Source organism: Cibotium barometz, chromosome 43, assembly GCF_041138505.1.
Source record: "Cibotium barometz isolate CiBa-2024 chromosome 43, ASM4113850v1, whole genome shotgun sequence".
NCBI lineage: Eukaryota > Viridiplantae > Streptophyta > Polypodiopsida > Cyatheales > Cibotiaceae > Cibotium > Cibotium barometz.
Genome location: NC_141088.1, coordinates 37,556,216 through 37,700,394, shown reverse-complemented (window position 1 = coordinate 37,700,394; position 144,179 = coordinate 37,556,216).

Sequence of the window (144,179 nt, the reverse complement as noted above, 5' to 3'; positions counted from 1 at the left end):
GGAATTTTTTATTTGATGGACCATTACTGTGTTAAGAATATGAATGAATTATTCTCTGATAATGAGTTTTGTATGTTCTTCTCTTAGAAGGAATCTTTATCCCATGATTCTGTGGGGGGCTGACCAATCTAAAGAACCCCATAATCAGTTGGATCTAAAGTTGGATTTGAATTATAAATAAAGGGACTTAACAAGAATTTTTGTATTGATAGGATCATGGATCGAGGTCGTCGTGGTAGGAATGTTAACCCCCAACTCGATGAGGAAGAGCTCGACTTGGATGTTCGTAAAACTCTTCATAGATCGCAGCCTGGACCTTTCAAGGGTGAAGGGGAAAACTTGGTTGAAGCTGTGGAGAAGTGGATCGAAGCAATGGAAGAATACTTCGATGTCACCGGGTACAACGAGAAAAGTAAAATGGCTCTTGCAAGGCTGAAGATAGTAGAAACAGCCAGAGTGGCATGGAGAAACCACTGTGAGACAAACTGCCTGGATCGGAACACCTAGACATGGAATGATCTCAAAATTTACCTATGGAAGAGATTCTGTCCTCCCGGCTTTTTGGAAACCAAGATGAACGAATTCTTAGAGTTAACCCAGGGGAGCAAAACTATTGAAGTGTATCACCAAAGCGTTCGCTCTCCTCCTCAAATACTCACCACCGCTGGATGAAGAACAGCTGGCCAGGTTCATTCGCAGACTGAACGAACCTTTGAATATCCTAGTGAAAAATGCAAAGCCAGTTTCCATGGCAGAAGCTGGTAGAAGCAATACGGATGGCGAAGGATTTCGGCAAGGCCTTTGATGTCAAGATCCCACAGCCAGCACCGTCTCTTTCAAAAGATTTCTAACTCTCGAGAAGGTTATTCCAAGCTTCCACCGCCTAAGAGACAACAAGGTCAAGCTCAGAATATTGAAAAATCTAGAATGGAAGAAAGGGCCATTTCCCGGAACTCAATCCCCTGGAATTCAACTTCAAAAGTTCCACCCTTAAACAAGGAAGTGAAATGATATAACTGTCAAGGATTTGGACATCGTAGTATGGATTGCCTGACTCCTTTTGGATCAAGGTTTTTGGGGTGGTGAAATCAGGGACCAAGATTCCAGCCTCCAGCTCCTTTCTTCCAGAGTAATCAAGTTCCTTTCCGTCAAAATCAGGGAAATCTCAGAGGTAGACTCTCTAACCAACCCTCAGTTTCAATCCAAAGAAACGCCAGACCTCCGCCTCAGAAGAGGGAAAGTCAAAGAGAGATGTTCCCAACTCGATCGTCTACTTCCAAGGCAGTAACGCTAGAAGTGATTGAAGAAGAAGAAGATGAAAGAGATTATACTCCACCTGCGAGATGAGGACATCTCACATTTTTTAAGCGGGTAGGATGTAAGATTCCTCCCTCCAGCTTTTGAGGTGCAAAAGTGTAAGAACCTCCGCCTCAGAAGAGGGAAAGTCAAAGAGAGATGTTCCCAACTCGATCGTCTACTTCCAAGGCAGTAACGCTAGAAGTGATTGAAGAAGAAGAAGATGAAAGAGATTATACTCCACCTGCGAGATGAGGACATCTCACATTTTTTAAGCAGGTAGGATGTAAGATTCCTCCCTCCAGCTTTTGAGGTGCAAAAGTGTAAGAACCTCCCACTCTGTTCTTGTAATTATTCCCCTCTCTAAAATAGGAGAAAGATCTTGTTTTACCTTGTTTTGGCCTAGAGAGAGAAAATGTCTAGAGAGAGGTAATCCAAAATTGAGATATCTTTGGATATAAAAATCCTCCTAGTGTCTAAAATAGTTTCCCCTCTGAAACAGAAGTTCAAAATAAACTTTCCAATGTGCATTAGAAATCAATTGAAAATGATATAAAGGACCTTAGCCTAAGGGTCTAGATTTTCAGAAATTTTTGGATTATGGTCCAATTAAGGTTCCTATGGGCCAATAGGATTAATCCAAGTGTGGATGAGATAAATCCAAAGAATAAAAGAAAATACCCAAAAATGAGTAAATGCTCACATAAGATGAAGAGTTGACCGAGTACAAGGTTTATTAGTTAAAAAGTAAGAGATATTAATAAAAAAATGAGAGATTTTGAAGAAATTATGAATTTTTGACACCTTGGTAAGGAGGGGGAGACCTTTGAGGTAGGTGCCTATTTTACACACGTGGATGAGTTTTTAATTCAAAAAAAATTGTGATATTTTTATCTCTCCTTAGTTAGTGGACTTAGTTGGACTCAATTAGTGGCCTCCCTCACCTATAAATAGACCCTCCTTCTTTTGTATTCTCATCTGTGAACTATACCATGCCAGTATTACATTAAAATAATGATATTTTCTATTATCCCTTATTAAAAATCCTCTACTTTTGGAGAGATTGGAGCTTCTCTCTCTCTTCAACAATCCTTGGAGCTTTCTTCTCAACATACTAAACCAATTGATTGGTTGGGGGATTCCTTCTAAGATAAAGAAGCAAGCCAAGTTAAGATAAGAAGTAATTTCATGGTTTTCATTAGTATTCTTAAAAGATTTCACTTCTCAATCCCTCTCAAGCTTGAGAAGTTTCAAATTAATTGTTTTCAATGCAAATCAAGCTTTCTATAAGAATTCTAATGATTAATCACAAAAAAGTTAGTTTTTATGTTTAATTAGGATGCTTTTTATATATATATCTCTCTCCCAAAAGAATAGTCATTCCTATGACTAATTCTTTAGCAAATGAATGCTTCTCATTGATAAATTCTTAATTCAAAATCAATCTCTAAGCTTGTTAAGCTAGAGGTTAAGAAAATGGCTTTTTTATGCTTTTATGCTAATAAAATTATGGTATACTTATGATTTAATTCCATAAATTGGATTTAAGTCTAAGGATAGTATTCTATCATAATTGTATTACAAAGTCTTATTCTTTCTAGAAATATTAAAAATTATCAGTAATAGCAGCGAAGCTATGATAAAATTTTTAGAAATTAATACATAACTTATTTTTATACATAATGTGAAAAGAGGACTTCCTACCATATTCTAGGATTGGACATCCTATTCTAAAAGAATGATTTTCATGAAATTCATGGGAAACTAATTTTTAGTATTTATACATAAATAATTAATTAAAGAAAAGAGAAAATTTTGGTATTTTTATTTTTATGCAAAAGAGGAATTCCGATGATAATGGAGATCCATGTAATTAAATGGAAAAAGAGAAACTTTGGTAAAATAAAATAATAAATATTTAATTTAAAGAGAAAATTTAGATCAATTCATTTTATACATGAGAAAATTTAAATGATAAAAGAGGAATTCCCATGACAATTGGAATTCAATCATTTAAACGGTAAAAGTGAAATTCCCATGACAATTGGAATTCAATCATTTAAACGGTAAAAGTGAAATTTTTGGCATATTTGAAATAATGGATATTTTTATTTAAGAAAAGAGAAATTTTAGATAAATTTATTTTATGATAAAAGAGGAACTCCCATGACATTTGGAATTCAATCATTTCAATGCAAAAAGAGGAATTCCCATGATATTTGAGATCCAAGAAATTAAATGAAAAAAGAGAAATTTTTAGCATAATTCAAATTATGAGTATTTATCAAAAGTGGAATTTGAGCATTATTGGAAAATATGGGTAGAATTGATTTTTGTAAATCCCATGAATCTTTTACTCAAAAGAAGAATATTGAATATATTTCACTTGAGAAATTTGAGAAAGAATATGAAAATATCCATCGAGAAAAAGTACCTTTAACTAGGCTAAGCAATTGGCAAAAATTTAGAAAAAGTCCCATTGGTATCGAAAGTAGAAAATGTTACTGAATGTGAATAGATGAGAATACGATGTGATAAGATGTGAATGGGATGTGATAAGATGTGAATGCAATGTGATAGGATGTGAATAAAATGAGAATACTAAATGTGAATAAGATGAGAATACGATGTGATAAGATGTGAATGCAATGTGATAGGATGTGATAAGATGTGAGTGGATGTGATAAGATGTGAATGTGATGTAAATGGATGTGGATGTGACGAGATGTGGATGGGATGTGATGTGATATAAATGGATGTGGATGTAAAGAGATGTGGATGGGATGTGATGTGATGTAAAGAGATGTGGATGTAAAGAGATGTGGATGGGATGTGATGTGATGTAAATGGATGTGGATGTGATGAAATATGGATGGGATGTAAATGGATGTGGATGTGATGAAATGTGGATGGGATGTGGATGTGATGAGATGTGGATGGGATGTGATGTGATGTAAATGGATGTGGATGTGGATGTGAAGAGATGTGGATGGGATGTGATGTGATGTAAATGGATGTGGATGTGAATGAGATGAGATGAGATTGAGATGTGATGATATGTGAAAGGAAGTGATATGATGTGAATGGATGAGAATGAGATGCAGACATGATGTAATGTGGATGGGATGTATGTGATATGATGTGGATGTAATGAATGAGATAGATGTGAATGGATGCGATGAGATGTGAATGGATGACATGTGATGTGATGTAAATAGATGTGAATGGATGTGAATGTGATGTGATGTAAATAGATGTGAATGGATGAGATGTGATGTGAATGGATGAGATGTGATGTGAATGGATGTGAGTGATGTGAATCAAGATAGATGTGAATAGATGAGATGTGATGTGAATGGATGTGATGTGACGTGAAATTGATGTGATGTGATGTGAATCGGGATAGATGTGAATGGATGTGATGTGATGTGATATGGATATGGATAGATGTGATGTGATGTGAATCGGGATAGATGTGAATGGATGTGATGTGATGTGATATGGATATGGATAGATGTGAATGGATGAGATGTGATGTGAATGGATGTGATGTGATGTGAAATGGATGTGATGTGAAGCAGGATAGATGTGAATGAATGAGATGTGATATGATGTAAATCGAGATAGATGTGAATGGATGAGATATGATGTGAATCGGGATAGATGTGATGTGAATCGGGATAGATGTGAATGGATGAGATACAATGTGAATGGATGTGATGTGATGTGATGTGATATGGATATGGGTAGATGTGAATGAATGAGATGTGATGAGGATAGATGTGATGAGATGTAATATGATGTGACTAGATGAGAATGGATGAAGGACGATGGGAATACATATGATTGGATGTGGACTAAGCAATGTGAATTGATGTAGAAGAATGTGGAATAATGAGAAATGATGTGGAACAATGTGGCAAGATGAGAGTTCGTTTTAGAAACTGTATTTATGACCTATTTTTAAATGACTGTTTTATGTCATTTAAAAATATATGATGTGACTAGATGAGAATGGATGAAGGACGATGGGAATACATATGATTGGATGTGGACTAAGCAATGTGAATTGATGTAGAAGAATGTGGAATAATGAGAAATGATGTGGAACAATGTGGAAAGATGAGAGTTCGTTTTAGAAACTGTATTTATGACCTATTTTTAAATGACTGTTTTATGTCAAGAATGCTGGGAAAGCATTTCGACAATCTTGTGAATGAGGTCGTGGAGACCTAAGTGATAAAGTTGCAACAGCTGATGGAGAGTCAACGGAGAACGTCTCGAGTAGCAAGGTCGATGGAGGTCTTGACCATTCTCGGTTCGATTTAAATGGTGAGCTTCCGATACAGTGGATGAGGGACCAAGGAAGTGGCCCATGAGTGAAGTGCTAGGTGACCTACGAAGGAGCCTAGAGAATACTGACCATACAGTGCTCGGGCTCTGGGTTGCCAAAGATACCCACACGTGCGTCGAGGAAGAAAATGGAACAAGGAGTTAGAGTTGTTTTCTGAATTCGGGCATGGATCTAGTTGATTGTCTTTGCTAGTCCTCAACAGAAGAGTCCATGGCTCTTTTATATGGATCTGTTGGTTGATTTTGCTGACCTTCAAATGGAGTGTCCATCTGGATTTTTATAAGTGAATATATTTTCGGGTACTATGAGCTAGGAACTATTGAAAAGGTCCTTGAGTGAACAGGTGGTGAGCATTCTGGTTGCCAATGATGCCATGAATATACTGATGAAGGAATGATTGGAAATTAGAATTCAACCGGATATTTTGGAGGATTATGATCAATGATACTATGGTTTCAGTAAAAGATTGTTTTAAAGACAGCTGAATCTGTGAAACAGGCAATTTTATATTGGGTGTGTAAGTGGTGTGACTATAGGATTATGATCAATGATACCATGGTTTCATTAAAAGATTGTTTTAAAGACAACTGAATCTGTGAAATAGGCAATTTCATATTGGGTGTGTAAGTGGTGTGACTATAGGATTATGATCAATGATACTATGGTTTCATTAAAAGATTGTTTTAAAGACAGCTACATCTGTGAAACAGGCAATTTCATTAAAAGATTGTTTTAAAGACAGCTGAATCTGTGAAACAGGCAATTTCATATTGGGTGTGTAAGTGGTGTGACTATCTTGAAGTTTGCTTGAAGCACCGGCTAGGGGGCCTAGGAACTCTTTTCCCTGGTACCCGGGACAAAACATAACCAAATTCCTAAATGGATCCTATCACTACAGTGGTTGGGCAGTTGGCTAACCCATGGGACTGGCTGGATTGATGGATCCCTAAAATGAGACTCAATTTTGTTATGGTACGATAGATGAAGTAAATCTCGGATAGTCCTTGTTCTCTTGAAAAGAATCAACGGCTGTGCCTCTCGATGAGGAAAAAAGGGTTGGTCTCTATGATCCAAGTGTAAGTCTTTTCCTTGATCTGATCAAGTGACTTATGGGTTCGGTCCGATCAGTTTGGTTAGTTAAGGCTCTTGACTACCTTAGAATAAAAACATCCTCGAGGAATCGCCCGTGCTTTCTGGGCGAGGGAAGTTTTTTCGGGTTCGTTTTTGGAATAAACCAAGGGATAAGTCTCTTGTCCGATATCCATGGGCGAGGCCCCAAGTGAGAGGCTCTGCCCTGCGCAAGAACCCTGCGCAAGAAGTGCTACTCCCACTCCCACACCCCCAATTTATTGCGCGGAGGGGGTAGGGATCTTTCAGCTGGTATCAAATCGAATTGGCTAAAGTGGATCAACTGAGAAGCAAGAAATGTCAAGAATTTATGAAGTACCAGTAAAAGATTGTAATTGTGTCATGAAATTCATACAAATTGATATTCAAAATAAAAATTTATAAATTGGTAATTGGGTCTTTAGATGGAAGTACCGCAATTGTATGGAATCCCTGACTTTCTTGAGGCCTAGATATAATGGTATTTACCTTATAACTCCAAGGACCGGTGACTACCCGTATATACCATGTGTATATTTACAGCTCTTTACTGACAAAATATACGAGTAAATCTAAGACCTTGAAATTATATGTAAAAATGCTATCCAGATGATGAATTCGAATGCTGGTTGATATGATTTTAGAATTCTGGTTGAGAATTGATGAGTTGATTTTGATTGAAAGATAATGATTCTTGAATTCTGGTTGAAAGAAGATAAGTTGAACAAAGCCACAATGAGGATGAATGGGACAAATCCCAGTGTGATGATATTGGTAATTGGAATGACGATTATGACTTCAGCAAATCATTATGAGATTAGTGGATTGTGCTGATGACAGATTGTTGCTGTTACCCCTTGACCCAGTGGATCTAATTAAGGGATGACAAATTGAAAACCTGCATAACTGAAATTCCCGTGGAGGAATGATGAGATAGAATTTTTTATATGATGGACCATTACTGTGTTAAGAATATGAATGAATTATTCTCTGATAATGAGTTCTGTATGTTCTTCTGTTAGAAGGAATCTTTATCCCATGATTCTATGGGAGGCTGACCAATCTAAAGAACCCCAGAATCAGTTGGATCTAAAGTTGGATTTGAATTATAAATAAAGGGAATTAACAAGAATTTTTGTATTGATAGGATCATGGATCGAGGTCGTCGTGGTAGGAATGTTAACCCCCAACTCGATGAGGAAGAGCTCGACTTGGATGTTCGTAAAACTCTTCATAGATCGCAGCCTGGACCTTTCAAGGGTGAAGGGGAAAACTTGGGCGAAGCTGTGGAGAAGTGGATCGAAGCAATGGAAGAATACTTCGATGTCACCGGGTACAACGAGAAAAGTAAAATGGCTCTTGCAAGGCTGAAGATAGTAGAAACAGCCAGAGTGGCATGGAGAAACCACTGCAAGACAAACCGCCTGGATCGGAACACCCAAACATGGAATGATCTTAAAATTTACCTATGGAAGAGATTCTGTCCTCCCGACCAAGATGAACGAATTCTTAGAGTTAACCCAGGGGAGAAAAACTATTGAAGTGTATCACCAAGCGTTCGCTCTCCTCCTCAAATACTCGCCACCGCTGGATAAAGAACAGCTAATGGCCAGGTTCATTCGCAGACTAAACAAACCTTTGAATATCTTAGTGAAAAATGCAAAGCGAGTTTCCATGGCCGAAGCAGTACGGATGGAGAAGGATTTCGCCAAGGCCTTTGATGTCAAGGTTCCACAGCCAGCACCGTCTCTTTCAAAAGATTTCTAACTCTAGAAGGTGATTCCAACCTTCCACCGCTTAAGAGACAACAAGGTCAAGCTCAGAATGTGACCATGGGAGCATGGGAACAAGTTAGGGTGGTTGCAAGATCAGGGTGCCCAGTTTTGTCCACTCAGGCACCCTGTAAACAGTAAAAAAACAGGTATTTGCTTACCTTTAGTGGTGGCTAATCTCTCCTAGTAAATGAAGGAATTTCGTTTCAAGTTCTTTTGTTGAAACATCATATTCAAAGTTGGAAATATAGTTGCATAATTTGATTAAGCATGAGATAGTCAAAAGTCCTCATTTTCTTGGGTACAAAGTCAATGTATACACCCTGTCCCAAATTTGAACTCATTCCATAAAATGCTAGTATCTTTTACATATAAACTCATATGAGATTCCCACTTTGTACCTTAGATCTTCACATAATATGGAGCTTAACTTGATTTTTCGAGAAAATTTTAAGATATTTGTCTATTTTTTTAAAATATTTCAAGGTCTTTAAAGTGTTATAATATACGCTACTTTTTGTATGCACAATAGCTACCACTTAAAGTCCTCAATCTTGTAGATGAAAAGAGTGGGTAGATACTGAGACATTAGTAGAATGTGGTGGTTAGTAAAAATTGCAAATCCAATGGTTGGATTTTTAATGATCTCTTTTTCAAAATTCTTCCAAGCTATCGGAAGGCCTGCAAATATTAATAATCTAATTAGTAAAATTGATGTGAATCATCTAAAACCTATAGGGACTAGTGTACTTGTAATGGTGCATCTATGGAAAAATAAATTGGATCACTCTATGGAAAGATCATTTGTTTATCATGTGTACTCACCTCTTTTTTCTCTTGTTCTTCTTCCTTTGCACTCCTTTGTAGTTGGTAGGCGGCGGCGGTAGCTCCAAGATCAGTTTGACCTTGCTATCATCAGTGGATATACCATTTTTTGAGACTATGTGTCTAAGTATCACACCATGCTTGACCCATGGTATCCAATTTTCACTCAAGTTCGGGGGAGGTAGTGATGCATACATTCTCGTTTCCTCCTCATCCTTGGTCTCCCCCTCGGTAGGCTGGCATATCTATAGTAGGGATGTGGTCCACTCCGTTGTGACTGAGCCATTACCGAACGATTACCCTTCCATGGGGTGTGCTTTCCATGCTCTTAGATCAATCTTCAAAATTTGTGAGTCCTCCCTGCGTACATATACATGATCTAAGGACCAATCATGCACCAATTTGGATTCCCTCATGAAGGGTCATCCCAATATTATGTTATATGTATCAGGTTGGTGTAGGAAGTCTATGACCACAAATGTATGACGATAGTGAAATGTAGAAAGTTTGAATTTAACATTTTCCAAGAGCCCAATGGGTCTCGAAGATGTTCCATCAGCCATCTTAACAATTAGATCTGCTCTTTTTAGATCGGGTCTCCCCCAATTTTCCCAACAACGTTTGGTAATGATGCTTACACCTGCCCCACCATCCAGGATAGCCAATGCCTGGTATCCATTATGATGAATCGGGAAGTGTGTCATCACTTTCATAGTAGCATCCCAGTTGGTTAACTGGTATCTTAACGACTCACGTTTCCTTGGTATGCTTCAAGGGTCTTTCTGCCAAGGGTGGTAGAGTCTTATCAATATTATCGGATGGCCTTAGACCTCCCTCGACCCATTCTTTTACATCTGTCCATAAGGTGGGTGAATTGTGTAATAGTTTCCCCAAGGGCATTTGGACAAGTGTGGATAGTACAACTCACGTGAGGCTTCCTATATCCTTGGGTTCTCTGGATATAGAGTGTTCTTCCCATCGAGGTGTCTTGTATTCTTCCAAGGGGAAGGAATGAAGAGATCCCCCCAACTCATTTTCCTCAAACATTCTAGTCATTGTGTTTGTTTGGGAGTCCTCTTCAGTTCCCTTCGGAATCGGGGTTGGCATGTTCAAGACCCTATTCTGAGGTAGTTCATCTTGTGGATAGATGGTATCCCTTATTAGACTGGCCCTTGGCTTAGTTTCATGAAGTTGATACTCTTCAACTAATGCCTTGGCATCTTCTAGCTTCTTTATTTCTTCGTCGGCATTGGGATACTCATAGACCCCCTTTGGAGTTGTTGGTTGTTCTCCTTGCTTTCCCAGGTCTAATCCTCCCAGATTAATCCCTTGATTCCCTTCTTCCTTTAATTACATGAATCTGGTATCAATTATATCTTCTTCGGATCTGTCTTGGATTGTAACCCATGTGTCCCCCTTTCCTAATTTCTTCACTCTTCTCCTACGACCGGTTTTGGAAATAGTCGCATCCGCCTAACTGAGCTTGAGCTCGTGTTAGGACATTGAGTGGTGTGATCTTCCCAGATTGTACACTAATGGCACGGATGGTGGCTTGATTAGCCGTAGAAGAAAAACCACTTGCTTGGTAGGGACAATCTTTGATCAAATGATCAATACCACATTTAGTGTAGGTGAGCACTGGCGTGGTCGCCACTTGTTGTGGTTGGTGTGTATGACTCATATTCTTGTTCAAGCATTCAGCTACTTGATGTGGCCCACCATAGCCATAACATTGTAAAGGTCCTCTTCTTAGATTTGAGTTTATTTCCTTGCCCTTCCACTGTACCATGGTTTGAAACACAGGTATTGGCATGTTATTCTGTAGGACATAGTATTCTGGCGTGACCTCACCCATGTCCTAGTATTCCCCGCTAAGTTCTAATTCTCGCACTAGCTCAACATCTTTTGATGGCTCTTCAATCAATATTTGATTGATCTTAGCCTGTGGTGGTTGTGGGCGGTAGAACTAGTGGTGGCAAGGGCGAAGCATCTTGTACCCAAAACATCCCCCTAGGTAAGTAGGAAGAGTTGGGTTGTCCAGCAATGGCGCTAATCTGCATAGGTGGTGCCAGCAAAGCCAATGGGGCTCTATTTGCTGGTAGTTGTGACACATTTTGAAACCTTGGGAATCTACACATTGATGTGTGTCATGATTTCCCAATTTTACACAGTGTGCACAATAAAGTAACGGTCTTTCCCTTAACTGTGGACATTCGGTGGTGGTATGATTTAGTCTGCACATGGAGCACCACACCAATTCCCTGCGGGGGTAAAGGTGACTATGCCCATGGCCCGACGTCTCTCTTCCTTCCCTGACCTTTAATTTCTCTAATATGGCATTGCTGAGCTCATCCACAGTCATATGTCCAACTCGCTTGCTTTGGGTCCCAATTTCTTGATGAATGACTCAAGACCCACGAAGTCACAGTTGCTGCAGATGTTTTAACATCCTCGGGATGTGGCAATTCTAACATGTTATCTTTGTATTCAATTGCCAATTTGCAGCATGCAAGCTAGCCGAGCTAGTACTAGGTAATCATGCATTTTATGGTCTCTAACCCCTCTCCTAAAACAAGGTAACAATTGATCATCTGTTAACCTTTCACGGAGTTTGCACATTGAATTTAAGTGCTTCAAGCAAGAGGCATAGTCTCTCATTGACTCATCTTCCTTTTGTTTGATGTTATGTAGTTGGGCCACAGGGCTCCATCTGTCCCCACTGCGGGCAAAATTGGGCATAAAAACATTCTTTAACTTGGTGAAGTTAACCTTGTCCTTGGGCTTAAGGGTTCTGAACCACTGATGAGCCTTTCCCTCTAAGGTCAGTAAGAAAGCATGTATCATGGTCACATCACTAACCGGTCCGCAGGTTTCACATGTAGATTCAAAAATCTCTACATGTTGGATAGAATCCCCATCCCCAGAGAATTTTTGGACAAGTTTTGAAATGATATGGGGTTTCATCTAGGAAGGTTGGGGTTCTAGAGTAGAACCTAACTCCCTGACCATCCCCTTATCCATCTCTGCTACCATATTTAACAAGTCTGCCCTTATGCCCTTATGGTTACATTAAGGTCCATGGCTGGATTGTTTCTAGGTCTCTGGGGAATTGCTCCCCCCCTTCCTAGACCTCGTCCCCTACATGTATTAGCTCTTCTAGGTATCTCGGGTTCATGGACTGGTCCAGTTGTGGTACCCTAGTGGGATTCCCCAATAGTAGCCTCTGTGCGTCTTTGTGTAATTAAGAGCTCCATGTCTTGTAAGAATGTAGGGTGATTGATCATTAACTCAATATCCTTCTTGGTATAGAGACGGTCCTCTACTTCTACAGCCTAGTTAGCTATGTTACCCTCTTCTTCTCTGGTTGTAAACCCTTTCTCCATTCTGGATTCCTCGTTGATGGGTTCCAAGTTTGGAATTTCTCCATCACTTTTAACTGTAGCAATTTTAGGTTCTTTTCCTCGTGATTGGAGTGGGTTAACACTTCCTGCCTCTTTTCTCTCAGCTCTTGCCCTACAAGTATCAAGATCTTGTTTCCTTAAGCTCAATTCTCAGAGTTGTCATTCTACCTCACTTTGTTGGAGGTCCAATTCCATTTCCTCAGTGGTGGTGGGAAAGAATATTTGACCCGTCCTAACTGCACTTTCCATATCTCGTCTAATTCGAGGGGTGCTAGTATTTGACAGCCTAGAATTCAACGCTTGGAATGGAACTTCTTACCTTGGACTGAGTCCAGCGTGTGCTAGTTGATGGACCCATGTCCGCAGATTGCGCTTCTTCATCATGACTAGTTGTTTCCAAAACATCTTGCAAAATCCCAAAACACACGCTGGACTCAGTCCAGCGTGTGCTAAGTGATGGACCCATGTCCGCAGATTGCGCTTCTTCATCATGACTAGTTGTTTCCAAAACATCTTGCAAAATCCCAAAACACAACCACCATCTACAGACCATAGCATCTTCTTTTATGTTAAGGGGAGGCTTGAACTTGTTTCATAAGATAGAGAAAATAACTGCATGGTTAGATTAGGGTTTGGGTTAGGTTAGATTTAACCATGGTTAGTTTGTGTGTGTATAAAAGGCCATCTTGATGCCCTTTTTTGTATTAGCCATCAAGAGCAAAGGATGTGAATATCTCTCTCTCTCTCTCTCTTTCACTTTTGAATACAAATTCTTGCACATCTCTACCCACAAATACACACTCTCGTGTATGCATCTCCCCCCCCCACAAATACACACACATAGAAAAACATAAATACATATAATCAAACACACAAACTTTCTTCACTCTCTCTCTCTCTCTCTCTCTCTCTCTCTCTCTCTCTCTTCTTAAAACACACACACACACACATGCACACACTTGCTTGCTTGCTCTCCTAGACCCATACACACAAGCACTTGCTTGCTTGCTTTCTCTCTTATACAAATATCTCTACTATACACACATAGACACATACACATACACTAAAACACAGTCACATACTCACTTGCTTTCTCTTGTATACACACATATCCCCTATACACACATAGACGCATACACATACACTAAAACACACTCAGGCACACATACACACACTCTAAACACACACAAATGAATTGAAACCTCTCCCCTTGACTTTTAACTCATTTATAATGTTGTATGCTATAGAATGGCTTCATTAACATGATCTCAAAAAGCTCATTTTTAGAGAAACCAAAGGTTAAGAGTACTAAAAGTTCATGGCCAAGTGAGATTGTGCCAAAGTGCGAGGGGATGAAACTGTAGGTAGAGCAAGTCCACAAAGGTCGCTCCACAATATTGCTCCCCTAGTGGTGCATAAAAATAATGTGAGTGGGTTCGAAATGGAGACATAATGAACTACCCTTAATAGTACCAATTAACACAATATGGGTCCAGGATAGGATCACTCGTATATCAATCCACGAAAATTCCATGATCATGTCTTATAACAACAACATAGTCGTACTTCATTCTTTTATTTTGATATGGTATCTTTCTCGTTATCTCTTTTTTTAATTTGACACTTGTCGAGTAAGGAAATGTATACTTGCGTAGTGGGTTGCTCTAGGAAAGCCAATGGGGTTGGGGCTTGGATAGCCAACAATGGTTTTGTAACATTTTATGATGTAGAATCTTCACCCATCAAGCACCATGTCTCATGTGATAAGGTTTCTCTTTGGGATATAGACTTGTTTGGGCATTGGTGGGGTGAAGGTTCTCTTTACAATAGGCTTCCCTTCATTTATGTTTTGGTATCCAAATACAATGGTTACCATCGTAGCCTGGCCTTCTTTGCTTTGTTGGTTGAGGTGGTACAAATGGAGAAATTTTGGGAACTCATTCCAAGGTAGATTTGGGTTTGCCACTATTTACTATTGTTGTATATACTTGTCCTTTTGACATGCAAGTGTTTGCCATGTGGAGGTAAAAGAATCGAGAGTTCCTCTTAAATACTGGGGATGCTAAAGTGGAGGGAGTTTCCTTAGATTTTATGGATGCTAAAGCTTCCTCCTTATTGCAACTCCGCAATAAGTGTGAGATCCCTGTCCCCACCGTGCAACGAATTCAGGGGTCGGGCCAGGGTGCCACACTCGGGGCCTCGCCCACCATGGATATCCGGACAAGAGACTAATCCATCGGTTCTTCCGAAACCGAATGAACCCAGAAAAAACTTCCTTGGCCCAGAAAGCACAGGCGATTCCTCCAGGATAACTTTTCTCTAACATAGTCAAAAGCCTTAACTAACTGAGCTGATTTGACCAAACCCGTAAGTCCCATAGTCAGATCAAGGGAAAGATTGCACTTGGATCATAGAGACCAACGTTTTTTTCCTCATTGAGAGGCACAACTATTGATTCTTTTCCATAGAACAATTTTTATCCAGGATTTACTTCATCTATCGTACCAACAGAAATTTAGTCTCATTTTTGGGATCCATCAGTCTAGCCTAACCCCATCTAGTCCCATGGGTTAGCCAACTGCCCAGCCAACTTCATAACCACTATAGCGATGGGATCCAATTACGAATTTGGTTAGGTTTTGTCCCGGGTACCAGGGAAAAGATTTCCCAGGCCCCCATGCAAACTTAAAGCTAGTCACACCACACTTACACACCCAATATGAAATTGCCTTTTTCACAGAATCAGCTATCTTTCAAAACAATCATTTAATGAAACCATTGTGTCACTTATCATAATCCTTAAAATCTCGAGTTAAATCCTTTTTTCCAATCATTCCTTCATCGGTGTACCTATGGCATCATTGGCAACCAGAACGCTCACCACCTATCTACACAGGGGCATTTTCAATAGTTCCTAGCTCATAGTAACCGTCCGGCAATATATTCACATATCAAAATGGAATCTCTATTGAATATCACCAAGATCAACCAACGAATCCACATAAAAGAGCCATGGACCCATCTGTTGAGGACCAGCAAGGTCAATCAACCAGATCCATGCCTGAATTCAGAAAACAACTCTTACTCCTTGTTCCAATATCTTTCCCAACGTACTTGTGGGTATCTTCGGTGACCCAAAGCCCGAGCAGCACTGTATGGTTAGCACCCTCTAGGATCCTTCATAGGTCACCTAGCGCTTCACTCATAGGCCGCTTCCTTGGTCCCTCATCCACCGTACTAGAAGCTCACCATTTAAATCAAACCGAGGTTGGTCAAGACCTCAGCTGACCTTGCTACTACGCGAGACGTCCTCCATTGACTCTCCATCAATGTAAGATTCCTCCCTAGCCTCTCAAGAAGTCTAGTATCTTCCCCTGTATAATCAAATCCCTCTTCAGAAATATAAAAGATCTTGTTTCTACCTATTTTGGCCTAGAGAGAGAAAATCTTCTAGAGAGAGGTGATTCACTTTTTAAATATTTTTGGATGGAAAAATATCTCATCTTATTAAAATAAATTCTCCCGAAACAGTAGTTCAAAAAGAATTTCAGAAGGTGCATTAGAAAATAAATTATAATCTGTTCAAAAGGCCTTATCCTAAGGGTCCATATTTTCTGAAAATTTTAAATTAAGGTTCCCATGGACCAATAAGATTAATCCAAATATAGGGAGGAGGTAAATTGTAGAAATAAATAAAATCCCCCAAAAATGAGTAAATACTCACATAAGATGAAGAGTGGACTAAGGACCAAAGGAAATACTAAAAAATTAAATTTTTGACACCTCGGAGTGGGGATTCCCCCTCATGAAGTAGGCACCTTTTTCCCATCATTTCTTTTTAATTTTAAATCAATAAAATTAGATATTTCATCTCTCCTCTCTCCTAATTCAAAACTGGATCCAAAAAGTGAACTAAATTGACCCAAAATGGTTAAAAATTGACCAAACTGATCTGGAGAATTCTAGAATCAGTTTGCTTGGTTAGAAGCTCACTTTTTCCTATAAATAGAAGCCTCCCCCTTTGTAGAAGCTTAATAGTGTTTTATGCACTGTTACTCTACTCCTCCCCTAGAGCCAAAAATAGTGAATTTATTGATAATTCATTAGTTTTTGACCATTTCCTCTTCAAAAGAATTGGTGGCCACTCTTGTTGCAAACAAGAGTAGATCCCTCAAACCATCAAGCCAAAGGAAAGCTCACAAAAATTCATGTAACCTAGAAATCCTTGCCTTGTTAGAAAGGTTTTCCCCCTCTCTTCATTCTTAAATTAAGCCTTTCTTTATCCTAGATATGTAATCAAATTGTTAGAATTAAACTTTTCATATTGTTTCTCTTTTAAAAGTGGAATTTGATTAGTTTAGAATGCTTTAAACTAATTGGGATAATTTCTAAGTAACTTGAGAATGAAAAAAAATGAAAAATGGTCAACCATACAAAGGAGGTTATGGTAAAATTTTCTTAAATATTGTGGAATAAGTTTTATCTTTTATTATTCAAAAAGAGTAATCCCCACCATTTGTGTATTCTAAAAGTGTTATTTTCATTCTAGGCATAGAAAAATGCATATTAGAAATATTTTTATTATAAAAGTGTTATTTCCATTAGAATTAATTTCTATGCATAGAAAGACGCATATTCTTTTATTCTAAAAGTGTTACTTTCATCAAAATTTATTTTTATGCATAAATAGATGCATAAAAGAATTTTTTATTATAAAAGTGTTACTTTCATCAAAATTGATTTTTATGCATAAATAGATGCATAAAATAATTTTTTAATTATAAAAGTTTGCTTTCATAAAAATTGATTTTTATGCATAAATAGATGCATAAAAGATTTTTTTAATTATAAAAGTGTTACTTTCATCAAAACGGATTTTTATGCATAAATAGATGCATAAAAGATTTTTTTATTATAAAAGTGTTACTTTCATCAAAACTGATTTTTATGCATAAATAGATGCATAAAAGAATTTTTCTTTATTATAAAAGTGTTACTTTCATCAAAATTGATTTTTATGCATAAATAGATGCATAAAAGAATTTTTTTAATTACAAAAGTGTTACTTTCATCAAAATTGATTTTTATGCATAAATAGATGCATAAAAGATTTTTTTAAATTATAAAAGTGCTACTTTCATCAAAATTGATTTTTATGCATAAAAGTTTTTTTTTATTTTAAAAGTGTTACTTTCATCAAAATTGATTTTTATGCATAAATAGATGCATAAAAGATTTTTTTTAAATTATAAAAGTGTTACTTTCATCAAAATTGTTTTTTATGCATAAATAGATGCATAAAAGAATTTTTTTATTATAAAAGTGTTACTTTCATCAAAATTGATTTTTATGCATAAAAGGATTTTCTTTTATATAAAAGTGTTATTTCCATAGAAGTTGGATTTTATGCATAAATAGATGCATACAAAATTTTTATATCAAAATAAGAGTTCTCTTTAATCCTATGTTTATATCTTATGAATATTGGTAAATGAATAAGTAAATACTCTATGAGAGAAAATTCTACCGTTTCATATTTTCTAGGATGGTAATGAGAAAACTCAGAAAAACTATCGAAGAAGTCGGAATTTTAGATAAATGATTAATTTATTCCTCATAGGAATTCGTGATTAGGTTTGAATTCAATTAAGCAATTACTCAATGAATGAAATTCAGTAAAGTAGTAATTGAAATATTACCCTTCGAGATAGTTCAAGGAGAACCTTTCCAAACTCAAACCCTAAATCAGACTATGACCAAGACATAAAGACGATGTGACCAGTTCAGAAAAATACACTCAAATCACCCACCGAAATCTGAAACTAAGTTGAGACCCTTTGATTTTGATCTAAGGATCAAGGTTACAGAATTCGAGGAATTCTGTTTGGAATTCAGACGACCTGTGAACAGAAAGTCTTGGGATATGGATTTAAGATATACTCATTGTATTCAAAAGAAACTCAAAACTGAAAACTTGCATAGAAACCCTGTTTTTCTTAAAGGAGTGTCTTACACCAGAATGCTGGAGGGAGCATTTGGTATATGTGTTTTTCTACGGGAAGTTCGGTTGCAACAACAAGCGGGGAGTGTTCAAAGGACAGCTCACGCGGCAAAAACTTGTCCAGGTCTTGACCAGCCTTGGTATGGTGAAAAATGGTGTGCTTCCGGTACAATGGGTGAGGGCCGACGAAGCGGTCCCTGAGTGAAGTGCTAGGACACCTAAGGAGGATCCTGGAGGGTTCTGACCAGGCGATGCACGGGCTCGCGGTGCTTAGGACACCCATGTGTATGTCGTGAAAGATATATATATATATGATGATAAAAAATTATTGTAATCTGTTACTAGATCTCGTTGTTGCTGACCATGTGGTCTCGAGACGGAGAGTCCAGAGTGATACTTGTTTTTGAGAAACAAGGAACTAGATGGAAATTTTGAGTTATGATATCTGTAACCAATAATTGTTTGTCAGTGGATTGTTTTATAAGTTAAAGTTTAAAGAGGAGTGTGTGCGTATTTGTATTCTAAAGCAAAAGCTAAGAAAGGCATTCAATTATGGGTGGGTGAGTACTTGTCTGGTTCTACCAATTCCAGCGGTGGCTAACCCATGGGCCCCATGGGCCAGATGGGGTAGACTGGAATCAGTAGAGTTTTAATAATAAAATTTATTAATAGGAATACGCTTAGAACTCGAGTAGTTAAATAAAAGCCTGAAGACTTCTCTAATGAATAGATCAACGGCTGTGCCTGATTCAATTAGGAAAAAAGCGTTGGTCCCTTCAAGTTAAGTCTGTAATAGTTTCCCTTCTATCTAGTTTATTCAGATGAAGGTTAGTTCAGTATCTTGACCTCGTTAGAAAAATTTGTTAAGAAATTCAAAATGGTGGAATCGTCCCTATTTTTCGGGCATGGGAAATTTTCCCGGTTTTGGTTTTTGGAATGACCACTAGCTTAGTCTCGTGCCCAGACATTCGAGGGCAAGGCCCCAAGTGGGAAACCCTGCCCCGCGCATGAGGGAGCTGCTTCCGCTGCCAGCCACCATTGGGAATCCGTGTGTGGAGGGGGCATTCAGATCTCACAGTTGGTATCAGAGCGCTGTTGTAAATTTACGTAACAGCAACAAAAATTGCTTAAAATTTTAAAAGTAAATCTGGGAAATAATGTTTTCGCTTGTTAATATTATGTTGAATGAACTTCAAAAATTGAAAACTCATAAATTGAATTGGAAATTTATAGATGGATACCCTGAATCTATCTGGCATTCCTGAACTCTCCCAGAGTTAGGATATAGCCTTTGCATTCGAGCACCTCATCAACTCTTCTACGACCCGAGTAAGTAGAGTGAGACTCGCACGTCATTTTGAGAGTCTTTACTTTCCTGATCTTGTAGAGCGGCGTGGGTATATGTGGTTCTTTGGAGGACGATGTATTAATATTAGTACCAATCAGCGTCAGAGACTCAGGCAAAATATTTTCTTATCCATGATTCTGATAAGGCTAGGGTTTGTTCAGCATGTACAACTCTTTAATCATTCACCCCCTAGGAACTTCAAAATTTCATGCCAAGTTTTTAGGCTTCTTAGCCGCTTTATCCCTAGAAGTAGAATTACAGCACCACTTTCTGTAATGAATCGTGTGTACCATGACATGTCTCCTTCGACGTTTCGCTTATTTATGTGTACACGATTGAGGCAGTGACTTTGGAGTCATGATGCTCTATGTATTTATCGAAAACTTTTGATAATAAATGAGGTTTTGCAAAAAAAAATAAATCCAAATTGCTTTCATGATTGTGAATATGGTTAATCTTGTTCAAGAAGTATGATGAAATAATTATCTGTTTAAAGATAAATCTCAAAAATTAAATAATCATAAATCTATTGTGAAAGTTAAGCTGACAAAAATCTCGTTTTGTCAGAGTCATGAGGAGCCACACGGCCCGTGTGTAAGGCAATCAGATCCTCTAACCGATGATGAAGAGTTAGATCCGGATGTTCGAAAAGCACTGCATAGATCCCAACCTGGTCCTTCAAGGGTGAAGGGGAGCAGTTAGGTGAAGTAGTGGAAAAGTGGATTGAGGCTATGGAAGAATACTTTGATGTAACTAGCTACAATGAGAGAAGCAAGATGGCTCTCGCCATGTTAAAGATTGTGGAAACGGCCAGGGTCGCTTGGAGGAATCACTGCGAGACTAACCGTCTCAACCGGAATACCCAGACCTCGACTAATCTTAAAGCTTACCTCAGAAAGAGGTTTTGTCCTCCGGGCTTCCTTGAAACTAAAATGAATGAGTTCTTGGAACTAAAGTAGGATAGCCGAACAATTGACGAGTACCATCAAGCTTTTGCCCTTCTCCTCAAATATTCTTCACAATTGGATGAAGAGCAGTTGATGGCCAGGTTCATTCGAGAAATGAACGAGCCATTGGACACCTTAGTAAAGAATGCCAAACCTATCTCAATGGCCGAAGCAGTAAGAATGGCAAAGGACTTTGCCAAAGCCTTGTAGTTAAGGTCCCGCGTCGAAGCCTGCACCCTTTAATTTTAAAAGATTCCAAACCGCGGGAAGTACTTCAAACTTTCTACCCCCAAAGAGGCAGCAAGGCCCGATTCAGAATCAGGATGCGAGAAGATTCAGAAGTGAAGGAAGACCCTTCCCCTAGAACACTTTCTCAGGAGCCCCACCTCTTTCAAGGATTCAGAGGGACGAGCTCAAAAGTGAGAACGGGTGTTTTGGATGCTAGGGTTTTGGATGCTAGGGTTTTGGTCACCAGCTCAAAGACTACCCGAATCCTGCCATATCAAGGGGACAGGGAAGTCAAGGACCCGGAGTGCACAGACCACTTTCTTCGTATCAGTCAAATCTGTCTTGCCCAAATCAAGGAAATCCCAGGAGAACGCCAGCTCAGCCATCTGCCTCTGTCCCCAGAGTAGCCTCAGAACTCCTTCCCAGAACTGGGGCAACCAAAGAGAAAGAGTTCCACCTCAGACTGTAGTAGCCAGAGCAGTCACAATAGTAGAAGTAGTGAAAGAAGAAAGAGGACAAATTTATGCAGCAATTGAAAACCAAGGGCCAAACCGTCAATTCTCAGTCATCCATACTCTAGCTGAGTATCAGGGTAAGCCTTTTAAGCTTTTGATTGATTCAGGCAGTACTCATTCTTTCATTTCCCCAAGATGCTTGCGTAAGCTAGCCTTAGAATAGAAATCAGGGAAACCTATGCAAGTTAAATTGGCCAGTGGGAAGATTCTTTTCACTCACCTTAAGACAGATCGTATTCAGTTCAATCTAGATGGGAATTTAACTGACTGTCAGTTCAGAGTTATACCTTTGGGAGTTTTTGATGGGATCCTTGGAATGGATTGGCTCCACAAAAATCAAGCTGACATTCACTGTCATAATGGAACCATTTCCTTCTGTGACCTTTATGGAAATAAAGTTCAAGGAACCAAAATTTTAGGATCCCCAAGTAGTAAAAGCTTCTTCTAAGTTACTAAAAGGACTTAGAAAGAAGCAGCTCATTTATGTTGTCAAAATGAATCTAGTAGACTCAAAGTTAAAAGCTAAAGACCCTGAATAGTTAAGTTATTATGATGATTTATTCCCAGCACAATTAACAGAGATGCCTCCAATCCGAGAAGTAGATCAGTAGCCCTGTGCATGTACAAAATGCCAGTTCTTGAAGCCATCAAACTCAAGAAACAGCTTAGACAGCTGTTAGAACAAGGGTTTGTAAGACCCAGTGTTTCACCTTGGGGTGCACCAGTTCTCTTTCAAAAAAAGAAAGATGGAACGCTAAGACTTTGTGTGGACTACAGAGAGGTCTCAATCAACTGACAGTTAAGAATAAGTATCCTATCCCCAGAATTGATAAGCTTCTAGATAGGCTAAGTGAAGCCCATGTCTTCACAAAGATAGATCTCAAATCAGGGTATTATCAGATCAGGATTAATGAGCAAGATATCCCGAAGACAGCCATTAATACTCGATATGGGCATTATGAATTCACTATCATGCCATATGGATTGACAAATGCCCCAGCTACATTCAATCGCCTAATGCAAGATATTCTCAGAATAATTTTGTTCTTGTTTTCTTTGATGATATTCTGATTTAGTCAAAGAATACTTGGATGATTTTGTTCTTATTTTCTTTGATGATATTCTGATTTACTCAAAGAATGCAGCTGACCATGAAGCTCATGTCAGAAAAGTTCTTGAGATTCTAAGGAAGCACCAACTCTTTGCAAAAAAGAGCAAATGCACTTTCTCTGCCGACCATGTTGAATACTTGGGCTTTCTGGTATCCAAAGATGGAATTTCTCCAGATTCTACAAAATTCCAAGCAGTCATAGATTAGCCTAAACCAAAAACAGTGAAAGAAGTCAGGGGATTCTTGGGATTGACTAGCTGGTATAGAATTTTTATACCAAAGTATGCTCTCATAGCTTCCCCCCTGACTAATCTTCTCAACAAGAAGAATACCCCGTTTCAATGGTCTGCCAGGTGCCAGAGTGCTTTTGATAAGTTGAAGAACGCCTTGGTAACCAATCCCATTCTGAAGTTGCCAGATTTCTCTCTATCCTTTGAGTTAGTAACTGATGCCAGTGGTTTTGCCCTGGGAGGTGCACTCATGCAGGAAGGTCATGCAGTGGCCTATGAATCCCGAAAACTCAGACACATGAGAGGAATTATGCTATCCAGAACTACTTTCAGTAGTATGTGCCCTGAAGTTGTGGAGACATTACCTACTGGGTCAAAGATTCACTTTGATGACAGATCATCAGAGCTTAAAGTGGATCTTTACTCAGAAGGATCTCAACATGCACCAAAGAAGGTGGATGCAGACCCTGCAGGAATTTGATTTTGAAATTAAGTACCGCCCAGGCAAAGAAAATGTGGTAGCACATGCCCTTAGCAGAAAAGCCTCCTTGCTTGCAATTACTATAGTGTCAAATCCTTTGATTATTGAAGCGAGAGAAGATCATGCAGGATAGATTCTTTGTCCCTATTGCTACCCTACTTATGCAGGAAAGCAAAACTCCACAGGAGTTGAACCGATTTCAAGGGTACAGCCTGGATGATGGAATTATGTATTATAATTGCGCAAGCTATGCATTCCCAATGATGAGGAAACTAAGGGTCAAAGTCTAAATGGAGCCCATGACAGCCTTATTGCAGGACATCCAGGTTTCATCAAAACCTACATGTCTGTGAAGAAAAGCTTCTTTTGGCTTGGACTAAAAAAGGATGTACTTAATCATGTACGTCAATGTCTGACATGTCAGAAAGTCAAGGCCGAGAGAGTAAAAATGCCTGGGAAGTTACATCCACCATTAGACATCCCCCAGATGAAGTGGGAATGCATCAGTATGGATTTTATTACTGGATTACCTTCAGTGCAATCAGCTTATGACTCCATCTTTGTGGTAGTTGATAGACTAACTAAAGTTGCCCATCTGATTCCAGTAAAAGAAACCTACACTGCACTGGATGTGGCCAGAGTGTTCCTTAAGGAAATCTTCAGATTGCATGGCCTACCCAGAAGAATAGTAAGTGATCGAGACCCCGAATTCACATCAAGATTCTCGACTGCATTTTTCGCAGCAGTAGGAACTTTCTTGGATCTCAGCAGCACAGTTTACCACCCTGAGACCAACGGATCAAACAGAAAGGGTAAACCAAGTAATTGAAGATATACTTCGGTCATGCTGTGGCAAGGAACCCAAGAAGTGGCTAAGTTATCTGTACCTAGTCGAGTTCGCCTACAATGCTTCTTATCACCAAAGTATTGGGATGAGCCCTTTCAAGGCTCTGTATATGGACAAGATTGCTTAACTCCATTAACTTGGTCAGACCCATTGAGATTAGGGTCGAGATGTCCAGACAGATGCTTGACAACATGGAGCAACCGATACAGTCAATTCACAAAGATATAAAAGCTGCCCAGGATAGATAGAAACAGTATGCAGATACGAAGAGGATAGACAGAAAATTCAAAGAAGCAGATATGGTCTTCATTCGAGTATGTCCCAAAAGAAGTTCTCTATCTCTTAGGAAGTACAAGAAGTTATCCCCTAGATATTGTGGGCCATATCTGATTACAAAGAAAGTAGGTGACTTAGCCTATGAGCTTCTTCTACCTCCTCATCTCAAAGTGCATAATGTATTTCATGTCATCCTACTTAAAAAGTATGTACCAAGCCCGAATCATGTGCTTGATGTGAAATCTTAACTTCTTCAACCCAAGGGCAGATGGAACTCCAACCTGAAGAAATCCTTGATGTTCGAGAGAAGGTTCTCAGGAATGAAATTCTGAGAGAATTAATGGAAGTTCTATCCTTTTGAAGATGCCACCTGGGAGAAAGAAGCCGAACTGTTGCGGGATTACCCCCACTTTGCGCGATGAGGACATCTCGCGTTTTTCAAGTGGGAGAGAATGTAAGATTCCTCCCCAGCCTCTTAAGAAGTCCAGTATCTGCCCCTGTAATCAAATCCCTCTTCATAAATATAAAAGATCTTGTTTCTACCTGTTTTGGCCTAGAGAGAGAAAATCTTTTAGAGAGAGGTGATTCACATTTTAAATATTTTTGGATGGAAAAATATCTCATCTTATTAAAATAAATTCCTCCCATTTCAGAAGGTGCATTAGAAATAAATAATAATCTGTTCAAAAGGCCTTATCCTAAAGGTCCAGATTTTCTGAAAATTTTTAATTAAGGTTCCTATGGACCAATAAGATTAATCCAAATGTAGGGAGGAGGTAAATTGAAGAAATAAAGAGAATCCCTCCAAAAATGAGTAAATACTCACATAAGATGAAGAGTGGACTAAGGACCAAAGGAAATACTAAAAAATAAATTTTTGACACCTCAGAGTGGGGATTTCCCCTCATGAAGTAGGCACCTTTTTTCCATCATTTATTTTGAATTTTAAATCAATAAAATAAGATATTTCATCTCTCCTCTCTCCTAATTCAAAACCAGATCCAAAAAGTGAACTAAATTGACCCAAAAATGGTCAAAAATTGACCAAACTGATCTGGAAAATTCTAGAATCAGTTTGCTTGGTTAGAAGCTCACTTTTTCCTATAAATAGAAGCCTCCCTCTTTGTAGAAGCTTAATAGTGTTTTATGCACTGCTACTCTACTCCTCCTCCTCCCCAGAGCCAAAAACAGTGAATTTATTGATAATTCATTAGTTTTTGACCATTTCCTCTTCAAAAGAATTGGTGGCCACCCTTGTTGCAAACAAGAGTAGATCCCTCAAACCATCAAAGCCAAAGAAAAGCTCACAAAAATTCATGTAAGCTAGAAATCTTACTTTTTCTTTATTCCATTTATTGGTTTTCTAATTTTTATTTTCTTTAAAATGAAAAAAAATGTTATGCCTTGTTGGAAAGGCTTTCCCCCTCTCTTCATTCTTAAATTCAGCCTTTCTTTATCCTAGATATGTAATCAAATTGTTAGAATTAAACTTTTCATATTATTTCTCTTTAAAAAGTGAAATTTGATTAGTTTAGAATGCCTTAAACCAATTGGGATAATTTCTAAGTAACTTGAGAATGAAATCCAATTTGGATGTTATGCCTTGATAGAAAGGCTTCCCCCTTCTCTTCATTTGAATTTATAGAAAGATGCATAAAGGAATTCATTTTTATTTCAAAAGAGTTATTCTCATTAATTTTGATTTTAGGCATAGAAAGATGCATAAAGGAATTCGTTTTTATTTCAAAAGAGTTATTCTCATTAATTTTGATTTTATGCATAGAAAGATGCATAAAGGAGTTCATTTTTATTTCAAAAGAGTTATGCATAAAGGAATTCATTTTTATTTCAAAAGAGTTATTCTCATTAATTTTGATTTATGCATAGAAAGATGCATAAAGGAATTCGTTTTTATTTCAAAAGAGTTATTCTCATTAATTTTGATTTTATGCATAGAAAGATGCATAAAGGAATTTGTTTTTATTTCAAAAGAGTTATTCTCATTAATTTTGATTTTATGCATAGAAAGATGCATAAAGGAATTTATTTTTATTTTGAAAGTGTTATTTTTCTTAAAATTGAATTTATGCATAAATAGATATATAAAAGGATTTTTTTAAAAGTGTTATTCCCACTGAAGTTGATTTTTATAAAAGAATGAATGGATGGATAGATGTGATGTGAATCAGATAAATGTGAATAAATGGATGGATAGATGTGATGTGAATCAGATAAATGTGAATGAATGGATGGATAGATGTGATGTGAATCAGATAAATGTGAATGAATGGATGGATGGATGTGGATGTATGTGAAGAATGGAAGTGGATGTATGTGAAAGAATGGATGTAGATGTTTGTGAAAGGATGGATGTAGATGTTTGTATGTGAAAGGATGGATGTAGATGTTTGTATGTGAAAGGATAGATGTGGATGTGTATGTGATAACTATGGATGTGGATGTATGTGGAAGAATATACGTGGATGTGAATGTGATGGATATGAATGAGAATTGAGGCGATGAGATGTGATGTAAATTAGATAGATATGAATGATAAGGAATGTGAATGAATGTGATGGCATGAGAATCGGGATGAGAATGAATGATATGGGATGTGAATGAATGTGATAGCATGTGAATCAGGATGTGAATGAATGATAAGGGATGTGAATGAATGATAAGGGATGTGAATGAATGTGATAGCTTGTAAATCGGGATGTGAATGAATGATAAGGGATGTGAATGAATAATAAGGGATGTGAATGAATGTGATGGCATGTGAATCGGGATGAGAATGGTATGGGATGTAAATGGATGTGATGAGGCATGAATCGGGATGTGAATGAATGAGATGTGATGTGAAATGGATGTGATAATATGCGATGTAAACTGGATAGATGTTAATGAATGTGATATGATGTAAACTGTGGATAGATGTTAATGAATGTAAACTGGATAGATGTTAATGAATGTGATGTGATGAGATGTATGGGTAAATACGAGTGGATGAGATCTGATAAGGTTTATTGAGAAAAGAAGTGTTGAGATGGAAAATGATGTGATTGGAGGAGAATAGGAATGCATATGAAATTAATGTGGATTAAGTAATGTAGATTGATGTGGAAAGATGAGAGTTCGTTATAGAAATTATATTTATGGAATTGTTTTTAAATGACTGTTTTATGTCAAGAATGCTTGGGAAGCATTTTGACCATCTTGTGAATGAGGTCGTGGTGGGGAGACCTAGCTGATAAAGTTGCAACAGCTCATTGCTGTGAGATCCCAATGCCCCCTCCGCACACCGGATTCCTAGTAGCTCGTAGAGCAAAAGCAGCTCCCTCATGCGCGGGGCAGGGTTTCCCACTCGGGGCCTCGCCCTCGAATGTCTGGGCATGAGACTAAGCTTGTGGCCATTCCGAAAACCAAAACCGGGAAAATTTCCCATGCCTGGAAAATGGGGACGATTCCACCATTTTGAATTTCTTAACGATTTTTTCTAACGAGATCAAGATACTGAACTAACCTTCATCTGAATAAACCAGATAGAAGGGAAACTATTACAGACTTAACTTGAAGGGATCAACGCTTTTTTCCTAATTGAATCAGGCACAGCCATTGATCTATTCATTAGAGAAGTCTTCAGGCTTTTATTTAACTACTTGAGTTCTAAGTGTATTCCTATTAATCAATTTTATTATTAAAACTCTACTGATTCCAGCCTAACCCCATCCGGCCCATGGGTTAGCCACCGCCCAACCACTGGAATTGGTAGAACCAGACAAGTACTCACCCACCCATAATTGAATGCCTTTCTTAACTTTTTCTTTAGAATACAGATACGCACACACTTCTCTTTAAACTTTAACTTATAAAACAATCCATTGACAAACAATTATTGGTTACAGATATTATAGCTCAAAATTTCCATCCAGTTCCTTGTTTCTCAAAAACAGGTATCACTCTGGACTCTTCGTCTCAAGACCACCTGGTCAGCAATGAGATCTAGTAACAGATTACAATAATTTTTTGTCATCATACATATATATCTTTCACGACATACGTATGGGTGTCCTAGTCATCGCGCGAGCCCGTGCATCGCCTGGTTAGAACCCTCCAAGATCCTCCTTAGGTGTCCTGGCACTTCACTCAAGGACCGCTTCGTCGGCCCTCGCCCATTGTACCGGAAGCACACCATTTTTCACCATACCAAGGCTGGTCAAGACCTCGGTAGGTTTTTGCCATGTGAGCCGTCCTTTGAACACTCCCCGCCGCCAGCTGTTGCAACCGAACTTCCCTTAGAAAAACACATATACCAAATGCTCCCTCTCCAGCATTCTGTCGTAAGACAACCCTTTAAGAAAAATAGGGTTTCTATGCAAGTTTTTAGTTTTGAGTTTCTTTTGAATACAATGAATGTATCTTAAATCCATATCCCAAGACTTTTTGATCGCAGGTCTGAATTCCAAACAGAATTCCTCGAATTCTGTAACCTTGATCCTTAGATCAAAATCAAAGGGTCTCAACTTAGTTTCAGATTCGGTGGGTGATTTGAGTCTATTTTCCTGAACTCGCTACATCGTCTTTCCTTGAAACTGACGAAGAAGTTATGTCTTGGTCATAGTCTGATTCAGGGTTTGAGTCTGGAAAGGTTCTCCCTGAACTATCTTTCTCGAAGGGTAATATTTCAATTACTACTTTATTGAATTTCATTCATTGAGTATTTGCTTAACTGAATTCAAAACTAATCACACGAATTCCTATGAGGAATAAATTAATCATTTATCTAAAATTCTGACTTCGATAGTTTTTTTTGAGTTTTCTCATTACCATCCTAGAGAATATGAAATGGTAGAATTTTCTCTCACAGAGTATTTACTTATTCATGTATGAATATTCATGGGATTTAAACATAGGATTAAAGAGAACTCTTCCTTTGATATAAAAATTCTGTATGCATCTATTTATGCATAAAATCCAACTTCTATGAAAATAACACTTTTATATAAAAGAAAATCCTTTTATGCATAAAAATCAATTTTGATGAAAGTAACACTTTTATAATAAAAAATTCTTTTATGCATCTATTTATGCATAAAAATCAATTTTGATGAAAGTAACACTTTTATAATAAAAAAATCTTTTATGCATCTATTTATGCATAAAAATCCATTTTGATGAAAGTAACACTTTTATAATAAAAAAATTCTTTTATGCATCTATTTATGCAAAAAAATCACTTTTGATGAAAGTAACAATTTTATAATAAAAAAATTCTTTTATGCATCTTTTTATGCATAAAAATCAATTTTGATGAAAGTAACACATTTATAATAAAAAAATTCTTTCATGCATCTATTTTTGCATAAAAATCAATTTTGATGAAAGTAACACTTTTATAATAATTTTTTTATGCATCTATTTTTGCATAAAAATCAATTTTGATGAAAGTAACACTTTTATAATAAAAAAATCTTTTATGCACCTATTTATGCATAAAAATCAATTTTGATGAAAGTAACACTTTTATAATAAAAAAATTCTTTTATGCATCTATTTATGCATAAAAATCAATTTCGATGAAAGTAACACTTTAATAATAAAAAAATTCTTTTATGCATCTATTTATGCATAAAAACCAATTTGGATGAAAGTAACACTTTTATAATAAAAAATTCTTTTATGCATCTATTTATGCATAGAAATCAATTTTGATGAAAGTAACACCTTTAGAATAAAAGAATATGCATCTTTCTATGCATAGAAATTAATTCTAATGGAAATAACACTTTTATAATAAAAATATTTCTAATATGCATTTTTCTATGCCTAGAATGAAAATAACACTTTTAGAATACACAAATGGTGGGGATTACTCTTTTTTAATAATAAAAGATAAAACTTATTTCACAAAACTTAAGAAAATTTTGCCATAACCTCCTTTGTATGGCTGACCATTTTTCAGAGGAGTAGAGTAACAGTGCATAAAACACTATTAAAATTTTACAAAGGGGGAGGCTTCTATTTATAGGAAAAAGTGAGCCTCTAACCAAGCAAACTGATTCTAGAATTTTCCAGATCAATTTGGTCACTTTTTGATCATTTTTTAGGTCGGTTTAGCTTACTTTTTGGTTCTAGTTGAAATAGGAGAGAGGAGAGATGAAATATCTCATTATTTGAGAGTTTAAAAATCCACCACACATGTGAAATAGGCACCTCCTTCATGAGGGAAATTCCCCCACACTGAGGTGTCAAAAATGCATCATTTCCTCTAAATATCTCTTCTTTTTTAACTAATAACCTTGTCCTTAGTCAACTCTTCATCTTATGTGAGTATTTACTCATTTTTGGGGAGATTTTATTTATTTTTTCAATTTATCTCCTCCCTACATTTGGATTAATCTAATTGGCCCCTCAAAACCTTAATCTAAAATTTTCAAAAAATCTAGACCCTTAGGCTAAGGCCTTTTGAATAGATTATAATTTATTTCTAATGCACCTTCTGAAATTCTTTTTGAAATTCTATTTTGGGGAAATTTATTTTAATAAGAAGAGATATTTTTCCATCGAAAAATATCTAAAAATTGAATAATCTCTCTCTAGAATATTTTCTCTCTCTAAGTCAAAATAGGTAGAAACAAGATCTGTTATTATTCTAAAAAGGGGGGTTGATTACAGGGGGAGAAACTGGACATCTTGAAGGGCTGGGGGAGGAATCTTACAATAAGAGTGAGATGTGGCAAGGTTTTATGAGTACCGTAGCTTCTCACAAAGATACGCACTGTAACCAGTCAATCATACATCCAGCTTCATCTATGTGCAATAAAGTATTACCAGTTCAGGTAACATTCTGATAGGCATAATCAGGAAGTCTCTCCCACCAGCTTCTTGTTGCCATGACAATATGTCTCTATTTATAGTAACCCAAGAGCCTTAGTATTTCTACGGGTCAATGCATGCTTGGGTGTAGCCATTTTTGGTGAGGTTCAGGGCATTTTTTGTATATAGGTAACTTGCCCAACCGATAACTTATGCATTGCTTAATGGAATTTGACAAACTTGGTATCCAAGTAGTAGTACACATTCTAATCTTTAATATGAGACCAAAAAAACACAGAAGTAAATTTTATAATCTGATCATTAAATTGTTACAAGTTCAATGTGGCATGTGAGGCATGTGTTCTAAATAGCATCATATGTTATAACACTTTATGCAAAAGCATCAAAAATTTATTCTACACATACATGCAACCAAGTAATCATTCTAAAGTACACTACGTGAGCTTCTCCTCAACCATAGGACACATCCAATGGAGAACATCTGGTATGGTCTAAGGGACCTCCAATGTTGTGCTAAAATTTTGCATACCCATTCGAGGGCACGCTTCATAACTTTTTTTTTGTTTGTTGAAAACCTAAACGGATTGAAAAAACGGAATCCACACTAGTGGGACTAGTGCATGGTGGTCTTAAAACACTGATAGTTGGTGATATCGGTATATCTTGATTCACCCCGGAATGGAAGAAATTGAAAATGTTCAATTTTTGCATGTGCAAAGATCTTTTAATAAATCCAACACTAAGGGAAAAGTTGAAAGTTGTGATCCTGGGCAATAATCGAAGGATAAACATTGGCAATAATGAATTTATTTCATAGATTATACACATCAATACATTTCAGAGATTATACATCTCCTTTATGCTTTGAGCTCCCTTCACCAGATTGCTTTCCACGCTTGGACTTCTTCCTTTCTTGCTCCTTTGGGCAGGGTGGGTTCTTTTCTTCGATTTCTTCAAGCTCCTTCAGCCTTTCTCGCTCCTTCCAGCAGGGTTGGTTCTTTTCTTTGGTTTCTTTGAGCTCCGTGAGCTTGGACTTCTTCTCTTCAGGCTCATTTCCTTTAGCCTGGTCAAGTTCCTTTCTCTTTTCACATGTATGAGCAATTTGGAATGCCACTGTGCAGCTTCTACTTTCTCGCTGTGGATATTTGCAACATGCAGGCACATCATTTTTTCCCAAGACAGCAGCATTGGCATCAAACAAACTCTGCATCTCGATTTTGCATGCACAAACACCCCAAAGCAAAACACATGAAGAGGGCGGCGGCACTGGGGCCATTTGATCATGCATTCATCTATGATGTGCCCTTTGCACATAGAGCATGTAGGAGCATTCATTCATATCACAAGAGGATATTCATCCGATTTAACTATTGCAGCTATGAGTATCACAGTCTAACCAGTCTGACGAGCAATCTGCATCGTCTTGATTCCTGCCTCTCTCATCTTGAGGGTGCAGATGTTCTCCTTTAGAACCTCCTTTTGCTGGCTGACTTTTGGCACAAGCTGCATCCGATTCTACCAGCTACTGTCAAATCTCCTCAAATTCTTTAGGAGTGTCTGCGTAGGCCCGTTCCAAGGCATCATTTCTATGTTGGGTTTCAATCAAGGTCCGAGACTGCTTCTCAAACCTCTGAAGAGAAAAGGCAAGCTCATCAGCAGCTGCATTATAGGGAAATTGCAGGGAATCGAACCTGTCTCGCCAATATTGGGCAGCCTCATTATGTCATTCACTATGGCTGCTCCTTGCCTCTTCTGCATCCTTCCTGGCATTGAAGTTATTTTGTAGTTCTTGCATCAATAGCCTCGTTTCTGCATTCTCCTTTCTCAGTTTCTCTATCATATCATCTATCTCAATGTTCAATGCGTTCTGCATGCTACAGAGCCGTTTGTAGAGGAGCTCCTTTTTGATTGTCTGATCTGCAAGTGTCTGCTTCGTTCTTTCTAGCTCTTCCTCTACATCATCCTCATCTGTTTTTGAATATCTCAAAGCTGCTAATTTATCTCTTTGATGTGCTTCTCTGCTTCTTCTCTTTTCTGTTTTCTATCTCTACCAATCTTTCAGCAACCTCACCTTGCTCTCGTGCCTGCAAGGCCTTCGCTTCTGCCTCCTCTACCCTCGCTTCTACACCCTTCCTGAGGGTCCTCTCATGTTGGGCTGCATATGCTACATCGGTGGCTTTCATGTTCAGAGTATTGATATGCTTATCGACTTGCTCAATGCATTTTTTGAGGTGATTTCCCATCAGGTACATTCCAACACTCATTGCTTAAGGTGATAATTGGGATTTTCCATTCAAGAAATTGTGCAAGTTAAGTAGCACGCTCTTGGAGATTACCTTTGAGAAAGAGATCAGACGTTTATTCACTATCTCGACTGCTGCTTGAACATGCTAGAATTTCACTGTTCCCCTCGTATCAGGAAAGAACTACCTTATCTTTTTCAACTCTTTCTGATAATCATCAAGCAAGCTCAAAACCTTGATTCCACCATCTGCACTAATCTGAGCGTCAAGGAATAAATCTAAAACATCCTTTTTCTTCCACTTCTTCTCCAAGAATTGTGCTTTTGCAAGTCACCTCCATGAATTTTTAGCACCTTTTCAATCAATCCTTCATCGATGTTGATCCTGTTTTACCTTTACAGATGATGAATCCATCCTTCGTGTCCACTGAATCTATCAACTTGGTGAAGTTGACAGGGATCTTAAGAGGAGCTCCCGTAACTCACGATATTAAGACCGGGGGGGGGGAGGAGATCGTGTGAGAAGCTCTCGGATTGTGAAGAGGGGTTCTGAAGGCTATGTGAGGATCTCTCGGCCTGTGCAGAGGTGTTCTGAAGGTTGTGTGAGGAGCTCTCGTCGGCCTGTGCAGAGGGGACTGACACGTTTTGGAGCTCGATCCCCCGAGGGCCATTGTGAGAGGGGATAGAAGTTGCAAGAAGAGTGAAAGGGAGTGTGAGAGGGGATAGTTGCAAGAAGAGTGCAAGGGAGCAAGGAAATGGAAGAGTGGAGGCTTAAGTAGAGTGGGGAAGGTAATTAGGCCTTAGCCAGCCACCGCGGTGGCATATTGACATTGAATATAATCGGTGTAAAAAGCATTTTGTAATCGATTTGGTTTTGTTTTAATATAATCCCTCATGCCTCATGTTTTAATATAATCCCTCATGCCTTATAAAAAACATAAAAATAAAAAAGAGGACAAGCCCATTTAATATAATTCACCTTAATTGAAGGTGGCTCATGATTATTTGGACATCTGTCACACCGAGCTTCTAATTTCCAGCCCCCACCAGGCTTGCATGCGATTGACTGGCGGCAGCATGTGCAATTAAGTGGCAGCTTGGATTTTAATTGATTGAAGGAAGACCACCACTGAGCTTGCATGCGATTAAGTTTAGTGCAATAAATGCTTAAGTAGAGTGGGGAAGGTAATTAGGACTTAGCCAGCCACCACTGCGGTGGCATATTGAGGACAAGCCCATTGAATATAATTCACCTTGATTGAAGGTGACTCATGATTATTTGGACATCTGCCACCGAGCTTCTAATTACCAGCCCACCGAGCTTGCATGCAATTGAGTGGTGGCTTGGATTTGGAATGTGAAATTAAGTGGCGGCTTGGATTTTGATTGATTGAAGTAAGACCACCACCGGGCTTGCAAAGTTCAGTGCAGTAAATGACCAGTTGCTCAGATTATTCAGACCACCACTGGGATTCCAATAGGATTTGGATCAAAGGTGCAGTTGGGTGCAGTTAGCTACATGAGTATTTGGATTTCATTAAGATTAGAGTTCCATTAATTACCTAATACCAGTCATGATCATTTGGAGGGCACCATAAAGTCGATTCAGTCATTGCGCTAGCATGTGAAATTAAGTGGTGGCTATCATTTGGAGGGCACCATAGAGTCGATTTAGTCACCGCGTTGGCATGTGAAATTAAGTGGCAGCTCGGATTTTGAGTGATTGAAGGAAGACCACTGGGCTTAAGTGCCACCGCGGTGGCATCCTGAGACTTAATTACAAGGCATGTGGCTTGGATTTTGATTGATTTCATTAAGATTAGAGTGCAAATAATAACCAGTCATGACCATTTGGTAAAGTCAATTTAGCCACCGCACTGGCATGTGAAATTAAGTGGCGGTGTCGATTCAGTCACCACGCTGGCATGTGAAATTAAGTGGTGGCTTGGATTTTGATTGATTGAAGGAAGACCACCAACAACGGGCTTGCATGCAATTAAGTTCAGTGCAATAAATGACCAGTCACTCAGATTATTTAGACCACCACCGAGATTCCACCAAGATTTGCATCAAAGGTGCAGTAAATTTCCAATCGGCTACATGGTATTTTGGCTACATGTGTATTTTGGACATTTGCCATCCTATTGAGCTTGCATGATTATTCGGACCACCAGTTTCCATGAGATTAAGTAGAGTACACAACCATCCCGGTGGAACTAGTATTATTTATTAAGACCATGCGATGGAGAGTCGTTGGTGGAGAGAGCCATGTAGTGACGCGTGTCTAGCTCTACGCGATGGGAAAGACCACCGCGGTGGTCTTTTCCAGCAAAGAGCGAGACCAGCGAGGCGCACGTGCTACATAGTGACACGTGTCAAGCTCTATGGTGTTGAGAACAGGGAGTTTTGGCAAATTGCATTTGCGTGATGACATCGACTGGTGACAAGGACCATAAATGTGCATGGAGTAAATGCATGTGGTGACGCGTGTCGAGGTCTGCATTGTTCAGAGGAGAAGTCATTAATATGCTAGTATGCCGGAAAAAAAATCGGTGAGAGTGCCAGCCCGCTCTAAATCCAAAATCTCACCCCCTCGGCACGCGCGCGTCGCGCTGCGACCCCAAATTTGCCCCAAAAACAGTTTCGCGAATGGCTACACCGGATCGTGCATTGACCCCTACCATGGATAACTTTCACCCTTAAATAGGTATCTACAAGCTAAGGTTTTCCCAATCGGTTCCATGCATTGAAAGAAAGTAGATTATGACGATTTTCTTAACGAATTTTCTAACGGGGTCAAGAGACTAAACTATCCTTCACCTGATTAAACCAGATAGAAGGAAAACTATCACTGAATTAATTTGAAGAAATCAACGCTTTTTTCCTAACCAAAATCATGCACAGCCGTTGATCTAATCATTTGAGGAAATCAACGCTTTTTTCCTAACCGAAGTCAGGCATAGCCATTGATCTACTCATTTGAGAAATTCTTCAGGTTTTTATTTAACTACTTGAATTCTAAGCGTATTCCTATTATTTCAATTTAATTATTAAAACTCCACTGATTCCAGCCTATTCGGCCCATGGGTTAGCCACTACCTAACCACTGGAATCAGTAGAACCATACAATTACTCACCCACCCATAATTGAATGGCTTTCTTAACTTTTGCTTTCGAATATAGATACGCACACACTCCTCTTTAAAACTCTAACATATAAAATAATCCATTAACAAACAGTTATTGGTTACAGATGTTATAACTCAAAAATTCCATCCAGTCCATTGTTTCTCAAAAAATAGTATTGCTCTGGACTCTTCGCTGAGACTAACTGGTCAGCCACCAACGAGATCTAGTAACAGTCTTTCTTTGAATATTCACTTAACTGATTTCTAAATTAGTTAACGAATTCCAATGAGGAATAAATTAATCATTTATCTGAATATTTGGATCTCCATTGATTTCCTAATTTTTCTTTTTATAATCCATGTGAATATAAAACGATACAAAATTTCTCTCTTAGAGTATTGAATTATTCATTTATCAAATACTCATAGAATTTAAACATAGAATTTAAGAGAATTCTAACTTTCATATAAAAATTCTTTATACATCTATTTAGGCATAAAAATCAACTTCAATGGGAATAACACTTTTATATAAAAAAAAATCTTTTATGCATCTATTTATGCATAAAATCAAATTTAATAGGAATAACACTTTTAAAATAAAACGAATTTCTTTATGCATCTATTTATGCATAAAATTTAATTTTTATAAGAATAACGCTTTTATAATTAAAAAATTTCCGCACCAAGTGCTTAAGATTCTAAGATAAGTAGTAGAGATATCCAAAATTACTATAACATGCCATTACAAAGATCAGAACTAGCCGCTTGCACTTAAGTTGAGCTACTTGTACTTAATTTGAGCAATAAATGGAGGCTTTAAGAGCACCTATGTGAGGCCAAAGGGAAGAATAAGATTAACCAAAAGCTAGCAATAGTTGAAAGGATTAACAAGGAGCAAGAAGCTCAAATTCAAGCACCTATAGATGAAGTCAAGGTGGATACTCAAAGGTAAGTGGTCGAGAAGTTAATCTTATAGCCACCACCATGTGAGATTTATTTATTACAAAGAAAGCAACCAAGGTTCTCCTTAATACTATCAACCTTTCCAATGAAGTTTCACACTTTTTGGGCTCCTTGAAGTGAAGGATTCCTTTTATAAGTTGGTGGATTTGGAGAGTCGAATGTGAAATAAAATCAAATCCTATCTTCTTAGACTCTATATTGCATTTGTCTTTCCTTTGGCTTATCTTGGGGGTTTTATTCATCTATCTCGTTCATTCATGCTACATGTACTATCCTTACTTGAGCCTTTAATCTTTTTATCAAACTTTATGTAGGCCTTTTCATGTAAAAAAAGAAAGTCGATAGAAAGAAAGATCTTGAGCTTAAACCCAATAGACCAAGATGTAGGAGGTGAAATACTCAACCCAACTATTGAAAGATTATTTTTTTAAATTTTTAGGCCGAGGAAAAATCATTGAAAGCTTAAAAAATCATGGCACTTAAAAAAGCCTCGACACTTAAAAAATCATCATTTGAAAGGCATTTTTCCAACCTGAGAGAGAGAGAGAGAGAGAGAGAGAGAGAGAGAGAGAGAGAGAGAGAGAGAGAGAGAGAGAGAGAGAGAGAGAGAGAGCTACTGCGTGGAGGTTGCCTTTGTATTTTCTCATTAAATTAAAAAAATTCTATTAAGAATGGATGGAGGATAATAACGGTGCTTAAAATACCATTTTTAGCAACTACATGATGTGTGTGAGTGAGAGAGTGAGGTGTATGTGAGTGTGTTTGATATATATATATATATATATATATATATATATATATATATATATATATAGATAGATAGATAGATAGATAGATAGATAGATAGATAGAGAGAGAGAGAGAGAGAGAGAGAGAGAGAGAGAGAGAGAGAGAGAGAGAGAGAGAGAGAGAGAGAGAGATTCACCCAAGTCTTTCATGTCAAACTGCCCACTCAATGCTTTCTTGACATGCATCACATCTGACCATGATCTCCTGATAATCAAGTCATCCACATAGATGACAAGTAAAACAATCCCATGATCTGTTTTCTTCACATAGAGTGAAGAATTTGCTGTAGAAACCTGAAATCCAAGGGAGATAAGATATCTGCTTATCTTATCACTCCAAGCACGAGGTGCTTGCTTCAAACCATATAATGCCTTCTTTAATCTGCATACATGAGTGGGATACTTTGGGTATACATATCGTTCTGGCTATGCCATATACACTTCTTCTTGTAGATCACCATTTAGAAATGCATTTTTCACATCCATTTGATGCATTTCCCAACCATTTGCTGAAGCCATAGCAATGACTGCTCTCACTGTTCCCATCTTTGCCACTGGACTAAATGTTTCATCATAGTCCAAGCCTTGGGTTTGTGCATAACCCTTAGCTACCAATCTCGCTTCATGGTATTCAATGGAACCATCTGACTTGCATTTCACTTTGTAAACCCATTTGCAACCAATAACATTTTTGTCTTGTGGTAATGCAACCAAATCCCATGTTTCATTATGAACCAATGCATCCATCTCAACATCCATTGCTTTCTCCCATACATGCTTTCCAATAGCAAAATCATGATATGTCAATCTGTCAACTGGATATCTGACCCTTTGGGATCTCTGCAATGCATGCGGATCACTCTGAACACTTGTCACTCTAGCATGTGGTGGCACATATCTATCCTGCCTTGCACACCAGGTGTGCGTAAAATAGGTATGCCAAGTTCCTCATCCAAACTCTCTGAACTTGACGACTCATAACCTGTAATTCCAATTCCTTCAACCTTCTTTTTCCCTTTATCCACAGCACTACTCCCAGTGCTCACACTCTCATGCCTCAAGCATCCTGACCATGGACGTACAATGCTACTCTCTAACTCTGCTGGCCCAGCCATAGAAGTAGAACTAGAACTTGCTTGTGGCAAGTTCACATGCACATCAGTATCAAGTGACTCAATGACACCCTCATCCTTTTCTTTGTACCAACTAGCAAGTTCATCAAACACCACATCTCGTGAGATAACCACTTGCCTAGTTTGTGGATTGTAACATTTGTATGCCTTGCGATCCTATGCATATCCAACAAACACACACTTTTCTGCCTTAGGATCCAACTTCCTCCTTCTCTCTCATCAGGCACATGTACATAAGCTATGCAACTAAATACTTTGAGGTGGTGTCCAATGTCTAGTCTAAAACCTGTAAGCCGCATCTCTAGCATACTTCCATGTATGGCTGTTGTAGGTGTCTTATTAAGTATATACACTGCAGTGGCACATGCTTCTGCCCAATAATAATCTGGCATGCTCTTTTCATTGAGCATTGCCCTGGCCACTTCACAAATGACTCTATTCTTTCTCTCACAGCAACACCATTTTGCTAAGGTGTATACCTGCAAGTTAATTGCCTTCTTATGCCATGCTTTCTCAAGAAATGTTCAAAAGCATGTGAGGTGTATTCACCACCTCCATCTGTCCTCAAACATTTTATCCAAGAGCCATATTTCTTCTCTGCAAAAGCTTTGAAATCCATAAACTTTCCCAACACTTCACTTTTCTCTCTGAGAAAGTAAATCCATGTCATTCTGCTGAAATCATCAATGAATGTCACATAATATAAACTGCCTTTAATGGATGGGTTTTGTGCAAGACCCCATACATCGCTATGTACTATCTCAAGTGGCCTGCTACTCATGTTGCCTTCTCTAGGAAACCGCAACCTCGCCTGCTTTCCAAACTGACGAGACAGGCTTCACAAACATGCATATTCCCATCATACTTGAATCTAGGCAGCCCACTAACAATGCCTCTTGCTTGCATGTTCTTTAACCTTTGTATATTCACATGCCCAATCCTTTTATGCCACATGTCAATGTCTTGTACCACATTTCGGCTTTTAGAGAACATGGCTGATTTCAACTTAGGAATCCTAGCATCCAACTTAAACAACCTGCCTTCTTTCTTTCCTTTGGCAATGACTCTACATCCATTTTTGAAATCCTCAACGAAGCAACCATGTCATTGAAACGAGCCTATAATTCCTGTTCCACCATTTGACCAACTTTTTGTAATAGAAGGCACATACAATACATCTGCCATAGATTTTGTTTTACCATTGTGCATAACCAATGGTACACTTCCAACATGTGTAATGGCATGCTGGGTATCATCTCCTATCTCCACATAGCCTTTCACATCCATAGGCTTCATATTCTCAAACCATTCACCATGACAAGTCATATGGTTTGATGCTCCAGAGTCCATATACCAAGTGTTATCATTTTTAGCATTTGTCATCATAGATCCCACAACATGTTTCATGGCAAACAAGTGATTTGCGCTGCCATCATTACTGCTTGATGCATAATTTCCACCATGTTGTGCTCTACCCCCTCTCAAATCATTTTGTTTGCGGAAACAATCACGTGCCATATGACCAAATTTCCACCATGTTGTACTCTACCCCCTCTCAAATCATTTTGTTTGCAGAAACAATCACGTGCCATATGACCAAATTTCCCACAGGAATGGCATTCCACATCTTTCATAGATGTTTGTTGACCTTGCCAACATCCTCTACCACGAGGATTACCTCTGCCTCTCTGAGGTATATATCCACGACCACCTCTAGCACCATATGTAGGCTGAAAATTCTGTTGTGGTGACCTGTCCTGCCATCCACGACCATTACCATGGCCACGTGAAGCAAATCTCCCCCTGTCTCTAGATCCTCTTTGTGAGTAGAAAGCCTGATTTCTGCCATTATCATCATGGCTAGTAGATGCATCATGAAAGGAATCACTGAGTTTGATTTCCTCAACAAGAAAGAGTGAAACCAACTCATCAAAATCTAGTAAACCTGTACTCCGAACTGAGATGGATGTATCAAAAGATTTATACTCCTTGCCAAGACCACGCAGCAAGGTAATGTCTACCAAATCATCATCAGGCATGGGGGCATTGATTGTTGCCAATGCATCTGCATACTTCTTTATCTCTTGTACATAATCATGGATGCTTCTTCTATTCCTTTTCACATTATGAATCTATTGTCGCAATTGAGACTTGCGAGCACTCATGTCTGTATCAAACAGCTTTACCAATGTATCCCATGCATCCTTGGGATTCTCAGCATCATGATAGCATTCGAAATACATATAGACAGATAATGCAAGACTTTGTATGCTCTTTCTGAACATTGCTTATGAGCTATAACCTGCTACTGTGTAGGTTGTCAGGGTAGTTCCGGATCTGGCTCCGCACCTGTAATAATAAGATTCCAAAAACCTTTTTCCTTCAGAAAACTTTTAATCCTCAACACCAAGCAAGGTGTGTACATACCAATTTTGTCAAACCCCTTCTCTGTTTTGAGAAAAACCAGAAAAACCAGTAGTAGAATTTGTAAGATTCCTCCCCAACCTCTCAGGATGTCCAGTATCTTCACCTGTAGTCAAATCCCTCTTCAGAAATATAAAAGATCTTGTTTCTACTAGCCTAGAGAGAGAAAATCTTCTAGAGAGTGGTAATTCAGTTTTTAAATATTTTTGGATAGAAAAATATCTCATCTTATTAAAATAAGTTCCCCTAAAATAGAAGTTCAAAAAGAATTTCAAAAGGTGCATTAGAAATTAAGTATAATCTGTTCAAGAGGCATTATCCTGGGGGTGAAGATTTTTTTCGAAATTTTAAATTAAGGTTCCTATGGACCAATAAGATTCATCCAAATGTAGGGAGGAGATAAATGAAGAAATAAAAGGAAAATCCCCCAAAAATGAGTAAATACTCACATAAGATGAAGAGTTGACTAAGGACAAGGTTAATAGTTAAAAAAGAGAGATATTTAGGTGAAATGATGCATTTTTGACACGTCAGTATGGGGGGACTCCCCTCATGAAGGAGGCGCCTATTTCACATGCTTGAATGAGTTTTAAACTCCCAAATAATGAGATAATTTTATCTCTCCTCTCTCCTGTTTCAACTAGATCAAAAAGTGAGCAAAACTGACCAAAAAATGGTCAAAAATTGACCAAACTGATCCAGAAAATTCTAGAATCACTTTTCTTGGTTAGAGGCTTACTTTTTCCTATAAATAGAAGCCTCCCCCTTTGTTGAAACTTAATAGTGTTTTGCACTATTACCCTGCCTCTCCCAAGTGCCAAAAACAGTGAATTTTACTCATAATTCATTAGTTTTTGACCTTCCCTCTTCCAAAAGATTGGTGGCCACTCTTGTCTCAAACAAGAGTTGAACCCTCAAACCATCAAGCCAAAGGAAAGCTCTCAAATTATCTATGTAACTTGGAAATTCTTCTCTTTTCCATTTATTTTATGATTTTTTAAATGATTTTTGTCTTCTCTACATTGCAAATGATGTTATGCCTCATTTGCAAAAGGCATTCCCCTCTCTTCTCTAGTAAATCCAACCATTCTTTATCCTAGATGAATGATTAATGAATAAAATCAAGTTTTTCATAATGTTTCTCTTAAATAAGTAGAAAAATGTTACTTTAGAATGATTTAAATACTCTTGGTGCATTTCTAATTAATTTAGAGACTTAAAACTTAAAAAATGATCAGGCATACAAAGGAGGTTATGGTAAAATTTTTCAAAAATTTAGAAATAAGTATTATCTTTTATTATTCTAAAAGAGTAATCCTTATGGTTTCTATATTCTAAAGTATCAGTTTCATGCATAGAAGATGCATTTTGATTATTTGTGTAAAAGAAATTAAGTTTTATTATAAAAGTATTACTTTTATTATTATTGATTTTTATGCATAAAAGATTATTTTTTATATAAAGTGTTACTTTTATCATATTTGATTTTCATGCATAGAAGTATGCATAAAAGATTATTTTTTATATAAAAGTGTTACTTTCATCATATTTGATTTTCATGCATAGAATTATGCATAAAAGATTATTATTATTATATAAAAGTGTTACTTTTATCATATTTGATTTTCATGCATAGAAGTATGCATAAAAGATTATTATTTTTATATAAAAGTGTTACTTTTATCATATTTGATTTTCATGCATAGAAGTATGCATAAAAGATTATTTTTTATATACAAGTGTTACTTTTATCATATTTAATTTTCATGCATAGAAGTATGCATAAAAGATTATTTTTTTATATAAAAGTGTTACTTTTATCATATTTCATTTTTATGCATAAAAGTATGCATAAAAGATTATTTTTTATAAAAGTGTTACTTTTATTATATTTGATTTTATGCATAAATTAGATGCATAAAAGAAATTATTTTATATCAAAAGAGTGATTTTCATCATAAATGATTTGTATGCATAAACATATGCATAAAAGATATTTTTTTATATTAAAAGAGTGATTTTCATCATAAATGATTTTATGCATAAATTAGATGCATAAAAGAAATTATTTTATATTAAAAGAGTGATTTTTATCATAAATGATTTGTATGCATAAACATATGCATAAAAGATATTTTTTATATATTAAAAGAGTGATTTTCATCATAAATGATTTTATGCATAAATTAGATGCATAAAAGAAATTATTTTATATTAAAAGAGTGATTTTCATCATAAATGATTTGTATGCATAAACATATGCATAACAGATATTTTTTTATATTAAAAGTGTGATTTTCTTCATAAATGATTTTATGCATAAATTAGATGTATAAAAGAAATTCTTTTATATTAAAAGAGTGATTTTCATCATAAATGATTTGTATGCATAAACATATGCATAAAAGATATTTTTTTAATATTAAAAGTGTGATTTTCATCATAAATAGATTTTATGCATAAATTAGATGCATAAGAGAAATTCTTTTGTTCTAAAAGTGTAATTCCTACTAAACTGGATTTATGTATGGAAAGATGCATAAAGAAATCTATTTTTAGTTCAAAAGAGTTATTTTCGTCAATTTTGATTTTATGCATAGGAATATGCATAAAAGATTGATTTTTAATTCAAAAGTGTCATTCTCATTTAAAATGAATTTATGCATAGGAAGATGCATAAAAGATTGATTTTTATTTCGAAAGTGTCATTCTCATTTAAAATGAATTTATGCATAGGAAGATGCATAAAAGATTGATTTTTATTTCGAAAGTGTTATTCTCCTTAAATTGGAATTTATGCATAAATAGATGTGTAAAGAAATATTATATAAAAAATAAGAATTCTCTTGTATTCTATAAATAGATATGAGGATGTGAAACGAATCAGATAGATGAAAATGAACGATGAATAGATGGAGATGTATATATGTGAAAGAATGGATGTAGTTATATGTATGTGAAAGAAATGATGTAGATGTGAATGTGAATGTGAATGTGGATGTATGTGAATGTGAATGAGGATGCGGAATGTGGATATGGTTGTAGATATGGAATGTGGATGTGGATGTATGTGAATGTGAATGAGGATGTGGAATGTGTATATGGATGTATGGATGTGAATGTGAATGTGGATATGGATGTATGCATGTGGTGGAAGTGGGTGTATGGATGTGGATATGGATATGTATGTATGAATGCGGATGTGGAAGTGGATGTATGGATGTGGAAGTACGAATGTGGATGTGTATGTGGAATAATGAATGCGAATGTGTATGTGAAATAATGTGACGTCGATAAGAGTGAATGGATGAGATGTGATGGCATGTGAATTGGGATGTGAATAAATGATAGGTGATGTGAATGAATCTGATGTGATGAGATGAAAAATGATGTGATTGGATAAGAATGAGTACACATATGAATGGAATGTGGAATAAGTAATGTGGATTGATGAGGGATAATGTGGAAAGATGAGAGTTCATTATAGAAATTGTATTTGTAAACTATTTGTAATGTCAAGAATGCTGGGGAAGCATTTTGACCGTCTTGTGATTAAGGTCATGGAGACCTAACTGATAAAGTTGCAACTGCTGACGGAGAGTCAATGGAGGACGTCTCGCATAGCAAGGTCGGCCGAGGTCTTGACCAGCCTCAGTTCGATTTAAATGGTGAGCTTCCAGTACGGTGGATGAGGGACCGAGGAAGCGGCCTATGAGTGAAGCGCTAGGTGACCTATGAAGGATCCTAGAGGGTGCTGACCATACGGTGCTCGGGCTCTGGGTCGCCGAAGATACCCACACGTGCGTCGTGGAAGATATTGGAATAAGGAGTAAGAGTTATTTTCTGAAACCGGGCGGCATGGATCTAGTTGATTGACCTTGCTGGTCCTCCAACGGATGAGTCCATGGCTCTTTTATATGGATATGTTGGTTGATCTTGCTGATCTTCCATGGAGATTCCATTTTGTTATGTGAATATATTGCTGGTTACTATGCGCTAGGAACTATCGAAAAGGTCCCTGAGTGACCGGGCAGCATGGATCTGGTTGATTGACCTTGCTGGTCCTCAACGGATGAGTCCATGGCTCTTTTATATGGATATGTTGGTTGATCTTGCTGATCTTCCATGGAGATTCCATTTTGTTATGTGAATATATTGCTGGTTACTATGAACTAGGAACTATCGAAAAGGTCCCTGAGTGAACAGGTGGTGAGCGTTCTGGTTGCCAATGATGCCATAAGTACACCGATGAATAAATGATTGGAAATATGGATTCAACTAGAGATTTTGAGGATAGTGATTAGTGACATAATGGTTTCATTAAAGGATTGTTTTAAAGTTAGCTGATGCTGAGAAAAAGGCAATTTCATATTGGTGGGTGTGTAAGTGGTGTGACTAGTTTTATGTTTGCATGAACTTCTGGCTAGGGGGCCTGGGAACTCTTTTCCCTGGTACCCGGGACAAAACCTAACCAAATTCTAAATTGGATCCGATCACTACAGTGGTTGGGCAGTTGGCTAACCCATGGGACTGGATGGGGTTAGGCTGGACGACTGATGGATTCGTAAAATGAGACTCCTTTCTGTTATATTACATTAGATGAAGTAAATTGTTCTATGGATAGGAATCAACGGCTGTGCCTCTTGACGGGAAAAAAGCATTGGTCTCTATGATCCAAGTGCAATCTATCCTTTGTTCTGACTATGGAACTTAAGAGTTCGGTCAGATCAATTCAGTTAATTAAGGCTTTTGACTACGTTAGGGAAAAAGTTATCCTGGTGGAATCGCCTGTGCTTTCCGGGCTAGGGAAGTTTTTCTAAGTTCGGATTTGGAAGAACCGAGTAATTAGTCACCTGTCCGGATATCCGTGGGTGGGCGAGGCCCCGAGTGTAGGACCCTACCCCATGCAAGATGTGCTACTTCCACTGCTAGCACCCAGAATCCGTTGCACGGTGGGGACGGGGATCTTACAGATGGTATCAGAGCAATTTGGTTAATGAGGATCAACCGAGAAGCCAAATATGTCAAAAATTTATCAAGAAGCACTAAAAGGTTGTAATTGTGTGATAAAATTCATACAATTTGATATTCAAACTGAAATTCGTAAATTGGTAATTGGGTCTTCAGATGGAAGTACCGCAATTGTATGGAATCCCTGACTTGCTTGAGGCCTAGACATGATGGTATTTACCTTATAGTTCCAAGAACCATGACTACCCGTATATACCGAGGGTATAACTGCAGCTCTTTACTGGCAGTATATACGAGTAAATCTAAAACTTGAAATTATAAGCATTAATGCTATCCAATTAATGAATTCGAATGTGATTGATATGATTTTTAAATTCTGGTTGAGAACTGATGAGTTGATTTGGATTTTGATTGAAAAATGATGATCCCTGAAATTTGGTTGAAATATAATAAGCTGAGCAAAACCGCAATGAGGATTAATGGGACGAGTCCCTGTGATGATGTTCCTAATTGGAATGACGTTAATGACTTCAGCCAATCACTATAAGATTAGTGGATTGTGCTGGCAGATTGCTACTGTTAACTTTTGATTATTAGTGGATCAAGTTAAGGGATGATAAATTAAAAATATAAAAAATTAAAATCCCCATGGAGGACTGTTCAGATGGAAAAATTCAGTCTAATGGACCATTATTGTGATAAAGACATTAATGAGATATTCTGAATGATAATGCGTTCTATATGAGTATCTTTATCCCTTGATTCTGTGGGGAGCCGACCTAAATAGAGAACCCCGGAATCAGTTGAATCAAAAAAATCGGATTGAATCATAAATAATTTTCCCTCCCAAACCAACCCACCACAAACCCCAAAAGGCATTTTTGAAATTTTGGTAGTGGTTTTTATCCTTGATGTGATGCTTGGTAGTATGAGTGAATTGTCTACTTGTTTGACTTCATAGTATTTGTACTAGGTTTCTTAGTGTTTTACTTAGTTAAAAAAGGTATTTACCATGCTATGTAGAGACTATCATGTGGCACATGATGGTTGAGACCTTTTGTGTCCATGAGTTGGTTCTAGGATGTCCTTGTCAAAATTGATTTGTGAGATATATTGCAAAAAACAAGAGTAGTAGCTTCAGTTATGGTGGTTTTCCATTGTTTGTTTTCACATCTTCACGCTTTACCTTGGCCCTATAGATACAATTGCTAGTTGGGTCACTATTACAAGGCTTTGGGTCACTATTACAAGGCTTTGGGTCTTGTCTTTTACATTACAAAATTTATGCTCCATGTTTTAGATATTATGGGTTCTACTCGTAGACGTCTATCTTTTTATCACTTTTTTTCTATTGTGATATTACTGCTCCTAGGACTTGGATTAACCTTGTATGCTATGGATTGCTATTGGGATTGAGACCCATTGGTGCATTGTGTGTTTTGGATTGCTATTGGTGATTGAGATCTTTTGGTGCATGTGTCTTTACAACACATGGATTATTTTGTTTGGCAGGTGCTATGCTCTTGATCTTAGCTTTTTGTGGCATTGTGAGCTACATATAATATCATTTTTTAGGGATGATATATATGTGGTGTATTCTTCTTGGCATATCACATGCAAAAATTCTTTGCGATGGTTTATTTTTGGTATGTGACTAGTGTTTGGATGAAGTGAAGTCTTGTTTAGTTCTTGTCATTATTTAAGGTCATTGTGAAAGGTTTATATATTCTTGATAAGATCTGCTTGCATCTGTTTGGAAGTAGTGGATCACGAGCATTCCTAGAGACCATAGCCGACTAGTAGGATGTTTTTTTCTTGTTTTCCACCCTAGTCAAAGAATTGGTAGTGGATCTTTCACATGTGTGGAAGGGTTTTTAATTCAAAAAAAATGTGATATTTTTATCTCTCATCTCTCCTGGATCAAACCAAATCAAAACCAAATGTGATATTTTTATCTCTCCTCTCCTGGATCAAACCAAATAAAAAAGGGAGCCAAACTGGTCCACATCTTGTCCAAATTGAGTCAAACTGAACCTAGAAAATTTTAGAAGCCAGTTGGACTTGGTTAGTAGCCTCCCTCACCTATAAATAGACCCTCACTCATTTGTTAAAAAATATTGGAGCTATACTATGCCAGTATTATATTAAAATAATCATATTTTCTATTATCCCTTAAATTTTCCTCTCTCTTGGGAGCTTGGAGCTCTCTCTCTCTACAAAAACTCTTGGAGTTGCTATTCTCCTCTTGGTGGACCAATTGATTGGTCGGGGGATAGAGAATCAAGCCAAACTTGGAGGTAAAATGAATTTTTATGGTTTTTTCCAATTTATCTCAATGACTTTCTTCTTCTCAACCCCTCTCAAGCTTGAGAAGATTTATAAATAAATGTTTTAGTTCAAATCAAGCTTTCCCTTAAAGTCTTAATGCTTAATTAAGAGAAAGTTAATCTTTATGCTTATTTATAATGCTTTCTTTAAGTAAATCTCTCTCTCTAAAAGAATAGCCATCTTTATGGCTAAATCCCTTGAAAAAGGATGCTTCTCAATGATAGTCTCTTAATTCAAAGCTAAACTCTAGGCTTGATAAGCTAGAGATTAAGAAAATGGCATTTTTATGATTTTTTGTTAACAAAATAATGGTTATTTCTTTTAGATTATTCATGAGTAGTTAAAAACTACTTTGATTGATTCTAAATGAGAAATAGATTATCCTATCAATTTGAGAAAAGAGAAATAATGGAATGAGCTTAATCTAGTGGGATAATCATAATTAAGTTTATGATTATGGGTTAAAATTATGATTTAAATTAATAATTTGATTTTAGGCATAAAAGAGTAACTACTATCATATTTTCATTACAAGCTTTCACTCTTTTAAGAAAATTTGAGAATTAATAGTAATAGCAACGAAGCTATGGTAGAAAATAATACACATCTTATTTTTATGCATAATGCTAAAAGAGGACTTCCTACCATTTTCAGGATTAGGCATCCTATGCAAAAAGAATGATTTTCATCATATTCATGAGAAATAATTTTTTTGTAATTATGCATATGAGAAAAGAGTAAATTTTGGTAAATTTATTTTTATACAAAAAGAGGAATTCCCATGATATTTGAGATCCAAGTATTAAATGGTAAATTTATTTTTATGAAAAAAGAGGAATTTTTGGTAAATTTATTTTCATGCAAAAAGATAAATTCCCATGATATTTTAGATCCAAGTAATTAAATGGTAAAAGAGGAATTTTTTGGCATAATTCAAATTATGAGTATTTATCAAAAGTGGAATTTTGAGCATTATTAATTTTATTGGGAAATATGGGTAGAATTGATTTTTATAAATCCCATGAATTTTTTACTCCAAAGAAGAATATTGAATATATTTCATTTGAGAAAATTGAGAAAGAATATGAAAATATCCATTGAGAAAAAGTACCTTTAACTAGGCCAAGCAATTGGCAGAAACTTAGAAAAGTCCTATTGGTATTGAAAGTAGAAAACGGTACTAAAAGTGAATGTGATAAGAGGAGATCTGAATGCGATGTGATGAGATGTGATGTGATGTAAATAGATGTCGATGTGAAAGTGATGAGATGTGATGATATGTGAAAGGGGTGTTATGAGATGTGAATGGATGTGATGTGAATGTGAATGTGATATGATGAGATGTAAATGGATGTGAATGTGAGTTGATGAGATGTGAATGGATGAGATGTGACGTGGATGGATGTGATGTGATGAGATGTGGATCTGAATGAATATAAATGGATGTGATGTAATGTGAATGGATGGATGAGATGTAAGGTGGATGAATGTGATGTGATGTGGATCTAGGTAGATGTGAATGGATGAGATGTGATGTGGATCGGGGTAGATGTGAATGGATGAGATGTGATGCAAATGGATGTGATGCGATGTGATGTGGATCAGGGTAGATGTGAATGGATGAGATGTGATGTGAATGGATGAGATGTGATGTGAATGGATGTGATGTGGATATGGGTAGATGTGAATGGATGAGATGTGATGAGGATGGATTGTTAAATTTGCAGCAATGTGATGAGCTATGGTGGATCAAATGCTAGAATCAACTTCATTAAAAAAGAGATTAGATGATAATTAAGACGAGCAATTAACCGATAGCTTAATGTAGGCATGGATAATCAAAAACTAGCAAATTCTCATTAGGCCAATGCCTTAATTTATAGAGTTTACATCCAAGTATCTAATCCCACTGATCTCTCCTTGATTCACTCCACCTCTTTTGCTTGATTCTCTCCACCTCTTCCCAGAATATCTCCACACCTCCTAAATCTTCTCATGCTACCCTTTATTCTCTCCCAGTAGATACTTCTCACCTTTTCACAGCTTTTCTCACATTTACAAATTCTCTTTTATAGCCTCTTGCTAAGGGCTTGTTCCCGCAGACACCCTATTCACTTGTATATTTCAACACCTCCCCTCAAGTGAATACTCCTAGCACACCTGGAACCTATACCAAGTTTCCCTCTTACTTGATAGTCCGCGACCAGTGCCTTAAGTCCCTAAACTCATAGTCCTTGACACTCTCTCTCTCTATGTGTCCAAGGCTACTACAAGTGCCCGTAACCTTGACTAAAGTGCTCACACATACATCTACCACATGGCCTACATCATCGGTGGCTCAGAGGTGGTTTTACTCTGTTGTTACATTGGGTTGTGGGGTTTCTCTCTCTCTCTCTCTCTCTCTCTCTCTCTCTCTCTCTCTCAAAAGATGATCTGACTCCACTTCCTTATTAGGAGTCTCTATGAAGTTTGTCCATGTCGTTCCTTCTCCACTGGGTTTGCTGTAGCAGTCTCTTGCCATGTGTCCTGGCTTCCCACAATTGTGGCAAGTCAAGGTCCTTCCTCCTACTCTGCCTCTTCCTTGTCCTCCTCATCCTCGAGAGAATCCTCCTCGGGTGAAGAATGCTTTTTCTTCTCCAGCTGTTGAGTCCAGCCATTTCTTCTCTTTGACTCTGGTCTCTTGCTCTAGTAGAGCTCCTTCTATCTCATGCAGCTTCAATTCAGGTACATTCTTCTCAAGAGAATGAGGACGAGAAAGAGGCAGGGGAGAACTTGCCACAACTGTGGGAAGCCAGGACACATGGCTAGAGACTACTACTACAACAAACCAAATGAAGAAGGATTGGCATCGGCAAACATCATGGAGACTCCTAAGGTAGAGGAGTCACGACATCTTTTCCAAGAGAAAGAGAGAGAAACCCCACAACCCAATGTCACCTGCTCCAATAGAGGAAAACCACCTCTGAGCCACTAATGATGTAGGCCAGTGGTAGATGTATGTGTGAGAACTTTAGTCAAGGTCACGAGCACTTGTAGTAGCCTTGGACACATAGAGAGAGAGTGTCAAGGACTATGAGTTAGATGATGTAGGTCATGTGGTAGATGTATGTGCGTGAGCACTTTAGTCAAGGTCATGGGCACTTGTAGTAGCCTTGGACACATAGAGAGAGAGTGTCAAGGACTATGAGTTAGGGACTTGAGGCACTGGTCGTGGGCTACCAAGTAAGAGGGAAACTTGGTATAAGACCCAGGTGTGCTAGACTTATTCACTTGAGGGGAGGTGTTGAAATATGCAGTGAATGGGTGTGTGGGGGAACAAGCCCTTAGCTAGAGACTATAAAAGGGAGTTAGTAAATTGAATGGGTAGCAGTGAAAAGGTGAGAAGAATCTATTGATGAGAGAATCAAGGGTGGGATGAGTGAACATGGGGGTGTGGAAAGATTCCAGGAAAAGGTACCCCCAGAGGTGGCACAAATCAAGGAGAAATCAGTGGGATTAGATGCTTGGCATCTTGTGGATGTAAAATCTATAAATATTGAGGCATGGCGTAATGAGAAATTGTTGGTTTTTGAGTATCCATGCCTACATTAAGCTATTAGATTAATTGTGCACTAATCTCATCTTAATCACCTTCTAATTACTTACTAATCATATTGATCTTTGCATTTGATCCACCATAGCTCATCACATTGTTGCAAAATCAACTATGTCACATTTGAAAGTATTTGGGTGCATATGCTACGTACACATTCCTAATGAGAAGAGGAAGAAACTAGATCTGAAAGCTAAAAAAGGGTTGATGCAAGGCAGCTTGGAGCACTTCGAAATGCATGAAGTATGGGTGATATTACAACTGAAAATCAGTAAATAAATGATGTTGTACATGGGTCATCTTCGGCGCCAACAAGTTTGAATGCATATGGAGTTGGTAGTACTAACAAATGGGCTAAAATTACAGCCGATGGTAGCCCTAGTGTGACCAATGGTGCTGCTATTTTTGAGGATGAAATGGGCTTAAAACGGAAGCCATAATGATGTATCTCAGAGTAATGCACTAGGCAGAAGCACTAGAGTGCGATATCTTGTCATCATAGGCTTACCTATGATGGTTTTATGACAACACATTATGCATACATGTCAAAGGTAGTGTAGGAAAAAGAACCAGAGATGTTGGAAGAAGCACTTAAAAGCCCAAAGTGGATTGAAGCCACGGATGAAGAAATGAATGCATTGGAAAAGCAGGGTACTTGGATACTTCAAGAACTACCCAAAGGGAAGACATCTATCGGATGCAAGTGGGTGTACAAGATAAAATGGAATGGTGATGGTTTAGTGAGAAGGTACAAGGCAAGGCTAGTTGCCAAGGGTTACACTCAACAGTATGGTATAGATTATGAGGAGACCGTCAGCCTCATAGAAAAGATGACTACAATTTGTATAGTGGTCGCATTGGCCATAGCCACAAGTGGAAATTACATCAAATGGATGTTAAGAATGCATTTCGGCAAAATGGCAGAAGGGGTGTACATGGCGCAACCACCAAGGTATGTGGATATGCATAATCCGTATTTGGTATGCAAACTTCAAAAGTCACTTTATGGACTCAAATAGGCTTCTCGGGCATGGCAAGGTTGGATCACACAGTACTTATAGGAATTGGTGTTCATGTGTGTCCATCAAATCCGTCTCTCTTTGCATTGTTTCATAATGGACACAAAGTGCTTATCATCCTATATGTTGATGACTTGGTAGTTTAAGGGAAGCAATGAATCACTTATAGCACATGTGAAAGCAGAGCTACAGAATGAGTTTGAAATGAAAGACCTGGGCAAGCTAACATATTTCTTAGGCATTGAAGTTGTGAAGCAAGGTGATGACACATGGATGCTACAAAGATAGCATGCCTTGGATATACTTGCCAAGTATGGCATGACAGCATGCAAACCCATGTCCACACCGCTTGATCCCAATACAAAGCTTTCAGCTCATTTGAGTGATGTGATTAAGGATGTAAACATGTATTGGAGAATGGTGGGCAGCTTAATCTACATCACCATTACTCATCTCGACTTGAGCTATTCCGTTGGAGTGGTCAATCAGTTTATGCAGTCACCCAGGAAACCACACTTGGATGCAGTACAGAGGATCTTATGATATGTCAAGAGTAGAGTGGACTATGGTATGCATTATATGACTGATGAGGCACCAAATTATCTTGGCTATACCTATGTCGATTGGGCAGGTAATGTGGATGACTGAAGATATACTTCTGGGTATGTTTTCACCTTAGGGTGTGTAGCAACTTCATGGTTGTCAAAGAAGCACCCGATAATTGCCTTTTCATCAACAAAAGCTGAGTAAAGAGGGGAAGCTATTGCCTCATGTGAGAGCACTTGGATATGCAACTTGCTAGGACAAATTGGATGGGATGTGATAGATCGTGTGCTGATTATATGTGTGATAACATTAGCAGCATCATGCTTGTTAATAATCCAGTGTTTCATGCACGTTTGAAACACATCAAGGTACATCATCATTTTGTTCATGATAAGGTACTCAATGGTGACATTGATTTGCAGTATATATCTATAAAAGAGTAGGTTGCAGACATTGATTTGCAGTATATATCTATAAAAGAGTAGGTTGCAGACATCTTCACAAAAGCTAAAGAACTTCCAAGAGGAAATCCTTTCTTCTCTTTGACCTTGTTCTTTTGCTCTAGTAGAGCTCCTTCTATCTCATGCAGCTTCACATCTGGTACATTCTTTAAGGTTGCCACAATGTTCTCATACTCTCCCTTGTCCACACTCTTTAGAAGCACTGCTAGTGCCTCGTCATCTTCTACTTTCTTCCCAATGGCTGCAAGTTGTTGTTTGATGTATTTGTATTTGTTCGTGTGTGGTTAGAGGTTCACTTTTCTTCATGTCAAGTTTGTAGAATTGAATTAGCAGATTTATCTTTGAATTATTTGCTTGAGTGCCAATAATGTGTTAAGTTCATCCCATGCATCTTTAGCCTGTTGTATCCCTGCAATGTGGTGAATGATTTCATAATTTAAGCTAAGTACAATGAGCCCTAATGCTTTCTCAATTTTGTTCTTCCACTCATTCTCCCCATTCTCCAATGGACATTCATCTCTTCCATCAACTAGCCCCCATAGATTCTTCCTCATGAGCAAGTACATGATGTTTGTTTGCCATGTATGGAATTGCTCCTCGTTGAATTTAGCTATTTCTTGTGCATTGCTCATGATGATGTGAAGGGGGTCTTACCTCTTGATCCAATTCAAGACTCAAGGGCAGTGTCTACCCTTTTACAACTCCATTTTGGTGTTAAATGATGATTATAACAGATTTACAAGCATGAATACACCAAAAATTGCATAAAGCCAAAGGTAATTGATTTGTACTGGATGGTTGGGATATCAAACCAAATTTAAATTGCAATCTAAAGTGATAGAGATCTGTATCAGTTACCCAATGGTAAGTTTGAACCATCAATTTCACCAAAATGTAGCGATTAGTGCTAATTAAATATTGATTAGTAAAATTAATCTCCTATTTTGTGTGCAAAAAATAGAGTGTACGGGGATGCCAGATCTGGTTCCTTAGAGTTCAAATGAGATCAAATCCTTTCAAGGGCATCAATAGCAGTTAGTCTAGTAGAGGAGCCCAAAAAAGAAAAAGAAAAAAGATTTGACCAAACATTGAATGCTTAATCTCTGTTTTACCAAAGTCACTTTGCAGATTTGATGCAGAGCTTGATTCCACTTCTCCTTGAAGAATTTCTAAAATCTGAGATTATAGGCTTGTAGATCACCTTGAAAACCCTTGGGGCTAAGAGGAATTAGCTTGATTCACCTTGTGTGAGTGTAGATCTAGAGTCCAGAAAAAAAAGGCGACGATAAAATTGTGAAAATCAGCAGTTCTGAGCGGCAATTTGACGAGCAGATTCAATGAGCCGATGTGCTGGTAGTATGGCTAAATGTGGCTAAAAGCATTTTGCCTAATGTTGAGGCTAGAGGGAGATCAAGCCCCTCCACCAGCTGGGGGTGCAGAGGATAGTTGAAAGAAGACTAAAAAATGGGATTAACTTTTAATCATGATTAGCAAGGTAATTATGCTTAAAAATTAGATAAATCCTAGGCTATGGCTCTGATACCAAGTTGATTTTGCAACAATGTGATGAGCTATGGTGGATTAAATGCAAAGATCAACATGATTAGCAAAGTAATTAGAAGGTGATTAAGACAAGATTAGTGCACAATTAATCTAATAGCTTAATGTAGGCATGGATACTCAAAAACTAGCAATTTCTCATTAGGCCAATGCCTCAATTTATAGATTTTACATCCACAAGATGCCAAGCATATAATCCCATTGATTTTTCCTTGATTTGTGCCACCTCCCCTACATATGGGGGTACCTTTTCCTAGAATCTTTCCACACCCCTATATTCACTCATGCTACCCTTGATTCTCTCATCTCAGTAGATTATTCTCACCTTTTCACTACTACCCATTCAATTATTGACTCCCTTTTACAGTCTCTAGCTAAGGGCTTGTTTCCGCACACACCCATTCACTTGCATATTTCAACAACATGACTGGCTTTACACCAGTAAATACCTCTTCAAGAGTCTTATCATGCACCGCCACCACACTCGATGTTCTATTCATAATGTACACTGGACATGTAACTGCCTCTGCCCAATACTGCTTAGGCATGTGTTTTTGATTTTACATGGCTCTAGCCACTTCGGCTATGCTACGATTTTTTCATTCAGCAACACCATTTTGCTGTGATGTATACAGACAAGTCAGTTGTTTCTTAATACCACACTGACACAAAATAGTCATCAAATTCTTTTGATACATATTCTCCCCCTCCATCCGTATGGATGGTACGTATATGCATGCCTGTTTCCCTTTTCACCAAAGCCTTGAATGTCTGAAAATGCACAAGCACCTCGGATTTTGTGCGTATGACATACACCCACGTTTTTCGTGCAAAATCATCAACAAAGGAAACATAACACTTGTACCCATTGCTCGGTACAGAGGTACTCCATACATCACCACGCACAAGCTCTAATATGTTTCTTGCCCATTTTTTGCATCAAAAATGGATTTCGAGCATTCTTTGCAGACTGACATGCTTCACATACGCATGACGGACCAGCCACCTTAAAGGATGATATACCTATCATAAGATTGGAATTTGGCAACATATTTAGCCTCTGGTAGTTCATGTGACCAATTCATTTATGCCACATCTCTATGTCGGCAACTACTTGCATGTTTTGATGTGTGTCAAACACTTGACAACCCTTCTGATTGAATTGAATTTCATAGCCTCTTTCTATCATTTGACCCACTGAGACAAGATTCCTCTTTATGCCAGGCACATACATAACATCGACAAGCTTTTGTCTCTTTCCAAACAATGACTTAATTGGCACATTTCCCATATGTGTAATCTCATGCCGTGAGTTATCACTTGTATGCACAAACAATGTACATTGGGTTGGCTTCAATTCCTCAAACCACTCTGCATGTGGTGTCATGTGATTGGAAGCTCCAGATTCTACATACCAATTGTCCTCACATGCATTCACCGCATTCATGACATGATCCATAACCAGAAGATCCCCTGCTTGTGATTGATCACTAGATGCATAATTGCTTTGCAGTAGCTTGCCTGACCATATATTAGATTGCTTCTTCCGACATTCATATGCATAGTGCCCTATGATACCATAGTAGTTACATGAACCTGGCTTTTGTGCTTGGTGTTGTTGGCCACCACGACCTCGATTTCTCCCCATGCCTCTAGCATATGCACCCTGATATGGCTGATTTTGGGGCTGATTTTGCTACTAAAATTGTTGACTCTATTGGTCTTAGTTCTGCTGCCCACCTTGGCCTTGGCCTCGACCATGACCTCACATGTTGCCTCTACCTCTACCACGACCACCACTGGTCACTAAGGCATGCTCTTCCTTCGAAGATGAAGCTCCACTAGTACTAGCAATCACACCTTCTTTGACCAGTCGCATCTGATCAATAGCGGAATAAGATCATTGAATGTTGGTATGTTCTCCTTAATAGAGATGCTTGTGACAAGTGACTGATACTCCTTCCCGAGACCATGTAGGCATACAGCAACCAAATCATCATCATCCACTACAACACCAATGCCATCCAGTTGATCCACACAACTTTTATCTTCAAGACATAATCCTCTATGCTTGAACCTTTGCACGACACATCATGCAACTCTTACTTCAACTGCAGCTTACAAGCCTTAGTGCTCATCTCAAAGAGCTTTCCAATCCCATCCCTTGTATCCTTTGCCGTTTCCTTGTCCTATATATGCCCAAGGATGCTAGCCTCGATGGTGATAGATATGTAATGAAGTGCCTGATGCGTCTTCTTATTCCATTCGTGCACTGCGAGATTGTTGGCATTGCCTGGTGGACGTGATTTTGCACCTGTCCATAAGTCCTTACCAATGAATTAATTTTTTATGTGGAATTTCTAGGCTGGATAGTTGTGCTTCCCAAAGCTTTTTCACCCATGATATTTGACACACTCACTGCTGAGAGTGACGACTCATTCGCCATGGCTCTATGCTTAACAACTAAATACAAATGGATGGAGTTTAACCTCAAAATGCTATACAAAACGCTGCTCAAATTAGTGTATTATGAGTGCCAAAGGATCTCATAAATCACTACACAAGTTTCCTAAAGCATGTAGATCTGCGCGGTTAAAAAAAGACAAGATTCATTGATTTCCATGCATTTCAAGAATCATCAGCATGTCAAACATGAGCATCCCTCCACTACTTCTTCCAGAGCATTCCAAATACCTTGTACATGTAAGTTGTAAGCTTGTAGCTAGGTCTAAAAAATTAGTCTCTGTAATCTGCATTTTCTACTGTTTTGCACATAGATCTAGAGAATGGCTTCTTCAACAAAGACGTAGAGCTTGGTGTGAGCTTTTCAAATATTCAATCTGTTCCTCGTTTCGATATTTCTATAAAAAAATTATTGCAAAAACAGTGCAGGCCTGTCTAGCTATATTTTCTCCACAAAATCCTGAACGACTTATCCTACAATCTATTTTCTTCTTCAACCGCTTCACGGGGTTGCAAACTTACACTCCTGCTCACTTGCTGTGAGCATTGACCTATTGAAGAACTCAGTGGTCTTTGATAATACCATATGAAGAAATATGGGTAACAGCCTCTCACACACTCTCATAGAGACAACACACAAGATGCTGAGCAATTCTCTCTGCCCATATATTTTCTTATCTCTTCAATAGTTACTTTGAAAAAAAAACCGTAAGTGTACCTTATGTACTATGGCACTAAATTCACATACAGGTACATCTAAAATGTGTGGGTACCAACTAGGCAACATGTCCTGCTTATTCATCACACCGGTGAAACTACCTAACCTTGCGAAGCTAGCAGGTATAGTTTGGCATCATGATCGCCATCTATCTCAACAACTTCAAGGTAGGAGAATAACTGGAACAGCTCCAACGACGACGGTCCAATGTCATAACACTGTCCTTAGGAGGGAAGAGGGAATTCAACCCCTTGTATGTGGCCGAGGTGTTTTGCCTCTGCCCGGGTAGAAGGTGAAGTAGAAATCAAGCTTGCAGTGGGCAGAGGATGATGACTTGATTACAGAATTTGGACTGCTGGTGGAGGGAAAAGCTAAAGAATACAAGATAATTGGAACTGTTGACAGGACATGCAAAACAGATAAGGTTTGTGGTGGAGATGATAAACCTCTCTCACAAAACTTACTACATGTCCATAAAAACATTCGGCATGGTGAAAGTTACACAAGCAAGCACAAGGGTGGCATTGGCAGAAGTGCTTTACCACAATCTCAAGGAGCATATTGGGAAGCTCACCAGGCCAAACACAGACAAAAATTGGGTGTACCTTGACGTGCTTTTCAAAGGAAACATAAAGGAGGAGGGCTCAAAAGGAAAATTCCCTCGGAAAATCTGAAAGCTTAACAAGAAGAGGTTGTTTGAATTTGGAGAGAAGAAAGTCAGCACACCAAGAAGAGAAAAATCTCCAAGGAGGCTTCTAGTGGATGAGTGGAGGTGCCAAGAGGCCGGCAAATAGCTACGCTGGGTAGATCCGTGTTGCTATTCTAAAGGCTGGAGTAGTAGTAGGAAGAAACCTCCATTATAACACTACAACTAGACTTAAAACCTCCACACTTGGAATTCTTGGTGCCCATTTTAGCCCTGATTGAGCTAGTCCAATTTTTCAAAAACGATAGAGATGGACTAGGTGTAGGGGTCCTTGAACTACATGCAAAGATGCATGAATGATGGGCTCAAGGAGACGACCAAGCTGCAATCTATCATCAAGGAGAAGGATGCTGCATGTGCTCAAAGCACAAAAGCACTAAAGGACCTAAAAAGGAAACAAGAGCCATTGCAGGTAGATCTGCGCAAAAGGGGAGAGGAAGCTAGCCAAGTAAATGACCTACAAAGGCAGCTTAAGGAGCTCCAATAGGTGAACAAAGGGCTGAAGCAGGATGTGGACCAAGAAGCCCTACAGATGTAGAATGAAATAAATAGGGCCATAGTAAGGCAAACAAGCATGGAAGCATAGGTCTCCCTGAGGAGGAGCACTTGAGGATCATGATGGATGTACAAAATAGGGTGGACAAAGATAAAGTGGAATTGGTGAAGGCGGCAGAGGCATGCCTGGTAGTACTAGATGCTAAGAAATATCTAAAAGTTTATGAGCTAGAGGTAGAGAAGATGGAACAATGGGAAAATCATGCAGTGGAAGACCTCAAGGAGGTGTAGGGGGCTTACTTGGAGAAGTTACAATCAGTAATGGAATCACCCACACCTACTTCCAAACAAATAACTCCTCATCATCCAAGAGATAGGAATCCGGATAGAGGCTCGGGATATCTAGATCTGCTCCATCCTCGGGCCTGCTGGGGTGATGACATGGAGGAGAACCATAGGAGAGTGTTACACAATATGCCCTGCCATTCCATGACATTGGGTAGATTGAAAAAAGTGGCAAGGCTTCATAGGGAAAAAATGGTTGAGAAACATTCTCTCCAACCAATGAATGAGGTGCCTCCACCATTGCCACATGAGGAGAAAGAGAATCTCATCATGGAAGACATGGTGAATGATTTCTTTGAACGGGATGTCATAGATGATGGAGAGCAAGCTTGTGGTAGATTTGGTTGATGAAGTGGTGCTTTGTGGTGTTGTTCATGTTTGATGGATGCTTTTCCTTGTGAAAACCTTAAAGAACTTTGTAAGACAAGGATGGTTGATGCAAGAGTCTCTTGTGTATATCTTAGAACATATCTCGTAAATAGATCCTTCCATGCCACAATTATCGAGTAATGAGGAGGATGACTGACTAATCACTAATATTCCACAAGGAAAAGAAAGGCAATGAAGAGGGATGAAGCATTATTCCAAAAGGTGAATACATTCTGCATTCTAGATAGTCCTATCATGGAGAAGTGTATTGAGAGATACAAGGATATAATAAATAGACAAAAGGATGGGGGAAGAGATTTTATAAGAGCAAATAGATGCTTGGCATTTTCACTTGGCTTAGAACCTCTCCCAAGTGTGATTAATAATATAGAATGGCTTCATATACAACAATATTGGAGGCATAAAAAAATGGAGAGACAGTCTCGTAAGAGAAAAGCAAGAGTATGCACAAGGATGTGACCCTCAAGTAAGTATTTCCTTGATCACTTTCTCATGCTTCCATTGTTATATACCTTGTTTAATGCACTTTACTGAATACAATTCTTTTGTTTAATGTTAATATCATACTTTGATTGTTATATACGTTGTTTAATGCACTATAATGACTACCATTCTTTTGTTTAATGTTAGTACAAATTATATAATATAATATGGTCAGAGGGAAGATGGAGCGTGTGGAGTTTAAAAGGAGCACATTTGATTGTGGTGTCATGGCAACTTTTGAGCAAGAAAGTTGAGCTAGTAGACAATTGTAAAACTATTCAAGATATTCTTGAGGTTGGGTTTAGAGCATTCAACCTACTCATCGTTGATGTAAAATGGTTCAAAGTGATATACAGAGGTACTCAAGAAACCATAAACAAACATTTAAATGGGTTTTTACAAATTGATTCCACCAAGTTTTGGAATGATGTAAAAGATACTTTTGTACTACCTCAACACTGTCAATAGGTTAGTACCCAAACCGATCATTGTAAATCATGATGTAGTATAATGAATGTGTAGATTGCAACAAGTATGATTAATGACAACCCCTTTGCTTTGTGATTTTAGATTGTGTTTCACATAGATCACATTGATCCAAAGTGGTGGTATGTTATACAAGTTTTCCCTCGTTCAAAACATTCCTTTCAAGATCAAGATGTTGAGGTCGAATCTCTGTGGATGAGATGTAAGTAATACCTCAAATGGACTCATTGGGAGAAGATGATGATCGAAATGGACAAAATAATCTAGAGGCGGCTGATCAAGAGCACGAGGAACATCATTTTGAAGAAGACGATGAGGCACGGTCTATCGATCATGATAATACTTTATTTGTTGATGATGATAGTGATATTGACATTGAACCTCATCTTTTTATTGAGCTTTCATTAGATGTAGAGATTGACAAAGCAACACAAATAGATCTATTACAATGTGGGAGAAATTTATGATCTTAAAATTGTTCATGTAATCATTCCATGGCTCATTCAACCCTTAAAGCCATCTATTACAATATGGGACAAATTTCAAACTCTTTTTTTTTTTCAAGCATGGCTTTAAGGGTTCACGCCAGCAGATGTTGTTTTCAAACCACATTTTTTTCTCTATAAATATGATATGTACAACTTCAAATAAATTCCTAATGTTCTCATATAATTTTATAGAGAAAAAATGGTGGTTTGAAAAAAATAGTGTAGCTGTGTTTTTTGCTTCTGCTAATAACATGACCCAGCAATGTTATTTTGCTGCTCAACAACGATATTTCACTGCCTAGCAGTAATATTTTTCTATTGAGCATAACGATATAACGTTGTTGGGAAACGCTATTTTAGTAGCAAAAAAATGATGCTTAGCAACGTTAAAAAAAATGCTGCTTAGCTATTTTAGTAGCAAAAAAATGCTGCTTAGCAACGTTAAAAAACCCTTGACACCCACGCTCTAGGAACGCTGTGTGCTCTTGAGGTGTTGTAGTGAGAGTACAAGAAGAATTTTCATGTTAGCTTTACTAGTAGAAAATCGAGTGATGTTGAGATCAACTACACCATCATGGAAAGAGAGGGTTAAGGTATAGTATATGATGTAAAGAAGCTTGTTGTTTTCATAAATCACCAAGATTTATTGTATTTGGTTAATAAATCCTCTTCAATTGTTGGGAGGGTGACATGGTGTTCATGGACTTACATGTTTATGCATGGTTAGTTATCCCCAAATAACTAATGGGGTGAACCACTAATTAGAGTGGAGGATGACCTCAATGGCCTCCTTGATGTTTTGTTATTTTGACTTGAGTTGGTACCAAAGAGTTAGATGAGGAATTGATCAATATTTGGATAGTGGGCTTTTGCAATGGGCTTCTGTGAGGTATTCCAATTAACAAGGATAGGGCTAGGTGGTTTATCAAGGAAGTTGTCCCTTATCCAATGGCAGCAGCAAGAAATATGTATAGAATGGTATTAAGAGGAGGTATTTATGAGAGGATGTATTTATTTCCATTCTAGAGCACATGCCATAGTAGAAGGAAGACTTATGCTACTAAAACTATGGGTGGTAAAGTAATGTAAAACTATGGTGAGTGGTAATGTAAGCTAGCTTATGGTGGCCAACTTTATTTGGCGATTTAGTTAAGTGTGCTAAGAGATGTGATGAATAACAAGATTTTCTATGTCTTAAGAAAAATATAGAGTTCCTAGAATTTCTTCTCCCTCCCTCTCTCTCTCTCTCTCTCTCAAACTACAAGAGATGGGGATCATAGCCACACAAAATAGCTATGTGAAGAGGAGAGAGAGTAGAGAGAGGGGGCTCGGGTAAGTGCACAAAGTGTGCATAGTTTCAATGCATGACTATGCATATACAACTATAGCTATGCACGGCTATAACCTCATGCATAGCCATGTGTATAGTTACGTACTAGGAAAACAAATCTAGACATTACAAAGAGCATTCTAGAGAGCTCAAAATATCCTAATATCACAAAATTGGAAGCACAAAATGTAATCCCAATATCACAAAAGAAGAAATACCAAATATATTGTAATATAATCAAATATAGACTAAATCAAGACTAGTAAATTGAGAAATTATTTAATGAATTAGGGTGAGCTTGGCCCAACCTCTGTCGTGTCTTTCATCAGATCCATACATGCTAATTGGTCCATCTCAAGATCCATATGTCCCATTACAAGATTAATAAAAAAATATATCCCACTGCTAGTGGACTCAACATCATTATGCTTGAATTTTATTCCTTCCTCATTATCTTGGATAGGGACACCTTCATCTTGATTAGTTGGTGGTATATCACGTTCTTCATCTTGTAGTTGGCCCTCCACGTGTTCATTTTTTACTACCACTTTGTCCATGAGCTCTTCAACATCCCTATCTTGAAAAATACTCTTTGAATGAGGAGCGACTTGTATGACATACCACCATTTCTTGTCATTTATATCCACGTGAAACAAAACCTTGTAAGACGAAACACATTGAGTGTAAATTAAACATGCATAATAAAAGCTTATATTAGAATTTACTTGCTCACAATGGTGAGGTAGCACAAATGTGTCTCTCTCTGTTTGCTACAATTTTGTGGAATAGATTGCATAAATCCATTTGGATGCCTTTTCATGATCGCTTGAGCGCCTCAACACACCATATGCTCGAACCGCTTCACATCCAATATAAAAATTTGGAGTGTCATAAATCCAACCTTTAGGATATTTTGAATCATACCATAATAATAAAGCATTTCTCCGCTCTCTTGCTCAAAGTTTGCCATAACCCCCCCACAATCTTGGGTATTTCTCTTTGTATCTATGTGTTAACTATGGAAATGCCTTCCTTCGGACCATATGGAGTCGTATACCTTATACTACCACCAAAACAAAAATGAAATATATTTATGATATTGAAATAACCATAAAATGAGATTCTACTTGAATAGAAAAAGAGAAAGTAGAGACACACTTACATGAGGCTCGCATCCTCTTGCGTACTCCCACTCTTCTTCTGTCACCATCTCTTCATGTTCTTTGGCCTTTTCCGTTTCTTTGTAAATCCAATCAATGGTACAATCTTTTGGAAGTGATGCAAGCTCCAGAGGAAATGGCAAGCCTCTCAAATGCATCCTAAATGCTCTTCCCAGCTCATATTAGTTTCTCCTCACCTCTTCATACCTTGCTATCCACCTCTTCATACCTTGCTATCCACCTCTTCATAACTTTACTATTGAGAATACAAAATGTATTCACCTTCTTCAACATTGATGCCCTTGCTCTTCCTTTGCCTTGTGGTATGTGGGACCCCATGTGCTCATCCTCATTACTCCATAATTGTGACATTGTGGGATACACTCGAGAGGAGAGATACTCTAAAATGTGGACACATGCTTCTTGCAATAACCAACCCTTTTCCATGCTTCTTTCTGGCCTATTTATTTGTCTAAAAAATGTTGGCTTATGCTAGATAAAGAAGATGTGGAGGAGAGAGACCCAAAAATACAAGAAATGAACTTGTTTATTAAGTTGCTTATGCATACAACTTGGCCTTTGCACCATACAAAATGCCTTCTAGCTTTGCCTTTAATAGGTGAGCTAGTGGACCATAAGTCCATTCACACACACACACCCTTCTCCTACCCTTTTACATGACCTTAGTCTTTTAATACTCCCCCTCAATACCAACTATGAAAAAATTGGAATAGGTGGTATTGGACATAGGTTGCCTTTATAACATTAAGCGTACAAGGTTAGGAATATAGGTGTTGTTACATTGAGATTTAGAACAAGTGCTCAGTGGAGTTAGAGGCTGATGCAAAGTTAGCCCCTCTGACTCTTTGTTAGGACATTTGGAAGTGATATAACCCGTTTGTTTACACTTGTTACATTTCATCTTGTTGGGATATTTGATCCAACAATTATTTGCCAAATGACCCACCTTTTTGCAATGGACACACCTTACTTTGATCACTTGATGTGACAAAGCTTTTTCGATATTCGATGAAGTGGTTGCACTTGAAGATTCAGCTCCTCCCTTTGGCCTCTTTTCTTCATCAAGACAAGATTGAATGACTCCTTCAAGGGTGGGACTAGGTATGTTCTTCAGGGTGGTGAGACTAAGGTGGGGTACACCTTCTTGACTGCTTTTAACAAAACAGCCACCCACTGCATCATATTCATCCATTCTCGCATTCACTGATGCAAGTTGAGCCGTAACGCTCTCAAATGACAGATAAAGGCTCCAATGCCCTCTCCCTCTTTGAGCTCCAAGCTGAAAAATTCAATTTTAAGTGAGATCTTGGAATTCTTACCCATGAGCTCCATAGAGCTTGTCAAGCTCATCCCATTTCTCCTTTGCAGTTGGAAGCTCCTCCACATGATGAATAAGAGCCTCATCAAGATGGATCATGATGGCTTGTGCCCTCTCATCATCTTCAATATCTTCAGCCTTAGTTCGGTCAATAATCTTAGTGCCGGAAACGAATGGCCAAAAACCTTTGGACATCATCTTATACTTGACAAGAACTTTTCAAGTGTGGAAGCCCTCTCCTGAGAACTTCTTAATTTGGGTGTTTTCCTTTGACATTGGGTATTGAAGGGAGATTACAAGAGTGTTAATGGGCTGATTTATGAAGAAGAAAACCAAAAAATTTGTGATGTTTTGGCTTAAGTAGAAAGAGAATGGCTTATAAGAGTGCAACAAACCAAGAATGTTGCATAGAAAGTGATTAAGTTGATGAAGCTTATGGTTTACCAGTTAGGGTGTGTGACCGGCCATAAATTCTGATGGATATGGGCTTCATTAATGTCAAAGAAACACTTTTTGTGGTGATTAAGATCACCATTAGTATTTAGCAACACTATTAGTGCTTAAGAGCACATTTTTTTTTGTGTCAAATGACACTTGCATTGGTGATTAGATGCACTATTAGTGTTTAAGAACACTCTTAGTGCTTAGAAGCACTCTGTAATGGCTCCCCTTTACTGGATTTATTGCATCATTAGTGTTTAACAACACTATTAGTGCTTAAAAACACTAATTTTTGAAGCTTTTATAAAAGCCGCCATGCCTCTGGATAGCATTTTTGCTTATAATTTCAAGGTCTTAGATTTACTCATATATATTGCCATTAAAGAGTTGCAGTTATACTCACGGTATATACGGGTAGTCATGGTCCTTGGAGTTATAAGGTAAATACTATCATATCTAGGCCTCAAGCAAGTCAGGGATTCCATATAATTGCGGTACTTCCATCTAAAGACCCAATTTCCAATTTATGAATCTTCATTTTGAATTTTAATTTGTATGAATTTCATCACACAATTACAATCTTTTACTGGTACTTCATAAATTTTTGACATTTCTGGCTTCTCGGTTGTTCCACTTTACCTAATTCGCTCTGATACTAGCTGAATGATTCTTGCTCCCTCCGTGCAATGAATTCTGGGGGTGCTAGCAGCGGAAGTAGCATTTCTTGCGCATGGTAGAGCCTCACTCGGGGCCTCGCCCATGGATATCTGGACAAGAGACTAATCCCTCGGTTCTTCCAAAACCGAACCCGGAAAAAACTTCCCTCGCCCAAAAAGCACGGGCGATTCCTCTAGGATATTTTTATTCTAACGTAGTCAAGAGCCTTAACTAACCAAACTAATCCGACTGAACCCATAAGTGTCATGGTCAGATCAAGGAAAAGACTTGCACTTGGATCATAGAGTCCAATGATTTTTTCCTCATCAAGAGGCATAGCTGTTGATTCTTTTCCATAGAACAAGGGTTCTCTGGGACTTACTTCAACTATCGTAACTTAATAGAATTGAGTCTCGTTTTAGGGATCCATCAGTCCAGCCTAACCCCATCCAATCCCATGGGTTAGCCCAACCACTGTAATGACATGATCCATTTAGAAATTTGGTTATTTTTAATCCCGGGCACCAGGGCAAAGAGTTCCCAGGCCCCCTAGCCGGCGCTTCAAGCAAACTTCAAGATAGTCACACCACTTACATACCCAATATGAAATTGCCTGGTTTAGAGATTCAGCTTTCTTTAAAAAAATCTTTTAATGAAACCATAGTATCACTAATCATAATCCTCCAAAATATCAGGTTGAATTCTAATTTCCAATCATTCCTTTATCGGTGTACTTATGGCATCATTGGCACAACCAGAACGGTCACCGCCTGTTCACTCAGGGGCCTTTTCAATATTTCCTAGCTCATAGTACCCGTCAATATAATCACATAAGAAAATCTAGATGGACTCTCTGTTGTTGAAGATCAGAAAGATCAACCAACAGATCCATATAAAAGAGCCATGGACTCATCCGTTGAGGACCAACAAGGATAATCAACCAGATCCATGCCCGAGTTCAGAAAACAACTTTAACACCTTGTTCCATTTTCTTCCTTGGCACACGCGTGGGTATCTTTGGCGACCTAGAGCCCGAGCATCGTATGGTTACCCTCTAGGCTGCTTCACAGGAGACCTAGCGTTTCACTCATAGGCCGCTTCCTTGGTCCCTCATCCACTGTACCGAAAGCTCACCATTTAAATCGAATCGAGGCTGGTCAAGACCTCGGTCGACCTTGCTATGCAAAACATTCTCCGTTGACTCTCTCCGTCAGCTGTTGCAACTTTATCAATTAGGTCTCCACAACCTCATTCACAAGATGGTCAAAATGCTTTCCCAGCATTCTTGACATAAAACAGTCATTTAAAAACCGATCATAAATACAATTTCTAACAAACTCTCATCTTTCCACATTGTTCCACATCATTTCTAGTTATTCCACATTCTTCTACATCAATTCACATTTCTTATTCCACATCTAGTCATATGTATTCCCATCGCCTTCATCCATTCTCATCCAATCATATGTATTCCCATCGTCTTCATCCATTCTCATCCAATCATATGTATTCCCATCGTCTTCATCCATTCTCATCCAATCATATGTATTTCCATCGTCTTCATCCATTCTCATCCAATCACATCATATTACATCTCATCACATCTCATCGTCTTCATCCATTCTCATCCAATCACATCATATTACATCTCATCACATCTCATCCATTCACATCTACCCATATCCATATCACATCCATTCACATCACATCTCATCCATTCACATCTACCTATATCCACATCACATCACATTCATCCACCTTACATCTCATCCATCCATTCACATTACATCACATTCATTCATATTCATTCAGATCCACATCTCATCACATCACATCTCATCCATTCACATCTACCCATATCCACATCACATCCATTCACATCACATCTCATCCATTCACATCTACCTAGATCCACATCACATCACATTCATCCACCTTACATCTCATCCATCCATTCACATTACATCACATTCATTCATATTCATTCAGATCCACATCTCATCACATCACATCCATCCACATCACATCTCATCACTCACGTCACATCACATCATACTCACATCCATTTACATCTCATCATATCATATTCACATCGCATCACATCCATTTAGATATCATCACTTCACATTCACATCCATTCACATCACATATCCATTCACATCTCATCACATCCACTCACATCCATCACACCCATTCACATCCATCACATTCATTGCATCCACATCACATCACATTCATTCCACCCACATTACATCACTCCACATCTCATTCTCATCCATTTATATCACATCACATCCTTTCACATATCATCACATCTCATCACATTCACATCCACATCCATTTACATCACATCACATCCCATCCACATCTCTTCACATCCACATCCACATCCACATCCACATCCATTTACATCACATCACATCCTTTCACATATCATCAAATCTCAATCTCATCTCATCACATTCACATCCACATCCACATCCATTTACATCACATCACATCCACATCCACATCCACATCCACATCCACATCCGTTTACATCACATCACATCTCATCACATCCTATCACATCCCACCCACGTCTCATCACATCCTATCACATCGCATTTACATCTTATCACATCCACTCACATCTTATCACATAGAATTCTTATCACATCGCATTCACATCTTATCACATCATATTCACATCTTATCACATCGTATTCACATCTATTCATATTTAGTAACATTTTCTACTTTCGATATCGATGATGGGACTTTTCTAAATTGCTGCCAATTGCTTGGCCTAGTTAAAGGTACTTTTTCTCGATGGATATATTCTTTCTCAAATTTCTCAAGTGAAATATATTCAATATTCTTCTTTTTTAGTAAAAGATTCATGGGATTTACAAAAACCAATTCTACCCATATTTCCCAATAAATTTAATAATGCTCAAAATTTCACTTTTGATAAATACTCATAATTTGATTTATGCCAAAAAATTCCTCTTTTACCATTTAATTTCTTGGATCTCAATTATCATGGAAATTCCTCTTTTTGCATAAAATTTATTAAAAATTCATCTTTTTCCATTTAATTACTTGATTCTCAAATATCATGGAAATTCCTCTTTTTGCATACTCTCGAAGAGCTGCTGACAAGGGTGTAGTAGCCAATATCACTTAAGACTTCATCCTAACTTGCTACCACACGGGAATCGCCAGCATAAATACTATCATACCATTATGGGTGCCCGTCCAAGTTGTAGCTTTGGACACTATTGCTTTATATCTTGAATGTATGACGCTTTGGTGTATCTACCATGACTCCTTGATGTAAGATAATGGCGGTAGCTCTTGTTAATCCTAGAATCGCGTCCGGGTTGATCGCGCATTGAGACCTTTGTGTGGGGAGAATGAACAAGCTTTATCGATGGCTTTGATGTTGAATGACGTTTAATGGTCTTTGTTCCTCGGGGAGGAATAAGAAAAGCCAGTTAATGAATGAAGAGGTTAGTGGTGTATTGCGAATTCCTAACGGGCTGGGGGTGGGGTTTTTTGTGAATGATTGCATTTTTATATTTGTGTGAGCCCTTTTCTTCTTCTTCTTCTTCTTCTTCTTCTTCTTCTTCTTTTGTTGGCTCACTTTGATTTTGGCAATCATCGGCAAGGTTACATGTGATTTTTATTAATGGGAACACTAGAGATGTTAATAATGGGAGAGAAGAGAGAGAAGGATCTGGAGGAACGTAGACTTAATCATCAGAACGAGATGTTGATTCTCAGTTCCTCATTTGATTCATTGAAGCGACATTCATCATTTGAAGTAATTGGCTTGTGATGATGTCCCTTTGTGGGGTACGATTCTTGTCAAATGTTGTTGAGTAGGATCTTATCCTAACTTCTTTTGCCCATGTGCTTTTTATGTTTTTATGTATATTTAAGTGCTCTTAGAAGTAGATTTTCATGAAGTACAAGAATTGAGACATATAGACTCTTATTGAACTGCTCTGTGTGTTGAAGTAGCCACTTGTTGGTGAGGATTGAAAGAATTACGTTGACTTGCAAGGCTAATATAGAGATCTTCACTAGGGATTGAAAATCATTTTGTGAAGATTGTGGTATCATTTGGAGAGGTTTGTAATGTGAAGGAAAATTCCAGGCAATGGGTTGCACCATTGACTAGGCTTTCACCCACCATGGCTCCCCCATCTCCAGAGATGTACCTGGAATTTGTCGATGGTGGTGAGGCATTGGTGCAAATGTTCTCTAGTGCATGAGAATGGGTATGTTCTCATGGAGCAGCTGCTACATTACTTTAGCCAAAAGAATAGTAAGCAATAAGTCAATTTATGCATGATGACTGAACACACCGCAGGTGCAGGCCTGAGGTAATCCGCAGCAATACATGCCACATCCACCACTGAGTAGAATGGAATCAAATCCTCATTTTCCCACAAGAATTTGTCCTCTTCATCTTCATCCAAGCCATCTGTCAGGCTAAACTGACTTGCTCAATTGACGGCGTTCCCTCCAGAGAGCGAATTTAACCTTCCTCTGTGACCCTTGCGGATGGTCATCAGATTATGCTCCCAATTATTGGTATGCCTGCCACCTCAATCACCACGCCTTTCAAGACACCCAAGGGTCAGACTCTCCTCTGATCAGCCATGCGTACCAGAAATGGTGCAGGATCCCATGCTTGCCAACCCATGCGCTTACAGGTGGACTCCGTTGCAATATTGACACCAGCTCCATCACATCGATCAGCACTTGATCAATTGTGAGGCCTCGAAAACCTACAGAAATTTCTAGAATTCTTATATCAACCACGGGAACTGCCGCCACCACGGGCTCCAGGTGAGCTGCTTGCACGGATGACACCGTAGATGGTGTGATCGCCTTGCCCATCTCCTTCGCTAGAAGCAGTGCTTTATGAAAATTCAGAACCAATTTAAGAAGGTGACCCAATTTGATTTGGAGAGGGGCGCCAAGCAATCCATGCCATCCTTCACTCTCGGCCAAACTCGGCTGTTGGGATGGTTGTTCTGGAAGATCCTTTTGTGCCTATGGCAGAGGCTGTCCCAGCTCAGGTATTTCATCGATGAGAGTCACAGTATCCCAAAACCGCACTTTACTTGGTCTGGGCACTGGAACACATTCCGGAGCTTGCTTGTCCACCCAAGAAGTAACTTGCTGCTGCTGCGAACAGCCTTCCTGTGCGGTCCAATCCAGAAGTGGTTGCGCTGTGCGCCGGCTGGGGGGCTTCAATTTGTGAGACTAGAGCGTGTGACCATGCACACCTCCGGATCCAGAGTCGCCTCCATCGACTCAATCTGAACCATGGCCACTGCCGGTTGTTTTCTTGCAGCTTTTTCCTGTTTCTCAGCTTTCTTCCAATCATGCTCTTGTGCTTCTGGGCAATCTTGGCGCCAATGTCCTTCCTCCGCGACCACGATCACGACCTCTACCGCCAACCACTGTTGTTGCGATAGGGTTGCTCAGGATTGCTCCCAACCTGTACCCATGCGGTTGAGAGTTGTGGCGGTTCCGTGTCTTTCCCACTGTTAATGACCTGGTTGCCCCCTACCATTATAGTAACACTCCGACGTGTTATGAGAGTTGTTGATCCTACGGATAGCGCACGACTTGTCGTTCATCGCACATTCCGTTGCTGGGTGGCCAGGATTACAACAACGAGAACACCAGACTTCCTTCGTGGACTTAGCAACCGAAGACTCCCCTGTGGGCCCCACGGGCCCCGTGCTGACCTTCCCACTTTTGTGAGATTTCTTGGTCTCCTGCACTGGTGCCTCATTAGAATTTGCACTGTTATTGTCCTCCGATTCACTGTCTGAGCTGCATGTGTCCGAATCCTCCTCCGAGCTGTGTCGATGGCATCCCTGTGACGTGCTGCTGTTAGATTTCTTCTTGGATCGCCTCATGGTGGTGGAATCGTTATCCTCCAATGACTCCCCGGCAAGAATAGACTGAGCAATGACCTCCGCCAGCGGTGTATTCACTTTGTCCACAGTGGCTAGGGCCGTGCATAAGCTAAGAATAGTAAGTCAATTTATTTTTCTTGGTTTTTTCCAGGTGTCATACCTTCATGCATCGAAAAGTGGTCATTGTTTTGCATGCACAAACTCCCTCTTTTTTGTGGAAAAGCATTCTATTTTCACTCTTACTTTTCTGCTTGCCTTCTGCTCTTCTTCCTCACGCTCTTTTCTTCTGCAGAGCAGCCATGACTGCTTCTCTTGCGCAGTTTTTGCCGGTCACGCCGATCGTGCATCTCGAGCGGCCGGCTATTGATGCATGGCTCACCGACAAGTGCATCCGCGTTTACTTCAACTTTCATTAGGAGCGTGTGCAGGTACACCCGCAGTCATTGCCTTTGCTACGGCAATTAGCTATTGGCGATATGGTGGCTCTACAGGATGCAGTGGTGGAGCTTACAGTGGAATACATTCAGCAGAAGCTACACTTGCCTGCCGACAGAGCTTTTGCTCTACCAGCAAAATGGTGGCAGTCCTCGCGGCCCCAAGATGGAGGCAGAGTTTGGTCCTAAAATCAGTGGGGAGTATAAAATTTCAGGATGCACTGGTTTGGCAGCCAAAGAGTGCTACAGATGGTTTTTAGAAGCCATTTGGCTGCAGGCAAAGACTTATACAATGTAAGTCAAGGTGAAACAACTGATCAAAACTTTTGAGTTCGGTCCTGTTCCTTGGGCTCGTGTTCTGAAGGACCAAATTCAATTTGAGGCCCAGCGGGTCTATTCTCAGGTGGCAGAAAGGGTAGGTAGTACACTCAAAGGTGGGTCAAATATTGCAGATCTTGTTCCCTCTACCTGCCAATTTTTTGGTTTCTCTTCGGCCTTCCTGTCATTTTTTGGCTCCATTATTTCTTCCGGCTGCTGCTTGATCGGATGCAGATATTGCCAAGCTGGTTCGAGAACGCGATGATGCAGTCCGTGCTTTGGCAGAGCAAACTGCTAAGAGGCGCAGAGCTTCTTCAATGGTGAATTGGCAGAAAGAGCAAATTCAGCGCCTATGTTTCTGGCTAGAGCAGATGGGGCATTCTTTTGCCCTAGAATTACCCCCTCAACCACCGTATTGGACTGAAGCTGATTCTTATCTTAGCTGAAATTATGAGTGACATGTACCTTTTGCTCAGCTTCAAGCCCCTCCTGGTGAAAGGGTCATTCTCACAGAACCTACACCTGAAGAACGAAGGGCCAGCCGGAATGACTATGTGCAACAATGGATTCCTCGCACGCAGTGGCCTGGTTGCAATGGCCTGCAACCAGGCTAGTAGTCACAGAAAGATACACGGACCTGGTATGGGAAATTGATGAACTACATAGAGCCATGAAGCTTAAGAGGGATGCTGATGTGGTTGGATGATTAAGGCATTTAACTTCTATCAAGGGCAATTTTTTTGGGTTCGTGCAAGTCCACCGTGCGTGCCAAGTGTTGCGGCATTTACCGCACACCGCATTCTTGTAACCGCACTGGATGAGCTGTTATGCGCAATAGTCCAGTAGGGATTCCAAAGGATGTCATTAGTAGATGTATCTATTCAGATCACAGATACTATTCCTATATATGGATGTAACTGTATGTACGAATCAATGGAATTCTTCAATCAATGAAATCTGTTGCAATGTTTTGCATAATTTTTCATTCTTGTCTTCAATCTGTGATGTTGTTAATTTAATCGTTTATCCATCTGTAAGATAAGTATGCTGTGCAAGAAGGTAACCAGTCCTGTAATCGCTTACTGTTTGTGCACGAATGCGATTACACCCATCTTGACAAACACTGTAATTTGGTTGCCGATGTGCTTGGTGTTGAGGCTTTCTTGTTTGTGCAAGCTTAGGGGAATTTGTGATGCACTTGGGGACCCAAGCTTTGGTATTTCTTTGGTAGTACCCTTGTGCTTGCAACAGTGTTTTGGTACCCACACTTGTTGCATATTGGTGGAGTTCTTGGAGGAACTCGCATAGGCTTTTGTGGATGGTGTTGTGGAGTACTCTTCTTCTTCCTTGGCTTTTGAGTACTTTGTTGAGGAAGAGGTTTTGACTGTCGAGGCACCCAAATTTGATTGGCACCTTCATAGTAGCCTTGAGCGACAAGTAGATGCTTCTCCACCCACATTTTGATACTATTAAGATATTGTGATTGTGGAAGTCTTGGTGGATTTTTCTTTAGGGTTGATGGTGGAAGGTTTGGGGCCCTCCTTGACTTTGGCTAGTGCTGAGGCTGTGGGTTTGAGACTCATGGTGGGCATTGTTGATGTGATGATGAGGTTAGAGTCTCTTGTGGAGTGGCTGTTGATGCGAGGCCTTTGGAGCATGTGGTTGTCTCCTTTTTTGAGGTTTGTCGATAAAAATGCATAGGCTCTGGGGTCTTTCCTTTGAGTTCCCTGTTGGAGATAGATGGTTGGGCTCTGGGAACTTCTTCAGGAATAGCTGCTGATTGCGAGGTTTTGGCATCGAACTTTGAAGGTGAGGATGGGGTTGAAGGAGTTGATGCTTTATCAGAGTCGGTCGTTGATGCAGATGGTAGGTCCTTTTGTAGAGGGGCTTTTGTGGAAGAGGCTTGTATCCTTTTGCGTTCAGCATCATAGATATCCATTAAAGTTGAATCCTCTTCCTGGCAATATGGTATTGTAAACTTTTTATCATTGACCATCAGGATGACTCTATCACAAAGCACAGTGGTGCCTTGGGTAGCAACAGTCCATTTATGCCCCAATATTAAATCTGCTTCCAACACATAACCACAAAAACTTGCAAGTAAGGGGGTTAGTTTCAATATACATTGTATGTTCAAAGTACCCCAAACATGGCATGTTCGTCTTGTGTAAAGGTAATCCTTATAGGATGTGCCATGAGTGTTGGTTGACCTAACAAATCCCATAGCTCGAGAGTCATGAGATTGTGTTCTCATGTTGTTGGATAAAGCTATGCTTGAGCTGTGGTGATTTTATTTGTAATTTCCAATCCAACTAGAATCCTAGGGATCTTTTCAGTAAGATATGTTAGAAGTTCCAGCTCTTTTGCAAGGTCTCTTCCTCCCATAGAATAGCGATTTTACATTGCTTGCAGGAGTGTTCAAGGTGACTGTTTGCATGGATTCATCTAGTGAATACAATGATTCACTTATCCAAGTTTTGCTAATAAGGACGATGTCATACTCAAGGGAATCTAGGGTAACATGGAATGTAAATTCCATATCGCCATATTTGAGTAGTGTATCTAAAGGAACCTAGAACTTTAATATTTTGTCCATTGGCTCTAATTAAAAGACTATTGCTTGCAGGGATGAGTTTAGGTTGTCCCAATGACACCCAAGTGTCTTGTCACACGATGTTATGACTTTCTCAAGGACTAATCAATGCACGTTTGCATTGAACATCATTGCCTATAGGGAAATCCAACCATACCATGATAGAGTCTTCCAAAGGAACCATGGGTGTTTCAGTTATTATTTCAGCTTAAGATCATGTGTGTGTTTCATATTCCCATTCACTTTCATCCTCTATTTGGGTCTCAACTTTTTCAAGAGTACCCAATGCGTACATTGTCACACTTGGCCCTCTGACAATTCTTAATGAGGGCTGTTTGGAAACTTGTGAATCCTCACAATCATGTTTTATGTAGTTCGTTATGTCCTTGTATAACTCAGGTTGAGCCATTAAAGATGCAAGTGTTGATGTGATGCTAGCATTATCATGAGAGAAGAGCATTCCTCTGAATCAGGTTTTGAGAGATTGTTTTAATCTTGTAAGGGAACTATCGAATTCCTCATGTGCTTTCTCAAGCCTATAGTTCATACAATCTGTCTCAAATGACTCTTCTGTAGAGAGCATGTCTTCCTCTTGAAAGGGAAAGCGGTACTCTTCTAGGCTTTGAATCTTGGTTGCTCTTTTAGGATTGGCATTATGAGGCTCAATCACAACCAGTGACCCTGTAAGACATTTAACCAAGCTAAGCATGCTCTCCTGAGCTTGCTTTTTGGCGTTCCACATACGTCGTGATCATTATTATCCATTTGGGGTGGTTGGATGGGTTCTAGTTTCTTGATTGATCTATGTGGTGCACTAAGCAAAGAGTAAGAACTTGTTTAATCCTCACTTAGTGATGTACTAGAACTTGTTTCATTTTCTGACTTTCTTTGGTTTGTCAGTTTTTCATTATGTTTACCCATGCGATGAGATCGAATTTTCTTTTGGGTTTTTGTATTCTATGTCGCACATATGGGCGTCGAGGTTTGTGTGGTGGTCTTTGAGGTGGATGCTTCTGCATCATGTATAGCTTTTGGCTCTTTTGTGTTTATGTCCCTTTTTGGGTTTGTCCTTTACAGACTTCTTTTTCCTGTCTTTTAATTCGACCTTGGTTTTGATAGTTTTTTGTCCTTTGTCTTTTTTGGTTTTAGAAGGCTTTATTTTCTCTTTTGGGTTCTGTTTTAAAGCATGTTCTTCTACCCATGTTGAGGTATTGTCTTTTACATTCTTTTTAACTGTTTGTCATGCCTTGGCTTGTAAACGTGTAAGCACATTCAATGGCACAGTGGACAATTCCCCTTTTGTACACTTTTTTAAGATGTTAAGAGTTGTATTTTGTGAGACAAGTTGCATTGAAGCAACTCGTCTTCTTAGGCAATCTTGGAACATGTGATCAATACCACATCATTCACACATTGGTTGTTGCAAGGTATTAGTGACTATGGGCATGGAAGTATTCGAAACTGTGCAATCTACCACCTTTTGAGGTCCACGACAATAGAAACACGGAAGTGTTTGATTAATTGCTTCCTGAGCAGTTTCTATCCTTTGGACTGTTTTTGTTTGGTGCACAAGAGGGTGCACAAGAGATGGAGGTTTTGAGTCCATTGTGGATGAAGCGAGACACTTTTTAGTATCATGGTCAAAGGTTTTACAATATATGCAGTATAGAAGGACAGGTGCACAATGAATATTGGGATGGTCGTAGTGATTGCACTTAACACAAGGCATTTTGTTCCTCACTTTGAGAGGTATTAAGGATGTGTGGTTTTGAAGGTTTTCATCCTCTCTTAGAGATGTTGGCTGTAAGGTTTTAAGGAAGGCTGCATAAAATTCTGGAAATGTTAATTTCGAGATCGATCTTTCTTTTGCCACTGCTTCACTTGGTTTAGATGAGGAACTCCTCGTAGCATGATCATCTTCTAGCATGTTGTCATCTAAACGTATTGCTTCTTTGCAACATTGATCGAATGTTTCTCGATTGGATACAATGATCAAGTTGTGTGAGGTGTTATTCTTCAAGCCCATCATGAAACATCTCCTCAATTGAACATCTTCAAACTCTTATGGATTCATTGGGTTGACGCTCAATTGAATAGAGTTTTGTTAGTGCACTCCATCGATCACTTTATCTGGAAAAGCCTTGTATAAAGGTTGATTTCAAGGTTTTGAAATTGGTCTTGATCGTCGGCATCAATGAGATCAACAGCTTTTCCCTCTAAGCATAAGTTCAACGCATGTACCTTAGTGGGGCAGTTGGGATTTCTGAAGGCTTCACATCTCTATTCAAACATTTGAATGAATTGAACAGGATCTGTTGTTCCATCATATTTGCCCATAATTTTGAAAATTTGTATGGCCGTATTTCTGTATGAGTCACTAAGACCATACATGAGTGCTCTTGTTGGAAGAGACTCAGTGAGTCACTAAGGCCGTACATGAGTGCTCTTGTTGGAAGAGACTCAGTGAGTCCTTGGGCCTGGCGGGATCGAAGTCATAGGGGGTGTAAAACCCGATGACACGCTGGTTATAGGTATGGCCAATGGCATGGGGAGGTGAATTGGCGGCATAGATCTCAATGGCTCGAAGATGACAGCCATTGGGTTTAGTCCTTGTGTGATCCCTGGCACTCCCTCTATCGTGGCCATGTCGGAGTGCCTAAATGCTCCTTAATGAGCAATTACTTTTTTTTTTTGCTTTTTATACTTTCCCACAGCCGTTACAGCTTTAAGAGGCTTGGCGTACTCTTCGTTGGATCAAACTGGTGTCCGTTTTCCCTAATTAGCTGACGTTATATGCGTGAACCTGAGATATTTTTCAAAAAAAGCGTATGCTAGAAACTTCCCAGATGGAAGAGGAGGTCCTAAAACCTATTTTCCATCGCTATCTCAAGATGAAAAATTTTCCCAAGAATCTTTTCCCTGTTTCGTAGCACGTTTTTGAGGGTGTTCCAAAAGGAATTTTGAAAAATTCTATGTGAGGGAGTTGTAGTAATTTTGGAGTACTACAACTTTGTTTCCCTGAGTCATCCATGATTTTGCCGTTTAGGCCTTCAAAAAGTAGCCCGAATATGCTGTTTTTACGATTTTTCCTGGTTTTGGCTGTTTTTTGCCTCGATTTTTGGCTCGAGTTTTGAGGCTATTGGTCGAAGGCCAAAATGGTCGATTTTGACTTCGGACAACTGAATCTAGAGTCGAAGAGCTTGATGTCAGCTTTTCGATAAGCCTTAGAGCGCCTTCATCAGATATACGGTTTATGAGTTACGGACCTCCAAACAGGGGTGTTTTCTAGAGTTTTTCTTTTTACGAAATATTAAATTTGATTTTTTTTTGGTAGACCTTTTCACGTGCCAAGCTAGTTATGTCCCAAGCTGTTCACATCCCAGTCGTTCATGCTCGAGCCATTCACGTGCAAAGCCGTTCACGTGCCAGCCGTTCACGTCCTGCACTTTCATGCTGGACCTTTTCACGGCCTGGTCTTCGGCCTGGCTTCTACACCTTTCTTTTTTTAGTTTAGCGGGAAATACAAATTTTTCTTTTTGGGGGGAAATATTTTTGAATTTAAAATGAAAAGGGTATGGGCATTTTCCCAAAAAGATAAGTGGGAAACACAAAAGTCAACCTTTTAATGACACCCCTTACACCCTTCATAAATGACCCCCAAAATGGACAAATTGACAACTCATGAGCATCTACTCATTGAATGCTCATTAGCCTTAATGAGTTATGTAAAAAAGTGATGAAAGATTAATCCAAGATTAATCCTTTCACTAATCTTTCTCTCTTTTACACTAATCAAGAACTCTAATTAACCATTAATCCCTAATTAATTCACACAATTGAGCACATCATTGGATAGAGCAAGGAAAAACTAATCTTTGTGCATCAACAATTGTGTACATTAATCTAAATTAGGAGATTCATTAGACTCTTAATTATAGTCTCCTCTTTAAGGCAAAATTAAGCAAAGAGAGTCAAATTTCTCCAATTTATCAAAAAATTGATGTGATTAGGTATTTTGATGCATCTAGATGCTCTCAAAACACTCAAAAACTCCAGTTTCAACTACTCATATGATCAATTTAGACCCAATTAATACATTTTCTAAATTTTTTTGCCTCTTGAACAAGATTAATCACCCTTAATGACAAAAACCAGTCCATTAAGAGAATTTAGTCAAATTCAAGGGTTTTTTATGGTTTTAAGAAAGTTTTTGAAAGATTAAGCTACTCTTAATGCTTGCTAACACTCTAATCCAAATAATTTCAGCAAAAAACACATAATTAAACTAGAATTAATTATCTTAGATCTATGTTTAAACTAAAGAGAGCTAACATTCACCAAAAATTGCATTCTATTGCATTGTTTGATGCAATGGAAGCAAATTAAGCGTAATACAAACTATGTGCAAGCATTCTTTTCAAAAACAAAAAAGAGAGCTATTCTACACCAAATCTCACACAAATCACCCATCAAATCCACATCTTTTTCATGGGAAACCATTAATCAAGATAATGGACAATGGATTATGCGTAGATTAGAGGCAAAATGATGGAAAAAGCCAAGGCAACAGCGGCGCCAGAAATGTTATGGTTCACCTTAACCCTCCTTGAAACACATCCAAAAAGAGATTACCTGGCAAACCGCAACTATTGTGAGGATCTTTCCAAAAATGTTATGGCTCACCTTAACCCTCCTTGAAACACATCCAAAAAGAGATTACCTGGCAAACTGCAACTGTTGTGAGGATCTTTCCAATGGCCGAGCTCGTAATCCTTGAGGTCTCTGAGCTCTAAAACTCCTTGAGAAGCAATTCCACTGTGTCTCTCAAGCGTTGTCACACCGCTGCGTTGCACTACGGGTCCTTGTCCCTCCTCTCACCTCACTTCACTCACACACACTCACTAGTATGCCTTAGGGAGAGAGATTAGCAAGAGAATTAGCAAGAGCAAGACTCAATTGCACAATGGGAGAGTGTTGTATTATGAGAGAAATTCACTTATATACAGGGCCATAAGTGTTCACACTCACTTAAACTATGGCCCACCGGGCACTTTAGGCTCATAAGAGGCCTAATGCTATTACAATGACTAATCTTATAATATATCCATGAAGTACATCACTTAGGACTTCATTCTAACTTGCTACCACATGCTCTTGAAGCAGGAATAGCCATAAATACTCTGTCACACCATTACGGGCGCTCGTCCAAGTTGTAGCTTTGGACACTATTGGTTTATATCTTGAATGTGTGACCCTTTGGTGTATCTACCGTGACTCCTTGATGTAAGATAATGGCGGTAGCTCTTCTTAATCCTAGAATTAGATTAACAGCAATTCACAATGTACAGATAGAGCTTGGCCTCACTAATCTTGGATGATGGGTCCTCGAATAGAAGCTCCCAAATTGTTTCAAACCACTCAAGGCCATGCACATGATTCACAATTGATAACATCTACAAAGCATGCAAAAGCATGTGAAACAAAGGAAAGAGAGAAAGAATTACAAGAAAATTGTATCTATGTGTAAGAGTAGAAGATTCCACCCATGTCGTTCTCCGCTTAAAATTTGCATTAATTGTCTCCTTGATTTGTACAATCTTGGATTATAACTCCTCCTTAGACATGATTGATGGAAGTTATTACATTGTGCCTCAAACTCTGCATTCCATTTAATCTAGCCCCACAAGCTCTTTCTCACTCTTAGATTTGCATCCAATGCATAAAATTATAAACAAAGAAGAGAAAAGACACTAACCATGAAGACCATCCTGCCCAAGATGGATTGGGACAAAGGATACCAAACTCTTCTCCCTAGTGTAATCTCTCTTTGACATGCTACATCTATACTCTTTTTCTCCTCCTCTATAAAATTCCCTATAAAAGGACTAGCATTGTATGCAACAAGAGTATTGACATGGAACAAGTAATCTTTGAGGTTAGTGGCCACAATGGCCTCCTCATTCATCCAACAAATAGAAAATACAAATATATGCACATGTTAGACACACTATAGATTATAGATAAATAGAACCATTTTAATATTCAGACAACTTACATATTTAATGTTGTAGCGCAGCCACAAGTTGCAACTCATCAACTCATCAACATGTTAGACACACTATAGATAAATAGAACCATTTTAATATTCAGACAACTTACATATTTAATGTTGTAGCGCAGCCACAAGTTGCAACTCATCAACAGAATCCATTGAGATGAAATTGAGAAAAAATGACCATTATGTGTTGTGTCTTGTCATGCTCAAATAACTCTGTTAACCCATGGCGGACATTGCGACGTACTATATTTTACGTCATTAATTTAAATATTCTGAGTCATGGGCCGGGCTTGTCGGCACCATATGTTAAGGATGAAGGGATTGGGTGATCGCCGATGAGAGGCGCACCTTGGATATCAGTAGGATAAGGGTTAGGGTCGGCCGGCCATGTATGGGCGCCCAAGTGTGAACGGCCAAGTCAACTATAAGAGTCAAATGTAACCCTAAAATCCTCATTCTCATGTGTTGTGAATACAAGAGTGCTCTTGCCTTATCTCTTTGGTTTCCTTCTCCTGCGTGTGTGTGTGTGAGAGAGAGAGAGAGAGAGAGAGAGAGAGAGAGAGAGAGAGAGTGATCGAGCACTGTGTAGCGGCACGGCGGCGGAGAGGCGGTAGAGCGGTGACGGCGGCTCCTCCATCACGGCTGCGACACGGGAATCCTTCAAGGCGGCAGTTAAGCGGTGAGTGACACACCTTTTGCATTCTGTTTTGAGCTTGCCTTCCTGGTTGTATGCTTGCAGCCATTCGTGGCTCGCGTACGGTGTCCGGCAAGTCCCCAGCTACGACCTGTGAGGCAAAAGCGCACATTTTTGGCGCCGCTGCCGGGGAGTTGCCCTACACCAAGCTCCAGTTTGCAGCTCGGCTGCTGCGTGAAGTTTAATCTACACTATAGGAAAGCGACTGTGTGTTTGTTGTTAAGGTGTTTCTGTGTTTTGCAATCTGTTTCTGTTATTTGTCTGCTGCATTTTCTGTTCCTTTTGTTATATTTTCGCTCCGCGTGTGGGCGTGCATTCTGTTATCTGGTTTTTGCGCGCGAGAGGGATTTCTGAATCCCCAGATCTGTGCTGTGTGTGCGAACTGCGCCGCGGCCAAGGCTGAACCCTAAGGAAACCGTAGAAAACTTATCTCACAAAAAAAAAAACAGAAAATAAAAATTTTAAAAAAAATTCAAAGAATAAAAAATTAAAAAATTAAATTTTATTTTTAAAGAAAGAACCAAACGTGTGGAGAGGAAGAGAGGAAAGATTTTCTAATTGGAAAAAAAAAATTTGAAAAGAAAGAACCCCAATTGACCCACGACCCACGACCCCGGTCTCGGTCTCGGTCTCGGTCTCGGTTTTTTGATATATATATATAGGAGAGTGAGCCTCCATAGCTTTCTCTCAAGTGAGAGCTTATGGGAAGTCGTGCCCTATATGTAGCCCACTCCCCAAGGAGTAAAGTGAGCATGTGGGATAAAGCCCTCACCCTTTCCTCCACAAGCAAATAGGCTTTTGCCCCTTTCCCCCAAAGGAAACGGACTATTTTGAGGACTACAGGAGCTCTAGATAGGCGAACACGGTGCTGTAAAGCACACTAGGACCCTTTAAACGATACGCTCGTTTCGAGCTATCACACGCCCTAGTCCAAGTTCAACCGTAAGTAAGGGGGTCAAAAACGGGTTAAAAACAACACAAAAACAAGTAAAAACGGGGTGCGAAACACCTAAGAAACCACTTGTGTGAGTTTCAAGGGTAGTTACCAACGCACGTAGGGTATCCACGTCACATGTATCTACATTCTGGTCGGGTGCTAGAGCCTGAACCACTAGAAAGCGTTTCAGTCTACGCAGGCTCACACCATCCCTCCACGTTGGCATCTTGGCCTTCGGCTGGAACCCAAGGGAGTGCAACCCAAGATCCACGAATAGTGGATAGTGACTCATCCTCCGACTCAGAAGCCATGGAAGGGCACCCTACCAAGAACCCTGAGGAGACAAGCCAAAACATGCCAGTGTGGGCCCCACAGCCCGGATCTAGCATGTTTAGTCGTTTAATAGAGACCTTTAGTAGAGCTACACGCTCTGAGCATGCGACAAGCGAAGTAAATGAGGAAGGAGGGGTAGTAGATTCGCCATTCACATCTTATGTGGACCCTACCCTCCCAAAGAGTGTCCATGTGGATATTCTACCCACTTCGTTTAATGAGGGCCCTACTGAGCTACCACATTCCGATGCTCTTCCTAAAGTAGAGGTCCCTAGAAGCCAATCCATAAGAAGTGACATTGCGTCCACTTCAAGAGAACCGTTTGGCACACCAAGTCTAGATGGGATATTTCTCAATGAAAATTGGGAATATGATCTACACACAGAGACTCTAACGGACCTATACACGGGTTACACATACCATGTAGGTTGGTTAGAAGTCCTACGATCTACATCTAGCGCCACTAATCTAGAGGAGCAACAACACATGATATGTGAGGTGATTCATAGAATTATCCAAATTGAGAGGCAAAATAGGGGAGTGGACCTAGTTTCCACTGGCCCTATGAGGTTTTTGGATACGGGCAAGGCCAAACAACCAACCCTATCACAATTGGAGACTCCCTTGGTGAGTCCCATAGACCCTTCGTATGTTGTTTCGCCTGGAGTCTCAATGCAGGTTGAGCCCACGAGCAGTAACTTTAGTTTTCCAACCTTGGCTCAACTTTCCATTAAGGAATCCGCAATGCCTACCCCAATGATGAGCATAGCTGAAAGTGCACCTGTTACCGCTGTAGTTAGTACGACACCGCTACCTAGTGGAACAGTACCTACAACAGTGCGTGCCAGTGCCTATCGACCCTATGTACCTATCGCTACTCATGCTCAGGTAGCTCCTACGCCTCTTAGTATGCCAATGGCGTATGCTCCACGATCGCCTTATCATAACCATTATCCAAGGGGAGCTAGGCCTAGTCACAAATCATATCCTATGTCATTTGCCAACTTACTCAGACCAACGCCAACTCCTATCAGCCAGGCCATCCCAGAAGTGCCTCCACCAACTATGCCTGCTCACTTAGGTGATCTCGCAGCATTTGCTCAGACGATCGGACGATCCATTGCAGAAAACATGCGGGGTATGCCTGAGAGAGAACCTAGAAGCAAGGCAGTACAAGTGGCTAAGCTCACTCAAAACTTCAGTGGTAACGAGGATGTTAGGAAGCACATTGAAGTCTTTGAACACGTGTGTGATTCCTTGGAAGAGCACAATGAGCTGCATAAGTGTAAAGCTTTAGGCTTAACCTTGAGTGGGAAGGCCGGAGATTGGTATCGAACCTTAAGGGTTGAAGAGCGCACTCACTACCCCACTCTCAAGAGATTGTTCTTGAAGGAATACATACGTGAGGGTGTGCTTTGGGGGGTAGCATCTCAACTCCAAAAAGCTGAACGCGAGGAAGGGGAGTCAGTGAGAGACTTTATAAGTCGATTGAAGCATCTAAATTCTCGCTGCACTCCCGATGAACGCTTCAATAACAACCAACTCCTCGATAGATTCATCCGAGGATTGCGCCACGAGGACATTTACAATGGCCTAGTCATTAGAGGTCTTACAACGTGGGAAGCAGTCACTGCCAATGCAATCCAGTTAGAAGACAACTTGATGATTGCAGGTAAAAAGGTGTCTTCAGAAACAAAATCCGTTAGTTCGCAAGTATCTGGGCACGAGCCAATGACGGTAAAACCAATTGCCAAGGAGCCCAAGATATCTGAAATGTCTGTGACCGACCTTACTAAGGCTCTCCAAGAATACTTTAGGGGTAATCGAGCTCCTCAGAATAGCCATATGTACCCAAGGAGAGAGCAACAATGGTGTTCGGTGTGCTTAGGACCACATAGCACGAGTGAATGTCCCACATTCAGAGTCAAATTCAATGGGAATTGCAATGCATGTGGTAAGTATGGCCATCAATCTAAAGATTGCCTAACACTTAAGCGAATGTTGGCAAACCAGGCACCACTAGCTTGGTCAAACACACCTCAAGTACCCGCGCTAATGCCTGCACAACCTATTGAGAAACTGTCACAGCACATAGTTCCAAGGAATCCGAATGTAGTCCAGTCTGTGCCATTGCCACCGCCAGTGCTAGGACCACAACCTCCACATCCAAGGATTACCCCTGTAAACCAGATGGGTTGTGAGTCACATAGTGCATGTGGGGATTATGAAGAGGAGATAGACCCCACTGCTCCATACGGGATTGATACGTTTGAAATGATTCCCCAGTACTACATGGAGGATCATTTCGGGCAAGTCAAGCCTGTATATCAAGCGGCTGCTCTTGCCACAAGAGGGCAAAACCTTAATACCATGGCGAGGAGACCACCTCTTCAATGTTACGAGTGTGGTGGACCGCATCGTGTAGCGGAGTGCCCTAATAGGTTACAAAAGATCGCTACTCAGATGCAACCAAATCAAGGGAGCACATCGGGAATGCCGGTACTTACATGTAATCGTTGTGGCATAGATCATTTGATCGCTCAATGTCCACATAATCCTAATGCACCCAAGATTACGCCATTGAATTTGGTTGAGGTCACCAACCAAGCACGAAGAACCACACCCGTTGTACCCGCGAATGTAGTTACACGGTCAATGCTTCAAAATCAAAACTACATTCTTGAAGAAAGGGATACTGCATCAATCGCTCAGGAAAAGAAAAAGAAAACACGGCGGAAGAGATCGCTTAATGCCACGAGCTCCAAGCCTAGTTCAAAGACTAACATAGGGACAGGAGACGACCCCGTGTATATGAATGATCCTGAAGATGATTCCGATTCAATAGAAACCATGGGGACCAAAGCCACTACCTTAAAGGAGGAACCCACTCGGGAGCTCAATGAAGGAGAATCAAGCGAGTACATAAATAAGGGAAAACAGAAGGAAACTTCCTCGGTCCCACAACCAAGTCAGTTAATGCCCTCTCGACCACCCAAACTGATTGAGACTCCCCAAGACAAGCCACGTGGGCCAAGAACCCTCAAGAAAAAGATTGGAACTTACCCAAACCCAGTTGAGGAGATTGAACAAGTGCAACACTTAAGGGGTTTGGTGGAAGAAACACAAAGAGAACTGGAGCCAAACCCGAGAAAAATCAAAATTCCAGACACAGTGTTTCCTACGCAAGTTCAGCCTCACCGGAACCATAAACCGTTAGCTATACCTAGTATCATTCGGGAAGAAAGTGAGGATAGGACATCCGGAAGTGGGCAAACACCCTTCTTGCTGGAAAGAATGTTTAGTGAGGGAATGCCTGACTCCATCGAAGAGGAAGTGATTCCATCTTCACCAGTCCCTAGTCAAGGGGCGATGTCTCGAAAAGTACCGTTGAATGTGTCTAAGCTAATGGATTTCATGTCCTCTGAGATCAGAACCACGATCATATCCAAATTATACGGAGATCCTGAGCTATTCTTAGCTCTTCGGGCATTTCTCAATGGAGAACTAAAGGCGGGGTTACCCCAATTTGTAAATATGGATAGACCCGACACGCTTCAAGATGAAGGGGAGCATTGGGATCTACAACCCAACTTTGATGAAGATTCGGTCGTGGAAATACCTGTGAACAAGTTGGGACAGTACTTTGAAGGTGACGAATCTAATGCCACCCTCCCCATTACTACCAAGGGATTAACTCTAAAGGGAATCCTTGATGGTGGTGCTGGAGTGAGCATTGTGACTAAAAACTGTTGGGAATCCATGGGGAGACCTCACCTCGAAGTCACAAACATAGTGGTTAAGATGGCAAATGGAACTATTGCTAAACCTATTGGAATGTTAAGGGACCTTAAGATCAAGGTTCTGGGATACAAGGTACGACATACCTTCATTGTAATGGATTTCTCCAAGCATCCTATGTCATATCAAATGATCTTAGGACGTCCTTTCATGAGGGAAGCACAAATGGTGCATGACTGGTCGAAAAACCATGTCTATCTACAATTCCAGGACTCTGTCATTCGAGTTGATCTTGAGAATGGTCGTGCGCATCCCTTAGGAAGCAAGGTTATCATTGATAATCGATCGGATACCACTATTCACTCTGCTCCATTAAGGTATTGCTATACATGCAAAAAAGAGACTGATGATGGAAAAGATTCTCCTTATATGGATGTTCTACCGGGTATGACTGAGTCGGATAACGTGGATTGGGTACACCTAGCGGCAACCATAGACACATGGGGAAATAGAGGCACAAGTTGGGTAACACCTGAGGGGCAAGATATGCCACCGTTAGTGCCAATAAACATGATAGGTGTTATGCACTTGACTCCTGATGGCGAGAACGTGGCAAACTCCACCGACACTGAAAGTAGCGAAGACTCTGACCAATGCAACTCTGAGTATGAATCTCAAGAAGAAACTGACCCTGAGCCTGATGGGGAAAATGAATCAAATATTCACCCAAATGTGGAAGCAAGGTGCTCAAGGCCTAGGACAGTGGCCTCCTGCAGTTCATCCGAAAGTGAAGATCGACCAAGTGAGTCCGAATCGGATAGAAACAAAAATCAAAAACTTGGTAAGAAGAAAACGAGACATAAGCGCCAACGCTATCGAGCTAATGTACGAACTGCAATAAATAAGGAGAGATCCACTGCAGAATGGCTTAGTTATATAGGAGCCATTGACGCTCATCGGAAGATAGCGGATAATTGGGGACAATACCTCCAAAGTGTCATGTGGAGTATTCCGCAACCTCATGACGTCGCCCAATTAGAAATCGAAGAGAAGCCAAAACTAAGTCGTACTGCAAGAAGGCGGCAAAACCAAGAGTTGGCTCAACAACAAAAGGAGGCGGAATTAAAAGAAAAAAACCGGGCACAACAAGAACCAGTAGACTTACACCCCGTACCCGAGCATTTCAAATCATTCACCACAGGGGAACGTAAAGTAGTCTACACAAAAGCCCAACGAACGCCTACCAATGGGAGTAGCGGTGTCTACGATGGCCCTGCGGTAGTTAAGGAGATAGACTTAGCAGATCCGGGTGAGGAGTCTAAACCAGTTTATATTGCTCAAGACCTCACCAAGGCGGAAGAAGCTGCACTTACGAAGCTTCTTAAAGAATTCAAGGACATATTTGCTTGGACATATCATGATATGAAGGGTGTTCCACCCTCGGTGGTGCAACACACAATTCCAATGATTAGCACTGCTAAACCAGTCCAGCAACGTCCCTACCCAATGAATCCTAAGTATACAAAGATTGTACAAGAGGAAATTGAAAAGCTGGTAAAATGTGGATTCATATACCCAATTGAGCACTCCGAATGGGTTTCTCCGATAGTCATTGTACCAAAGAAGAATGGGAAACTCAGAGTGTGCGTTGATCTCAAAAAGGTTAATGCAGCCACCAGAAGGGATCATTACCCCTTGCCATATTCTGAACATGTGCTTGAAAGAGTGGCAGGCAAGGAGGCATATAGCTTTTTAGATGGGTACTCGGGTTACAATCAGATCACAATTGCAGTCGAGGACCAAGCTAAAACAGCATTTATCACGGAGTTTGGAGTGTTTGCCTTCCGCGTCATGGCTTTTGGTTTGACCAATGCACCTGCAACATTCCAACGATTGATAAACACGGCCTTTAAGGAATATCTAAGGGACTTCTGTGAAGCTTTCTTAGATGATCTTTGTGTTCATTTCTCTTGGGATGAGCACTTGATGTGTTTACGAAAAATATTTGAAAGGTGTAGATTATATCGCATCTCCTTGAATTCTTTCAAATGCCAATTCTGGGTTAAACACGGAGTTATCTTAGGGCATATAGTGTCCAAAAATGGGATTTCCACTGACGAGAGTAAAATCAAGGTCATTCTGGAATTACCCCCACCCACCAACTACAAGGGAGTCCAACGCTTTATGGGCCACGTTGGTTATTATCAAAGGTTTATTCTCTTCTTCGCCGAGATAGCTCGACCATTGTATAAGCTTCTCATCGAGTTTATTTGGACCGAAGAATGTGACCGTGCCTATGAGCTATTAAAGAAGGCCTTGGCGAGTGCTCCAATCTTGAGAATGCCTAACTGGGATTTACTCTTCCATGTGCATATTGATGCATCAAACTTTGCTATTGGGTGTGTGTTAACTCAACCTGGAGAACACAAGCTAGACTACCCCATTAGCTTTGCCAGTCGCCAGTTGAACGATGCTGAGATGAACTACACCACTACGGAGCGAGAAGGGTTGGCAATGATATATGCAGTAAGGAAATTTCGTTATTACCTCCTTGCCACCAAGTTTGTTTTCTATGTGGATCATCAAGCATTGTTGTATCTGGTAAACAAACCATGCTCCACAGGAAGAATCACACGATGGCTATTGATTCTTCTTGAGTTTGATTTCACGGTTGTTGTGAGACCTGGCAAGAAACATGTTATGGCTGATCATTTGTCTCGCATACCCAATGGTGAGGCTCCTACAGGGGTTGATGATGACTTACCTGACACTTCCCTGTTCATGGTGGAGACAATGCCTGAATGGAGTGAGAAGATTGTTAACTTTTTGGTTAATGGCTTTCCACCCAAGGAGCTTCGTAAAGATCTAGCTCGAAAGCTGATCAAAGAATGCGAACCCTATTGCCTGATAGCCGGGACTCTTTATAAAAGAGGAAAGGATGACGTTCTTAGGCGTTGTGCCTGAGAGGATGAGTATCTATACATTTTACAAGAGGCACATATGGGCGTAGCCGGTGGTCACTTCTCAGGAGACTTAACTGCGCGAAAGATCTTACAATCAGGGTATTGGTGGCCCACTATGTTCCAAGATGCATCACTCTTTGTGAAGGGTTGCGATGAATGCCAACGATACAAGAAACCGCAGAGGAAAGATCAGATGCCCCTACATCCGATCAAAGTAAACCAACCATTTGAAAAGTGGGGTTTAGACTTTGTAGGTCCAATTAGTCCAGCGGCCCGAAACACACAATCTCGCTATATTATTGTGGCCACTGACTATATGACCAAATGGGCTGAAGCGAAAGCGACACGTAAGGCAGATGCAAGGACAACAGCCAAGTTCCTCTTTGAAAATATAATCACACGATTCGGTTGTCCTTTTGAACTTGTGAGCGACAATGGTACGCATTTTATAAATGAAGTGATTAAGGAGCTCACAACAAATTTCATGATATCCCATCATAAATCTACTCCTTACTATCCGCAAGCGAATGGCCAAGCCGAGAGTACCAACAAGACTTTAATCTCTGTTTTGACAAAAACAGTTGAAGCTCATCGCACGGATTGGGATCTAAAGCTTACGACAGCTTTATGGGCCTATCGTACTGCGTACAAAGTGGCTATTAATTGCACACCATTCAAAATGGTATATGGCCAAGAAGCAGTCATGCCGTGGGAATTTGTCATTCCTAGTCTTCGTGTCGCTACTCAAGAGGGTTGGGATGGTAATCCCTTAGCAGAGCGTCTGTATATCCTTGAGCGGCTAAACGAAGAAAGACAATTGGCTGTGTACAATGCCCTTGTGGAGAAGGATAGAAGGAAAAAATGGTTTGATCGCCACCTAAAGGATAAGGACATCAAGGTTGGGGATAAAGTCCTGATGTATGGAGTGCGTAACGAAAAGAAGAAGCTCAAATATGCTGGTAAGGGACCGTATAGAGTATGTGAAATTACCCCGCAAGGTACCATCAGAGTGGAGACTCTCGACGGAGTTGAAACCATTGGATTCCTTAATGGGAGTAAATTCAAAAGGTACTATGACCCCCTGAGCCAAGAGGAGTTACATGCAATCCATCAAAAGAAGGCAGCTAAAGAACAGGCTGAGCTTAAAAAGATACAAGCGAGAGTCGAAGCCAAAGAACGTCAACAGTGTGCTAGGAGACAACGAGAAGCCAACTTGGGAATTACGCAAGTATTTTTCGAGGAAGCAGAGGAGGATGCACTGGAATCTGACCCACCTCTAAGATACCCAATTGAGTTACAGAGTCCTTACGGGGAGGTGCTGTATAATGCATTATTGGATACAGGAGCTCAACACAATTTGCTATCATATGGCGTGTGGTGTCAATTGGGAAAACCACCTTTATCCAAGAGTTCTATCCAAGTTCAAGGAATCAACAAGAAGAAAACCCCTGTCTCAGGAATTCTGCACACTCCGGTTGCTTATGACAAGGGAACCATAATTCAAAGCTTTTTGGTTATGCCTATCGGTACCATGGAAGGGACTGTAATCTTAGGGCGCAAATGGATGATGGCCACCAAATGCAATATCGATTGGGCAACTAGACAAGTCACAACGCAAGAACCAACACTAGGTCTGACCGCTCAAAATCCTGCACCTAAGTCATCCACTCACATATTAGATAACGAAAAATCACAAAGTCCAGTGGCAAAACCATCTTCGATTGTTGGCCACCCCTCTAACGCTTCAACGCCAAGAGTGGAAACATGCAAGGTGGTCCCTAAAGCTTCGCTTACTATGCCAAAGAGTACATACAAATGGGTCCCCAAAGCTTTGTTAACAGCTACTTCCCCTGCTCAATCTCGTTCAGCCACCAAGAAGCCTCGTAAAAGGAAAGCAGCTACCCACCCGAGAAAGGGCAATGTAACATCGCGATGGATCCCTAAAAAATTATTAGTAGCCCAAGGGTACTACGAGGGAAATGACCAGATTTGGGTCCCTAAACATAAGCTGAATCCCTCTACATCACCTGTAAAACCTTGCAAACCAATTGTTGCCACCCCAATGACAATTCAAGACCGTGGTAAGGGAAAGGTAATAGAGTGCTCCGCACCACTTCTTCCAGAGTTAGTTTGGATTCCCAAACGATATCGATCATTACCACCTAGCTCAGGAAGGGGGGAGCCACATGAAGCTTCTAGCTCCTCATGCCAGGCACACAATCATATAGAAGTTTCTACATGCTCTACACCTACTCTTGTCAACACCCAACAAAAAACCGATGAGTCTACGTCTCCCCTTGTAATAGTATCGTCGGAAACCATTTCCTCCATTCGTCAATGGGAGCGTACACTACCATCTCTACAATTGGATGTGGCCACAAGGGTCATAAAAAGCTATCTGCCCACATCACAACCTATGACCCGCTGGACAAATTGGTTCCAAGAGGCTGCAACATCATTGCAAATAATATGATGTACCCAAGGAAAGGGGGAGCATGTACTCACGCTCGACATTCTAATGCTTCCTCCTTAACCTTCTCCCCTGACCATGTAATTGCCAAATTCAAGGGGATGTATATATATAGCTTCATACATAAAACAAAACAAAGAAAAGAAAATAAAAAAATAGTAAAAAGAGCAAGAGCACGTTAAGAGCAGAGATATCCGTATACAATTAAGAACTAGATTGACCTGTCACAAACCTACTGATGCTATATCTGTGTTTGTAGATATGGCAGATGCAGGATCATCATACACTTCATCCACTCCTACCTTTGGTGAGAGGTATCATCTGTACCTTTCTCAGATATTCCACATGTGCTATCCTGTAATTGAAACTGAATGGGATCATATAGATGTACTAGCCAATGAGGAAAATGTTGAGGAATTAGAATGGCTAATTCGCCTATTGACCATGACTGACCCCTACTCCGAGGACATATCCCCGATAGCCCAATGCTTTCCTTTTCCACAAGATGACTATCCTCGCATGGTTACATTCTTGATGAGTCTATGTGGATGGGAAAATGAAAAGGAAATATCTGACAATGATGAATGGACGGATGAAACTCATGGCACTACTGAGGTTGATTTTATTTATTTGGATGATGCGGATAGAGGCTTAGCCTTAGGGCTAGAGCCAGGACTCTACAACATCCTCTTACCGTATCCTCAGTAGTAGTGTGGTGACTGGTAGGTAGGTTAGTGTTTTCAAGTTTTTTCTAGTTTAGATTCTTTAAACGAGTCTTGAATTTTCACACTGATGTGCCTCTCGAGGTATAGTGCTTGTTAGTTGATTGTACAGGTTAAAAAGTTTGAGGTGGCTTCGCTTCCAAGTCCAGAGACTGCCGCAACGTTCATCAAAATATATCTACATCAAATTGCAAGCTGTCTCGTCAAATCAAGGAGATCTCCAATTACAGGTGTAATTCTTCCATACCCACTCTCTTTCGTTTTTACTGTTCAATCAATTGCATAAACTATAATGCATGACCACATGGAAATTATCAATGTACTACTTAGTTTTTGAAGTTGCTTGCATGCTAGTGTAAATCATTAATGAGCTTAACTTTATTGAAAATATTCCTAGGTAGCATGACGTCTTTAGTTAACCTTGGAATACGATTGTCTTAGGTCTAGGGTCAAACCATCTTAATGTTTGAACACCTGGCTGTGTGTGTGTTGACCTCTAGGACATAGATTTTACCCCTTGTCGAAAAGATGTAAGAACACATTTTAGTTCAGGAGCGAAGATCAAAACAAACTTAAAAAAAAAAAAAGCCTACAATAAATGGCAATACAAGTCTATGATGTGCTTTAATGTTGGCCTATCGCCTTATTGATACTTGGTAGGCGAGGAGTATTCTACTCCAGACCGATGCCTTGGTTGGTAGGGGGTAGCCTTGCCTAAAGTGAGCTAATAGATTCCTGGATAATGCCTTGTGTTAAACATGGTACCAGGATCGATGTTAGTTTTGCCTTAGGAAGGTCGCCATTGTGTATAAAAATTGTCATGTGCAAAAAAAAAAATAAAGGCAAAAGGCTCCTGTAACTCTGATGTTTCTTGTGTCCCTAGGCTCGTGGTAACTACTTGTTCTTAGAGTAGACATAGTATGGTCATCTGTTTATTTATTAAGCTTGGTTATTTTCCTTGACTTAGGCCAGTTATAAACCTTGATTAACCTTTGACACCTTGCTAACTCTTGAATTCCTTTCAATAATTTTAAACTCCTATTAATTTGCTACACTAGCTCACTCATGTGACCCTTAAACTAAGTTCTCATAGCAACATCCATTGTGGTCTCACATGCTTGAATTTATACACTTTATATCTTTTGAATTCCAGCATACCTTCACTCTACTTCCCTGTTTTGCAGACGGTCTACCACAACAACCCTCTCGAGCTTACCATACCATAGCTTCCGAGGACGGAATCTACATCAGAAAGGGGGGCATGTTAACCCATGGCGGACATTGCGACGTACTATATTTTACGTCATTAATTTAAATATTCTGAGTCATGGGCCGGGCTTGTCGGCACCATATGTTAAGGATGAAGGGATTGGGTGATCGCCGATGAGAGGCGCACCTTGGATATCAGTAGGATAAGGGTTAGGGTCGGCCGGCCATGTATGGGCACCCAAGTGTGAACGGCCAAGTCAACTATAAGAGTCAAATGTAACCCTAAAATCCTCATTCTCATGTGTTGTGAATACAAGAGTGCTCTTGCCTTATCTCTTTGGTTTCCTTCTCCTGCGTGTGTGTGAGAGAGAGAGAGAGAGAGAGAGAGAGAGAGTGATCGAGCACTGTGTAGCGGCACGACGGCGGAGAGGCGGTAGAGCGGCGACGGCGGCTCCTCCATCACGGCTGCGACACGGGAATCCTTCAAGGCGGCAGTTAAGCGGTGAGTGACACACCTTTTGCATTCTGTTTTGAGCTTGCCTTCCTGGTTGTATGCTTGCAGCCATTCGTGGCTCGCGTACGGTGTCCGGCAAGTCCCCAGCTACGACCTGTGCGGCAAAAGCGCACAAACTCCTTTATACACTCCAGCCATGATGTCATTCTATGATTGCCCTCATAGAAATAAAACATTTTGTTAGACAAGAAAGCCCACTTCTCATTGCCATGTATCTCTTGCTCAAATTCATCATTTATTACTACTCTCCAATGCCTATCCCAACCACTCATAATATCCTTTGTTGAAAGATCCCTGTCCCCTCCACGCAACGAATTTAGGGGTACTAACAATGGAAGTAGCACTTCTTACGCGGGGAAGGGTCCCTCACTTGGGGCCTCGCCCATCGGTTCTTCCAAAACCGAACCCAGAAAAACTTCCCTTGCCCGGAAATCACAGGCAATTCCTCTCGGATAATTTTTCTCTAACGTACTCAAAAGCCTTAACTAACTGAACTGATCTGACCAAACCCGCAAGTCCCATAGTCAGATCAAGAAAAAGATTGCACTTGGATCATAGAGACCAATGCTTTTTTCCTCATTGAGAGGTATAGCCGTTGATTCTTTTCCATAGAACAATTTTTGTCCGGGATTTACTTTATCTATCGTACCATAACAGAATTGAGTCTCAATTTAGGGATCCATCAGTCGAGCCTAACCCCATCCAGTCCTATGGGTTAGCCAACCACCCAACCACTGTAATGATGGGATCCAATTAAAAATTTGATTAGGTTTTGTCCCAGGTACCAGGGAAAAGAGTTCCCAGGCCCCCTAGCCGGATATTCATGCAAACTTAAAATTAGTCACACCACTTACACACCCAATATGAAATTGCCTTTTTCACAGATTCAACTATCTTTAAAACAATCATTTAATGAAACCATATTGTCACTGATTATAATCCTCCAAAATATCCGGTTGAATTCTCATTTCCAATCATTCCTTCAACGGTGTACCTATGGCGTCATTGTCAACCAGAACGCTCACCACCTGTCCACTCAGGGGCCTTTTCAATAGTTCCTAGCTCATAGTGCCCGGCAATATAATCACATAAGAATATCCAGATGGAATATCCGTTGAAGATCAGCAAGATCAACCAATGGATCCATATAAAAGAGCCATGGACTCATCCGTTGAGGACCAGCAAGGTCAATCAATTAGATCCATGCCCGAATTTAGAAAACAACTCTTTCTCCTTGTTCCAATATCTTCCCCGACGTACATGTGGGTATCTTCGGTGACCCAGAGCCTGAGCACCGTATGGTCAGCACCCTCTAGGATCCTTCGCAGGTCACCTAGCGCTTTACTCATAGGCCGCTTCCTTGGTCCCTCATCCTCCATACCAGAAGCTCACCATTTAAATCGAACTGAGGCTGGTCAAGACCTCGGCTGACCTTGCTATGCGAGACATCCTCCGGTGACTCTCCGTCAGCTGTTGCAACTTTAACAGTTAGGTCTCCACAACCTCATTCACAAGACGATCAAAATGCTTCCCCAGCATTCTTGACATAAAACAATCATTTAAATACAGGTCATAAATACAGTTTCTATAACGATTTTCCATCATTCTACATTGTTCCACATCAATCCACATTTAATCCACAATCATTTCATATGTATTCCCATTCTCATCCAATCACAACATTTTTCATCTCATCACTTCTTTCCTCATTTATCCTCGTCAGATCTCATCCACTTGCATCTACCCATATCCACTCGCATCTACCCATATCCACATCACCTCACATCACATCCATTTCACCTCACATCTCAATCATTCACATCTATCCCATTTCACATCACATCACATCACTTTCATTCTCATCACATCTATTCTGTTTCACATCACTTTCATTCTCATCACATCTATTCACATCACATCCATCCATCCATTCATTCAAATTTATCTGATTCACATCACATCCATCCATCCATTCATTCACATTTATCTGATTCACATCACATTCATTCACATTTATTTGATTCACATCACATTCATCCATCCATTCATTCACATTTATCTGATTCACATCACATTCATCCATCCATTCATTCACATTTATCTGATTCACATCACATCCATCCATCCATTCATTCACATTTATATGATTCACATCACATCTCATTCATTCACATCTCATATCATTCATTCACATCTCATTCATTCACATCCCATATCATTCATTCACATCTCGATTCACAACACTTCACATCTCCTTCATTCACATCCACATATATTCTTTCACATACACATCCACATCCCTTCTTTCACATACATCCACATCCATTCTTTCACATACATCCACATCCATTCTTTTACATACATCCACATCCATTCTTTCACATACATCCATTCACATCCCGATTCATAACACATCACATCACATCCCATTCACTCACATCTATCCATTTCTCATCACATCGCCTCCATCCATTCACATCCATCACATCACATTCATTCATATCCATCACATTCACATCCACATTTATTCTTTCACATACACATCCACATCCATACTCATCACATACACATCCACATCTTTCTTCCACATATATCCACATCCATACTCATCACATACACATCCACATCTATTCTTCCACATACATCCACATCCATAGTCATCACATACACATCCACATCTATTCTTCCACATACACCCACATCCATAATCATCACATACACATCCACATCTATTCTTCCACATACATCCACATATCATTTTCGAAGGGTCACAACTTAGTTTCAGATTTGGCGGGGGTTTTAAGAGTATTTTTCTAAACTAGTCACAGCCTTTTTCCCTGAAACTGACAAGAGAGTTTGGCCTTGGACGTAGTCTAATAAGAGTTTGGCCTTGGACGTAGTCTGATTTAAGGTTTGAGTCTGATAAGATTTTTCCTGAACTATCTTTCTCGGAAAGGTTTAATAATTCAGTTACTATTTTACTGAATTTCTTTCTTTGAATATTCACTTAACCGATCTACAAATTCCAATGAGCAATAAATTAATCAATTATGTGAATATTTCATTCTTGATAGATCTCTTGAATTTTCAATCTCGAGTGAATATAAAACGATAGAAATTTCTTTCTTTTAATAATAATTCCTTTATGCATCTTTCTATGCATAAAATCAAATTTAATGAGAATAACACTTTTGAATTAAAAATAAATTTCTATATGCATCTTTCTATGCATAAAATCAAATTTTAATGAAAATAACACTTTTGAAATAAAAATAAATTTCTTTATGCATCTTTCTATGCATAAAATCAAATTTAATGAGAATAACACTTTTGAAATAAAAATAAATTTCTTTATGTATCTTTCTATGCATAAAGTCAAATTTGATGAGAGTAACACTTTTGAAATAAAAATAAATTTCTTTATGCATCTTTCTATGCATAAAATCAAATTTAATAATTAATATCAATCATATTCATAGATGAATATGTACATGGAGCAATTAGGATATTTCTTTTAGATGCAAAGAAGGGTGAAAATTACTCTTTTGAATTAACATAAAAACAAACTTTATTTTCCAAGAAAATTTAGAAAATTTTACCATAACCTCCTCTGTATAGCTGACCATTTCTCAATTTTAACATTTAATTTATGACTTGAATTAATCCAATTTGAATTCTAATATCTCTAATCTACTCCATTTTCTAAAAATCAAGAGAGTAAACAATGAAAAGAGTTTAATCAATCTTTTAATTAAACTTTCTAGGATTAAGAAGGGCTGAATTGTAAAGAAGAGAAGGGGGTGGCCTTTCCATCAAGGCATAGCATCAGATTTTAATTCAAACATTTGCAAAGAAGATTTAAAATTCACAATAAGTAAGAATTAAGCTTACATGGAGCTTATAAGCTTTCCTTTGGCTTGAGGGATTGAGGGTTCTACTCTTGTTTACAGCAAGAGTGGCCACCAAATTCACTTGGAGAGGATTAGGCCAAAAACAATTGAATTATCAAGAAATTCAATGTTAAATGGCTCAGGACACAGAAGCAGAGTAACAATGCATAAACACCATTAAGCTTTTACAAAGTGGGAGGCTTCTATTTATAGGAAAAAGTGAGCCTCTAACCAAGCAAACTGATTCTAGAATTTTCCAGATCAGTTTGGTCAATTTTGACCATTTTTGGGTCAGTTTAGCTTACTTTTTGGATCTAGTTGAAACAGGAGAGAGGAGAGATGAAAAGACTCATTATTTTTTAGTTTAAAACTCCACCACACATGTGAAATAGGCACCTCCTTCATGAGGGGAGATCCCACACTGAGGTGTTGAAAATGCATCATTTCTTCTAAATATCTCTTCTTCTTTAACTAATAAACCTTGTCCTTAGTCAACTCTTCATCTTATGTGAGTATTTACTCATTAGGAACCTTAATCCAAAATTTTTAGAAAATCTGGACCCTCGGGCTAAGGTCCTTTTTACCTATTTTTAAATAATTCCAATTGCACATTGGAAAGTTCTTTTTGAATTTCTGTTTCAGGGGAAATCATTTTAATAAGAAGGGATATTTTTCCATCCAAAGATATCTAAAAACTGAATTACCTCTCTCTAGAATATTTTCTCTCTCTATGCCAAAACAAATAGAAACAAGATCTGTTATTATTCTGAAAAGGGGATTGATTACAGGGGGAGAAGCTGGACATCTTGAGGGGCTGGGGAGGAATCTTACATTTGTCACCTCAGTAAAGTTCCCATGTGGTTTTGAAACAGATAAAATAAATGATCGCTCACTTCAAAAAAAGAGACAAATCCTTTCTTAGTTGTTTCACAACAAGGTTAACAAGGCATCAACAAAGAGGAATCAAAGGGACCACTACTCCAGGGTTGATTACCAATCAGTTAAGAGTTTCCTATCCCTTTGTTCTATAGTTTTGCTTTTTCATATCCATGAAATGGCACCTTTGAAATATTAAGGCATATTCTTGAGTAGAGTTTTCATCCACTATATCACATGTATGTGATCACTATCAAAAAAATTCAACAAGGTTGATATGGCTACTAACATAGTCATTTCCAAAGCTTCTTATACCTTTGAGATATCTCAATACCCATTTGGCTACACTATAAAATGACCTCATTTGGTGGCCCGCACAATGTGTGATAGAAGAATTTGCATGAAATTAATTTATTTTGGTTGAAAGAGAAAGTATGCATTATTTGACTTGTATACTTTAGTTCCCAAAACATCTTGCAAGATCCCAAAACATCTTGCAAGATCCCAAAACATAACCACCATCTACAGACCCATAGGATCTTACTTCTATGTTAAGGGAAAGCTTGAACTTGTTTCATAAGATAGAGAAAACAAGTGCATGGTTAGATTAGGTTTTGGATTGGGTAGATTTAACCATGGTTAGTTTGTGTAAAAGTAAAAAAGGCCATCATGATGTCCTTTTTTTTGTATTAGCCCCATCAAAAGCAAGGAGGTGACTGTCTCTCTCTCTCTTTCACTTTTGAATACAAAGTCTTGCACATCTCTCCCCACAAATACACACACTCTTGCATGCATCTCTCCCCCCCATAAATACACATACATAGAAAAACACAAATACATATAATCAAACACACAAAATTCCTTCATTCTCTCTCTCTCTCTCTCTATATATATATATATATATATATATATATCTCCTTAACACACACACACACACACACACACACACATGCACATGCTTGCTTTCTCTCCTAAACCCATACACACATGCACTTGCTTGCTTGCTTTCTCTCCTATACAAATATCTCTACTATACACACATAGACATACACATACACTAAAATATAGTCACACACTCGCTTGCTTTCTCTCGCATACACACATGGACACATACACATACACATACACTAAAACACACTCCCTCTCTCCCTCCCTCTCTCTCTCTCTCTCTCTCTCTCTCTCTCTCTCTCTCTCTCTAAGCACACACAAATGAACTGAAACCTCTCCCCTTGGCTTTTAACTCATTTTTAATGTTCTATGCTATAGAATGGCTTCACAACCTCATCTCAAAAAACTCATTAGAGCAACGAGAGGTGATTATAACATTGCAGAATGTATTAAGCATATGCTTAATGCATTATTGCATTAATGCATTAATGCATTAATACATAATGCATTAATACATAATGCATTAATGCATAATGCATTAATACATAATGCATAAGCTTAATGCACAATATAATAATGTATTAATCATAAGCTTAATACAATAATGCATTATGCATTATGCATAATGCATAATGCATAAACCTATGCATAATGCAATAATACATTAAGCTTATGCTTAATGTATTATTGTGGTATGCATGAAGCTTATGTATTATGCATTAATGCATTAATGCATAATGCTCTAATGCAATAATGTATTAAGCATATGTATTATGCATTATTGCATTAAGCATAATGCTCTAATGCAATAATGTATTAAGCATATGCTTAATGCATTATTTCATAATGCATAAGCTTAATGCATGATGCAATAATGCATTAATGCATTAAGCTTATGTATAATATACTAATACATTAAGCATAATCTTAATGCATTAATGCATTAAATGCATAAGCTTAATGCATTAATGCATAATACATAAGCTTATACATAATGCATTAAGCTTAATGCATTAAGCTTATGCATATTGCATTATACATTAATCCCTAGCACCCAAAGGTAAAAAAAACAAAGAGTTCGCTCAAGGGCTTACCTGTTATACTTTTTAGAAGCTTGTATGCGGTTTTTGGAGTTTGGAGAAGATTAACTTAACCTAACCAAAGAATGCTTTACCTAGCCAAACAAAAAGAAAAATATTAGTAAAGTTTTTATTTATTAATAACTATTAATACAACTAGTCAAATCGGCATGCATACAAGAGAAAGACAAGAGAGAAAGAAAGCATACAAGAGAGCAAGCAAGCGTACAAGAGAGCAAGCTACTGTTGAAATTAAGGATTGAGCTCTCCTAATGACAAGAAATTGACCTAAAGATAAACTAATCCTACAACTAATGACAACACTAATCTAAGGTGGATAAAAATTAACAAGACTCATTGTGATGAGTGTGTGCTAATTAAGTTTAGACTCAAGTTTAGTTAGGTTACATGATGGAAACATGTACTCATAAAAAGACTTGAGATGTTGTGCTTGTATTCTAATGCTTCAAATGTCCTCCTTTTATATGAGGAAAGTACAAACAAGGCTATGATAGCTCATGTGGGATAATTCTAACTTGGTGATGTGGCTTCTCACACTCACTCCATATTTTCCTTGTGCTCTTTGGCACCACATTTCTCAACACCCTCCCTTGGTGCCAAATCTTTGGGCTACTCAAGGTGGTTGGATGTTAGTTACAAAGTCTTGTTTGACTTTACTTTCTACATTCCCCTATGTGCTATCATGAGCAACTTTGGCCCATGTGCTACTTTGGCACTTCCCCCCCTTAATGCTACTTTGGCTCTCTTAGGTGAGATAAATTTCTAGCTTGGGTACATCATTGGTCCCAAAGGCTAGTTATAAGCACTTTTTGTAGGAAGTACAAAATTTTTACAACAAATATTTGTTTAAGAATTGGGTAGTGGTTGGTAGCTTCTTTGTTGCTTTATTGATGCTTGTGAAATGCACTCTTTCTTTGTTTATGCACACATACGCTCGCATACTCATGTGGTTGCGGCGTTCTTACAAGGGTTGCATACTTCTTTTTCACACATACTAGCGTGCTTATTTGGTCGTTGATTACAAACATTTTAACTCTTGGTCACTCACATACGTTCGATCATATGGGCGGGTTACAGTTACATATTTTTGATGAAGATATGTTTTGTCAATGAAGTTCTTGTTGGTTGATGTAGAATCTTATCATTGTGGAGGCTTTTATTCTTGCTGCCATGGTTGATGAAAATTTTGTTAATGATGTTTGCCATGATGAGCATATGTGGTTGCTTTTCTTTGATAAGGTCATTTGTACACATAAAAAACAAGGCATCTTAAGGCCCGTGTGAATAACCTCTTACAAAGGTAAGGTTTATTAAACCTTCCAATAATTTTAAAAAAAAAAAACACAACCGAAGGCGGTGATGTTCTGGTTCTTCTCTCGCAAATAAGCGATGGCGATGGCATTCTGATTCTGATTCTTCTCTCTTAGATAAGCGATGGTGGCAGTGGCGTTCTAGTTCTTCATTCTGCTCACAGCTGCTTCTACTGTTTTAAATGTGCGATTCTACTTCATGCTCTGCTCTAATTCCTTGGTGGCTAGCTGTCCCACAACCTTCCCTTTTGCTTGGCGACTATCTACTGTGCGCACCGCCTCTCTTCTTCTTGTGGCGATTGAGCTACCATGCGCTTCTCTGGCTTGGCATCTTTTCTATTGGCTCTCGCACAGTTGCTTTACGTTGAACATGGCTCGGATTGACCAATCTTCTTTTCCGCACTGGCCAGGCCTCGCAGGCTTTCTGAATCTGCTGCTTCTCTTGGTGGTTGTTACTGCTGCAGCCGTTTTCACCTTGTTGCAGGGTACCGACTTCTGTGATGACTGTTTTGCCTTTTTGTTCTACTGTTTTGCTGAAACTCTCTGCTGGGAGATGCACAGCTGGCTACCAAAATAACCTGGTCTATAGACTTTCGTCTCTTTTCTTGTTAGGCAGTTTTGCTTATGAAATCACCCACCTATGCTCTTTGTGGGTGGGTGCTTCTTCCTTCTACTCAATGATGGGAGTTCTACCTTCTTCGTGAGCTATTGCATCTAGATATGCTCTCACTCTAATTTATTTGGGAAAGGACTCTTAACACATAACCATAGCTTATGCACTACCGTGGCTCTGATACCATGTCGAAATTAAGGATCGAGCTCTCCTAATGATAAGAAATTTACCTAAAGATAAACTAATCTTACAATTAATGACAACACTAATCTAAGGTGGATAAAAATGAACAAGACTCATTGTGATGAGTGTGTGCTTATTAAGTTTAGACTCAAGAAGTTCAGTTGCGTCACATGATGGAAACAAGTACTCATAAGAAGACTTGAGATGCTGGACTTGTATACCAACGCTTCAAATGTCCTCCTTTTATATGAGGAAAGTACAACAAGGCTATGATAGCTCATGTGGGATAATTCTCACTTGGTGATGTGGCTTCTCACACTCACTCCATATTTTCCTTGTGCTCTTTGGCACCACATTTCTCAATACAAGCAAGCATATTGAGGTAAGTCTCAAACCCTAGCAATTAGTTCACTTTCACAAAAAATATTAAAGAAAACAAAGAAGATAAGGATATGGTACATACCTTGATATTGTCTTGCTTAATATAATGCTTGTGGAGGGAGGCCTTTCTTCGTGAATGGAGAAAAGGGTTTGCTTGTGAGAAGGGCTTGTGAAGGTGAGAAGGGGATTTTCTTGTGAAGGTGAGGGCTTGTGAAAAGGAGCTTGAGAAGGTCTTATAAAGGGAGAAGAGGAGGGTTTTCTTGTGATGGTGAGAGAGGGCTTATGAAGGGAGAAGAGGAGAAGGGCTTGTGAAGGGAGAAGAGCTTGTAAGGGCAAGGAAGGGCCAGGGAGCTTAGGGTAAGGTATATGCCATAGCTAGAGAGGATTAACCCATAAACATATGCGGAGGAGATGACTTGAGAAAGTGAAAGCATGTGGTGCAGCACAGAAGAGGGAGATATCAAAAAAAAATTCTCAGTACACGACTATGGACATGGCTATAACCACGTGCATAGTCGCGCCCATAGTTGCATACTGGGATACACGGCTATAGCTGCACCCATAGCTGCATACTCAAACAAAAATCCATAGAGCTATTTTTACATATTCTAGAGAGCCAATTATTTGTTTGATGAAATGGAATGGAGTGTTCATACACTTTTGTATTCTAGATGATCGCATGTTCTTATGCACATGATTTAGGTATTCATAAGGTAGTCCATGTTTTTTAGGATGAGAACGAGAAGGATACATGTCGTAGAATGAGGGAGTTTATGTCTCATTACTTTGTGACAAGTGGAGGACTCCGTAGAGGTATTAGAGACCTCCATGCTACAATTGGAGTGAGCCCGTGTGCTCGACATGAGGAAGAAATGCCTCCACCAACAATGGCACATGAATTTGATAATGATTTGGGCATGGACAAGATGTTTGACAACATCTTTGAGAAATAAGGAGAGGAGGAGCCCAAAACCACACTTAATAAACATCAATCTGTGACAGCCCGCTTGTACTCCACTATATAAGGGGTGTGCGTAATCCAACCTTTGTGCGACCTTAAGTTACTAAACTTGCAAACCATGTATGGTTGGAGTAATGATAGTGTTACAAGACTCTTTCGGTGGTGAGTGCTTAGCATTTGTGGTTAGCAATTTACAATTTTTACATACCATACCCTTTATAAATAATATCTGAAACTCTCTTAACCCTTTGTAGGCTCATGAAAAAGATGCTTCTTTCTAACAACAAGATGCTAAATATAAGGGCATATGCTAGGAGAGTATTGATGGTACTTTTGAAATGGATTACAAATGTATACATGCATGTATCAATAATTGTGTGCTATTTAGGTGCAGCTCGATGTCAAAAATGTGAAGTCTCATTATCGAAGTGATTTGCAAGGTCTGATGATTTCTCAAAAGGTGTTGAGGCATTTTCCTATCATACCCCACATTCAATACATGTTTCTGTGCAATTCTATTGCATTGAAACATGTCATGAGTCCGGCAATTCTATTGCTGAACTCATGACATGGCATGTTCACAATCATTCCATTGATGGCACAATGAGGGTCTTTGCAGATTTACCAGCATGACAACATATAGAAGAGGAGTGGTTGGATTTCAAAGATGAGTCATGTCACTTGACTTGGATTGGGTATGAATGGATTGGGTATGAGTCATGTCACTTACTTGGATTGGGTATGAATGGATTCAATTCATTTGGTCTCAAATTGACGTCATGGACCACATGGGTAGTGGTAGTAGTAAACTACAATCTCCCTCCTTTTTCGAAGTCAATAAAGAAGGGTCATGTGATGCTAGCTGTTCTTGTGCTTAGAAAGCACAAGGTCAAGAGCATGGATGTATACCTTGAAACTTTGATCGAGGAGCTTGAGACACTATGGCATGGAGTTTGAGTGCATGATGTGTCCCAACCGCTTACACAACATAGAATGGAGGTGAAGGTAATTTTAATGTGGACAATACCTAACTTTCTAGGATAAGAGTGCTTCGACATGTTTTCTATACTCAATCACCTTCCTATGATTTGAATTATCGAATATGAGTTGGCTCGAAATAAAATTTATTTGTGCATTGTGCATAATTAGGAATCACAACATTTGGTCACAATGCTTATCTGATTTGTGGACCATCGCTTGTTTACATCATGGCCTCTGCATCTCAAGAAAGTCGTGTATGAAGACCATCACTGATTTTCCCCAATTGATCTATGGAGTGTTGAGATATCGAGCTCGTCTAGTGAGGCGGTGGCCACTGATGACCCGCCTGGGGGATAGGCCCCACACTTACACCACTGGCATGGTTGGTGAGATCTTGGGTGATATGCGGCTAGTGGGATGACAGGCTGTGTGACAGCCATTCTAGAGACTGGCATAGTTATAGCGCCAGCTCATTTAGTCGGGTTCACACTATAGAGAACCCGTGTATGTATTGGTTGAGTACCTTTCATATTATGTGTACTCTTATCTTGTATATGGTGAGTTGTGTGTTGAGTAGAGAAGAAGAAGATTTCAGCCTCTCATCTTGTGTGTTATCTATTAGGGTTTTGTGAGTGTGTGTGTGTGCTTGCAAGAGCTCAAGCTCTCTTCCCCCCTGCATCTTTTCATGGTATCAGAGCCTGGTTCATGCTAAGGGCTGAGCTGCAAGCAAGAGAACCACAGGAAGCGGTACGAGGGTAAGAGCTTCAACTACTCTTCCCTATTTGTGTTGGTGACTACACCCTTGTCGGGAGCTCTACGGGAGGCACCGGCAACGATCTCTGATTGAGGAGCTTTCTTCGCGGGAGTAAAGCTATAGGACAACTATCGTGTCCTATCGGACAAAAATTTTTTGGGCCGAAAACGCGTTTCGGGCGCGTCTGGACCTCCGTTTTTCAGAAAGCAGGTGATTTCGGGCACTGCGGGTAAGTCATCGACTCTGCAGAACTCTGTTTTAAGAACTGCAGGAAGACAGATTGACTGTGCAGACACTGTGGGTGCTGCAAAGAGGTCTACAGTTGCCATTGGGTGTATGTATGCACATTGAGGTCACTGGTTGTGACATTTGAGAGTACTACAGTACCGCTGCTAGTAGGAAATACAGCAGTTTGTGGAGGACAAACCAGAGTGCTGTTTCCGGTAAAATTGTGTGTTTGGCAAGATGTCAAATGATGGGATAACCCAGATTGTGGCTGAGAAGCTAGATAAGAATAACTTCCATGCTTGGAGGTTCAGGTTGACGAATTTCTTGATGGAAAAGGGCTATTGGGACTACATAGAAGGTGAGCATGAAGAGGCACCGGAGATACCGGACATAAATCCTACTGCTGCAGATTTGAAAGAGTTTAAAGACTGGAACCAAGGAGCCAGGAAAGTCATGTATTGACTCTTCATTAGTATACAGGACACCATGATTGGGCACATTCAGGATGCCAAATCTCCCAAGGAGGCGTGGGACACCTTGGTAAAATTGTATGAAACAAATACCAAGGCACGCAAGATATAGTTGAAGAACGAACTTCATACTGTGGAGAAAAAGAGCATGTCTGTGAATGACTATGCGTTGAAGATAAAGGGTATTGTGGAATCCCTTGCATCTATTGGTGTGTCAGTAGATGATGATGATAAGGTGGAGGTCTGTCTACGTGGTCTCGGGCCACAATATAAGGCGTTCAAGACGTCTATTCAGACTCGGGAAAACATTCCCAACCTTATAGATTTGGTGTCCATGCTGATTATAGAAGAGAAGAGCTTGGGTGAAGACCAACAATCTTCACAAAATAAAAATAGCTCAGAGCAACAGGCCTTCTACACAAGTTCAGGAAGAGGACGAGGTAGAGGAGGCCGTAGACGTGGTCAAGGAGATGGCCGAACAGGTAATCAGAATTATGGCCAGCAGCAGCAGCAACAACAACAGTCCCAGAATCAACAACAACAACAACAACACGCAGGTGGAAGAGGCAGGGGGAGTCAAAGAGGCCGTGGAAATTGGCAACTGTAATATAATGATGCACGTGAATGCTATTATTGTGGTAAGCCGGACATGTGCAGGCAGAATGTTATAAGAAGCAGGCTGACATGCAAAATAGGAAAGTGCAACAAAACAACTATGCATCCTCAAGCAGAAATAATAAGGATAATGAAAGGTTGTTTGTTATGCAGCATGTCGTGAATGCCATGTCTGAAAATGTTGATGCAGCACAAAAAGATAATGTATGGTATGTGGATTCAGGTGCTTCGAACCACATGACAAGTCATGGGGAGTGGTTCAAGGAGATGAAAAACCCGGAAAGACCAGGTTTTGTGGAAACAGGGGATGACACTGCTCATCCAATTGCCCATGTTGGAGATGTGCCATTGTCTATGCAGGATGGCAAAGTGAAGTACCTTACAGATGTAGTTCATGTACCGAACATAACAAAGAATCTGGTTTTAGTTGGCCAGATGATTGAGCAGGGTTTGCAGGTTCGGTTTAACCCTGATGGTTGTTATGATAGTTGGCCAGATGATTGAGCAGGGTTTGCAGGTTCGGTTTAACCCTGATGGTTGTTATGATAGTTGGCCAGATGATTGAGCAGGGTTTGCAGGTTCGGTTTAACCCTGATGGTTGTTATGTTGAAGACTTTAAAGACAAGTGCAGGTTGGTTGCAAAAGGCAATAGAGTGGGTAGAATGTTTACATTGAATGTAGACATGCCTGAAATGAGTGCTGCGATGTTTGCAAACGGTTCAGGAATTGTTGCAGACACAGACATTTGGCATAAAAGAATTGGACATGTGAATGTGTAGAGATTGAAGTCTATGCAGACTAAAGGAATTGTGACAGGGCTGCCAAAATTTAAAGTGGAAGGTATGCAAAAAATATGTGAAGCATGCCAATTTGGGAAGCAAACAAAGCATGTGTTTCCACGTAACAGATATGTGAGCAGAAATGCACTAGATGTTGTGCATTCAGATGTATGGGGTCCTACGAAGACCATATCTATGGAGGCTGTAGGTATTATGTGACTTTCATTGATGACCACACAAGGAAAGTGTGGGTATATTTCATGAAGGAGAAGAGTGAGCTGTTCACTCACTTTCAGAATTTCAGAGTTTTGGTTGAAAAGCAAACAGGGAAATATGTAAAGTGCCTAAGGTCAGATGGAGGGGGAGAGTACTTCTCCAATGAGTTCTTTGAATTTTTGAAGAAGAATGGTATTCGGAGACAGTTTATATGTAGATACACTCCGCAACAAAATGGAGTTGCTGAGCGAAAAAACAGGCACATTGCTGAGATTGCGCGAGCATTGATGGAAGAGAAAAATATGCCACATAGCTATTGGGCTGAGGCTGTTTCTACAGCAGTATATGTAAGATTCCTCCCCCAACCCTTTTTGATGTCTAGTATCTTCCCCTGTAATCAACCCTCTTCAGAAATATAAAGACCTTGTTGCTAACTATTTTAGCCTAGAGAGAGAAAAATTATTCTAGAGAGAGAATATTCAGATTTTGAATATTTTTGGATAGAAAAATATCTCTTATAATTCAGATGAGTTCTCCTGAAACAGAAATTCAAAAAGAATTTTCCAATGTGCAATTGGAATTAATTGGAAATAGGTATAAAGAACCTTAGTCTAAGGGTCTAGATTTTCAGAAATTTTTGGATTATGGTCCAATTAAGGTTCCTATGGGCCAATAGCATCAATCCATGTGTAGGGAGGAGATAAATCCAATTTGTAAAAGAAGATACCCAAAAATGAGTAAATGCTCACATAAGATGAAGAGTTGAAAATGTACAAGGTTTATTAGTAAAAAACTATGAGCAATATTAAAAATATGAGATATTTTGGGTATCCAAAAATGAGTAAATGCTCACATAAGATGAAGAGTTGAAAATGTACAAGGTTTATTAGTAAAAAACTATGAGCAATATTAAAATGATTCCATTATGACACATATGTAAGGAAGGGGAGTTCTTTAAAGGAGGTGCATATTTCACATAAGATGAAGAGTTGAAAATGTACAAGGTTTATTAGTAAAAAAAAAACTATGAGCAATATTAAAATGATTCCATTATGACACATATGTAAGGAAGGGGAGTTCTTTAAAGGAGGTGCATATTTCACATAAGATGAAGAGTTGAAAATGTACAAGGTTTATTAGTAAAAAACTATGAGCAATATTAAAATGATTCCATTATGACACATATGTAAGGAAGGGGAGTTCTTTAAAGGAAGTGCATATTTCACATGCTTGAATGAGTTTTAAACTCATAAAAATTGAGATATTTCATCTCTCCTCTCTCCTCATTCAAGTCTAGTTCCAAAAAGTTAGCTTAACCGACCTAAACATGGTCAAATATTGACCAAACTGATTTAGAAAATTCTAGAATCAGTTTGTTTGGTTAGGAGCTCAATTTTTCCTATAAATAGAAGCCTCCCCCTTGTTGAAAAATAGATAGTGTTTATGCATCGTTACTCTACTCCACCTAAGCCAAGAACTGTGAATTCATTTAATAATTCACTAGTTTTTGGAGCTTCCCTCTCTCTTCAATTCCAATTAGTGGCTCCATCAACATACTTAACCAATTGATTGGTTGGGGGCCTCTACCGTGAACAAAGAATCAAGAAATTTGTAAGGTAATTAGTGAATATTGATCTTTTCTATAATTTCTCAATGTTTCTCTCTTCTCAACCCCTCTCAAGCTTGAGAAGCTTAATTGGTATGGTTTTTTAAATGCTATTGAAGTTAATTGGTGAATAGTAGTGAAGAGTTACATAATTTAATAAATGCTATTGAAGTTAATTTCCATTTATGTTTAAATTCTAATGGTTTTTATGTAATTTCTCTCTCTCACTCAAGAAATGGTCATACTCATGACCCATTCTCAATCCAAATCAAGCTTTTCATAAAGCTTTTCCTTAACCCAAGATTAAGCTATGCTTGAGGCCAAATTAATGGCTTTTTTCTATGCTTTTAGTTTATGTATATTGATGATTCAATCTATTATGGATTAATGATCCAATTAGAGATCATTTTAATTATTTTCTTAATGATAAGCTTTATCCCTTAGAAAAATTGAGATTTATCAGTCATAGCAGCGGAGCTATGGCAAAATTTTTATAAAAATTATGCATAAAATAATTTCATTCAAAGCATAAAAAGAGGACTTCCTACCATATTCTAGGAATTATCATCCTAGATTAATTGAAAGATATTCATTGTAATCATAGAGAAATTGATTTTTATATTATGCATCATTTTAATTTTCATGCATAGAAGTATGCATAAAGGATAATTTTTTTATATTAAAAGTGTTACTTTTATCATTTTTAATTTTCATGCATAGAAGTATGCATAAAGGAAAATTTTTTATATCAAAAGTGTTACTTTTATCATTTTTAATTTTCATGCATAGAAGTATGCATAAAGGAAAATTTTTTATATCAAAAGTGTTACTTTTATCATTTTTAATTTTCATGCATAGAAGTATGCACAAAGGAAAATTTTTTATATCAAAAGTGTTACTTTTATCATTTTTAATTTTCATGCATAGAAGTATGCATAAAGGAAAATTTTTATATCAAAAGTGTTACTTTTATCATATTGGATTTCATGCATAGAGGTATGCATAAAAGTTGATTATTTTATTATAAAAGTGTTACTTATATCACAATTGAATTTCATGCATAGAAGTATGTATAAGAGTTGATTATTTTATTATAAAAGTGTTACTTTTATCATATTTGGATTTCATGCATAGAAGTATGCATAAAAGATATTCTTTTTATACTAAAAGTGTGATTTTCATCATAAAGGGATTTTATGCATAACTTAGATGCATAAGAGAAATTCTTTTATTCTAAAAGTGTAATTTCTACCAAATTGAATTTATGCATAGGAAGATGCATAAAAGATTGATTCAAAAGTGTCATTCTCATCTAAATTGAATTCATGCATAGGAAGATGCATGAAAGATTGAATTTTAATTCAAAAGTGTCATTTTCATTTAAAATGAATTTATGCATAGGAAGATGCATAAAAGATTGATTTTTACTTCGAAAGTATTAATCTCCTTAAATGGAATTTATGCATAAATAAATGTGTAAAGAAATCTTATATCAAATATAAGAATTCTCTTGTATTGTATAAGATGTGATAAGAGGTGATAAGATGCTTATGAAATAAGTTAGGAGGTGATAAGATGAATTAAGATGTGTATGGGATGAGGTAAGAAGTGTATGTGATAGGATAAGGGTTGTGATAGGGCGAGAATGGATGTGATGTAAAAGATTAGATGTGAAGGCATATGGGGTTATATGAATGGGAATGTGGAAATGGATGTATGTATGTGGATGTGGGAGTGTGGATGTACGAATGTGAAAATGGATGTATGCATGGAGATGTATATGCATAGATGTGAATATGGATGTAGATGCATAGATGTGAATGTGAATGTAGATGTATGCATGAAGATGTATATGCATAGATGTGAATATGGATGTAGATGCATAGATGTGAATGTGGATGTAGATGTATGCATGAAGATGTATATGCATAGATGTGAATGTGGATGTAGATGTGGATGTATAGATGTGAATGTGAATGTGGATGTATGCATGAGGATGTATATGCATAGATGTGAATGTGGATGTATAGATGTGAATGGGAATGTGGATGTGGATGTATGTGAATGTGGATGTAGATGTGGATGTATAGATGTGAATGTGGAATGTGGATGTGGATGTATGTATGTATGTGGATGTAGATGTGAATGGGAATGTGGATGTGGATGTGGATGTATGTATGTATGTGGATGTAGATGTGGATGTATAGATGTGAATGGGAATGTGGATGTGGATGTGGATGTATGTATGTATGTGGATGTAGATTTGGATGTATAGATGTGAATGGGAATGTGGATGTGGATGTATAGATGTGAATGGGAATATGGATGTGGATGTATGTGAATATGGATGTAGATGTATGGAAATGTGGATGTGGATGTATGTGAATGTGGATGTAGATGTGGATGTATAGATGTGAATATATGATATGTGATGTAAAGGAATCTGAAGTGAAGAGATGGAAAATGATGTGATTAGATGAGTACATATATAAATGGATGTGGATGTGGATATGGATGTGAATATATGATATGTGATGTGAAGGAATCTGAAGTGAAGAGATGGAAAATGATGTGATTGGATGAGTACATATATAAATGGAATGTGGAATAAGTAATGTGGATTAATGAGGGATAATGTGAAAAAATGAGAGTTAATATAGAAACTGTATTTGTAAACTGTTGTAAATGCTGTTTGTAAATGGCTGTTTTATGTCAAGAATGCTGGGAAAGCATTTTGGCCGTCTTGTGATTAAGGTCGTGGAGCCTAACTGATAAAGTTGCAACTGCTGACGGAGAGTCAATGGAGGACGTCTCGCGTAGCAAGGTCGGCCGAGGTCTTGACCAGCCTCGGTTCGATTAAAATGGTGAGCTTCCGGTACGGTGGATGAGGGACCAAGGAAGCGGCCTATGAGTGAAGCGCTAGGTCACCTGCGAAGGATCCTAGAGGGTGCTGACCATACGGTGCTCGGGCTCTGGGTCGCCCAGGATACCCACGCGTGCGTCGAGGAAGATATTGGAACAAGGAGTAAGAGTTGTTTTGTGAAACCGGGCATGGATCTGGTTGATTGACCTTGCTGGTCTTCAATGGATGAGTCCATGGCTCTTTATATGGATCTGTTGGTTGATCTTGCTGATCTTCAACGAGAGTCCATCTTGATTTTTATAAGTGATTATATTGCCGAGTATTATGGGCTAGGAACTATTGAAAAGGCCCCTGTGTGGACAGGTGGTGAGCGTTCTAGTTGCCAATGATGCCATAGATACTCTGATGGAGGAATGATGGGAAAATATGAATCAACCGGATAAATTGGAAGATTGTGATCAGTGGTACTATGGTTTCATTAAAGGATTGTTTTAAAGTTAGCCGATGCTAAGAAAAAGGCAATTTCATATTGGGTGTGTAAGTGGTGTGGCTAGTTTTATGTTTGCATGAACTTCCGGCTAGGGGGCCTTGAAACTCTTTTCCTTGGTACCCGAGACAAAACCTAACCAAATTCCAAATTGGATCCCATCACTACAGTGGTTGGGCGGTTGGCTAACCCATGGGATCGGATGGGGTTAGGCTGGACTGATGGATCCGTAAATCGAGATTTAATTTCTATTATTACGATAGATGAAGTAAATCCCGGATAGAAATTGTTCTATGGATAGGAATCAACGGCTGTGCCTCTTGATGGGAAAAAAAGCGTTGATCCCAATGATCCAAGTGCAAGTTTCTTCCTTGATTTGACCAAGTACCGTTAAAGGTGCAGTCAGATCAGTTTATCCGTAATGATCTTGACTACGTTAGAGTAAAGAGTTATCTTGGTGGAATCGCCATACTTTTCGGGTAAAGGAAGTTTTTCCGGTTTCGGTTTTGGACAAACCGACGGATTAGTCTCTTGTCCGGATATCCGTGGGCGAGGCCCCGAGTGTGAGACCCCTACCCACGCATGATGTGCTACTTCCGCTGCTAGTACTCCGAATCCGTCGCATGGTGGGGACAGGGATCTCACAGTTGGTATCAGAGCTTTTTGGTTAATAAGGATCAATCGAGAAGCCAAATATATCAAAAATTTATCAAGAATCAAAAAGGTTGTAATTGTGTGATATAATTCATACAAATTGATATTCAATCTGAAAATTCATAAATTAGTAATTGGGTCTTCAAATGGAAGTACCGCAATTATATAGAATCCGGACTTGCTTGAGGCCTAGACATGATGGTATTTACCTTAAAATTCCAAGGGCCTTGACTACCCGTATATACCGAGAGTATACTGCAGCTCTTTACTGACAGTATATACGAGTAAATCTAAGACTTGAAATTATAAGCGTTAATGCTATCTAGATGATGAATTCGAATGTGGTTGATATGATTTTTAATTCTGTTTGGGAACTGATGAAATTGATTTGGATTCTGATTGAAAAATAATGATTTCTGAAATTTAGTTGAAATATAATAACCTGAGCAAAACCACAATGAGGATGAATGGGACGAGTCCCTGTAATGATAAATGATGATAATGATTTCAGCAAATCACTATGAGATTAGTGGATTGTGCTGTCAAAGTGCTACTGTTAACACTTGACTCGGTATATCAAGTTAAGGGATGACAAATTGGAAACTTGCTTGATTGAAATTCCCGTGGAGGAATGTTCAGAAAGAAAAAATTTCGATCTGATGGACCATTATCGTGTTAAAGATATGAATGATATGATGTGAAATGAATTGTTATTTAATGATGAGTTCTATATAAGGGATATTTATCCCCGTATTCTGTTGGGTTGACCAGAATATAAGGAACCCTAGAATAAATTGGATCTTAAGAAAAAGAGTTGTCCTCTACTTGGCGAGATGAGGACATCTCGCACTTTTTTAAGTGGGGTAGAATGTAAGATTCCTCCCCAGCCTTCGAGGTATACAGGAGTAAGAATCTCCCTTTTTGATCTTATAATTATTCCCTCTCAAAAATAAAAGAAAGATTCTGTTTTTTTTTTAAAAGGGAGACCCTTTCCCTAGAATACTTCTCAGGAGTCACGCTGTTTTAAAGATTCAGAACAATGAGTTCAGAAGTGAAAATCGGTGTTTTGGATACCAAGGTTTTGGTTTTCATTCGAGTACGGCCCAAAAAGAAGTTCTTTATCTCTTGGGGAGTATAAGAAGTTATCCCCCAGATATTGTGAACCTTATCTGAATTCAATGAAAGTAGGTGACTTAGCCTACAAGCTTCTTTTATCTCCTCATCTCAAAGTTCTTAATGCCTTCTATAGAAAAATGTGCCAAACCCAAATCATGGAAAGACGGTAAAACTTCAGTGGCAAGTTACCGTTGGCTTCTAGGTTACGCTAGCTCCTTCCTTTATATAAGTCGTAACTTTTACTTGTCGTTCACAATAATCTTACTTCCATCGATCTCCCTTCTTCTTAATCTCCTTCATGGCTTGGCAACAGGAATTAGTTTTATCCATAATGATTCCTCACCTTCAAGACGCAAGTGAGTCTGTGAAGAAGGACTTTATAGAACAGTATGAGCGCTCACTTTTCCCTCACTTGGGAACTTCTGTAGCTCAGACCAAATGGCGGACCTATCAAGACATAACTAGGGTAACACCCTGGGGTCAGCAGCACTTTCGTAACAATGTCCGCTTGGCCATGGTTATCGAAGCCTTGGGTTTGGGTCCCCGATACTACTGCGTCATGAGATCAAGACATCTTGGGTTTTCTGAGCGGGTCTTCTTACTGGCGTGTTTTCTTCCTCATGAGAAGATATGCCTTTACCCCGTTTTTGGCTTACCTCTCAGAGGTCCTTTTGTTAGATCACCTCATACCACTGAGATAGGTGCAGCAATAACCAACAGAATTATTCCCATAGATGAGTTACCTTATACATGCGCAGCTTGTGAGTGCTGCTTTTGTGATCATATGATGGACGGGCTTATGGAAGTGTAAAGAGTTCTTCTATCTTTACTGTATAAGTTCCGAGAATGAATAAAGTTTAAATCTTGTTCTTATCTTGAATCTTGCTCTCTTTGAGACTTTTCTTGGTGGTTAATCCTGATTTAAATTTTTCTCTAAGTCTCATAATTCCTGCATCTTGCGAAATTATCCCAGTTTGCGAGATGAGGACATCTCGCGTTTTTTAAGTGGGATAGAATGTAAGATTCCTCCCCCAACCCTTTTTGATGTCTAGTATCTTCCCCTGTAATCAACCCTCTTCAGAAATATAAAGACCTTGTTGCTAACTATTTTAGCCTAGAGAGAGAAAAATTATTCTAGAGAGAGAATATTCAGATTTTGAATATTTTTGGATAGAAAAATATCTCTTATAATTCAGATGAGTTCTCCTGAAACAGAAATTCAAAAAGAATTTTCCAATGTGCAATTGGAATTAATTGGAAATAGGTATAAAGAACCTTAGTCTAAGGGTCTAGATTTTCAGAAATTTTTGGATTATGGTCCAATTAAGGTTCCTATGGGCCAATAGCATCAATCCATGTGTAGGGAGGAGATAAATCTAATTTGTAAAAGAAGATACCCAAAAATGAGTAAATGCTCACATAAGATGAAGAGTTGAAAATGTACAAGGTTTATTAGTAAAAAACTATGAGCAATATTAAAAATATGAGATATTTTGGGTATCCAAAAATGAGTAAATGCTCACATAAGATGAAGAGTTGAAAATGTACAAGGTTTATTAGTAAAAAACTATGAGCAATATTAAAATGATTCCATTATGACACATATGTAAGGAAGGGGAGTTCTTTAAAGGAGGTGCATATTTCACATAAGATGAAGAGTTGAAAATGTACAAGGTTTATTAGTAAAAAAAAAACTATGAGCAATATTAAAATGATTCCATTATGACACATATGTAAGGAAGGGGAGTTCTTTAAAGGAGGTGCATATTTCACATAAGATGAAGAGTTGAAAATGTACAAGGTTTATTAGTAAAAAACTATGAGCAATATTAAAATGATTCCATTATGACACATATGTAAGGAAGGGGAGTTCTTTAAAGGAAGTGCATATTTCACATGCTTGAATGAGTTTTAAACTCATAAAAATTGAGATATTTCATCTCTCCTCTCTCCTCATTCAAGTCTAGTTCCAAAAAGTTAGCTTAACCGACCTAAACATGGTCAAATATTGACCAAACTGATTTAGAAAATTCTAGAATCAGTTTGTTTGGTTAGGAGCTCAATTTTTCCTATAAATAGAAGCCTCCCCCTTGTTGAAAAATAGATAGTGTTTATGCATCGTTACTCTACTCCACCTAAGCCAAGAACTGTGAATTCATTTAATAATTCACTAGTTTTTGGAGCTTCCCTCTTTCTTCAATTCCAATTAGTGGCTCCATCAACATACTTAACCAATTGATTGGTTGGGGGCCTCTACCGTGAACAAAGAATCAAGAAATTTGTAAGGTAATTAGTGAATATTGATCTTTTCTATAATTTCTCAATGTTTCTCTCTTCTCAACCCCTCTCAAGCTTGAGAAGCTTAATTGGTATGGTTTTTTAAATGCTATTGAAGTTAATTGGTGAATAGTAGTGAAGAGTTACATAATTTAATAAATGCTATTGAAGTTAATTTCCATTTATGTTTAAATTCTAATGGTTTTTATGTAATTTCTCTCTCTCACTCAAGAAATGGTCATACTCATGACCCATTCTCAATCCAAATCAAGCTTTTCATAAAGCTTTTCCTTAACCCAAGATTAAGCTATGCTTGAGGCCAAATTAATGGCTTTTTTCTATGCTTTTAGTTTATGTATATTGATGATTCAATCTATTATGGATTAATGATCCAATTAGAGATCATTTTAATTATTTCCTTAATGATAAGCTTTATCCCTTAGAAAAATTGAGATTTATCAGTCATAGCAGCGGAGCTATGGCAAAATTTTTATAAAAATTATGCATAAAATAATTTCATTCAAAGCATAAAAAGAGGACTTCCTACCATATTCTAGGAATTATCATCCTAGATTAATTGAAAGATATTCATTGTAATCATAGAGAAATTGATTTTTATATTATGCATCATTTTAATTTTCATGCATAGAAGTATGCATAAAGGATAATTTTTTTATATTAAAAGTGTTACTTTTATCATTTTTAATTTTCATGCATAGAAGTATGCATAAAGGAAAATTTTTTATATCAAAAGTGTTACTTTTATCATTTTTAATTTTCATGCATAGAAGTATGCATAAAGGAAAATTTTTTATATCAAAAGTGTTACTTTTATCATTTTTAATTTTCATGCATAGAAGTATGCATAAAGGAAAATTTTTTATATCAAAAGTGTTACTTTTATCATTTTTAATTTTCATGCATAGAAGTATGCATAAAGGAAAATTTTTATATCAAAAGTGTTACTTTTATCATATTGGATTTCATGCATAGAGGTATGCATAAAAGTTGATAATTTTATTATAAAAGTGTTACTTATATCACAATTGAATTTCATGCATAGAAGTATGCATAAGAGTTGATTATTTTATTATAAAAGTGTTACTTTTATCATATTTGGATTTCATGCATAGAAGTATGCATAAAAGATATTCTTTTTATACTAAAAGTGTGATTTTCATCATAAAGGGATTTTATGCATAACTTAGATGCATAAGAGAAATTCTTTTATTCTAAAAGTGTAATTTCTACCAAATTGAATTTATGCATAGGAAGATGCATAAAAGATTGATTCAAAAGTGTCATTCTCATCTAAATTGAATTCATGCATAGGAAGATGCATGAAAGATTGAATTTTAATTCAAAAGTGTCATTTTCATTTAAAATGAATTTATGCATAGGAAGATGCATAAAAGATTGATTTTTACTTCGAAAGTATTAATCTCCTTAAATGGAATTTATGCATAAATAAATGTGTAAAGAAATCTTATATCAAATATAAGAATTCTCTTGTATTGTATAAGATGTGATAAGAGGTGATAAGATGCTTATGAAATAAGTTAGGAGGTGATAAGATGAATTAAGATGTGTATGGGATGAGGTAAGAAGTGTATGTGATAGGATAAGGGTTGTGATAGGGCGAGAATGGATGTGATGTAAAAGATTAGATGTGAAGGCATATGGGGTTATATGAATGGGAATGTGGAAATGGATGTATGTATGTGGATGTGTGGATGTGGATGTGGGAGTGTGGATGTATGAATGTGAAAATGGATGTATGCATGGAGATGTATATGCATAGATGTGAATATGGATGTAGATGCATAGATGTGAATGTGAATGTAGATGTATGCATGAAGATGTATATGCATAGATGTGAATATGGATGTAGATGCATAGATGTGAATGTGGATGTAGATGTATGCATGAAGATGTATATGCATAGATGTGAATGTGGATGTAGATGTGGATGTATAGATGTGAATGTGAATGTGGATGTATGCATGAGGATGTATATGCATAGATGTGAATGTGGATGTATAGATGTGAATGGGAATGCGGATGTGGATGTATGTGAATGTGGATGTAGATGTGGATGTATAGATGTGAATGTGGAATGTGGATGTGGATGTATGTATGTATGTGGATGTAGATGTGGATGTATAGATGTGAATGGGAATGTGGATGTGGATGTGGATGTATGTATGTATGTGGATGTATAGATGTGAATGGGAATGTGGATGTGGATGTGGATGTATGTATGTATGTGGATGTAGATTTGGATGTATAGATGTGAATGGGAATGTGGATGTGGATGTATAGATGTGAATGGGAATATGGATGTGGATGTATGTGAATATGGATGTAGATGTATGGAAATGTGGATGTGGATGTAGATGTGGATGTATAGATGTGAATATATGATATGTGATGTAAAGGAATCTGAAGTGAAGAGATGGAAAATGATGTGATTAGATGAGTACATATATAAATGGATGTGGATGTGGATATGGATGTGAATATATGATATGTGATGTGAAGGAATCTGAAGTGAAGAGATGGAAAATGATGTGATTGGATGAGTACATATATAAATGGAATGTGGAATAAGTAATGTGGATTAATGAGGGATAATGTGAAAAAATGAGAGTTAATATAGAAACTGTATTTGTAAACTGTTGTAAATGCTGTTTGTAAATGGCTGTTTTATGTCAAGAATGCTGGGAAAGCATTTTGATCGTCTTGTGATTAAGGTCGTGGAGCCTAACTGATAAAGTTGCAACTGCTGACGGAGAGTCAATGGAGGACGTCTCGCGTAGCAAGGTCGGCCGAGGTCTTGACCAGCCTCGGTTCGATTAAAATGGTGAGCTTCCGGTACGGTGGATGAGGGACCAAGGAAGCGGCCTATGAGTGAAGCGCTAGGTCACCTGCGAAGGATCCTAGAGGGTGCTGACCATACGGTGCTCGGGCTCTGGGTCGCCCAGGATACCCACGCGTGCGTCGAGGAAGATATTGGAACAAGGAGTAAGAGTTGTTTTGTGAAACCGGGCATGGATCTGGTTGATTGACCTTGCTGGTCTTCAATGGATGAGTCCATGGCTCTTTATATGGATCTGTTGGTTGATCTTGCTGATCTTCAACGAGAGTCCATCTTGATTTTTATAAGTGATTATATTGCCGAGTATTATGGGCTAGGAACTATTGAAAAGGCCCCTGTGTGGACAGGTGGTGAGCGTTCTAGTTGCCAATGATGCCATAGATACTCTGATGGAGGAATGATGGGAAAATATGAATCAACCGGATAAATTGGAAGATTGTGATCAGTGGTACTATGGTTTCATTAAAGGATTGTTTTAAAGTTAGCCGATGCTAAGAAAAAGGCAATTTCATATTGGGTGTGTAAGTGGTGTGGCTAGTTTTATGTTTGCATGAACTTCCGGCTAGGGGGCCTTGAAACTCTTTTCCTTGGTACCCGAGACAAAACCTAACCAAATTCCAAATTGGATCCCATCACTACAGTGGTTGGGCGGTTGGCTAACCCATGGGATCGGATGGGGTTAGGCTGGACTGATGGATCCGTAAATCGAGATTTAATTTCTATTATTACGATAGATGAAGTAAATCCCGGATAGAAATTGTTCTATGGATAGGAATCAACGGCTGTGCCTCTTGATGGGGAAAAAAGCGTTGATCCCAATGATCCAAGTGCAAGTTTCTTCCTTGATTTGACCAAGTACCGTTAAAGGTGCAGTCAGATCAGTTGATCCGTAATGATCTTGACTACGTTAGAGTAAAGAGTTATCTTGGTGGAATCGCCATACTTTCCGGGTAAAGGAAGTTTTTCCGGTTTCGGTTTTGGACAAACCGACGGATTAGTCTCTAGTCCGGATATCTGTGGGCGAGGCCCCGAGTGTGAGACCCCTACCCACGCATGATGTGCTACTTCCGCTGCTAGTACTCCGAATCCGTCGCATGGTGGGGACAGGGATCTCACAGTATACATCATGAACAGGACTCCAACTGCAGCCATACATGATGTAACTCCAGAGGAGAGGTTTACTGGCAGAAAACCAGATTTGTCTCATTTGAAAGTCTTTGGATGCATTGCATATGTGCATGTGCCAAATGAGCTGAGAACTAAGCTGGATCCGAAAGCTGAAAAATGTGTGTTTATTGGATATTCCCTTGAGCAAAAGGGATACAGGTGTTATAACCCTGCTACACGTGAGTTGAGGGGAAGCAGGGATGTTGTCTTTGATGAGATGAGCAGCTGGTATGCTGCTGAAAAAGAAGCTGTTGGGGCTGATGTGAGTGGAAGTGTGGTTGCACAAAATGTAGATCAGCAATCACAGTCTTTGAGTGGACCAGGAGAGTCCTCATCTAGTGGGTCTGTTGATAGACCATGGAGTGGCAGGATGGGTCATAATACCAGTCCTGCAAATGTGATTAGTACATCATGTAAAGGAAAAGAGAAAGTGGTTGAGCCCCTTGGTATGCCTGACATTTCTGCAGGGCATTCTCATGTTGACGGAGAGTCTAGTGGCTCAGATATGAGCCTTGATGAGGAGCTTGGGATCCCAGCTATGACAACACCTGGTGTAAAGAAGGCTATGGAAGCTAGAATGAGAAGCTACGAAGATCTGGGAGAGTGAAAAATCCTATGCAGAGATTTACCTATGATGGTTATGTGGCACATCACTATGCATATATGGCAAAGGTTGTGCAGGTTGTTGAGCCCACATGCATTGATGAGGCTGTTGGAAATGTGAATTGGGAGAAAGCTATGGATGAGGAGATGGATGCACTATATGGAATTGAAACTTGGGATTTAGTGCAATTGCCTAAAGGCAAGAAATCCATTGGATGCAAGTGGGTGTACAAAGTTAAACATAACAGTGATGGAAGCATAAACAGGTACAAGGCTAGATTGGTAGCCAAAGGATATGCGCAGACATACGGCATTGATTATGAGGAAACTTTCAGCCCAGTTACCAAGATGGCAACAGTGAGAGTTGTGATAGCAGTGGCTGCGTCAAATCAATGGTCTTTACATCAGATGGATGTAAAGAATGCATTCTTGCATGGGGATTTGCAAGAAGAGGTGTATATGTTGCAGCCACCTCGTTATGAGGATGTGGGTCACCCCGAGCATGTTTGCAGGTTGAAGAAAGCCTTGTATGGCTTAAAACAAGCACCAAGAGCATGGTCTGACAAGATTTTTGAATATCTTATCACTATTGGCTTTCATGTAGCCAATGCAGATTTCTCGCTATATGTGAGACATGGTGATAGAGGAGTTGTGCTTGTTGTCATCTATGTAGATGACTTGATCATTACGGGGGACCATGATGCAGAGATCTTTGATGTAAAGATCTTGCTAAGACAGAAGTTTGAGATGAAGGATCTAGGGGAGCTCAGATATTTCTTGGGCATTGAGGTGATTAGGTCACCACATGGTATTGGATTACTACAGAGACAGTATGGCTTGGACATGTTGTCCAAGTATGGTATGACAGGCTGTAAGCCTATTTTAGAAGCAGCCTACGGTTGCTCTATCGAGTACAGAGGCCGAGTACAGAGGAGCTGCTATGGCAGCATGTGAGGTAGCTTGGTTGAGGAAGCTACTTACAGATTTGGGTCTATCAGTGGATAGACAAGTTGTCATTTTCTGTGACAACATTAGCAGTATACAGTTGGCCACCAGGAACCCAGTCTTTCATGCTCGTACGAAGCACATAGAGGTTCACTACCATTTCGTCAGAGAGAAGGTCTTGGCAGGAGACCTTGACCTTGTTTATGTCAGCACAGAGGATCAGGTAGCTGACACCCTCACCAAAGCATTGGGTACAGAGAAGCTGCGCAGATTCAGGGCTTCGCTTGGTGTACATGAGATGGAGTTGAGCTCGAGGGGGAGTGTTGAGATATCGAGCTCGTCTAGTGAGGCGGTGGCCACTGATGACCCGCCTGGGGGATAGGCCCCACACTTACACCACTGGCATGGTTGGTGAGATCTTGGGTGATATGCGGCCAGTGGGATGACAGGCTGTGTGACAGCCATTCTAGAGACTGGCATAGTTATAGCGCCAGCTCATTTAGTCGGGTTCACACTATAGAGAACCCGTGTATGTATTGGTTGAGTACCTTTCATATTATGTGTACTCTTATCTTGTATATGGTGAGTTGTCTGTTGGAGTAGAGAAGAAGAAGATTTCAGCCTCTCATCTTGTGTGTTCTCTATTAGGGTTTTGTGAGTGTGTGTGTGTGCTTGCAAGAGCTCAAGCTCTCTTCCCCCCTGCATGTTTTCATGGAGAAGTTTTTTCCATCTATAAAAGGAGTCCCCCACATTCTCTAAGAGTTGGCGATTGGGAAGTATTGTGGAGAGGATCATCCCATGCACCACCATTGGGAATGACAATCTTCTAAATTGTCTCCCGTATTGGACAAAGCTAATAATCAATCATCTTCTAGATCTGATTCACATCATAAAAAATGTAGCTTCAAATATTTTGTACCACATAATTGGCAAGAGAGATTCTTTAGCGATTCGCGACTTGAGATTGATTGAACGCCTCCCCACACCACTTGGCTAATGTTGAGATTACAAGCTCGATGACAGCTAGAGCCAGGCACGATATGTGTTGGCATGGTAGAAAGTAGCATGTGTGTGGCAATAAATGGCCGTGTCCAGTTGGCCCACAATGTGTGTGGCAATAAATGGCCATGTCCAGCTGGCCCACAATGTGTGGAAATTAGTTAGGATTATTTGGTGTGTGAACACAACACATGTAGTGTGGTTGTGTGTAGTCTTCTTCTATTATAAATTATGTGATTGTGGATATGTCTTCCCTCTATGATTAGGGTTACATCAATCTATTAGGGTTTGTTCTTGTGTGTGTGTTCTCTCTCACTATCTGTCTTTTATCATGGTATCAAAGCCTGGTGCTCTCTATTAAGGTTTTGTGTGAGTGAGCGAGAGAAGAGGGCAAGAAGCTGTGAAGAAGAAAGCCATTAGATCTTAGAGCAAAGAGAAGCTTTGGATCGCATACATCTGCATCATATCTAAGAGCTTGTCCTACCGAGAGTAAGAAGATCTAGCCTCCCTCTGCAGATTGCAGGTGGTTGAAGCAAGCAAATCAAAGCTTGGTGGACTGTTTTTGTGCATATGTATGTGCATCAATTGAATGGTTTCTCAATGCAAATGAAGCTCTCTAATGAATTTTAATGATTAATCACATAAAGTTTACATTTATGCTTAATTAGAATATTTTTTAAAGCATATCTCTCTCTCCCCCAAAGAATGGTCCTTCCTATGACCAATTCTCAATTCAAATGATGCTTCTCATGGAGCAATTCCTAATTCTAAAATCAAACTCTATGCTAGTCAAGCTAGAGGCCACAAGCTAGAGGCCAAAGAGATGGCTTTTTTATGCTTTAATGTTACATAAATTATGGTAAACTTAGGAATTAAGTCCATAAATTGGATATTGGTCCAAATGATAGTTACTCTATCATAATCCTATTACTAAGTCTTATTCTTTTAGAAAATATTAAAAATTATCAGTAATAGTATAGCGGAGCTATGGCAAAATTTTTAAAAATTAACACATAAATCATTTCTATGCATAATGTGAAAAGAGGACTTCCTACCATATTCTAGGATTAGTCATCCTATGTTAAATGAATAATTCTCATCATATCCATGGAAAATTAATTTTTAATATTTATGCATAAATAGTTAATTAGAGAAAAAGATAAATTTTTAGTAATTTCATTTTTATGATAAAAGAGAAATTCCCATGATAATGGAGATCCATGTACTCAAATGGAGAAAGAGAAAATTTGGAATACTAAAATAATGGATATTTTATTTAAAATTAAAGAAGAATTTTAGATAAATGATTTTTATGCATGAAAAATCTAAATGATGAAAGAGGAATTTCCATCATAATTGAAACTCAATCATTTAAATGGAAAAAGTGGAATTCTTGTCATATTTGGATTAATGGATATTTTATTCAATTTTAAGAGAAAATTTAGTTAAATTTTTTTTATGCATAGAAAAAATTTAAATGATAAAAGAGGAATTCCCATCATATTTGGAATTCAATCATTTAAATGAAAAAAGTGAAATTCTTATCATATTAGGATTAATGGATATTTTTAAGAGAAATTTTAGTTAAAATTATTTTATGCATGAATAGATTTAAATGATGAAAGAGGAATTACCATCATATTTGGAATTCAATCATTTAAATGGAAAAAGAAGAATTCTTGGTATATTTGGAATATTGAATATTTTTCTTTAATTTAAAGAGGAGTTTCAGATAGATTTAAGTTATGATAAAAGAGGAATTTCCATGAAATTTGGATTGCACTCATTAAATGAGAAAAAGAGAGATTTCAAGCTTATTAAAAAAAAAAGATATTGGTATTTAGTTAAAAGAAAATTTTTATGATATTTAAGAAAAGAAAGATTTAAATTAATTTTTGGTGTCAAAAGATGATATTTTACCATAATTCTACCTAGGGAATTAAGGTTGAGAAATTAAATGGTAGAAAGAATATCTTTAGATATTTTATGTGGCAAAATCACTAAATTGGTATTTACCCAAAAGTAGATCTTTATCTGAAGAAAATCCTTGTTAGAACTAAACTGAATGATTAGACTACGAGAGGGACGAATAGTCAACCTACTTGTCCATCTCTCGATCTGAATCAAGGAAAAACTTCGTGACCAATTCCAGTTCCTAAATACAAAGAATAGACCACTGTTGAATTAAACTAGTTTTCCTTTGACCGAAATCACCAAGAATATAGTTGGACAATCAGTCAAATGATGGGTAGATTACCCTGATGAGAGATCAAGGATTCTCATTATGAAATTGCGAATTAAGGAAAAAGGGGCTTTGTAGAACCAATTTCAAACTCAGAAATTTACTTGCATTGGAACCTTTATTTTTCATTTAAAGGACTGTTTTACGCCAAAATGCTGGTGGAGGAAGCATTTGGCATGTGTTTCACTATGAGGAGGTTCGTTGCAACTCTGGCAAGGGAGTCGTCGAGGGACGTTGCTCGCGGCAAAGCCTGTCGAGGTCTTGACCAACCTCGGTACAGTTAAAATGGTGCGCTTCTGGTACGATGGGTAAGGACCGACGAAACGGTCCCTGAGTGAAGTGCTAGGACACCTAAGGAGGATCCTAGAGGGTTCTGACCAGGTGATGCACGGGCTTGCGGTTGCGTGCGTTGAGGAAGATTCGGATGGACTAAGAAGAATGACTTTTGTGGATCAAATTTTGATATTGGATCTCGTTGGTTGGCCAGTGTTGAGATATCGAGCTCGTCTAGTGAGGCGGTGGACACTGATGACCTGCCTGGGGGACAGGCTCCACACTTACACCACTGGCATGGTTGGTGAGATCTTGGGTGATATGCGGCCAGTGGGATGACAGGCTGTGTGACAGCCATTCTAGAGACTGGCATAGTTATAGCGCCAGCTCATTTAGTCGGCTTCACACTATAGAGAACCCGTGTATGTATTGGTTGAGTACCTTTCATATTATGTGTACTCTTATCTTGTATATGGTGTATTGAGTGTTGAGTAGAGAAGAAGAAGATTTTCAACCTCTCACCTTGTGTGTTCTCTATTAGGGTTTTGTGAGTGTGTGTGTGTGCTTGCAAGAGCTCAAGCTCTCCTCCCCCTGCATCTTTTCATGGTATCAGAGCCTGGTTCGTGCTAAGGGCTGAGCTGCAAGCAAGAGAACCATAGGAAGCGGTATGAGGGTAAGAGCTTCAACTACTCTTTCCTATTTGTGTTGGTGACTACACCCTTGTCAGGAGCTCTACGGGAGGCACCGGCAACGATCTCTGATTGAGGAGCTTTCTTCGCGGGAGTAAAGCTATAGGGCAACTATCTTGTCTTATTGGACAGAAATTTTTTGGGCCGAAAACGCATTTCGGGCACGTCTGGACCTCCGTTTCTCAAAAAGCAGGCAATTTCGGGCACTGCGGGTAAGTCATTGATTCTCTGCAGAACTCTGTTTTAAGAACTGCAGGAAGACAGATTGACTGTGCAGACACTGTGGGTGCTGCAAAGAGGTCTACAGTTGCCATTGGGTGTATGTATGCACATTGAGGTCACTGGTTGTGACATTTGAGAGTACTACATTTGATAAAAATGAACAAGACTCATTGTGATGAGTGTGTGCTTATTAAGTTTAGACTCAAGAAGTTCAGTTGCGTCACATGATGGAAACAAGTACTCATAAGAAGACTTGAGATGCTGGACTTGTATTCCAACGCTTCAAATGTTCTCATTTTATATGAGGAAAGTACAACAAGGCTATGATAGCTCATGTGGGATAATTCTCACTTGGTGATGTGGCTTCTCACACTCACTCCATATTTTCCTTGTGCTCTTTGGCACCACATTTCTCAATACAAGCAAGCATATTGAGGTAAGTCTCAAACCCTAGCAATTAGTTCACTTTCACAAAAAATATTAAAGAAAACAAAGAAGATAAGGATATGGTACATACCTTGATATTGTCTTGCTTAATATAATGCTTGTGGAGGGAGGCCTTTCTTCGTGAATGGAGAAAAGGGTTTGCTTGTGAGAAGGGCTTGTGAAGGTGAGAAGGGGATTTTCTTGTGAAGGTGAGGGCTTGTGAAAAGGAGCTTGAGAAGGTCTTATAAAGGGAGAAGAGGAGGGTTTTCTTGTGATGGTGAGAGAGGGCTTATGAAGGGAGAAGAGGAGAAGGGCTTGTGAAGGGAGAAGAGCTTGTAAGGGCAAGGAAGGGCCAGGGAGCTTAGGGTAAGGTATATGCCATAGCTAGAGAGGATTAACCCATAAACATATGCGGAGGAGATGACTTGAGAAAGTGAAAGCATGTGGCGCAGCACAGAAGAGGGAGATATCAAAAAAAAATTCTCAGTACACGACTATGGACATGGCTATAACCACGTGCATAGTCGCGCCCATAGTCACATACTGGGATACACGGCTATAGCTGCACCCATAGCTGCATACTCAAACAAAAATCCATAGAGCTATTTTTACATATTCTAGAGAGCCAATTATTTGTTTGATGAAATGGAATGGAGTGTTCATACACTTTTGTATTCTAGATGATCGCATGTTCTTATGCACATGATTTAGGTATTCATAAGGTAGTCCATGTTTTTTAGGATGAGGACGAGAAGGATACATGTCGTAGAATGAGGGAGTTTATGTCTCATTACTTTGTGACAAGTGGAGGACTCCGTAGAGGCATTAGAGACCTCCATGCTACAATTGGAGTGAACCCGTGTGCTCGACATGAGGAAGAAATGCCTCCACCAACAATGGCACATGAATTTGATAATGATTTGGGCATGGACAAGATGTTTGACAACATCTTTGAGAAATAAGGAGAGGAGGAGCCCAAAACCACACTTAATAAACATCAATCTGTGACAGCCCGCTTGTACTCCACTATATAAGGGGTGTGCGTAATCCAACCTTTGTGCGACCTTAAGTTACTAAACTTGCAAACCATGTATGGTTGGAGTAATGATAGTGTTACAAGACTCTTTCGGCGGTGAGTGCTTAGCATTTGTGGTTAGCAATTTACAATTTTTACATACCATACCCTTTATAAATAATATCTGAAACTCTCTTAACCCTTTGTAGGCTCATGAAAAAGATGCTTCTTTCTAACAACAAGATGCTAAATATAAGGGCATATGCTAGGAGAGTATTGATGGTACTTTTGAAATGGATTACAAATGTATACATGCATGTATCAATAATTGTGTGCTATTTAGGTGCAGCTCGATGTCAAAAATGTGAAGTCTCATTATCGAAGTGATTTGCAAGGTCTGATGATTTCTCAAAAGGTGTTGAGGCCTTTTCCTATCATACCCCACATTCAATACATGTTTCTGTGCAACTCTATTGCATTGAAACATGTCATGAGTCCGGCAATTCTATTGCTGAACTCATGACATGGCATGTTCACAATCATTCCATTGATGGCACAATGAGGGTCTTTGCAGATTTACCAGCATGATAACATATAGAAGAGGAGTGGTTGGATTTCAAAGATGAGTCGTCACTTGACTTGGATTGGGTATGAATGGATTGGGAATGAGTCATGTCACTTGACTTGGATTGGGTATGAATGGATTCAATTCATTTGGTCTCAAAATGACGTCCTTTTTTGAAGTCAATAAAGAAGGGTCATGTGATGCTAGCTGTTCTTGTGCTTAGAAACACAAGGTCAAGAGCATGGATGTACACCTTGAAACTTTGATCGAGGAGCTTGAGACACTATGGCATGGAGTTTGAGTGCATGATGTGTCCCAACCGCTTACACAACATAGAATGGAGGTGAAGGTAATTTTAATGTAGACAATACCTAACTTTCTAGGATAAGAGTGCTTTGACATGTTTTCTATACTCAATCACCTTTCTATGATTTGAATTATCGAATATGAGTTGGCTTGAAATAAAATTTATTTGTGCATTGTGCATAATTAGGAATCACAACATTTGGTCACAATGCTTATCTGATTTGTGGACCATCGCTTGTTTACATCATGGCCTCTGCATCTCAAGAAAGTCGTGTATGAAGACCATCACTGATTTTCCCCAATTGATCTATGGAGTGTTGAGATATCGAGCTCGTCTAGTGAGGCGGTGGCCACTGATGACCCGCCTGGGGGATAGGCCCCACATTTACACCACTGGCATGGTTGGTGAGATCTTGGGTGATATGCGGCTAGTGGGATGACAGGCTGTGTGACCGCCATTCTAGAGACTGGCATAGTTATAGCGCTAGCTCATTTAGTCGGGTTCACACTATAGAGAACCCGTGTATGTATTGGTTGAGTACCTTTCATATTATGTGTACTCTTATCTTGTATATGGTGAGTTGTGTGTTGAGTAGAGAAGAAGAAGATTTCAGCCTCTCATCTTGTGTGTTATCTATTAGGGTTTTGTGAGTGTGTGTGTGTGCTTGCAAGAGCTCAAGCTCTCTTCCCCCCTGCATCTTTTCATGGTATCAGAGCCTGGTTCATGCTAAGGGCTGAGCTGCAAGCAAGAGAACCACAGGAAGCGGTACGAGGGTAAGAGCTGCAAGCAAGAGAACCACAGGAAGCGGTACGAGGGTAAGAGCTTCAACTACTCTTCCCTATTTGTGTTGGTGACTACACCCTTGTCGGGAGCTCTACGGGAGGCACCGGCAACGATCTCTGATTGAGGAGCTTTCTTCGCGGGAGTAAAGCTATAGGACAACTATCATGTCCTATCGGACAAAAATTTTTTGGGCCGAAAACGCGTTTCGGGCACGTCTGGACCTCCGTTTTTCAGAAAGCAGGTGATTTCGGGCACTGCGGGTAAGTCATCGATTCTCTGCAGAACTCTTTTTTAAGAACTGCAGGAAGACAGATTGACTGTGCTGCAAAAAGGTCTACAGCTGCCATTGGGTATATGTATGCACATTGAGGTCACTGGTTGTGACATTTGAGAGTACTACAGTACCGCTGTGCTGGCAGGAAATACAGCAGTTTGTGCAGGACAAACCAGTGCTGTTTCTGGTAAAATTGTGTGTTTGGCAAGATGTCAAATGATGGGATAACCCAGATTGTGGGTGAGAAGCTAGATAAGAATAGCTTCCATGCTTGGAGGTCTAGGTTGACAAATTTCCTGATGGGAAAGGGCTATTGGGACTACATGTAAGGTGAGCATGAAGAGGCACTGGAGATACCGGACATAAATCCTATTGCTGCAGATGTGAAAGAGTTTAAAGACTGGAACCAAGGAGCCAGGAAAGTCATGTATTGGCTCTCCATTAGTATACAGGACACCATGATTGGGCACATTCAGGATGCCAAGTCCCCCAAGGAGGCGTGGGACACCTTGGTAAAGATTTATGAAACAAATACCAAGGCATGCAAGATACAGTTGAAGAATGAACTTCATACTGTGGAGAAAAAGAGCATGTCTGTGAATGACTATGCGTTGAAGATAAAGGGTATTGTGGAATCCCCTGCATCTATTGGTGTGTTAGTAGATGATGATGATAAGGTGGAGGTCTGTCTACGTGGTCTCGGGCCACAATACAAGGTGTTCAAGACGTCCATTCAGACTCGGGAAAACATTCCCAACTTTACAGATTCGGTGTCTATGCTGATTATCGAAGAGAAGAGCTTGGGTGAAGACCAACAGTCTTCACAAAACAAAAACAGTTCAGAGCAACAGGCCTTCTACACGAGTTCAGGAAGAGGACGAGGTAGAGGAGGCCGTGGACGCGGTCAAGGAGGTGGCCGAACAAGTAATCAAAATTATGGCCAGTAGAGCAGCAGCAACAACAACAGTCCCAAAATCAACAACAACAACAACAACACGCAGGTGGAAGAGGCAAATTCAGAGGCAGGGGGAGTCAAAGAGGCCGTGGAAATTGGCAAAGGCAATATAATGATGCATGTGAATGCTATTATTGTGGTAAGCCTGGACATGTGCAGGCAGAATGCTATAAGAAGCAGGCTGACATGCAAAATGGGAAAGTGCAGCAAAACAACTATGCATCCTCCAAGCAAAAATAATGAGGATAATGAAAGGTTGTTTATTATGCAGCATGTCGTGAATGCCATGTCTGAAAATGTTGACGTAGCACAAAAAGATGATGTATGGTATGTGGATTCAGGTGCTTCGAACCACATGACAAGTCATGGGGAGTGGTTCAAGGAGATAAAAAACCCGGAAAGACTAGGTTTTGTGGAAACAGGGGATGACACTGCTCATCCAATTGCCCATGTTGGAGATGTGCCATTGTCTATGCAGGATGGCAAAGTGAAGTACCTTGCAGATGTACTTCATGTACCGAACATAACAAAGAATCTGGTTTCAGTTGGCCTGATGATTGAGCAGGGTTTGCAGGTTCGGTTTAACCCTGATGGTTGTTATGTTGAAGACTTTAAAGACAAGTGCAGGTTGGTTGCAAAAGGTAACAAAGTGGGCAGAATGTTTACATTGAATGTAGACATGCCTGAAATGAGTGCTGCGATGTTTGCAAATGGTTCAGGAATTATTGTAGACACAGACATATCGCATAAAAGAATTGGACATGTGAATGTGCAGAGATTGAAGTCTATGCAGACAAAAGGAATTGTGACAGGGCTGCCAAAATTTAAAGTGGAAGGTAGGTAGAAAATATGTGAAGCATGCCAATTTGGGAAGCAAACAAAGAATGTGTTTCCACGTAAGAGATATGTGAGCAGAAATGCACTAGATGTTGTGCATTCAGATGTATGGGGTCCTACGAAGACCATATCTATGGGAGGCTGCAGGTATTATGTGACTTTCATTGATGACCACACAAGGAAAGTGTGGGTATATTTCATGAAAGAGAAGAGTGAGGTGTTCACTCACTTTCAGAATTTCAGAGTTTTGGTTGAAAAGCAAACAGGGAAATATGTAAAGTGCCTAAGGTCAGATGGAGGGGGAGAGTACTTCTCCAATGAGTTCTTTGAATTTTTGAAGAAGAATGGTATTCGGAGACAGTTTACATGCAGATACACTCCGCAGCAAAATGGAGCTGCTGAGCGGAAAAACAGGCACATTGCTGAGATTGCGCGAGCATTGATGGAAGAGAAGAATATGCCGCATAGCTATTGGGCTGAGGCTGTTTCTACAGCAGTTTACATCATGAACAGGACTCCAACTGCAGCCATACATGATGTAACTCCAGAGGAGAGGTTTACTGGCAAAAAACCAGATTTGTCTCATCTGAAAGTCTTTGGATGCATTGCATATGTGCATGTACCAGACGAGCTGGGAACTAAGATGGATCCGAAAGCTGAAAAATGTGTGTTTATTGGATATTCCCTTGAGCAAAAGGGATACAGGTGTTATAACCTTGCTACACGTGAGTTGAGGGTAAGCAGGGATGTTGTCTTTGATGAGATGAGCAGCTGGTATGCTGTTGAAAAAGAAGCTGTTGGGGCTGATGTGAGTGGAAGTGTGGTTGCACAGAATGCAGGTCAGCAATCACAGTCTTTGAGTGGACCAGGAGAGTCCTCATCTAGTGGGTCTATTGATAGACCATGGAGTGGCAGGTTGCGTCATAATACCAGTCCTGCAAATGTGATTAGTACATCACGTGGTTGAGCCCCTTGGTATGCATGACATTTCTGCAGGGCATTCTCATGTTGATGGAGAGTCTAGTGGCTCAGATATGAGCCTTGATGAGGAGCTTGGGATCCCAGCTATGACAACACCTGGTGTAAAGAAGGCTATGGAAGCCATGAATGAAAAGCTGCGAAGATCTGGGAGAGTGAAAAATCCTGTGCAGAGATTTACCTATGATGGTTATGTGGCACATCACTATGCATATATGGCAAAGGTTGTGCAGGTTGTTGAGCCCACATGCATTGATGAGGCTGTTGGAAATGTGTGCTGGGAGAAAGCTATGGATGAGGAGATGGATGCACTATATGGAAATGAGACTTGGGATTTAGTGCAATTGCCTAAAGGCAAGAAAGCCATTTGATGCAAGTGGGTGTACAAACTAAAACATAACAGTGATGGAAGCATAAACAGGTACAAGGCTAGATTGGTAGCCAAAGGATATGTGCAGACATACGGCATTGATTATGAGGAAACTTTCAGCCCAGTTACCAAGATGGCAACAGTGAGAGTTGTGATAGCAGTGGCTGCGTCAAATCAATGGTCTTTACATCAGATGGATGTAAAGAATGCATTCTTGCATGGGGATTTGCAAGAAGAGGTGTATATGTTGCAGCCACCTCGTTATGAGGATGTGGGTCACCCCGAGCATGTTTGCAGGTTGAAGAAAGCCTTGTATGGCTTAAAACAAGCACCAAGAGCATGGTCTGACAAGATTTCTGAATATCTTATCAATATTCGCTTTCATGTAGCCAATGCAAATTTCTCGCTGTATGTGAGACATGGTGATAGAGGGGTTGTGCTTGTTGTCATCTATGTAGATGACTTGATCATTACGGGGGACCATGATGCAGAGATCTTTGATGTAAAGATCTTGCTTAGACAAAAGTTTGAGATGAAGGATCTGGGAGAGCTCAGATATTTCTTGGGCATTGAGGTGATTAGGTCACCACATGGTATTGGATTACTACAGAGACAGTATGGCTTGGACATGTTGTCCAAGGCTGTAAGCCCATTTCCATGCCATTGGATCAGAATGGCAAGTTGAGTGCAGATTCAGGAGAGATCTTGGAGGATCCAACTATGTATAGGCGCATAGTAGGAAGTTTGATCTACATGACAATCACCAGACTAGATTTGAGCTATGCTGTTGGGTTGGTGAGTCAGTTTATGTAGGTTCCACGGAAACCGCATTTGGATGCAGTGAGACGCATACTAAGGTATGTGAGGTCTACTTTGCGTTGTGGACTATTCTATGAGACTGGGACAGAGATATGTGTACATGGGTACACAGATGCTGATTGGGCTGGTAGTATCTCAGATAGAAGTGTTGGAATTAGGGTTGCAGGAATGCACACACAACTTCAAGAAGATGAGGAAGCTTGAGCACAACACAGTAGTATATTATGAGTGCCAAAAATGAAAGATAACCAACCCTAAAAGATAATGGGCGTATATACAATGCACGGGGGAAAAAACCTCCTAGTGAGGGAAAAAGTGCCCCGGCGGTCCTAAGTGTGTTCACACACATCACTACTATAATATGGTAACAAATCCCCCCTAGAGTGATGCGGTGAACAAGAGCTAGCACTCATGTATAGGGAAGTGTCTAGCTATGTGGACGAATCCACAAAAGGGAGTAAGCCCAAAGCTTTGCGAAAAGCTTCGAACTTTTCACGAGGCAGAGCCTTTGTGAAAAGGTCTGCAAGGTTATCCTGTGTTGGCACATAAGCCAAACTGATCTCTCCTGCAGAGAGTCTCTCCCTGACATAATGGTAGTGCACCTCAATGTGCTTCGTACGAGCATGGAACACTGGGTTCCGCGCAACTGCCAATGCGCTCTGACTGTCAGTGAAGATGGTGGTGGCAGATGGCTGCCCAACACCCAAATCAGCCATAAGGCGTCTGAGCCACACACACTCAACCGTAGCTGTGAAAGCTGCCCTGTACTCAGCTTCACAACTAGAAGTGGCCACAGTAGGCTGCTTCTTGCTCAACCATGATATGCATGAGCTTCCAAGCATGAAGCAAAAACCACTCGTGGACACGCGTGTGTCATAACAACCAGCCCAGTCAGAATCTGAAAAAACATGTAAATCTGGCGGCAATGATCCCCCCTTGGGATAAAACAACCCAAGATGCCGAGTACCACTCAAATAGCGAAAGATACGCTTCACTGCCTGCCAATGCTTAATGCCTGGGCTATGCATAAATCTGCTCACCTGTGAGACTGCAAACTGAATGTCTGGCCTCGTAATGCATACATAAATGAGGCAACCAACAGCTGTCTGATAGAGTGTGACATCAAAGTGATCTCCAGCATCATGAAGACTCAACTTCAAACCTGTCTCCATTGGAGTAGCAATAGGCTTGCAGTCTTCAAGGCCAAATCTCCGCAACAATGTTTCAATATACTTTGTCTGACACAAAGCAATACCTCCATCACACTGCTTAAATTGTATCCCCAAATAATGATGCAAATGCCCCAAATCTGACATCTCAAAAGAGGCATTCAAATCAGCCTTAAAATCAGCAATATGACTCTCATTTGGTCCTGTGAGCAGCATGTCATCGACATAGAGAGCAATGATTAGATGTACACCATCCACACGTTTAACATACAAAGTGCTTTCTGTTGGACTATTCTGAAACCCATGTGCAGTCAAATATGCATGTATTTTTTCATACCAATCTCGTGGAGCTTGCTTTAAACCATATAAAGCCTTTTTTAACCTGCACACTTTGTTTTCCTGCCCTCTTTGAACAAAACCACGAGGCTGCGATACATACACCTCCTCATGCAAATCTCCATTTAAGAACGCAGTCTTTATGTCCAGCTGATGTACATTCCAACCATTATGAGCTGCTAATGCACAGATGCTACGAACAGTGGTCATACGACATGTGGGAGCAAAAGTCTCATCAAAATCAATGCCCTTCTCTTGAGCATAACCTTTTGCAACAAGCCTAGCCTTATGGCGATCCACTGTGCCATCAGGCTTACGCTTCAATTTGTATACCCACTTAGTGCCAATGGTCTTCTTGCCAGGGGGCAAGTCACATAAAGACCATGTACCATTCTTCATAATAGCATCGTATTCTGCTTGCATAGCAGCCATCCAATTTTCTGAACTTTGTGCCTCATCAAATGAAACAGGCTCACTTTCATCGCACATACTAGAAACAGCCAATGCATAACAATCTGACGCATAAGAGGCACCATGAGAGCCAGAACGAGTGCGACTAGACAAAGGGGCATCCAACTTGCTGTCACGCAAAGTCTGCACCAGCCATCTAGGCATATTCCTAGAGCCCTCAATCTCTTGTCTCTCATCCTCAAGTGCATCATGCACATCTGCATCAGATATAGGCTGATCTGTGCCATCATTTAAAACCTGCATAGGCTGAAAAACTGCCTCATGAGGTATTGCACTTGACTGTGCACCACTGAAAAGAGGCAACAATGTATCATAGACATCACGTGAGCTGATATCTGTCTCCCCACGGCATATACTAACCTGCAGACGCTCGTGAAACCTCGTCGCAATCGGAGGAGATGAAGCGGCAGGTGTCGGTGATGCTGCCCGGGAGGAGGAAGCCTGCTCTGATACCAATTGTTGGAATTAGGGTTGCAGGAATGCACACACAACTTCAAGAAGATGAGGAAGCTTGAGCACAACACAGTAGTATATTATGAGTGCCAAAAATGAAAGATAACCAACCCTAAAAGATAATGGGCGTATATACAATGCACGGGGGAAAAAACCTCCTAGTGAGGGAAAAAGTGCCCCGGCGGTCCTAAGTGTGTTCACACACATCACTACTATAATATGGTAACAAGAAGATCTACCAGTGGATTCATGTTTTCTTTGGGGAGTGCTGCTGTGACTTGGAGCAGCAAGAAGCAGCCTACGGTTGCTCTATCGAGTACAGAGGCCGAGTACAGAGGAGCTGCTATGGCAGCATGTGAGGTAGCTTGGTTAAGGAAGCTACTTGCAGATTTGGGTCTATCAGTGGATAGACAAGTTGTCATTTTCTGTGACAACATTAGCAGTATACAGTTGGCCACCAGGAACCCAGTCTTTCATGCTCATACAAAGCACATAGAGGTTCACTACCATTTCGTTAGAGAGAAGGTCTTGGCAAGAGACCTTGACCTTGTTTATGTCAGCACAGAGGATCAGGTAGCTCACATCTTCACCAAAGCATTGGGTACAGAGAAGCTTCACATATTCAGGGCATCATTTGGTGTACATGAGATGGAGTTGAGCTCGAGGGGGAGTGTTGAGATATCGAGCTCGTCTAGTGAGGCGGTGGACACTGATGACCCGCCTGGGGGATAGGCTCCACACTTACACCACTGGCATGGTTGGTGAGATCTTGGGTGATATGCGGCCAGTGGGATGACAGGCTGTGTGACAGCCATTCTAGAGACTAGCATAGTTATAGCGCCAGCTCATTTAGTCGGGTTCTGTATTGGTTGAGTACCTTTCATATTATGTGTACTCTTATCTTGTATATGGTGTGTTGAGTGTTGAGTAGAGAAGAAGATTTTCAGCCTCTCACCTTGTGTGTTCTCTATTAGGGTTTTGTGAGTATGTGTGTGTGCTTGCAAGAGCTCAAGCTCTCCTCCCCCCTGCATCTTTTCAGCCAGTTGGTCTTCAACGGAGAGTCCACAGGACACATTTTGTAATACAATGGACTCAGAATTTTGGAGGATGATGATGAGTAATATTATGATTTTCATTGAAGGATTGTTTTAAAGACAGTCGAATCTGTTAATAAATGGCAATTTCATATCGGGTGTGTACGTGATATGCCTACTTTAAATTTTTCTTAAAAGCCGGCTAGGGGGCCTGGGAACTCGTTTCCTTGGTACCCGATCAAAACACAACCAAATCTTTATAAAGGAATCCCAGCAATACAGTGGTCGGCAGGTGGTTGGCTAACCCATGGGCCAGTTGGGGCTAGATCCGAGGATTCCTACAAAACAATTAAGATGTGATTAGTTACGTTAGTTAGATTAAGTCCCGAGAAGACCTTGTTCTGTGGGAGGGGATCAGCAGAGCTTTGCCTCGTTAACGGAGGAAAAAAGCGGTGATTCCATGGACCAAGTGCAAGTCTCTTCTTGATCTGACCATGTGACTTCAGGTTCAGTCAGATCAGTTTAACTAGTTAAGACTTTGACTCGTTAGAGTAATTTCCCTGTTAGAAGTTTTTCCCTTGGCGAAATCTCCCGTGCCTTTTTCGGGTAGCGAGGGCAGCTTTCCGGGCTCGGTTTCGGAGGAACCGTCGGGCTAGTCTCTCATCGTCCGAACATCCGCAGGCGAGGCCCCGAGTGTGGATCCCCGCCCCGCGCGGGAGGCCGACGTTGCTTCCGCCGGAGCTGAGGTCTCAGCTCGTATCAGAGCTTTGTTAAAAGCTAAAGGATAAACGAATTCTTATCAGAAATTGATAATAAAAACTCAAAAAAAGCATTTTCATATTGTGTTTTCATTCTGTAAGATTCCTCCCTAGCCTCTCAAGATGTCTAGTATCTTCCCCTGTAATCAAATCCCTCTTCAGAAATATAAAAGATCTTGTTTCTACCTATTTTGGCTTAGAGAGAGAAAATGTTCTAGAGAGAGGTTATTCAGATTTTAGATATTTTGGATGGAAAAATATATCTTCTTATTAAAATAAATTCCCCTGAAACAGAAGTTCAAAAAGATTTTCAGAAGGTGCATTAGAAATCAATTATAATCTGTTCAAAAGGCCTTATCCTAGGGGTCCAAATTTTTTGAAAATTTTAAATTAAGGTTTTGAGGGGCCAATCAGATTCATCCAAATGTGTGGAGGAGATAAATAGAAGAAATAAAAAAATCCCTCCCAAAAATGAGTAAATACTCACATAAGATGAAGAGTGGACTAAGGGGTAAAGGAAATACTAAAAAAATGAATTTTTGACACCTCAGATGTTGGGATTCCCCCTAATGAAGGAGGTGCCTATTTCACATGTGTGGTGGAGTTTTAAATTCACAAAAATTGAGATATTTCATCTCTCCTCTCTCCTAATTCAAGTCTAGTTCCAAAATGTAAGCTAAACTGACCCAAAAATGGTCAAAAATTGACCAAACTTATTTGGAAAATTTTAGAATCAGTTTGCTTGGTTAGAAGATCACTTTTTCCTATGAATAGAAGCCTCCCCCTTTGTTGAAGCTTAATAGTGTTTTATCCACTGTTACTCTACTCCACCCCCCAGAGCCAAGAACTGTGAATTTCTCCTCAAACCATCAAGACAAAGGAAAGCTCCTAGATTTCCATGTAAGTTAGAAATCCTACTTTTTCTTATTCTTTTAATGGTTTTCTAAATTTTTTGTTATCTTAAAATGATAAACAGATGCTATGCCTTGTTAGAAAGGCTTTTCCCCTCTCTTCTTTCTTAAATTCAGCCCTTCTTTATCCTAGTTAAGTAATCTAATTGTTGGGATCAAACTTTTTAGATTATTTCTCTTTTAAAAGTGAAAATTGATTAGTTTAGAATGCTTGGAACCAATTGGGATTAAATTTTAAGTAATTTTAGGATAGAAAAATTGAAAAATGGTCAGCCATACAAAGGAGGTTATGGCAAAATTTTCTTAAAATTTGTGAAATAAGTATTACCTTTTATTATTCAAAAAGAGTAATCCCCATCGTTTGTGTATTCTAAAAGTGTTTTTTTCATTCTATGCATAGTAGAAATATTTTTATTACAAAAGTGTTATTTCTATTAGATTTAAATTCTATGCATAGAAAGATGCATATTGGATATTTTTTTAATATAAAAGTGTTACTTTCAGTAATATTGATTTTTATGCATAGATAGATGCATAAAATAATTTTTTTAAATAAAAGTGTTACTTTCACTAATATTGATTTTTATGCATAAAATGATGCATAAAAGAAATTTTTTTATCATAAAAGTGTTACTTTCATCAATATTGATTTTTATGCATAAATAGATGCATAAAAGATTTTTTTAATTATAAAAGTATTAGTTTCATCAAAATTGATTTTTTTGGCATAAATAGAAACTTGCATAGAAACCTTGTTTTCTTAAAGGACTGTCTTACGCCAGAATGCTGGAGGGAACATTTGGTATATGTGTTTTTCTAAGGGAAGTTCGGTTGCAAAACAGCTAGCGGCGGGGAGTGTTCAAAGGATAGCTCATGTGGTAAAGCCTGCCTAGGTCTTTTTGACCAGCCTCGATATGGTTAAAATGGTGCGCTTCCGATATGATGGACGAGGGCCGACAAAGCGGTCCCAGAGTGAAGTGCCAGGACACCTAAGGAGGATCCTGGAGGGTTCTGGCGAGGCGATGCACGGGCTCGCAGTGTCGAGGACTCCCATGTGTATGTCGTGGAAGATATATATATATGATGAAGAGAAAATTATTACTGGATCTCGTTGCTGACCTGCTGGTCTCAACGGAGAGTCCAGAGTGATACTGTTTTGCGAGAAACAAGGATTGAATGGAAATTTTGAGTTATGACATCTGTAACCAATAATTGTTTGTCAATGTATATAAATTAAAGTTTAAAGAGGAGTGTGTGCGTATCTGTATTCTAAAGCAAAAGTTAAGAAAGGCATTCAATTATGGGTG